Source organism: Crotalus tigris, unplaced genomic scaffold (genome assembly GCF_016545835.1).
Source record: "Crotalus tigris isolate CLP2741 ecotype Arizona unplaced genomic scaffold, ASM1654583v1 scf7180000017725.2566008, whole genome shotgun sequence".
In the NCBI taxonomy this organism is placed as follows: domain Eukaryota; kingdom Metazoa; phylum Chordata; class Lepidosauria; order Squamata; family Viperidae; genus Crotalus; species Crotalus tigris.
Genome location: NW_024096593.1, coordinates 1,482,127 through 1,604,022, shown reverse-complemented (window position 1 = coordinate 1,604,022; position 121,896 = coordinate 1,482,127). Strand labels below are relative to the sequence as shown.

Here is a 121,896-nt window from a genome sequence, read left to right as displayed (position 1 = left end):
CTGAACCTTCTCTGAATAAAGCGTTAGTTGGTCTACAACATGTAATAATAGCAGTAGTACTTATAAACCGCTTCATAGTGCTTTACAGCCCTAAGTGGTTTACAGAGTCAGCCTATTGCCCCCAACAATCTGGGTCCTCATTTTACTGACCTCAGAAGGATGGAAGGCTGAGTCAGCCTTGAGCCTGGCAGTGATCAGAATCAGCCTGCAATGCTGCATTCTAACCACTGTGCCATCACAGCTCTATAATTATTTCATATAATAATAATGCATATTTTTAAATACAGTTCCTTATTCACTAAGCACTTAACCAAGATTTCTCTACCAATTTCCATTTGCCAGGAAGCTACTTGAAACCCAAGGTGGACAGTAAGACTCATTTTTTTTCTGCTCTTGCTTAAGCAGAGATATTTGATCAACGACAGTCTACTTTATGCACTCTGGATACAAATTGTAGATGTATTAAAATGTAAGAAATATTTTTATTTCAGCCTAGAGGCCTTCTTGTCTACTAAAGCCATATTCAAGCAATGTATTGCTTAACATCTTTGCATAGTACTGCAATAGGAACAGGTGTTTTATGAATTGTGGTATAAAGAACACACGTATTCATTCCTTTTCCCAGTGTAAGAAGACTTCTCTGTAAAAACAATAGCACAAAGAGAAATTCATATCTGCTGTAAGAATGAACTACCCTGACCAGTCCCGAGTATCACAGAAATAACATTTAAAATTCTGAGGAAATATCAATCAAAACATTAACAATTATGAATACAGCATGTACATCAAGTTTATTGATACATTTACAAAAATGAAACAATATTCTGTTTATTCTCCAAGAAGCATTTACATTTTAAACCATATTTGGCAATAATATTTTTTGCTGTTTTTATACATGTTCTCTTACACAATTTTTTTTTAGTTAAAGTGACTTGTCATTTGGCAAGGTTTTATTTAGTGTGATTTTTGTGATAATATATGTAGAGGGCCAGTCCTGATACAGTGGCAAGTATTTTATCAGTATTTAAAATGACCAATTAATTGGTACTACTACTTTGTGGATTATAAACAAAGAATGACATAATATAGGTCTATATTAGTCCACAATACATTAATGAATGTGCTTGCTCTTGTACTCTCCAATTAAGGTGAAGGAACATATAACTTTAGTATTTTACAATGCTGTTCATCTAGGTGATATCTATATTATAAAAAATAAAATAAAATCATATAAATATGTAAAACAAACCCAGTGCCCATTATTAAATAAGATATTCAATAAAAAGCAGACTTTTTAGAATTATTGTTTTTAAAATATACGGATATAATTTAATTGTTAAAAAAATTAACACAGTGTGGAAATCAAGCTGTGACAGCCAGACTTGCATGTATGTTAGGTAAAGCAGTTAAGTGCATAACATTCTGTTACAATGATAGAGGTGAAGATTACAAACTTATAATGAACTGCCTATATAAGAATGCATGAAGGAGTTGTGAAACAGAGCTATAGTGGGAAAAGTGGATTCATATGGCCATGTTTTTCACAAAGTAACTGATTTCTCTAGTCATTTGAACAATTGCAACACAGTCCTTGTTTAACAATTACCTCATTTAGCTATCACTTGCAGTTACAATGGTGAAGAAAAAGAACTTACAACCAATCCTCATATTTATGACCTTCACAGGTCAGTAAAGCAAAGGAAAACTTTGAAGCAGTCATGGTTTTGCTTAGTGACTGCTTTGCTTAATGACCAGGTTGCTAGGCCAGTTATGGTTATTAGTCAAGGACTACCTGTAGCTCTTACTATATTAGCTTTCTTAAGCATTAAAAAAAGCTTTTAATGGAAGAAAAAAATGGTCACATGTAACATTAGATGAAAAGTGATCATCTGAATCCATTTGTCATTTTTTTGTATTTTTCTTTTTTTCTAATTATGTCCAAAATTTCAGAACTCCTTTCTGATTGCAATAATAAAATAATTATAGACTTAACATTGGTAGAACATCAAAGAATTCATAGTGACATCAGTGATATTTTCTGTTGCTTCCAGTGGAATTTCCATGTAAATTATTCCACCTGAAAAATGTAATGTTAATGTTCCACTAATTATGCAATCAGATATTTGTAAGTGAATGAATACATTTCTGAAAATAAAGACAGATTTACAAATCCAAAGGAATCACTGGAGTTTCAAAGCAGGAAAACAGTCTTTACAAATAAAAGAAAAGAGAAGATTCAAAAATAAATGCCCATTGAAATGTAGTCTCTAAAAAGTCCCAGAAACTATACAATGTAGCTGGTTAGATCCAGCAAATAAGATGTCATGTCTATGATTTGATCAAAAATACCTGCCCTTGTCACTCTTCGGATGTTTCTGTCCATTTGTTCACATTGAGAACCAAGGTATCCTTTTTTACATAAGCATTTATTTGGTCGTATGCAGACACCACCATGTCGACAGACTGGATCACACTTTGCTGTAAAAAAATTTAAATGTTAAAATCCTTTGTTAGTATCTGAAGCAAAACATGTAGAGGCAAAAATGTCACTATCATAATGGTGGTATGACGTTATTTCAGACAACACTTCGAACACTAAACCCATTTGGTTACAATGAAAATATATTGCTATACAGTGGTAGGATTCAAATATGTGAACAACCTTCTCTGTGTGGATGCCGCTTCCGGAAGTCCATTCTGGCCCTGGGCAACAAAAAATTAGCTAGCAGTTCTGCCTAACTGGTGCAAACTGGCTGAATCCCACCACTGTTGCTATATCTTAATGTTTAAAACTAATTCTACACGTTCTGCTTATGTGATATCATGCAACATATACAATTCAATTTCCTTTTTCTGTGCAGAAAATGTTGTCTTGATGTGCAAGAAACTCCAGTTATGATCATTTATTCACTCTAAAACTAAGTTTTAAAATGGCAAATAAATATTTAAACAAGATGTTTAAGTTTGTTTCAATAAGGGCTTTAAGTTCTTTACAGAGGATTACAGAAATTCTTGTGAGTGAATATTATACATTATCTGTTCAGAGGTTGATGAATGTATTCCTATACTTCAACATTTGTAATCTGGTGCCTTCCAGATGAGATAAGACTGCAGCTCACAGGATTTCAGCCAGTATAGAAAGTGCAAGGCACAAAATTTGGAAAGCTTAGGCTACGAACTTATATGTATTCCCGGGGAGTCCTGTTGAGTCCAATGGGCCATTTCTGAGTATAGATATTTCCGATTTAAAACTGGATTGAATTATCTAAGAATGTTACTTTTGAACATCTTGGTAGGGTGAAATCTTGAGCATAATATTGCCTTGTGGTCACATGGCATCTAGGAATGTTGCTAAATGAATTCTGAATTCATAAATCAGGCTTTCTAGTCTCTTCTTCTAGACATTTTCTTACCATTCATTATAAATATATATATTTTTAAAATGTCAGAAATTGTTATTGGTTTGCTATGTTCAGCAATTAGTATGAGTAGAATACCAACCAGATCGGCAGAATTCACCTTCCCAGCCTTGATTACAACAACATTTTCCAGTGGGAGTACAATGCCCATTTTGGCAATGCCTTGAGCATTCAGATGTCAATATCTGGGCAGGAAATGCTGTTCTTTTACATTCTTCTGGATCTAAAGGCCTATGGGAAAAAATACAGGCAATGCATCCATTTAAATGTGAGGATCAAATGTAAACAATTTACATATATCTTCATTTTTGCAGTCTTCATTTTTGTTCTCCCAAACTAAAGCTGTTTAAAATGGACCATTTAGCAGTATTTTTGGAAAGTGCAAGAAATGGGTATTTTAATTTTCAGAGTTTAATTATAATAATCCAGTATACTATTTAACAAACATCGCTACTATAGCCAGTAAAACTATTTTAAAAAATGCTAAAAAAACCTTATTTTGTCAACAAAGACTATTCAAAATTAGGAATTCCTTAAATATTAGTTAAGCCACCTTGAGGTCCTTTCAAACTGTATAATATTGCTGTGTAATAGCAATAATTATTATAAAAATGATACACATATGAAGATGTATTCCAAATTCATATTGACAACCACATACAGGAAGTTCATATAAAAAGACAAGTGTTCAGGGCACATTTTACTCATGCATGCTTTTAATTGAGCTTTGATTCATTCAGTCCTCAGTGTTCACTTAATACACTGAACCATAAACTAACAAAAATGTGATTAGCTCATAAGTCAGCATCTGTCTTAGTGTTCATGAATGCATTTCAAATGTGCTTCTCAATTTTATAGTCTAGATTTGGAATGTTAGGTAACTCTATGGAAAGTAGCCAGAGTTAAACAGAATCTTTTATTGTTGAATATTATAATACAAAATAGCAATAGCACTTAGATTTATATACCACTTCATAGAGCTTTACAGCCCTCTCTAAGTGGTTTACAGAGTCAGCATATTGCCCCCAACAATCTGGGTCTTCATTGTACTGGAAGATGGATGGAAGATGGAAGGATGGAAGACTGAATCAACCTTGAGCCAAAAATATTGGTGATCACATAATTGTTGCATGAAGACTTAGCTAAAACACCTTACATGCATTTCTTATGCTAGAACTACACATCCCTGGATCTCTGGGAACAAGTATATATAATGCCAGCAAATCTGAAGGGCGTTTATTAGAACAAAACTGCTTTAAACCTAATTTCATCTGTCCCTTATCAGGAGAAACTGCATTAAAATGATCATGATCCTAGTTATCCTAGTGATGAAAAGAAAAATGTTTCATCTTCAAATTGTAACAATGGGAATATGTTATAGTATAGAATCACCAGCGGAACATAGAAAAACATCTACTTTTCTCAGAATAAATACAGCTCTCTTTCAGGTATTTTTCAGTACATTTGCTTTCTTACTGGGAAGTTTGCCAAGTGCTCATTACTTGATTTACTGCAAGGGAATGAAGTGGGAAGTAAGGAAAAGAACCTTTCCAGCTTTTGGATTTTTTTTAAAGCTCAGCAGCATATCAAATTTATTCTTATATGGTATACTTGTTCATGACCTCGAGTCTTTAAGCAATTCTGTAATATTTGAAAACTAGCTATACAGATGAAGTCTGTATCAGTGTTAATAGCTGTGAGGTCAATGCAACTGCTAAACAGTTTGTATTACTGTCAGGGTGGTCATAAAAACAACACCTGCTGGATGAGGCCTTGGCAGCTGGGTCAACAGGCACTGTGGGAATTTATCAATTTAGGGAGGGCACTTGCATTGCACTTTGACGGATGAATCAGGAAACAACTGGCTGGTGGACCTAAAGTTGCTCAATTATGTATTACACACTTTATGACGGCAGCCGCATGAGTTTCTTTGCACACATCAGAAAACAGGAAGATAGGTATTTTTGCCTTATAAAGGGAAGGCCACAGAGTAATCTATGTAAGAAGAATGGAACACGCAGGGGAGGAGAGATGGAAATGGACTGTTGCTCTGAAGTTATGTTTGGGCTTACATATTCAAGGAGATTTATTGTAAAAAAACCTTCAGTGCATATAGTTAGGCAAGCATGCCAATCAGTTATCATTTTTAAAGCTAAAGTAGCCTGAAGAATTGCAAATGACTTCAAGGTTTACTTATATTTTTGTTGAAGGGGATCACATCATCCACCTGGATGGATTTCTTTTTTTAATTGCTCTTTGTGAATAGCTTTTGCATTGATTTATGAATATATTATTAATAAATAAAATATGTTTTAATATATCTTAGTATTTTATTTATTAGTAAATCATATATTCATAAATTTGAAATGGGCTATAGGTCAAGTCAAATCATCTGCTATCTGCAAGAATCAAGTTTAAAGTGTCTCTGAGAGATGGTTGTCTGGTCTTTACTTGAATACATTCAGGAAACCACTCCTTTGGGTCATTGTTTGGGTCAATGTATCATATTAATTTTATTGCTAGGATTTTTTTCTAGCATTAAATCAGAATCTGCATAACTATAACTTAAATGAATTTTGTGTCTTGCACTCTTAAATGATGGTGGATAACTCTGGACCTTTGTGACATCTTTTCAAGCATTTGAAAAATGTTTTCATAATCTCCCCATTTTCTGTTTAGACTACTCAAAACTAATTATTCTGTTTTACCTCCATTTCTCTTAATAGAACCTAGCTCATTCTGAACAATCAGTGCCAGTTTGTATGTATCCTTCATAAAATAGTGCCCAGATCTGAGCACAATAGTTGAAATGCAAAATAAAGTGGAACAATTACACCTAATGATTTGCAAATCATATTCCCTTAGTGTAGTTTAAAATTGTGTTTGATTTTCCCCACCTGTATCATACTGTTGACATCAGTTTGCAGTCAACCTCTAATCCAAGTCTCTTTATGGTTTGCTCCAGGAATTCTAATCACTCTAAGAGTGATTGGTCTATAGTTATGAAGATAGGGACATTTTTTGTTGTTTAATCATTTAACATTTAATTAGTTCTCCAGATTTCTTAGCCATAAAATTTAGCTATTTCTGTTTACTAGAAAGAAATTCATTTGGTCCTAGAGATTTAAACTTTACTTTCTATTCCAAAACCGTACTTCTATCAATCTTCATCTTCAGTTTTGCTCTTTCATCCTTTCCATCAGTTTCCTGGAGCAATGCATGCTTTTTTATGAGAAGTCTGATTTAACACAGAAGTTGAATTGTTCTTTTCTTTGTTATCTTTACTGCTTTGCCTTCTTCACTGAACAGCTGGTATAATATTTTGTCTTTTTCTTTGAACATATCTTAAGAAGGTTTATTAACATCAGCCCATTCTGAGCTTTTGCTTTCTGACACCAACTCTAGAGTTTTAAGTGACTGTTTATGTTTTTCCTTTGGGACTTGGCAATTTTTCCATTCCATGCATATTTCTTTTCTTGTTTTCAGTTCTTTACTAAGATTTAAACAGCTATATTAGCGTCTTCTGTTGCCCTCTTGCTTTTTTCTCTCATTGGAATTATTTAGCTGAATTGAGCAATTTCTCCCATTAACTTTCTCTACTATAGAATCTAGCTTACATTGCTATGAATATATTAAGATTCACTTTTTCAAAAATCCAAGATACATGTTCTTTTTAGTTTAATTTAAAACCAATACCTTCAGCATTACTGGTTATTTCATACAATATTTCAGCTAGACTCAATAAGATCTTTCATATTAATAATCAGTATTAAGTCAAGGATAACTGATAATCTTCTGCCTTTCTTCAAACTTCTGTTGACGAGACAAGCCAGGTATTTGTTGGAAAATGCTTGGTAAATTTAGACAAATCTGAGCAGTTATGTTTATTAGGACACCATAAAAAAATAAATCCCTTCCAAAAAAAGAGTAACTTTTAAATGATTTTGAAGCATTATAACATTCAGTTTGTGCTATCCCTGCAGAAATATTACTAAATGGACAAAATATAGTTAATAGCTAACCAAATATTATTTAAAAAATTTAAACAGGAAATGTGCCTTCTTAAGAGGAAAGGAATGAATGAGCAAATAAAGCTTTAAATAAAAGTAGGGAGAGAGGAAAAAAAGGAAAGGCAGGGTGTGGAATGCGTGGTGTTTATGTTTTTTGGAATGCTGGAAATTATAGCAATTGAAAACGGATTCCCTACATCTTAGTTAGATGTAGCTTTCTTAAAATATTTCAAAAATCTGTCCACACATAAAAATAAAGTTAATATATCCTTATACGAGGGCTTTCTTAATTTAAGAAACATCTTTTTATTTTAGGTAACCTAGCAATGTTAATTTGCCTGCTATCTATAGAGGCTACATGCAGGTGTGAACACTAAATAAGGGAAAATCTCTGCTATTACCTGAAATGTATGTTATTCTATTGCTTTAAATGTGTAAGCCATGCTTTTCAGATGGGCATACCGGCTAAGAATTTGGGGAGTTATACTTCAACACATTTGGAAAATTCCAGCTGGGAAAGGCTGCTTTGGGATAACAAATGATTCTTTTGCCAGTGTGCCATTCATTCCTCAAATTAACTGGGAAAGCCTGGAACTCTCAAATGCTTCTTCAAATTTACCATATATAAACTTGCAAAGAAGCTAACAATTTTAGGTGCCAAAATATACCCCCCAAATTGGGTTCGGCTTATCCACAAGTAGTCTTCTACCTGAGTATACTATATATGGAATTTCTGATAAGAATTTTTAAAAAATTGATCCAATTTTCCTTTGGAAGCCATTTAAAAAAATCAATCGTTTTCATTCAACTAGAAAAATATTACCACCAGTAATTAAACCATTACTGATATTATCGATGAATACCATGACTATTAATATTTTTCCCCACGTGTCATATTCCTTCAACACTTTATTATACCAAAATGTCCTAAGACAATGCAATACTATCCTAGAAAAAATTATTAACTAATCAGAAGGTTTATTGTACTAATTTTTTCTTGGTTCGAGAAATCAATACTTGGTATATTTCTATGATATTGGAAAATGGTTTAATTCAGTGTAATAATTCCTTTCCATACCTCATTTTGATAGGGAGAAAGGTTTTGCATAGAGAAAGGTTCAGTTTTACATGCATTGCCCTTGAAATCCTACCATTGCCATTAAACAAGAAGAGATCCATCATTCAACCTTTTACCCTCAACAACTGGCATGAGATTCTGCTGCAAACATGCAGTTCATGCAAACTGTCAAGAAAATCCAGGAATATATTTCCATAGATGCAGATGCTTGCATATTCATGAGAAAACAGAACTTGGGAGACATGGTGGAAAAAGGTGGCTGCTCTAACTATATATTATTATTCTTTTTTTGGTATATTTTTAATTGAGACTCATCACTTGAAAGTTGCATTGAGAATGTTAATAAGGCTTTAAGTGTAATTTCATGCTCATGTAAACATATCAGAAATAGTAACCCTATAAAACAACGTTTTTTCCTCATCACTTTCATTTAATATATATTTCAAAGTATTTGTTGTCCTTATGTTGCTGCATTATTCCCCCTGATCTTATTCCACACAGATGTGCCACACATTAAATAGTGAACAGAGAGTTTTGCTTTGAGAGATCTGGCCTTTAAGATATGCCAATTTCAGGCCACTCTAAATGGTGGGGTAACAAGAGCACAAATCCAAGGTCAAACAAACAACCTCTCTGTAATCAGAAACTACTAGTGGATTAAAGGTGTAAAATTCACCTAAATCCACACACCAACAGACTAAACAATCTCAGTGAAGTGGAGTAGTATTTGTTTTATAAAAATACTTTCACTAGAAATCTTTAATAAACAAAACAAATAGAAGAGCATGATTGACAGTAACATCTGCTTCTTAATTAATAACATGTCATTTCAATGACAGGTCCATGACAAATCATTATAACTTTTTCTATGATGTGCAATGTTATTTAATTTATAGTTTAAAAGCTTTTTGTTTCTCCCCCACCATAAGCAAATGCTCCAGGATCATCTTCCCTACACCTCTGTCAGTTCTTGCAGATCTTGCAATATATATTTCTATAAATTTATTTTCAATCATTCATACTAGATCCTGTCCTATTTTCTTAAAAAGAGAAACTTTTCATGAATATTTTCATAAAAAAACTTAAACACATATTTAAAAAAATTATATAGAGAAGCATCTATACAAAAATGCACACATAGAAATACATATGTGTATGGTGTAGCATTCCACTGATTTTATTTATTTTTATCTCACCTTTATCATTTTATAAATATGTCATTAGGTGTCAAATATACCTAATGCTCCTTTCTCCTAATTTTCCCACAACAACTCCGTGAGATGGGTTGGGCTGAAAGAGAGTGACTAGCCTAGGGGTAGGCAATCTTGGCTCTTTTATGACTCGTGGACTTCAACTCCCAGAATTCCTGAAGTCCTGAAGTCCACGAGTCATAAAAGAGCCAAGGTTGCTTATCCTGGACTAGCCCAAGTTCACCCAGTTGGATTTCATGCTTTGTGCAGGACTAGAACTCACAGTCTCCTGGTTTCTAACCTGATGCCTTAACCACTGGACCAAACTGGCTCTCCATTTTATTATTTACTTGTTAGATTTATGTCTCATCATATTCATTTCTTACCTTTTGGGATCAATGATTTTATAGAGTTTTCCATTGAGAGACTGTGTCATGCTTTTACTGCTTGCTAAGATGTAAACCTCACCTGTCAATGAAGCACGTTAAGTAAATAAGTAAATATTGGCATTCACTAAAAATACCAAGCAACATATGCATTATGATGAAAAGTATAATGTTATGGATATTATTATATAGAAGAAATTATATAAATTGACCATTGCATCAATTTATATCCTCATTTTTAAAACTGCAAATAGAAGCTAAAATAATTTGATGAAGTTAAGACTAGAAAATGAATCTAAGGCAGAGGCATCTGTAGGGAAAAAAGGGTGAAGATAACAAAAATGATGAGGTGAGTATTGTATAGTTGTGATGCAAACTGAGGCCTTTTTCTTTATGTATTGTGATGTCAAAAGACTATGTGGAGAAGTGCTGACATGAATCTTATTTAGTCATTTTGACAAAATGGTGGAATTCTGCAGTTCTTTAGTCAAATTTGTTCTTGTTTCTAGAATATAGTGAGGCATGCTTTTGATTGCATTTTTCCTATAATATTTGGTAACTTGAATTATCAAGTATGCTTCATATTTCTTTACCATTTCTCCACAGATTATTTAATAATGTAAACAGGGAATTTAGTGGTTGGAGAGCCAAATTTATTCATAGGATTTTTTTAGAAATAGAAAAAAAACAAATGTTCAGCAGATATGTTGTAACATACTATACTATTAGTATATTGCTGTCTTTTAGAGATACCATAATCAGTTTCTTTAAAATATTTAAATAGGTATTCAATATGCATCATACTGAGAATAGTGAGAGAAGACTGTCATAACATTCTTTGTATTCACGCCATTTACAAAACCAGATTAATAAAATGTAATTGCTGTGATTACATATTTTGGCTTGGCACAATGGGCTGCTTTATACTATATGTTAGTTCTCAGAACATTTTAGTTAGAATCCTAGTTTTCAAGTACTTTTCAGTCTGATGGTAGAACAAATTTTTAGTGGATTCTGTACTGAATAGATCTGGGAAAAATGGTTTAATCTGGATTCTTGCACTGAGCAGGGAGTTGTAATTAATGGAATAGTTCTTTCCAATTCTATTGTTTTATATGCTTCTCATCTAAAGGTAAAAGTAAAGGTTTCCCCTTTCAGCCATGTCTGACTCTAGGGCGCAGTGCTGATCTCTGTTTCTTAGCTGAGGGAGCCAGTGTTGTCTGAAGACATTTCCATGGTCATGTGGCCAGCATGACTGTATGCTGAGGTACACAAAAAGCTGTTACCTTCCCACCAATGGTACCTATTTATCCACCCACATCTGCATGCTTTTGAACTGCTAGGTGGGCAAGCATTGGGCCAAGTAAAGGGAGCTCTCCCCTATGTGTGACGCTTGGGTCTCAAACTTGAGCTGTCAGCTTTGCAGCAGACAAGCTCAGTGTCTTTAACCGCTGAACCATTGTGCACATGCTTCTCATTCAGACTATTCCAAATTACTGTCTATAATACTGCCTTGAAATATTGCTAATAGATAATACAACCTATGTCTTTTGGAACTGTTACAAATATGCTTCCTTCACACTTCTATATCTCCATTGCCTTTATAATTTCTGAGCACAGTTTAACGTATTTATCTATAGTAGTTTTTTTCCAACTTGATGTTCTCCAGGTATTTTGGCTTTAACTCCCAACTCTTGTTGGTGATATGTTTGTAATCTAACATACTGGAAAGTATTCTACATACTGAATAACCAAAGAGAATTCAGTCCTCACATTTTAGAGGCTCTGAGGAAAACAATGGTGAATTAAAAACAGAATTATCCTACTCTCTCAAGTAGGAAAATTAGAAGAGAAAGGGTATTCTTCAAATATAGCCCTGTTTATGGGCAAATCCATACAAAGGTTTGCCGTTAAGTTTTCTGTTGTCTGATGACCTTATTGTTTGCAAAGTATTTGAGTTTTTATAATTGGCTATATCAACCTCCTACTATTTTATTATATTGTTTTAATATTATGAATGATTTGGCTCTTCTTCACTGGATTTGTCCAAATGGAGGCTGGTTATTAATATGTACCTCACACAATGAACTAAATGGCTCTTCCTGGAATTATGTTTCAGTTTATTTTATAAAAGTGTATTAAATAATCAATCATATGATAGTTCTTGGCTAAATGGCAATTAATATATTGTAAAACAATAAGAAGTTGCTTTTTGTCTTACCCGATTCATCTTCACCAAATCCTAAAATGTGTCCAGCAAAGAAACCCTGACATGAAACACTGTTGCCCAGACATAATGGTTTTTCTTGCCACTTTCTTGTAATAGGACTCTGTTGTAATGTTAAAAAATTTCTAAAAACAGATAATAAAAAGAAAAGCGTTACACACTGCTTCCATTAACTTTATTGAGGCCAAAGTAGAAATTAAATATTAAATAATATCTGAACTGGAGTCCTGATTTCTCCAGATTCTTTGGCATTAAAGCTCTCAGGTTGGGTTTTGTAGTTGTGATCCCTACACATCTGGAAGGCACCAAATTTGAGAAGATTATATTTAAAGTCTGAGCTGTAAAGCTTACGATTTAATTTTCATTTTGATAGATACTTAAAAGTGGTTTTGAAATTTCTACCTCCAGTTACAACCGAAGAGCTTATACTAGATTGATGTCATACAACCAGAGTTGCTCGAAGATTTGTTCTTAATGCACGGTAACAGAACTAACAGCACAATTGCATATATGTTTCTTTTAAAGCAGTGGTTCTCAACCTGTGGGTCGGGACCCCATTTGGGGTCGAACGACCATTTCACGGGGGGTTGCCAAACAATGCAGTCCGCCATTTTTCCCCCCTTTTCCTTAGCTGTGCTACTCCCTTTTATTCTATTGGCTTTCAAAAGCCAATAGAATAGACTCTCTTGAATAGAGTCTAATTCTATTGGCTTTCAAAAGCCAATAGGAATTGTCCAGGCTGTCTCTGCCCTGCTGAGCCCGCCAAAAGTCCCATTTTGCAAACGGTGCTGCACCTGTTGAGTAGTCCTCGACTTACGACCGGTTGGGGGTCGCGGCATTAAAAAGGTTGAGAACCACTGTTTTAAAGCAAGTCCCATTATGTCAATAGAATTGACAGGACTAACATAAGCATAAATATTCCGTAGAAGATTCAATAGCACATTCAGAGATTCTCAACTAATCCTGAGAAAAGTTAGGAAGGATAGATATGGTTAGCATTTGGTTCAGACACAATAAGGAAATCTCAGGGCTGTAAGATAGAAAAACAAAAAAATTAATAGAAAAGAAACATTGCTGAGAAAATTGCAGTGTGTCATGTAATCACCTGAAGAAAAGCTTGATTCAAGGGAATCAGTACCTTTTAAGCATGAACAGGATGACTGTGTGTGTTGAAATAATGCAAATACAAGGGCAATTTGGAAATCTGTTTGGTTATCAATGACAGATACACACAGATACAGAACTTTTATTATACACATTAGAAAACTACAACATTACATTACTTTTTGACATAGACTTGTCATAACGACATACAAGGTATGAAATTCCTTAGTAGAAGTTGCTTGGTGCCAAATCTGGGTTATGGGGGGGTGATCGAAAACATCCCAATGGAACTGCTTCAAAAGTTCTTGGGTGCGTCTAGTGGTATGCAGGTAAGCATTATTGTGACCCAACACTACACCAGAAGTGGTGCCATAGAAAATCCTGCCAAATGTGAAGATGCCAAAGGAGTACTGCTAGTGAAATTCATGGAGTGTGGCTCAACCATCAATTCAGAAGTCTACTGTGAAATGTTACGAAAACTCAGACGAGTCACCCATAACAAGCATCGGGGCATGCTGACTTCTGGTGTGGTGTTGTTCACAATAATGCTCACCCGCACACCGCTAGACGCACCCAAGAACTTTTGAAGCAGTTCCGTTAGGATGTTTTTGATCATCCCCCCCATAGCTCAGATTTGGCACCGAGTGACTACTAAGGAATTTCAACCCTTGTAAGACGTTATGACGTGCCTCAATTGGAATGACGATTATGTCAAAAAGTAATGTAATGTTGTAGTTTTCTAATGTGATAATAAAAGTTCTGTATCTGCAAGTGCTTGTCATTGATAATCAAACAGAGGTTTATTTCCGAAGTACCCTCATACAACCATTATAATTTTAACGTTGGACCTTTAATGTCATTTACAACACTATTGAGATGTTTGCACAATACATAAAAGTATTTCTGAGAACTCGCTACTTGTTTGTATTAACAGTGTGTCATACTCTAGACCTATATTCAATTATGCCAGTCTGTATTGCACACTCAGTGCTTGTATATATGCCCTAGTAGAATATAAATGTTAATGTTGTAGTGAAATGGGGAGATATTTCTTCTCTGAAAAGATATCCTAAAAGCTGTCAATTTTTGTCATTTTTGGGAATGTGGTGAAAATTAAAACATTTCTGGTAGCCTGAATGAGGATGGGTTGCTCACCTACTTTTCTCTTTTTTCCCCCATGTTTCATTCCCTCATGTGGCCACAGATGGAAAAAATAAAATAAGTTTTGAGAGGAAATTTCTAGAACAGCTTTATTTTTTCAGTCTAGTTTGATGTATTGTGACAGCACCAGCAAGAAACTAATCTTTTTTCAGTAATACTGCTCATTGAAGTCAATGTAAATATCTTAAGGAGCATTGGGACTAAAACTAACATAACTAAGCCCATAATTTACTGGATGATGGTGTTTTCATGATACTCTTGCCTAGACCATACAATCTAGGTGTCAAGAGTTGAGTTCTGTTTGAGTCCTGTCACAATACATTAATACAATACATTGTTATATGCTCCAAATACTACCAGTATGGGAACACCTGCATTGTATAGAAGCTGAACTTTCAGGAACACCTTCAAATGCAATTTCATGGAGAGCTCATTATAATGGCTCTGTCTAAATGCAAAGCAATGTTGTAGTTTTTCCTAGATAACTGGCAGTTGTTTTTATTGGTAAAAAGTAATCCTACACAATAATTCTGCTCTCTCTCTCAGACCAGAATTAACCACAAGCTCCAAAACTGATCTTCAAGATCAAAGATGAAGATTTCCCAGTCCACGATTTCCTCCAATTTATTTAAATTAATTATAGCTGTTTATTTTATTAATCTTCAACTGCCTTCAGACACATGTTCAGTTTTTCTACTACCTCCCTGTGACTGATAGACCAAAAAGTAAGGTAAAGCTGTATGCCATCCATATACTAATAACATTTTAGATCAAATTGAGTTTACCTCATGGTTTCAAATAAAGGCTGAACATGGGGAGCAAATGCAATTCTAAAAGCAATGGAGTAAAAGTCCCTCAGTGGCCTCATCTTAGTTCATCTGTACATTAAGGGCTGGAAGTGTTATAATACTGTAATATTGGATTTCTGAAATCAACCTGGAGCAAACCATCATCACCATATAATGCACTTTCATTTTTAAGTTAGAAATAACACATTGCTTTTTCTATGAGAATTGTAAGTAATTTACCCATTGCGGTCTGCAAATAGGTAACTTCCATGCAGTCTTTCAGATTGGCAGCCTCTGTATATAAATCCACCAATCAGTGGTCCGGAACTGAACGGCTTAAATTCTAAAAGTGAAGGTTCGCTTTCTGGAAAAAAACTACCATAGTGTTAGATTAAATTAAAGTTGGTAAAAACAAGTGCTAAAAATTGGGAAATACAACATTTAAAATAAAATAAAATTTTATCTTTATCTGACATTATTTCAGAATTAGGTTTATATTGAACATAAGTACATAGGGAAAAAAGTTTAGCTTTTTTGGTATCAAAGGGAATCATTAATTAAGGAGACAGGTAAAGGTATTTGTGAAGATAACTCAAATAAGCAGGGGATTGTGGTCCGAGATGAAGAACTAGATTTTGACAGGGAGAAGTGTGAATCAGGTATTACACATCAGTCATGCAAGAACAGAAAGGCATCCAAAAAGAGAAGCTACTTCTGGTAGGTGATTCAATTATAAGGGATGTAAATTTAGGAAAGGACACAGAGGCTTCGAAAGAGGTCAGGTGTCTTCCAGGTGATACTGCCAGTAGGGACAAGAAGCATATTTCTAAAATAATCAAGAATGGCAGCAAGGACTGTGATGTGGAGGCTATTGTATTTCTTGGCACTAACGATCTGTCCCAAAAAGATGTACTCTCTGTGCAGAACAATTTCCAGAGCTTGGGGAAGGAACTTAGCAGAATAGGCTGTAGGCTTACTTTCTCAGAGGTTTTACCAGTGTATAAGGAGCAAAATGGAAAAGGCCAGCGCATAGCACAATTCAATATGTGGCCAAAGGAGTGGTGTAAAGGGGAAGGCGTTGGATATATTAGTCATGATGTCTGTAGCTGGTCCAATGAAAAGATGTACAAAAGAGATGGTTTGCATCTATCAAAGAATATAAATTCACAGATTTTCTGGAGGAAAATTTAAACTAAACAGTGGGGACAGTGAGTTAATTGATACAAAACAACCCTGTCCCTGGCAATCTAAAAATTATAGGGCTATCAGTGCATGTAACATAGATGTGTGTGTAGATAAGAATACCAACCTTGCTGTCAAGCAAAATCAAGCCTCTAATAGCGAGTGCCACACAAAGTGCACTAACCAAATAGGTGGTAAGACAATAGGGGAACTCAGGCACCACACAGGTTATGTAGAAAGTAAACACAGGGCCAGTCATAAAGGACTCAAATGTCTATACACCAATGCAAAGAGTATGAACAGCAAACAGGGTGAACTAGAAATTCAGGTTAATGAGGGCAGATATGATATTGTTGCCATTATGGAAACATGGTGTGATGAAACCCACACATGGAACACACAGCTAGAGGGATTTAAATTATTTAAAAGAAACAGACCAAATAAAAGAAAAGGTGGAATTGCTCTCTATATAAGAAATAACTACATCTCTACAGAAATAGAGCACAACAATGATAAAAACTGTCTTGAATGCATTTGGGTCAATATAAAAGGGGGGGGGAAATGACATTGCCATAGGTGTATACTACAGACCACCCAACCAAACAGAGGAAATAGATGAACTTTTTGCTAGTCAGCTAACTAAGGTATGTAGGAAGCACATCACAATAGTAATGGGGGACTTTAACTACCCTGACATCAACTGGGAGACAAACTCCGCACCAAGTGGAAGATCAAACAGGTTCCTGGCAAACCTAGCAGACAACTTTGTCTTCCAAAAAGTAGAGAAGGGAACTAGGGGATTAGCCATTTTGGATCTAATTCTCACTAATAGAGATGAAACGATAGAAGGTGTTGAAGCCATAGGAACCCTGGGAGGAAGTGATCATGCAGTATTAGAATTCAACATTATGGAAGCACAAGCAATAGAACACAGTCAAACTAGAGTCTTGGACTTCAAGAGAGCTAATTTCAATAAACTTAGAGAGGGCTTGAGAAGGATTCCATGGATGAGAATCCTCAAGGGGAAAACAACTCAAGAAGCTTGGAAAATTTTGAAAAATGAGATAATAAAAGCTCAGTCTAGCATAATACCAACAAAGAGGAAAAATAACAGCTCTCAAAAGAAACCAGCATGGCTGCATAAAGAACTCTGATAAATTGAAAGATAAAAAGGACAAGTATAGAAAGTGGAAAGAGGGGCAGATAACTAAGTCAGAATATCAGCAAATAGCCTGAGCCTGCAAAGATGAAGTGAGGAAAGCCAAGTATCAAAATGAACTAAGGCTTGCAACCAAAGTCAAAAATAACAAAAAGAGCTTCTTTCAACATGTAAAAAACAAGAAAAAAGTGAAGGAAATGATTGGTCCATTAGTGGATGAAAGTGGCAAGAAGGTGACAAGCAACAGGGAGAAAGCAGAACTATTTAACTTGTTTTTTTGCATCTGTCTTTACACAAAGGGAAAAACCAGACCAAGCTATCAAAAATAGTGCCATAAAAAACAGAATAGAAACACAAGTTAAGATAGGCAAGAAAATGGTAAGTGAGCACCTTTCCAGCCTAGATGAGTTCAAATCGCCAGGACCAGATGGATTATACCCCAAGGTTGTCAAGGAACTGGCAGATGTGATCTCAGAACCACTGAACTATATTTTTCAAAGATCCTGGAGCACAGGAGAACTATCACAGGACTGGAAAAGAGCTGATGTAGTTCCCATCTTCAAAAAGGAAAAAAAATGGACTCAGGAAATTACAGACCTATCAGCCTGACCTCAATACCTGGGAAGATCCTGGAAAAGATAACCAAACAACAAATCAGTGAACAGAGTCATTACTAAAAGCCAACATGGGTTTGTCAAAAACAGATCATGCCAGACAAATCTTATTTCATTCTCTGACCAAGTGACAAAATTAGTGGATCAGAAGAATGCTGTGGACATAATTTATTTGGACTTCAGTAAGGCATTTGATAAAATAGATCACAACCTACTACTTGACAAGATAGAAAAATGTGGGGTAGACAGCATCACAACCAGATGGATCCGTAGCTGTCTGACCGGCCGTACTCAGCGAGTACTCCTAAATGGAACCGCATCTACATGGAGGGAAGTGTGTAGTGGGGTGCCCCAGGGCTCTGTTCTGGACCCAGTGCTCTTCAACATCTTCATCAATGATTTGGACAAGGGGATAGATGGGGAACTCATCAAATTTGCAGACGACACCAAGCTGGCAGGAATAGCCAACACTCCAGAAGACAGGCTTAAGATACAGAAGGATCTGGACAGACTTGAACACTGGGCACTATCTAACAAAATGAAATTCAATGGTGAAAAAAGCAGGGTTCTACATTTAGGCAAGAAAAACCAAATACACAGGTATAGTATAGGGGGTACTTTGCTCAAGAGTAGTAACTGTGAGAGGGACCTCGGAGTCCTAGTGGACAATAACCTAAATATGAGCCAGCAGTGTGCTGCAGCTGCCAAAAAAGGACAACACAGTGCTAGGCTGCATTAACAGAAGGATGATCAAGATCATGTGAAGTGTTAATACCACTTTACAATGCCTTGGTAAGGCTACACTTGGAATACTGCATCCAGTTTTGGTCACCATGATGTAAAAAAGATGTTGAGACCGTAGAAAGAGTACAGAGAAAAGCAACAAAGATGATTAGGGGACTGGAGGCTAAAGCATATAAGGAACGGCTGCTGGAATTGGGTATGTCTACTTTAATGAAGAGAAGGACGAGGGGGGACATGATAGCAGTGTTCCAATATCTAAGGGGCTGCCACAAAGAAGAGGGAGTCAAGCTATTTTCCAAAGTGCCTGAAGGCAGGACAAGAAGCAACAGGTGGAAACTAATCAAGGAGAGAAGCAGCCTAGAACTAAGAAGAAACTTCCTGACAGTGAGAGCAATTAACTAGTGGAACAACCTGCCTCCAGACGCGGTGAATGCTCCAACACTGGAAGTTTTTAAGAAGAGACTGGACAGCCATTTGTCCGAAATGGTATAGGATTTCCTGCCTGAGCAGGGGGTTGGACTAGATGACCTCCAAGGTCCCTTCCAACTTTACTACTACTACTACTACTATTATTATCATCTATTAATTTTGCCTAGGTTAGAACATGCTAATTGCACACAATTGTTCCAAATTCCATTCATATCCTTTTTAAAGATATGAGAATACTCTTGCTATCTCCAAAGTAGAAAAATAAAATATGAAAAACTGGAATACACTTGTGCTCTCAGAAGTAAATAAATAGTCAAGAATGGTACTATTGCTTACAGTTTTAACTGGGGAAAAAAGAAACAATAGTGGGTACTAAATTTTGATATTGAAAGATTAATGACAAATTATCATTTATCTAATATGGTCCTTTCACTTGGGAAAGGCTATAGCTATTGTTGATTTTCATCATTGTCCTGAAAATGTACCCTATGTTGACCTGGAAAACATAGTTTTTAATTATATAAATGAATGCCTAACACAATTATAATGTAGACAAATATCCATCATAAGGAAAAAAAAATGCCTACTGTATTCCTAATACATGAGCAGTACCTTGTTGGGCATACTACATTCAATTTTCTATCCATTCTTTGATGGGAATATGAATATTGAATGCTCCATGATCCAGAACTTACCATAATCTTTTCCTTTTATTATCTGAATGATCCTTGCTGATGATCTGTTCTTCTCATTCGAGTCTGAACAAAGTATTGTTAAATTAATATTTACTTCTGTTGGATGGCGATCCACTGCACACCTGTTCAAGGACATTGTTTTGTGATGACATGAACTAATTCATTTGTTTGCTATATATGACTTCTATTTCTAGATCACCAATCTATTTCTAATCACTGATGTTAAAGTGTACATTCTTAAATGGAGCATTAAATAATAAAGATATGCAAACTGAGAAATAGGATAATTCAGATTAGATAATATAAATTCATGGCAATTCAGTTTAAATGAGAGCAAACTGTTTTCTGTTGTCACATTACTGAGATTCTCCTTGCCAGTAAAAAAACATAGTAATTTGTTTGAATGCCTGGCTTCCAGGAATACAAAAAGCAAAAGAATTACTAGAACAGAAAAAAACTTACATCCCAGTGAGCACCAATCCTGTACAAAAATTAGACAACTAGATCAAGAGAAGTTTCAGTGACTTACTTCACCAAGAAAGGTCAAATCACCAAAGAAGACCAATGGTGGATGAAATATAGTAGACCCAGTCTCCCATGATTATACGAACGCTCCAAAACACACAAGTCAAACATACCTCTCAATCCAATTGTATCATTACCAGTGACCCCAATCTAAAACATCTCTAAAGAACTGACAAAAAAGCTTGGACACTTCACAGGAGAAAGCAAATACTCCATCAACTCACCACTATAGTGCCTCCAAAGAATCAAAGACGTGATAACAGATGAAGATAAAATCATGGTCTCATTTGAAGTCACAGCACTTGTTGTATTCTTAGACCCAGAAATAGCCAAAGAATCCATGATAGCTCACCCAATCTAATCAAATACACCAAGATTGAGATGCTCATAATCTTTGATCTTACCAACCTTTCTATAACCACATACTTTCAGTTTGATGAACAAATATATCAATAAATCAAAGAAACACCCACAGGCTCACCACTTTCAGGACTCATAGCAGAGACTGTAATGGAATACCTGGAATTGATAGCACTTCCATACATACATACAACCTGAAGTATGGACCCAGTACATAGATGACACCTTTGATATAATAATTAGAGAATACATACCAAACCATCAAAAACATCTTCAAAGGAATAAAATTCACTAGGAAGAAGAAAACAACAACATGCTACTCTTCCTGGATATTCTCAACATGAGAATAGAATTAGAAACACAAATCTATCGTAAAACTACTCACACCTCACACCTTGGATTGTTGCTCTGATGCTCCATTACCAAAGAAACAGCAAAACCTACAAGAGAAGCTATGTAAGAACATTATTTATACAAGCACAAAACTCACTGTAGTAATCCTGAACATCAGAAAAAGGAAACAGATCATCTATACAATATCTTCCAATAAGAGGGATAGCCATGCGACTTAATCAAAAATTGCATGACCATACAACCCAATGTAGCACAACCAACACAAGCTGTGAAAAGAGTAACATTGCCATAGATCAAACAAATCTCAGAAACCATCAACAGACTATTACAACCACATGGCATCATTGGAGCACACAAACCAACTAAAAATCTCCAAAACACCCTAAGTAAACCAAAAGACCCAGCAGCCCCAAAAGGAAAAAACAGGAGCCATCTACAACATACAGTGTAAGGACTGCAACAACCACTATGTAGGACACACAGGCAGAAGTCTAGCAGAGTGCATCCATGGACACCAATTAAAAGTCAAAAGACATGAAGAAATCTCCTTAATTTCACAACACATGGACAAACTTAATCATAGTTTCAACTGGGAAATTGTGAGCATGCTAGGCCAGGCCAAATCCAAAAATGGTAGAGAATTCCTGGAAGCCAGGTACTCAGTCAAATCAGATATTAACAGGCACACAGATATACACAACATCTATATACTATTCAAAACGGACAATCAAAAAACCAAAAACAAAACAAAAAGACCAAAACATCTCTTTACCAGCAATCAACACCCACATGAGCAGAGAATTAACACCAAGGTTAACATTAGAAGCAAACAATACCCCAATCAAGAAACTGCCAAACAACTATAGTAAACAACAACCCAATCAAGGAATCACAAGACTACTTCCACCAACACAAACTGGGTAAACCCTAAAATATAAAATGAGAGCAAATTCCACTGCCTATGAGCATTGCTGATGTTACGTAGTTTGGTAGTGAAACACCTGCAAGAAACCAACCAAGCTCGGAAAGCAACAAGGACACCACAAACTGATCATTCTAATTCTATACATTTATAAGTCTTTTTTCTCAGTGGTAAAACAAGATTCCAAATTATAACAAAACATTTTTTATGAAGAAAGAGCTACTTTATATTTATTTAGCTTCTTTTTTCCCATATTATTTTCCATATTGTTTTAAGTTTTACAAACTGTGTTAGTATCCTTTTCCATTCTTCAGAAGAAAAAGTATTTTACGAACCTGCCTGGATTATGGAGTCCATGGGCAAAAATTTCAGGAGGCTGATTAGTACTGTTAAAATGTGGGTTAGATTGTGGTATGGAATAAGGCACATGGCAGAAATCGGTGTCTACATCCAAGCGCAGTACAGAACCTGTAAAATCACTGAGAAAGTTGGAGATAAGATCATTAATTTTTAAAAGGCAATAGCATTTTGGCTTCTACTTTCTGTTCTGATCAGTAGTCATTTGTTAGAGAATCTTTTAGATGAGACATGACATCTGTAGGGGTGGGGCAAGGGAAGTCAAAGTGATACAAACAGCATTGTGCCATTTTCCATATACACTGAGATATTACATGCAGCCTAAAATTGGTGGGTCCTGCATTTTTTCAGAATAACAAAAGCCAGTTATGTTTTTAAGAACGGAATATTCAAAAAATTAGAATCAAAGTAGTATACCATTTTTTTAACTTTTTGATTACATTTCAGTTTTTCTAGTCATTTAAATAATATATAGCTCGATCCACTGTATTCTTCTGGGCTTCATGTCAAATTTGTTTGATGTCAAACATATTTAAAATACTATCTGTATGGATATTATGTATATACATATACTGTATATGTAAAAGGATATCCACAGATATTAATCTCTTTCTATATATTTGCTTTAATCCTCTTTGGAAGTGACAGATAGAATTTAAGGGATTCATAAACTTTTTGTAATCAGATCTCCCCTTAGTGTAGTCTTAATATGCATACCTACCCTAAAAATCTTAACACCAAAATCAACACAAATGAACAATGAATACAATACAATGAAACTTTGGGAAAGGTGTATGTATCCAGGTTCTTTATGTCTCCCCTGGACTCTGTTTGCCTCTCTCCAAGGAGATACACCTCACAGTTTGGAAAATAGATTTAAAGCAAAGTTTGTTTCTGAAAAATTAAGAAAATCAATGTGACTGATCTTTAATTTTTACTGGTCACATTTTTATTTATTTTAAATCAGATTCTCTTCTGACAATGAGTAATTGTCATCATACATCTTTATCAATCAAATTATTTATTATGAATTATTTCCAACTATTTGTCATGGGGACAAGTTTTAATTTCTATTCATTCAGAAAAGTGATAAGAAATTACTTAAGTATAGAATGGTAATTACGTATATTTCAAGAGCAGAATTAGGGTGGAAATTTTAAAAATCAAATGATAAAAAGGTTTTATCTACTAGAAATGTTTATACCTCAGACCATCCATCTCCTCCATATCATCTATTGTAATCATTCCATCACCAAGGATTACATATAAAAACCCATCAGCATCGAAGAACAGCTGTCCTCCAAGATGTTTTCTATGTAGTTCTGCAACTTCTAGGAAAGGTCTTGTAGTCCTCATATCAACTTGGTGTGGATTCTTCCTGCAATAAAGGAGGGAAAAAATGAATCCCAATAACATATTTAACTTCAAAGTAGGTATACCATTTTTTCTTTCATCCTCTAAAATATTTTTAGAATGACAGAAGAGCAATATAAAAAGTTGCTTGCCATAATACAAATGGATATATGGTTTTTGTTGCTTTGTCTTCATTTTTACAAGAGCTTGTAATCTGATTCTGAATTTTTAGGAAGTGTAGTAGATGAAGGACTAGATTCTGACTAATGTGGGAGAATTCAAGTTCATATTTTCAGGCAGCCCATGAAGTCCATATTGTGGTACAGTATTAGCTTGCACTCTCAGATGACATATTATAGAGTTGTTATGAAAAATAGTGCTGGGGTATGAGACAGGATATACAGTTAAGTACTACCTAAAGTTCTTTGGAGGCAAGTCAGAATCTAAAACACACATGGAGTTGTATACAGAGAAGAATTAATTTTAGATTGTCACTAATGGTTGTTTAGAAGGATAGGCAACCAAAACACTTTCCAGAGGGAACTTATTTTGTTGGAATGTAGTCTCGATTCCCTGAAGGGAGGGGCTGCATTCCAGAGAACCAAGAGATAGCAAAGTGTAGATAGTTTGGTTGGGAGAAAACGGGTCAAGATAGCTCCTGCTACAACTTCTCAGAGTATATCTTTAATGCTGTAAGTAGTTTGGCAATATTTCTGTATATAGATGAAGATCAATACAGGAAACTGCTTTGAAGTAATTGGGTGTCCTTTTTGATTTTGGGGTCCTGACATTTGTGAAAGATCATATAATATTATAACAGATAACGAGGAGTATTAGGAGCCAATCCATATAGTTGTAATCTTAGTGTTAGTGTAAGTAAAACATTCTGAGAATGTGAGAATGAGCAGGGTATTCTGAACAGGACTTCCAAAATCATCATAAGGACCGAGATTACTTTTCCTACATGTTATGATTAGCCTGAAAAAGAAAATATTATATTATTTATCCTGTGCATGTATGCCTCCCAATTAGTTTGTTGTTTATTCCTCAATATATAACAAATCACTTAATTCCAGGTACCGTGGGCTATCAGAATTTTATATTATACACTGAACTATTTAGTAATCAGAATATATACATAAGAATAATTGAGTACATATAAAAGGGAGAAAAGTAAATGTTTCAACATTACTTGCCTGAAATTTAGTTTGGATTGTATTATAATACATAATATGTATTATATATAGCATAGCATAGCATAGCATAGCATAGCATAGCATAGCGTAGCACTGTATAATATCTATATGTACCTTTCATCAATCAGAGATTGATCTTTGAAAGTAAAAGATATGAAGGTTTTAGGATTTAAGAGATCAGACAAATACTTTACAGCATACTACACACTAGGAAATACTGTAGAGATTCATACCTGGACACAGTGTATTCTACTATCCGAAGAATATGGTCATGAGGCCCAATAGCCCATCGTTCTTGGTTGGTTGTATAGGACACATAGAGCTTCCCATTTTTTTTGTAATCGGGATGGAATGCAAGACTTAGGAGCCCTCTTTCATCTCCACCCTGTAGTCAAATGAAAAACACAAAGAATTGTGAAGTTAATTATGTTCTTTATTGTGTTTAAGATCCCCTCCCCCCAGTTTCTTTCTTTCTTGTGCAGAGTCTTTGCCAGGCTTCTTTCTTCCTTTTCTGTTTATGGGGAAAAGGATTATAAAACACTTCTTCTGGATTGGGTAATGAGGGCAGGGTTGTTTCTTGAGAGCTGGAATAAGGCAACTGTTTTGTTATCAGTACACAGGCCTTTTTACCTCCACTTTTATGGAGTGAGTTTTGAGTGTAATCTATGGGAAGACATGAAGACAAGTTTAAGTGCTTGTGAGCATTCTTTACTGGATTACTTGGTTGCCTGTTGTATGCAGAAGGCAAATCAAAAGGTCTATAATCAGCAGTCACTTCAAGTATCCAAGTTTTAAAATACAGTGCCAACTCCCACTGTCTTGGCAATCTGTTTAGAAAACAGTTAAATTGCTTGTGTAATATCTAAAGCTTTGTTTTACCCTGGAGGCAGCTACATCACTTGTCACAACTATGGTGGTCTGTTCATCAGGGCTAGCAAGCATATTGTAGGTAATAAGCAGACTCCAGTCTCTGTGCATAAAAGCATCATTTTGTATGGGAGCCTACAGTGTACAGCTTTTTATTATTTCAAATAAGAAAGAAAGAAAGAAAATGCCCAAACATCTTTCTTTCATTATTTATGTATGCCACACAGATTAGTATAGTTACATGTTTAGCATCAGTTTCACATACTGTGACAATGCAAATGTCAGCAACGGAATACAGAAAGACAATTCTCCCTAAATAAAAAATAAAAAAGAGAGAAAAGGCAGGAAGGGTTAGATCAGAATTAGGAACTGCAATAATCAGAAATTCTCCTCTCCTCTTTTCAACAGCATACAAATATTCTTGCATTATTAGAAAATGTACTGATGATATAAACATGTTCCCATAATGATAGAAAGATTATAGTCCAGTTCCAGTCATATGAATTAAAGTACTGCATTACTGGAAGTTAATTCAGTTATAAGTAATTTATGTGCTGTTGATCTTAATGGATTTATTCTATGCAACTCTAGATTAAGCTTTGGATGTGAAAACTACATGTGAGGCTAAATAATGTTTTAATACTATGTATATGGGAAGAAAGGAAATGGAGTAAAGTCTCTGTGCTCTCTTTCCTCTTTTCTGCTGCAAAACAAGAGAAATAAATCCAGTTTCATTTTCTCTGTGTGCAATAGAATTCCAGAATTTATTTAATAAAAGATGGAAATGGTATATTGGAACACATTATATACTATTGCTGAAGAAACAACCTGTAAAGTTAAGCTTCTTAGCTGAAACTAAAGAAAGGATCAAAATACAGAAAGTTACTTAGGCACATGCAGGTCTGTCCACTATCCTCTTCTGTTCTCCCCCTCCCAATCCCCCCTTGTTATGCTACACTAGAGGCCACCATCAGAGACCACTCCCAAATTTCCATTGAATTTTAGGTGAGGCTTGTATGGCAGCATGTAGGTCCATTCTCAGAATTTCCTTGCTCTTTGGATCCTAGCCAGAGTTCACTAGACAGCACTTTCAATAGCCTGATAAGTACTTCTCCAATTAGCAGCATCTAGGACGAAAGCTTTGCAAAACCATCCACCCCTTCTTTTAAAATTCATAAACGAAACTATTGCAGAGCAGCTTGGACACTATGATGCCAGTTTTCCTCTAAAGAGCGTAATGGAACAATAACAATCTGAAACCTAATTATTCTTAATTTAATTGTCTTTTATTTGAATACCTTTTTATATGATTTATATACACTTTCACTAATTCTTTGTTTTTTCACTGTAAACTTATATTCATGTTGCTTCCAGGAAAAGCAACCTGAAAATTTCTGAAAGCAGCTGTTGAAATTCAAAAATCTAATTTACATTTAACTGATGTACTCTTTTAACAAAAATGAAAGTCTAGCAAGTCCTTTTGTATTATAAATCTTTGAATAATGTAGAAAATACTGCTATAATTATTGGCACCTTTTCTAAATTAATGGCATGTGTTGAGATTCCATCAACATTTAAAAATTAAATTCCTTTTTTTAAAAACAAAAACCATTGACCACAGTGCAGTGATAAACTGAAACTGTTAAAAATAATAAACCCTCATTTATGAAAATATACAGTCTGAATGGTTTTGAAATCCATTTTGTATTAAAACTTCTACCTTTCTTTAGGGAGAAAGTTGGAAATTAATATTTGACAGGAAACCATGGCAAGTTTGAATATGTGTTTATATGAAATGAATCATCATACTGTATTGTGGATGCACTGTTTGCTTCTATAGAACAATGTTATATGAAAATTTATGAGAAACATTAATAACAGATCTGACATTTGATTCAGAATACTGACACATTGAGATAATTCTGTATCAGGTTATGAAAAATCTGAAATGAAATTCATGGCTTAATCACTATGTGCTTAAGCTTGGCAATCGTCATCTAGTGACAACTCTTGCAAGATCCCGAGGTTGCCATTTGCAAACCTTCCCAGTGGACTTTCAATAAGCAAAGTCAATGGGAGGAAAACAATTTGCTTAATGACTATAGCAAAAAAGTTCATAAAATTGGACACGGCCCACTTAACAAGTACATCACTTAACTGAAGTGATGGTTCCAATTGCATTTGTAAGTCAAGGACTACTTGAATTACATTGCCTATAGTATTTGAAAAAAAAAGATCATAGTGAAAATCTAAGTTTATATTCCTTAAATTGTATTAGAAATAATAGTTTCTATATTTCCTCTAATGCCACATACTCAGTCGTAGATATTTTATTTATTTATTTATTTAATTAAATTTATGGTCAAAAAGCAGGACACTCTGCTATCCTATACTGTCATCTTTTGCTGCCAATAAAAACAAAAATAGAAAGATAATAATGAAATGGTTAGGGGCTTTGACCAATCAAAATATTACTAATGACAAATAGAATAACACAATATAATTTCTGACTCCCTGTTTCCATAAAGATTTTTAATGGACTGTAGCTAATATAGTGGTCATGCAGCTAAAGAGATTATCTTCACATCATTAGAATGAAATATAACACTGAAGTGCCTGACTTCATTGCTTAAGTTTTCACCGCTATCTGGTATTATAGTATATAGTTCCCATTGTAAATCTAAATAAGAACTTGCCCTGACCTTTAATAGAGCAAACATTTAAACTAGTAATATTATTATGAAATGTAACTTTTATGAAAGTGATTTGGACCACCAAGAAACAATCATAAAATTTTAAAAATTAAGTTTTGACCATGTGATCTTCTTTACCAATTATGCAACAGCTTGTTGTGACATAAGAGTCAAACTTTTTTAAAAATCGAGATTTATAGAGTTTATAGGGTTTCTATTTTTACAATGATCATTATCGACAATTGAACAAGATATATTACTAATGCACTAAACTGAATTTGCTTGACTCCCTTGCTAAAATGCTGAATGCTAGGCCAATAGTGAATTATGTAATCCACAGTTGTTTTAATAGAGTCATGATTATATCCGTATTTATTTATTTTACTGCCTTACTCTGCGTGGCTAATATAGAATTAAAACAGAACAAAGTAAACAATCAACACCAAAATGACAAAAATGTAACATAAAACAACATAAATTGAGGCAGATACCATTTGTTCTATTCTGGACTTATTTCTTCATTTCACATACAGACATGTAGCTGCGGTCCATGCTACACATGAGACACTGAACAGATAAATAGCACAGGTAAGTCTGGCAAGATAAACAGGGTCCAGCTCCAGGTTGTGGGTCCTTTGGGCAAGGTATGCTTTATAAATGCTGCAACTTTTGTTTCAGATGTCTAAATTTATTGTTTGATGTCCGGATTCACTGTCAAAGTAGGCACCTATATAAATAAATAAATGCTCTGCTACTTACTTGATAATAAGCAGCCTATCTGTCTGCCTCCCCATATGCTGACTACAGATACCTTGGAAACAAGTACCGTAATACTTGTCTGAAGAAAATGTCACAACCCAGCAGGATAAGGTCACTGAGACAAAACATGGATATCGTGTTGTCTAATACATCACATTATAAGTGTAAGGATCCAGTCAGATGAGAATTCTAGATGAATTATAAAGTACAATCTCTGAATAAGTCACTAATACCAAGCAATAGCCATTACAGTCTTATACTGTAATTTAAGTTTCAGAATTGGTATTATAAAATAAGACAATATTCAACAATATCTTCAAAACTTAAGTACCACTTGCATTTGTATTTAGTTTTAGTCCTTTTATAGGGCATCTCAAAAACTACATTTCTACATTCTTTTAAGTGTTACATTATTTAACATCATCTTTAATTGAATGTTTAAAACATTTATATTTTATTATGAAAATTTATTAGTCATCTTGAAAGAAGATGTAAACTGCTAGAATAGAAAGTTGGGGTATACATCAAATAAATAAATGAAATGTAATTCAGAAGTGTTCTCTTAATTGCAATGTAGTTCAGTCATCAATTGTCTCGAATGCAATAATTGCCCAATCAAATTAATATTTTTATTATCTATTTTGAAGGGCTTTGTAACATGCTTTTTTGGGCTGAGATTGCAGTTTATGTAGATGTCCATTGGTATTTATCACTGAGAAATTTACATGCCAAGAATCATAGATTTGGAAGGGAATCTGTGCTCAGTACAGGGATTCAAACTAAATTATCCCCAAGAAATGGATATTGTTCAGTTTATGGGTTAATGTTAACCTCTCACAGTATGATTTTGCTGCCAAACTATTCTTATTATTAAATAGCTTCAATAGAATGCATCCAATAGAATATGCATTCCTATAATTTAAAATAATTATTCAATATCCAGATCATGGCTGATTCTGTATTATGGATCTCTGAGATTATATTTCACCCTGCAGGTTTTTTCTCCCAATCTCTTGTCATTGATTTCAGTTTTTAGTTCTCTCATCATCTTGGTGTCCATCTCTGTGAATATTCCAGTTTGCTTGAATTCTTCTTAAACTGCAGTACGCAGAACAACACACAGTATTTGAAACAGAGACTGAGTAATCCACTAATATATGTTACATTGCTGGCCTTTCAATTAGAAAGTTTGTTCATTAGAAAGTTCTGACCATTCATCTGCTATTAAATGTGACTATTTCAACTTTGAGATAAAGACAAGTGATAAATTATTTGGATTCATAAGATGTGATGAAAAATTCCTAATTGGTGTTTACTCTTGCTAGTAATCTGCAGAGCTTAGGCAATTGGCATATAATGAAATCCATCACTAACAAAATATGGTGCTTCTGGTTGCTTGACCTTCCATTTTCATGGAGAAATATTTTTCCTCATAAAATGTGTACCTGGTGAATGATGTAGTCAGCAACATAAAAAAGATATCCTCTGTGAAAAAAAAATAAGCTTATTTGTTTCAACTTAGTTGTAATTTCAGGTCTAGTAACAACTACTATTCAACAACAGAATAAAAGAAATTGATCATTTTAAATTTTAACCAATCGATTTACAACAAGAAAAGTATGACTAAAGTCTGAGGGAAAGTACGGTAATGTAGAAGTGAGTTGATGTCTCTTGTTACAATACCCAATATACAGTACAGTGCTTGCAGAAGTAATGGGAACAGCAAACAGGAGCTTCGAGTGAAATGTCTATGGAGATTCTCAATCATCCAGATCACAGTTGTCTCAAGGGTGCTTTTTCCAAAAAGGCAGCTGGACTTTATTTATTTTTTTCTTTGCAAACAGTTTGCTTTTTATCCAAGAAGCTTCTTCAGTTTTGAACTGGATGACAAGTGAAGCGTTTTGAAAGAAAACCCCTCCAAAAAAGTCCAGTTGCCTTTTGGAAAAAACAGCTTTGGGAGAAATGGTAACTTTGTAGCTGTGATCCATGCAATAGTTTGGGAAGGTGAGGGCAATAGGGAATGAATTGGTCATAACAAGTGTAAAGAAACCTATCACAAACTGTGCTGGTTTTTGACAGCGTATAATTATACAATGAAAGACAACTTCCATGTCACACATACACAAATATCCAGGGGCTATCTGTAGTCCAGGACCTTGGTTATTCAATCCTGTTTTAGGTTCTTTAGTGGAACATTCTTCTAAGAACATTATTCAGGTACATCAGAGGCCTTTTCAGTTAGGGCTGATCCAGTGGCAGAATTCTTTCTCAATAGGCTTGCCCAAAATAATACTTTCATTTCCAGGCAAAAAAAAAAAAGCAAATACAGATACCCTCTGCCATTTATTATCTGTTTGCTTTAGTGGGATTTAAATAATGCTACTACTTGCTTGCTTATTTTATTTGCCTTTTCATTCAAGAGGGAAAACTCAAGCTATGTTTTCCCCAAGAATGATAAAACAAGCGGGGATATTTGGGTAAAAAAATAACCAAAAACTGCTCCCAGAAAAAGGCTCAGATATAGTGTTCTGATCCCCAAATTGAACTTTAGTAATGAAACCAAGCTTTCAAAAAATTGCTTCTTCCTCTTCCTCATTGCATTTTATTAGTCCTTCGGTTTAGTTTTATCCTTTTTTTGAAATGAAACGGGACATAGTTTGTAGTAGGTTAAAGCCAAAACTGTGGTAGGTTAAAGCCAATTACAAGAGCAGAGGCAACATTTTGAATGTTGCTTTCTTACAGTCTACAAGGGACAGAGAAAACACTAATAAAAGTCAGCCATCATTATGATGTCATTGTTATAGTTTCCCTTGAAATAACCTAGCAAGTACAAATAATATTTGTAATGTGTGACATCATTAATATATCCTTCCATTTCTCAAACTTTATGTTATATTTAGACATATTTCCTGTTTGTTGTAAAAAATACCTTCTGCATGGCATCTGTTCCATTAACAAAACTCTACTGTATATTAAACCACCTTTGCTGAAATACACATGGACACATCAGGCTAGAACTGGTACAGATTCAGGGTTGCAATTCATGGAAAGTGATAATGACTTATAAAGCAAAAACTCCATTCCACTTAAGCTGGCCCTTTCTCCTTTTGACTCAGTAAATGATGAAAGTAGGGATCATGACACCTTAATTCTGTTTGGCCAAACTGCTATCATTTCTCTTATAGTTCTAATCCCTGATAAACTGTGATGATTACTGGCACCTTGAGCCTTTCGCTATCTCTGATTTTATCCCACAAACTTATTTTAAGGATGGAGATTGGGAGTGAGCAGATCAGTGAGAACAATTTTGCTTGTATTTTACATACAATTTACTTTAAAAACATGTATGGAAATGAAATGAAATTAAGCTTTATCCAAACTATGTGTGAATGTGTGAATGTGGGGAACTATAGTAAAGTAGCAGAAAATATTGTGCTAAATATAAATGAGTTTGAAAAAAGTTACTAAACTACTTCATAAATAAATTCAGAACAGCATACAGCTCAATTTTAGACAAAAAGCTATGCTTTCTTGTAACTGTGAAGTATACAAAGTCCTTTTGATGCTCATAATATATTATAGCAGTCCTACTGTATATCGTATGACTGATAAAAGTGATATTGCTTTTTAAAAAGTCTCATTTTTTGCACTTAGTCATTATATAAATATATTAAGAATTCTTCTGTGTTATCCTTATGAAACAAAACAAAACAAGAAAATTTCAGTGCCTGAAAGAAGCAACAGGTTTGCAAAAGTGGAAAGTGGAAAAGGCTTCAGGCTGAAAATAATCTTCCCTCCTGCAAAATCTCAATTATTGTTGATCATATTTTGTGAAAGTTGAAAGACTATTAGATGGAAAGAAGGAAAAGGGGAAGGAAGGAAGGAAGGAAGGAAGGAAGGAAGGAAGGAAGGAAGGAAGGAAGGAAGGAAGGAAGGACCAAGGTAAGGTGGTTTAGGAGAAGAGTTTTCCTGTACAAAGAACACCCATAGAAGGTGGGTCCAAAAATATGGGTCCTTTCTGTAATATGGGAGATGGGGAGATTTAGAAGCATTAAACAAATGTTTAATGAAACAAATAAAAGCTATTATTATTTGATTTCTATAGTTCTGACTGTAAGAGATCCAAGTTCATTTAAACTGCATATTTATCCATCACATATGAGACTGGTACATTCCAGGGAATTTTAAGAAAAGCTGAACTATTTTCTAAACCCCTACAAAAGACATTATTTCATGCTGACGTATTCCTGCTTGTAGCCCACACTGTTGCTTCACTATCATTTTTTGCCTATGAAAAATAGCTTGTGGCCCAGTAATCCTATCCAGCAGCACACCCCACTTTGTCATATTGTAATAGAATCAAAATCATGTGAAGTATTAGTACTGGTCTATAAAACCTTACTAAGGCTACATCTGGAATACTGCATCCAGTTTTGGTTACCACATTACAAAAAAGTGTTGAGACTTTGGAAAAACTGCAATGAAGAGCAACTAAGATGATTAAAGGCCTGGAGACTAAAACATATGAAGAACGGTTGCAGGATATGGGAATGGCCAGTCTAGAGAAAAAAAGAATCAGGGGGAACATGATAGCAGTATTCCAGTATTTGAGAAGCTGCCACAAGGAGGAGGAGGTCAATTTATTTCCAAAAGCATCAGAAGACAAGACAAGAAACAACAGATGGAAACTAATCAAGGAAAGAAGCAAGCTGGAATTAAGGAGAAACTTCCTAACAGTGAGGTCAATTAACCAGTGGAACAGCTTGCCTTCAGATGTTGTGGGTGCTTCATCACTTGAGGTTTTTAAGAAGAGAATGGACAGCCACTTGAAATGATATAGGGCTGGACTAGAAGATCTCCAAGGTCCCTTCCAGCTCTATTCTGATTGATTGATTAATGTCATAGAAGACAAAATAAAATAATGCATTGTTAATAAACAGAGCTCTTTACTAAATTAATTATATTTGCTTTCAGTGATGTTCCAGATTTTAAAATCTAATTGACCAGGTTTTACTAGAGAAAAATAGAAATGAAGCTATAATCACTTAGAATTGAAAAGTATAATAGAGTGTACTTGTAGAAAACTTCACTGGAAAGGAAGTGGATTTCCTGAATATGTTAAGGATATTTGTGTTCATGGTGTGATGCATGAAAACATTGTGACTACTAACAGAGATATACAGTATACTGCACAACTTGTCCCATCCCCACTATGAATTTGAGTCCCAGGTTCTAAATATTGATACAATATTCAGGTTGTTGTGCCACAGACAATTACAACAGATGTTGCTCGTTCTTGAGGTTTCATTTTTAATAGCCTTTCTTAATATAGATACTTAAAAACATGAAGCTACAATATGACAGCAATCTATTTGGAAGAAATTTTCATTTGAGTCAATATGTTCTATATCTGGGTAAACAGGTGTAAGATTGCATTCAGTATTTCATTATGTATTATACTCTTAATATTGCAGGGTAGATTAATAAGGTGCAACATACTTAATTTTAAATTTACAGTCTCATTTCTACATTGTATAATATCTGTGAGCAGACATAATTTGAGCATCTAACAAATCCAAACTTATTCTGTGAGATGTCTACCTACATCTACCCTTGGTTCTTGGAACGAATATAGGCCTTATATTCTTAGAGAATAAAATGCTAGGTGGTTACAGCCCAGAGCTTTATTTGGAAGTGAAATTGCCAGCCTCCCAAAGTACTAAGGCAATTTGGATTGCTAAAAAGTGTTCAGGGAAGAAGGCTGAGGATTTGATGGAAAGCAACACTGCTAATTTGCTTTCTAGAAAACGTTTTATGATTGCCTAAAATTGAGACAGCTATTTTGTGAATAGACATTTTGTGAAAGCACCTAAAAAAGACAATGTATATATCCAAAGTGTTTGCCAATGCTTACCTACTCTCCATTACAGAACCATATAGTCCTTTAACATATATTGATACTAATAATTAATGCAGAATGATCAGTGGCGGTATTCTGAATATCCAGGAAATATTCCTGAAAAGATACTGTAGAAATCTCTCTCTATATAATTATTGCTATTGCATACTATATGCTAAATTGTTGTTGTTGTTGTTGTTAATTGCGAAGTCGCGTCTGACCCATCGCGACCCCATGGACAACGCTCCTCCAGGTCCTCCTGTCCTCCACCATCTTCTGGAGTCCATTTAAATTCACACCTACTGCTTCAGTGACTCCATCCAGCCATCTCATTCTCTGTCGTCCCATTGCCCTCAATCTTTCCCAGCATTAGGCTCTTCTCCAGTGAGTCCTTCCTTCTCATTAGGTGGCCAAAGTACTTGAGTTTCAACTTCAGGATCTGGCCTTCTAAAGAGCAGTCGGGGTTGATCTCTTCTAGGACTGACCAGTTTGAACACCTTGCAGTCCAAAGACAACTATACTAATAAGTGTGAATGAACCTTGAATGCTGCTTGTTGGCCATATCTTATGTATGCCTAAATACTGGCATCCAAGAATTGCATTACGTTGGATACTTCCTAGAGGAAAGAGAAGACTTGGTGCCAAATACTTATGAAGATCTTAACATTATTTATATCCCTTGGGATGATACCAAAGATGCTGCAAATGATCAAAACCACTGGAAAACACCTGCTGCCCAATATGCTCTGCACATGAGCTAATGATGATGATGACACTAATATATCAAGAAATAGAAATCAAGTAAACAGATAGTAAATAATTTGAAAAAAAAAGATGACTTAGAATATCTGTGTTTTGGTTTCCATAAACTCATCTACATAAATATTTTATTCTTAAATCAGCTTTCATACAAAATGGGGTATCAGTTTGCTGAACATCCATGAGGGAAGGAACTGTAGTGATAAGTGGTGGTAGAAACATGTTGAAGTATCAATCATATTTTCTTTGTAGAAAACACAAGGTCCCTGATTTGATGGTTTTTTTAAAAAATACTGTAATACTTTGATATAGAAAATGAGCCTATAATTGTATGTCTTTTTCTTTGGACATACATTGGAAATGAAATTTCTTTCAGTAGAATGGTTTAGAGTTGATGGTGGCATTCAACATAATTTTCATTTGATGGGAACTAGAGTTATACTCTACATAGAGTAGCTTCCAATTGTTAATCAAATTAGCCATGTTGTATAAAATCACTTTAAATATATTAAAATAAATTATACTAGGTTTTTCATAGTTAACAATTAAAAAATAAAGATAGGAGCACAATATAGATGATATTTTTATTAGATTACTAGAAATGCTACATAAATCAGAATACTATTACTATATGTTTAGATTCCACACTGAAAGTTAATTTAGTTTAATGCATCTGTATATGTCCAAATTACTTACATAAAAAGATATTTCATTTTATAAGGCTGCTATTTATATAGGATTATTTATATGACCTGAAGCTGGAAATGCAGAGAGTAAATCTGGATTACAAGAGATTTTTTTTTATGGATTGCTAAAGTTATTTACAAGATGACCAACATTAAAAGATACACCTCTTCCAATCTAGCATAAGAACTAACTATATTTTAATTTTTCTCAAGAATATGACAAATTATATTGTATTATTTTAATTTAATTATAAATAGAACATAAATAGTGTAGGAACAGAACACTATACTTGTCTGGAGGGGTGATTTCTAATTATTAATCTATGAGCATGTTGTTATTTTCATAGTTGCCTTTGATATATCAATATTTTATCATACTGGATTGAATCTTGTTCTCTTTCTTTTACTGACACTGCCTGAAGATCTTCTCTAACACCAGCTACCTTGCAGTGAAAGCTTTTAGTAATATTACACAGCTTTCTCTAGCCGTGGGTATCATAGGTTTGAATGCCTTTAGATCAGCTGTTTGAAGTCATAGCTTTGTTTCTACTTAGATAAAAGTTCAAATCTTGGGCTAAATTATTGACAATGAGAAGCAACAGAAATAGGGCTGCATTCTTACAAGACAGGACGAGTGTCATGGTTCCGATAGATGAGACCAATAAAAGCAGAACTCCAAGGTAAGAGGGTTCCTTAAATAACATATTTATTGGCTACAAGGTATCAGCACAGTCAAAAGTGAAACCAAGTCTGGAGTTCCCTCCCAAGAATTACAATGTTACAAAGTTGAACTTCCCACCCCAGCACTATGTAATTATCCACATTCCCCAATAGAATACTTTGACGGACTTTCTAACGGAAGGCTCAGCCCGCCAAAAGTCAGGCAGCAATGACCTTGGTTCCCATGGGACAATTTATTGTTTAGTCTAACCTTAAAACCACTCATTCCCCCCTCCCAGTACTGTGGCCACCAAAAACGAAGCAAAAATGGCTTCAGCCAAGATTGTTGCAGTGTTGACAGCAAGATGATATTCTCATGACAGGTGAAATTGGCAGTCAACTATTCCTTCTTAGTCCCTTGATTAAGACCTGGATATAACAAACCTACCCTTCCTCAATGGGAGACTTTATGCCACAGAACAAAATATCTTGGCCTGCCTCAAATGATTTTGAATTCTATGGTCTAAATAAGGTAAATGTTTAGCATATATGAAAATGTTCTTAGAATATTGATTGATAAGTTGGTTTATGAGTTGTTTCTTATTTTTTAAAATCTAATTTGTTTTTCACTGGATCTTTATACCCAGAAAAATATATAAGGATAGACTTTATCATATAGCTAGGTAATCTTAAGATATATATACCTTATGTTTCAAGACAAACAACTTGAAAAGCTGGCAGTAAGTGCAGCTTCCTTAGAATAGAAGTATAATAAAGTAATATGTAGAGTAATAGAAGAAAAAAAGAGTAAAATGTTTCCAGTTGGTTCATCTCTACAGAAATCAGAACATCATAGAGTTTAAAGGGACTGGAGAGATTATCAATTCAAACCCGTGATCTGTATCTACATCCCAGCTATCATATCTTCCCTCAACCTTCTCTTCTGCAAGCTAAACATATGACGGTCTTTTAACTATTCCTAGTAGGACTTGGTTTCTGATACTTTCACCATTTTTGGTAGCTCTTGTCTAGACTTGCTCCAGTTTATGTCTTTTTAAACTGGAGTGCATAAACCTGAATGTAATACTGTTTTGGAGCCTATTAACATAGAATGGTATAATTATTTCCTGTGATTTGGATTCCATCATTCTCTTGATTTGCTTTTCACTGTGTAATTGGCCTTTGCAGCTCAATTATATTGTTGGGATATGTTGAGACTGTGATCCACTAGTACACACAAGTCCTTCTCACCTGTGCTGTTCTTGAGCCAGAGCTTTCCCATCCTGTACATGTTTGTTTTCTTATCTAGATGCATGATTTTACATTTCTCCATGTTAAATTTCATTTTATATGTTTCTGTCCACTGTTCTTGTCTAGTCTTTTTGATTTTATCCTCTTTTCTCCCAAGTATTAACAGTATGTTCTGAATAGCTGCAGCTTCCAAACTAATTTCAAGGACATCTCTATTCAATCATATACTTTATAAGGTAGTATGAACTTTCAAATTATATCATTAGCTCTGATCAGTCAAGATGTTTTGTAGCCTTCAACTATATGCAGACAGAAAATGCTGCACAATTGTTTGTAAGTTGAAAATATTTACTCCATATTACTTAAGAATGCATACACTTCTGTTGTGGTTTCTGATAATCAGAGCCAGTGAGGATAGTTGATCGACAAATAAGATAGAAATAGTATAATAACCATCTGGAAATTTGGTTTGGCATAAATAAATTGGTTACATAAAATATAATCAACAATTATGTAATGAAATTAAACTGGTGCAATGCTGAATGTTCTAATATAATGTTTTTACTTCAAACACAAGTACTTCTGTCCCTTTTTCCAGACTATGAAAAAGTCCTTAAATACGTTTTTCTGTTGGGCCTAATTTAGTGTAGTTTCACAGCAACTTTGTTAACAGTCTTTTATGTTTTATATAATCTCTTGGGTGGTTTGCATTTGAAGTTTAAAATTTGTTTACACACACTTTAGAAAAGAGCTTAAGTTTACAGTAAAGCAGCTGCTAAAAACTGAAGCTACACTAACTGTTTCTCTGAATGCCTATTGCAGATCTGTTTTAGAAGAAGATAAATTTCCAGGGTTTCAGAGATGGATTTGAAGATGATAGGGTTTGAATTTGGGATATTTTCTAGGAATAGCATGTCACAAGAAGACAGATAGGGTACTGAATACAAGATTATTAATTTTCCCTATGCTAAGTTATTGTTAATAAAATTGACTATCAGTGGTCAATATGGGCTCAGTCTCATGGCTCCCTAGCCACAAGACAAACATGCCCTGATAACAAGATTTTGATGCCATATCTTCATGGTTGCATTCATCACATGCTCAGCTGAAAGGCATGAAAGTTATCTTCAGCTGTTTCAGGTTTAAAATAATGTTTTCTGTTGTCTGCTGACAGAGTTTTGGTGATGAACACAATACAGGTAGTCCTTGATTTACGACCACAATTGAGCACAAAATTTCCGTTATTGAGACATTTGTTAAGTGAGTTTTTCCTCATTTTATGACCTTTCTTGCCACAGTGAATCATTTCAGTTGACAATTTAGTAACCCGGTTGTTATGTGAATCTGGGTTTCCCATTGACTTTGCTTGTCAGAAGGTCGCTAAAGGTGATCACGTGACCTTGGGACATAGCAAAGGTCATATATATGAACCAGTTGCCAAGCATCTGAATTTTGATCACATGATCATGGGGATGCTGCAAAGGCCGTAACTTTGAAAAATGGTCATAAGTCACATTTTTCAGTGCCATTGTAACTTTGAACTGTCACTAAACAAACTGTTATAAGTCAAGGACTACCTGTATATTATACTTAATATGGTTGATGATATGGTCAATGATTGATATCTGCTCACATCCTACTGGCTAGTTCAGGCTGTTCTGGGCATGACCTTCCTCTCCAGGAACTTTCAAAGCTATGTTGGTGTAGTATGCAGGAGAAACAAATACTTGGCTTCCATAAAGATTTCTTATTTGGAGAGGTTTAGCATGCTTTAAAAATGGCACTAGGCCAGTTTTCAAATAAGTATTTAATGCTGTTTTAAAGGCTGAAGGGAAGCTCAGAAAAATAGGTTCTACCAATGTGTGTTGACGATTGTGTCATCAATCAGCACATTACAGGTTTTCTGCTGCTTCTATTGCTAAGGTTTTCCATGGCTGCAATTTTTACTGAAGTTATTACTTTGGTACAAGCAGCACCATTTTGTCTACTGCTCTGCCACTTGCCTACTTCATGGCTTCTTCCAGGAGATGTTGGCCATGGAAACTGACTGCCAGCAATGCCATTCTTTTGTAGCACTTGTTGAGGATGAAGCTAATTCATTATGAATTATTCTTTCCCATATTTACTCACGATAAGACAGCTCACAATTTCCATGCCTGTGAACTGTCAGCCATACTATCTTTAGAGTAAGATTCTTAGAGGAGGCCTAGATCCCAGTTTGCGTTTCTTTGTTATGGAAAGTAAAATTGCATCCATTAGATCAGTGGTTCCCAACCTTTTCTATATCCCGCACCCCTAGAACACTTCTGATATATTCTCGCACCCCTTACAAAAGTTATGCATATACACTATAATTTTGAAAACTCAAGTTTTTGTACCCCCTGGTATATCATCTCGCACCCCTGTTTGGGAACCCCTGCATTAGATTTATGGGCTGCCTCTCCTCCAAATATAGGTAAATCGACTTAGCTCTAGTAACATGGCAACATATTATATGCTCAGATTATGCCTTGGGACTAATTCTAAAATTCTCTATGGCCTGTGAAAATCTACCTCACTGAAATTGCTGATTGTTTCAGGTTCTGGGGTTCTGGGGTCTATAGTTTAGATAATGCCAATGGGTAAGCATTGTTTTAAATTTATCTGAATAGGGATGCACTACAACTTTCCCTAATCTTTAGCCATGATAGTTAAGAATTCAGGGAACTCCTGATCTAACAATATCCGATTGGGATTAACCTGCCATATGGAATAAAATACTTTTTTTGAAGATAGATTTTTAATATCTGAAAAATATTTTTTAAACACTCTTTTTAAAACTCTCCTCGCTTCTAGATTTGTCAAGGTTATGTGAAAACTTTCTGTCATATAGTGGCTTTTGCATTCTTTGCACAAATAAAACAACAGGGAAAAATTCTAGCTGCACTGCATTTTGGTCAGAAATGGCATATTTGGGCCAATGTTATTTGTTTTGGAAAGCTATTGTTGGTCTTAACTGAAACTCTGCCAATTGAAAATACGCCAGAATGCACATCAAGTTCATGAAGGAGAAAGATTTCCCTATGATTATATCAAGTATGAACAGCCATACAAGGAAAAGCAAACACATCTGTGCTAAGCACTATGATGGCTAGCACATTATAAATACCTTAAGAAAGTAAATTCAGAGACCTGATCTTCCTAGATTAGATAAACCTCTGCAATGTCATAACAGACCTCCCTGGTGTTAGAACTACAAAATGTCTGAATTAATTTAATCACTGAAAGTTTGTGTTTGGTTTGAAGAATAGAAAAAGCCTGCTGTTTCTGACTTTATCAACTTTCTATTATTTATCCTGTCAAGTTAAGCAAGCCGCATAAACATTAGAGGCAGAAAAACCATTCGCTTCATCATAATCTTCCATCAGAGCTGTGCTACCAGGCTCTAACAGAATAAAAAACAAGAAGCCAGGCTATTCTGTTAGCTATGTGGGCCAGCAAATTTGGGCTCTTCGAGGGAAGGTGTTTCCATTCCTCCTACCCGTGCTGGGGTAGGCCAAAACATTCTGTTTCCTGAGTCAGAATTGATAGCCATCCCTCAACTCATGTTCCAAAGCTGATAAGGCAGGCTGCTGAATATTCAGAGAGATTAAAAAGCAAACTATACAGCAGACACAGCATTGTTTTCTTGATACCTCACTGCCCCAATGTGCCTTAAGATCTGCTGCTTGAGATATTACCTTTTTCTATCCAAAAAAAGATGGTGCTGGTTACATCTGTATTATATATCACTAAAAATGTCTGCATTTATTGGTTTCCTTTCCCATACCTCTTTTCTATTTTTTTTTTACTTTTTTCATTGTAAGCCTGAAGGTAGGGATTATTTTTCTTTTATTGATACTCTACTTACAATAGTTCGCTTACTGACCATTCAAAGTTATAATGGACTGAGAAAAGTGACTTATGATTATTTTTCACACTTATGACCACTGCAGCATCCCCATGATCATATGATTTACATTCAGATACTTGCCAACTGTTCCTATTTATGACAGTTGCAGGGTCCCAGGTTCACGTGATCACCTTTTGTGACCTTCTGACAAGCAAAGTCAATGGGAAAGCCAGATTTATTTGACAACTGTGTTGCTAATGTAACAGCTACAGTGATTCACTTAACAACTGTGGCAAGAAAAGTCATAAAATGGGGCAAAACTCATTTAACAAATTTCTCAGTTAGCAACATAAATTCGGAGCTCAATTGTAGTCGTAGGTCAAGGACTACCTGTATAAGCCCTGGGGCTTTCTGGATAAGGGATTGCTCTAATAAAACCAATAATATCTACAGAATGACCACTCTGAGAAAGGCTAGGGATTATTTAGTCCCGTAAGTTGTTTGCCACTATGGTCAGGCAACTATGGGAAGATTACATTTTGTCATCTTTGTTCTTTTCATTTGATAGTTTCATCCTTTAATTTCTTTCTGACTATTGTAGACCTTATTTCTTTTGTGGACAGGGGCATTTTTCAGAAAGTACAAATAATTGGAGTATAGTACCAAAAGATAAGAATTAGACAAGAAGAGAAAGGACAGACTATTAGACTTATTTTGTGTAAACACAGTAAATAGAAATTCCTCAATACTTTTGAAACATCATTAGTATTTCATAGTATTAACATCTAAAGACATCTTGGTAATTAGTAATTTTCATATCTAACACTATATCTGGTTATCAGCTAGAGCTCTCTCTGGCAGAAAGATAACATTATTCTAAATATAGAATATTACATAGATTAAACAGACAATATGTATATAAGTGTCTTTTGAGTGTTTATCTTCTAGTAACACTTCTGAACTCCATGTTCCATTTGTAAATAGTAGGACTGCAACACCAATTGTGTAAAACACTGATATGATGTCAACAATCACATGGAGGACAGATCCTCAGAGTTATCACCTAACTTCAACATTAGCAAAGAAACCTTGCAGAATTTTTCATAAGCTGGTTCTGAATGCCTGTTTTTATTTTAGGAGTTGGCAGTGGGGTGTATTTTCCTTTGTCAAAGACCAGTTACTAAATTACAGGATTTAATACTGCTATTGGTAATACTGGAAGAAAAATTCAATATTGCAAAGGACAAAGATAATTCCTAAGAAGGTAAATCTGAAATACAAAACAACTACACTGTCCTTTGCTATGTTATTTTTTCTTTTCTCCATTACACAGTTCCTGTTACATAATGTACCTAACAAAATAATACATCCATACAGAGGGGAAACATCTAATCATCATTGGTACTGCCAACCTCCTAGCTGGATAGTTTATGTTAAAATTATGTTTTCCTATATCGAATACATTTTGTCTATTTTAACTGAAATAATTCACCACATAAATGGTGACTATTTGGTATCATTACAAACTGGAATTAATCTTCTGAATCTTATATCAGTTAAAAATGACATTTTAAAAATGGTATTTAAAAGCAAATGGGCAACAAAGTTCTGCCTACTAAGAATATTGTTGTAATAGAACTTTATTTATAAAATAATATATTTAGAAAAAATTAAATGGGGAAAATATAAGAATGTCAGTTTGTGTATAAACACTGTTGATCAAGTAGGCTCACCTTTATCTAGCTATTATACCTCTATCTATTAAATTCACTCATATTAAATGAGAATAAGAAAGATTATAATGAGTAAAAAACTTAATAATTTGTAAGTGGGTTTGGCTTTTCATAAATTGTGCCATATTCAATGAATTATAACAAAAGATCATAGTTAATATAGGTGATTATGACCAAGTAAAAGTACAGTTAACCACTAGATATTTATTGCATATGGCAATGTCTAGGCAGCTTCAACTAATCTTAAAAAAAGCCAAATAGGATTGGACCTGGTTAGCACTGGACACCAGGAATTCCCAGGAATTTCAAATAGACTAGAAAATTAAAAGAAACTAAACCAAAACCTAACAAGAATAAAGCAACAGGAAAATATACTGTTGCTACGAAAACTATGTGGGTTCTTATCTTAGCACCAGAAGTTACACTTGACTATGATGAGCCTATATCTTTTGAATGTTTGTCTGTTCATCTCCTTGTCTATCCATAGCAGCAGAGGAGCTGCTGACCCATATCCCATCTAAATGATGACTGCTAGAAATAATTCCACATACTGTTAACTACATCTAGTTTCTTCCACAGAGGTTCCCAACTGGGGGTGCTCACAGCCCATGGAGGTGCGAGATGATATTCCAGATGGTGTGAAAACTTTGGTTTTCAAAATTATAGTGTATATGCATAATTTGTTGCCATTATTTTGAACTTTTGTAAGGGGTGCAAGAATATATAAGAAGCGTTCTAGGGGTGCGGGGTATAGAAAAGGTTGGGAGCTGGATTCATACAAGCAAAGAATACATCCATGTGGAATCACACAAGAGGATACTATGTACCAAAATACACTCTTTACTACTCTATACCATCTTCACAAGACAAATGGAAAATTCTGTTTCTCCTTTTCTGTGGAAGACTTCTAATTGTTCTAAAGTGAAAAAAATTATCATAAGTTTAATAATTAAAATAAGCACGTCCAGATTTAAAAGGGCCGAAGACACATCATAATAAAAATCTGTTTGAAAAATACTGATCTACAGTTTGCTTAAGATTAAAACTAATTGAACTCAATAATACATACTCCCTTGTAAGTGTACTTAAAATTGCTATGATAATTATATAAATAAAAACAATAAAGGTATTATCATATGAAATAAAACCACACACTTCTACTTTCTACAGTATATGTTCAAAATGAGGAAAGCGAAGATTATAATATTATTCCAGTTCCTAGTAAAGGAGACTATGATATTTTAGATATTTTATAACAATTTGTGTCTACTAGTATAGTGCAGGATCTGCATTGGGTTGGATGAGTCACATTTTTTAAAAAGGAAGTTGTTAAATACATCGAGGAAATGCTGTGGTTAACTCTCAAAATTCCAATATTTTGGATTTAAATTGGTGGTGGTTACTCCTGCTACAGGATGCCATGATGTGGCTATTAGATTTGTCTTCTGTCCTCCTTCCCTCTTTCTTCCCTTTCTTTAATTATACATATTTTAAATGACATGTCATTTACTTGGTTTTGAGTTTTTTCTGACTAAAACATTCCTCTACCTACAACAAATTACATATCACAAGAAGATATTCTGAACACTTCTTAAATAGCTGAATGTCAAAATTGAATTGTACATATAACAAAACAGAAACATAGATTATCTAACACTGTGTGTGGGATACAGCTCTAATTCATACAGTGCACAGAAAAGAAACTGGCAGTCATGATCATACTACACACATCTCCATAATAACAGGGTATAAAGCATACAATTTCAAGAACACCCACAATGAAAACTACACTTTCCAAACAGAGACATGTTTTGGACTAAACTCAGTTCATTGGCACCAGGGGATTCTTCTTGAGGAAACACAGGACATTAAACCTACACATGTGCATGTAAAATGATAAAGAATTATCATAATTCTTCCTGGACATTCTTCCAGTATAAGGCACTGGGCCCAAAATCAACATTATATAATCTTTAGCATAAACATACTGCCCACATGTCATCAAAACATTCTACATACAGTAGCTTTCATTAGAGTGATCTTGTTCAGATTTATAGATTTCTATAAAGCTCAAGATATATTATTGACAGCTAAAAGTATTATATCTTTAGCTTATTCAAACCTAGTTTATGAACTTTATGACATATACTAATATGTATTTATGGTCAATAACACTAAAAATATGAACCCTGGGAATATTCATATTTAAAATAAGGTGAGCACCAGGGTGATAAAACTATAAAAGTTTAATTTAATTTAAAAACGCCAAGCTTTCGCCGTCACCTGCCGGCATTCTCAGGGCTTAAAACGCCAGGGAGTGAGAGAGTCTCTTATAAGCAAGCCAAAGTCTGCGCCCGGCTCCTCGATCTCGTCATCGGACCTAATTGGTTGGATTGTGCTCCGGTGACTCAATCCGAAGAAGATGGGACGACCCCTCCGTTCTATAATGCCAACCGAGTTGGGGATGTATGGGGTGTGGGATAGCTCTAGGAGCGACTGCGAGTCGATGGACACTCTGGAGAGCGGAGAGAAGAGTGAACCCGGATGGAGGAATGCGCGAGAGGGCGGAGCTTGTGGGATCAGCCTATCGCACCTCACATCAACAGCACTCATCGACTCCAAAGATCCTTGTCACAGGCACGCAAGAATGAGAGGCAACGGAGCGAGGAGGGGGATGGAAGAGGAATGCTGGGACGTTCGGAAGGATCGTAACCCCACCTCCCCCCAGACTGAGACCTTTGTTTATAACGCGGGGAAAAAGAGCGCAGGAGACGAAAGAAAGGGGGGGGAGCATGTTAACTGGGTTTGGCCGCATCTACGAGACTGGCTGCATAGACAAACAACTTATTGAATCATCCCAGCTTACTACCACACCCCAGTTAACCCAGAGTGGTACATGTGACCATCTTGACAGCAGTTGGGCACAAGGGGGAGGTACTAGGGATGAAAGGGAAAACATTCAGAGAGAGAATAGTCGTGCAAATGTGGATTGGGAGAAGGAGAAATGCAAACCACTAGATAAACCCGAGGGAGAGAACAGAGACAATCAGAGAGACAAGGAGGTTGCTCCACCTACTTTAGAGCTCAAAGAAAAGAAGGCAAATGAGGACACACGCGAAAAAAAGGGGTGCAGGAAGAAATGAGTCACTGGAGCACAATCCAACCAATTAGGTCCGATGACGAGATCGAGGAGCCGGGCGCAGACTTTGGCTTGCTTATAAGAGACTCTCTCACTCCCTGGCGTTTTAAGCCCTGAGGATGCCGGCAGGTGACGGCAAAAGCTTGGCGTTTTTAAATTAAATTAAACTTTTATAGTTTTATCACCCTGGTGCTCACCTTATTTTAAATATAATATGTATTTTTATATTTTATATCTGTTTTTACATTTGCTGCTTTTATCTGATAGTTGCGAACTGCTCATTGTAGCTGTTGGTATGATAGGTGGATATATAAATTTATTTAATAAATTTAATAAAAACCTATTTCTGATCTTTAAGAAAATAGATAATTAAAATATTCAGCCATTTTCTCAAAGTCAGTAAGAAAGAAACAATGCAGTACTATATATTGTCATAGTGATTAACTGAACTCAGAGAATAGACATAACTTGATAGATGTTACATCTTCTTTTGTACATGTACTTTCTTTAAGCAATCATAGTATTTGTGAACAGAATATGAATTTTATCAAATTCAAGGGATGAAATACTCAACAAGTAGCTTAAAGTATAGCTGCAATTCTATTTTTTTGTAATTGCTATTTGAATTTTAGATGAGACTATAAATCTTAAAAACACTTAATATGTATGCCATATTTTACATTTTTCTCTGAACAGATCAGTTTTGAATCATGTGTATAATATGCAAATGCAGTAAACTCTGTCTTGGTGAAAAGAAAACTACTGAAACAACAGTTTGTCCTGTCTGCGATCCTATTTTTCCTTATTTTTTTTGTTTTTAAACAATGCATACTATGTAAGTTATAAATATTCACTAGTGCTTAAGCCTGTTGTTTCAAGATCTTAGACAATTTATTAAAGAAAATGCCAAGGCATCCATTTATTTTAAAATATAAAAGAGCCACAAATTCCTACATCATTAAAAATGAATAATTCAAGCATTTAAAAGGGAGCCTTTAAAAATAATAAAGAAGCTATAATACTTATAACACTGTGATGTTTCATGTTTTAACTGCTGTTGGTTTCCTAAACAATTCTAATTACTTCCAGAATTTATAGGATATATGACTTTAGACTAGAAAGTCACTTATGTATTCAATGTCTTCTGTTTCAGTAAGGCTAATCACACTTAGCGTTGTGTTAAATGATAGCTATGGAGTTGTTCTTAGGAAGTTTTGATCATCTTGGAATGATCTGATACCAAAATCTTAAGAGCAGAGATATGAAACAAATTAACCATGGTCTCTGCATACATAATCTTCCATTCAGGAAGCATGTGTGAAGTTTCTATTGGAGATAATAAGTAGCTATATTATTACATTATTGAAAGTCAACACTGGAAAGAAGAAAGGGCTTTTATTTTGATCTAGTATGGAAGAAAGAATAGACTTTCTATTCATTTTCTACTGCATATTTCCATTTCAGGCAGGATAATCAGTTCTTCTGGGATCCATTCATAAAAACAGTGCATGCCTATGTGACAAATGCATAGATAGTTGAAGGGCAGATGCACATTTTTAATATGTAATAGAATCTGCAGACATGATAGGATCTATCATTGATACCTGAGAGAAGCCCATCATATGGGATGTTTGCAGATCACATAGTTAGTATCTTGTTTAATTATTACTATATTCATTCAATCAGCAACAACAATGAGATAGAGCTGTATATACGAAATGTGAGTCCAGTATTGGCACTTTAATAAACATATTTTATTGACATGAATTGGAAAAGTAGATATATCCAATGTATCGGTAGATGTAATTTATAGGGACAAAGAGAAAAAAAATGTCTCTAATATATATATATTGGTGATATATCTTTGCTCTTATCAATAAATTACAATAAATAATTTGTGGCAAACTATTCAGAAGATTATACAAGAAATTATATAGAAATATTGTATTGGCTTGTTAAAAAAGCTAGAAGTCACTTTGTGTAACTGACTTCATTGTGGTATTCAGCTGTAGAAAGAAACAAAGAAGCTGATGTAGTTCAAGATTTAGGGAAACTTTCTATTAAAATTTAAGCCATTGTGACATGTAAAAACAATTCATAGCTTGGAGGGGTGCATAAGGTGGCTGAGGTCAAGGAGTCTAGCCCATATATTCTGAATAGTCTCTCTCCAGTATCACTCATTTCCCTGACATATGTTTTCTCTTTCATGGAGGTTCTCTCATTCTCCTTGGATGATTTATGTTTTCATTATGTTTCTATATGATTCATGATTGAAATACTATTATCAGTTTTAAATGGTTGATTTCAATACAATATCTTATATTCCTCCTATCAAGTAGGAGAAAGCTATGATTATTTCCCCATAATTTCAAGTAGCATGGTTTGTCATTAGCAATGCTACCTGGAAATTAGGAGAATTCAATGCATCTAGAAGATATTTTATTGGGTCATGTGACAATATGATTTAGATACAATTACTTTGTCAGTTTCCATGGCACGTTTTTTTCTTCAGTATTTGACTACTCAAACTGCCTAAAGAGGGAAGATTAACTAGTCTTACAGCAAATTGTTTTCATAGATCTTATCAACTTCTATACTCTTTCATAATTACTTTTAACAAAGCAGCCTATGATGAATTGACATATCAAGTTTAACCACAAAAACTTAATGATGATAATTCAAAACAATCACACCCAAAAAACTTTTATAAAAAAAAAGTCTGAGAATCAAGCTTAAGGAATATACAGTTTATAATATACTAAAATGCCAGCTCTTGGCTCAGATTAATGAAGAGGTATATAAATAAGACCAGATTGCAGTTATTAATCTGAATATAGATTTTTTAATCTCAATTTTAACATTTAAATGTCATGCTGTTTTTAAACAGATCTAGACTTATATATATGATAGTACTTTCAGGTGATACATTTTTGATGTGATCATATAAAAATATTCCTAGAATTAGAAAATATACCATTGCTTTATAATAATCCTAACATACCTTTTCATGAATTTTCTTTAGTCACTAAACCATTCAGTTGTTAATACATATACTGAAGTATAACAGGTTCACTTAGCTATTCTGATTTATTCTGATCATTCTATTTATTTTAATGAAAGTTTCCAATTTCATAGGTTAATGGCTTAATTTTGCAAACAAAACTGGTTTTTCTAAAGGAATATGTTCTGACACATATAATCAAAATTAAGGGGGAAAGGACTTTTTCAATATCTAATTTATAGTGGAGAATTTGATTTTAATATAAGCAAAGACTTATCATTTTAAATAGCTGATGCAGTGAGAGCTCCCCCTTCTGTATATAATAGCATTTGATTACCAATGGAGTGAATCTATTTCAGAGAAATAATTTATAAAGAGCTACCATTTTAACTGAGATGGAAAATGCTCTGGTTCTAAACTGCATAACTACACCACATTTATAGCTGTACTCTCAAAGAAAATTGAATACTTTACTTGAAAAGTCTGCACAGTAACTGTGGACTGATTGAGTAACTGAGTTCAAATCATGGTTGGATCTTAATCATGATTAATGCACATTAGGCTGAAGCCATTTATTTTTCCAATAACTTAAATGAAAACCTCATTTTAAAAGACTTATGTTCTATTTTTATTATTTACTTTCTAGAGTTAAAATTAAGCAAAATTGGAAATAATACAAAATGTAACACAAAATTAGACTTAAAAGAAAGGAAGTCCCCAATGGTAAATAAAAGGAATTCAAACCTTTATTCCACTTTGAACAACCTTGTGTATGTCCAGAAATGGTTCTTTGACTATATCTCCTTCGGGTGTTAATATTTTCACATATCCTTCTTTCTCAAGGATGAAAAGACGGTGTGATCCATCTCCAGAATGTACTGCTCCAACAGGTTGCCTGAAACCACTTACAACTTCATGGAGGCAAAAGCAATTGTGTTTATGTTTCCTAAAACAAACAAATAAGAAAATTATTTTAATTTAATTTTTAATAGCAAAAAATACAAAATGTGATATACTGGTGGCATTTATTTAGCATGATATATTTCAATTTGATGATAAAGTAACTTTCACTTTAAAAACCGGCTAATAAAACTGATGATTGACCATTCTTTTATAAGCTAAGTTTTTAGTTAACTGTCTACAACTGTCCCCAGTTGTAGTGGGATGTGGCCCATTACTGGGCCTTGGCCCGTTCGGAACCAGGCTGCATGAGTGGTGGGTGCTTGCTCATGAAGCTCCATTTGCCTGCCACTCACACAGAACTATCCCCTCTCCCCATTCCCCTGGTTGGCCACCAAGCTGGAAATGTTGGGGGCCACTGGTCTATAATATTAGTTGATGTTTGATCCATGGGAATTTACACTGAGAAATGGAAATAACATCATTTGATGGGACCCAGGAAATAGGCCTTCTCTGTCATGGTGCCTATCCCTGGAACAGCATCACCCCAGAGAATGGTACAGCCCGTACTGTGACTGTATTGAAAAGGTCTTTAAAACTTGGGTTTTCCTCAACAATTGAGTTGGAATGAGATGCAAGCCTTTTACATGCTTGGACATATTCATCTGAATATTTTTTGTTTTCTAGACTTGCATTGTTCTTTTCTTTGTTATATTGTTTCTTGCTCTGTCATATGCTGCCCAGAATCTTGATGATAAAAATTTGACAAATTAATAATAAATATTTATTAATTGTTTGGAGATTAACTAGTTACTTTCAGAGCCTAGTACGGAAGTGCGAAAACATTACTATAAATTGGCTGCTCTTCTGTTCTGGAGTTAGATGTATTCCAGCAAAAGTCACTCAGAAAGGTTGGGATGATCTCCTGAATAGTGTGGAATGTTAATTCTCTATTCCCCCATATGTCTCATCCCTTATTGTTCAGGAATGTTTGCTATCTCTCCAAACTGAAATAAGCAATACTTTGCATAAATAATGTAACAAATTTTAGCATCCAAATTAATTATTTTAAAGCTCGATATCACGTAGTTCATTTCAAAATCCATGTTAAGGTAACACGAAAAGATCTGCAATGATTAGAAAAATATTACAAAATATAAAAAACTTAACATTCATATATTTTTAAAAAAACAGATTGTGACAAAACTACTAATTTATTTACTTGTTTCTGTGCATTCTTACATTTTTTAATGGCTTTGGTCAGTGCACACACAGAAATGCTTCCTTCATAAAGAATAAACCTGATAAATTGGACTGACTACATATGATGACTGATGCAATTAGGTGTCCATGACCAAAAATAGACCAGAGCCTGGGTCCCTCTGACTTTAATCCAACACCTTAATCACTATATCACATTAGCTCTCTTTCTCGGCTGACATTTATTTACATTGAAACTTTATTTATTACATAGAAAGTGGTTAAGGTGTTGGAGACAATCATCGCAGCACTCTCAGCCCAATCTATCTCCTAGGGTTGTTACAGGATATCTCTTATGGTCACTGACCATCATGTTATACAGCTTACAAGAAGTACAAGATCCAAGTTAAAATTCATACAGGTTTTCTAAGAGTAATAAAAATAACCAGTAAATAAAATATTCAGACTACTAAATTCTTCAAACTACTAAATGTTTCTAATAAATATTTGTTGTTGTTGTTGTTGTTGTTGTTAATTGCGAAGTCATGTCCGACCCATCGCGACCCCATGGACAACGTTCCTCCAGGTCATCCTGTCCTCTACCATCTTCTGGAGTCCATTTAAGCTCACGCCTACTGCTTCAGTGACTCCATCCAGCCACCTCATTCTCTGTCGTCCCTTTCTTCTATTGCCCTCAATCTTTCCCAGCATTAGGCCCTTCTCCAGTGAGTCCTTCCTTCTCATTAGGTGGCCAAAGTATTTGAGTTTCAACTTCAGGATCTGGCCTTCTAAAGAGCAGTCGGGGTTGATCTTTTCTAGGACTGACCGGTTTGAACGCCTTGCAGTCCAAGGGACTCACAGGAGTCTTCTCCAGCACCATAGTTCAAAGGCCTCATTCTTTGGCGCTCAGCCTTTCTTATGGTCCAACTTTCACAGCCATACATTGCAACTGGGAAAACCATGGCCTGGACTATACGCACTTTTGTTGGCAGGGTGATGTCTCTGCTTTTTAGTATGCTGTCTAGATTTGCCATAGCTTTCCTCCCCAGGAGCAAGCGTCTTTTAATTTCTTGGCTGCAGTCCCCATCTGAGGTGATCTTTCAGCCCAGAAAAATAAAATCCACTAGCTTTGTTGTTGCTCAGATTTTCTAAGGCCCATTTCACTTCACATTCTAGGATGTCTGGTTCGAGGTCAGTGACCATCTCATTGTGGTTATCTGGGAGTTAAGCTCATTCTTGTATAGTTCTTCTGTGTAGTTTTGCCATCTCTTCTTAATCTCTTCTGCCTCTGTTAGGTCCCTGCCATTTTGGTCCTTTATCATGCCCATCTTTGCATGAAACGTTCCCTTCATATCTCCAATTTTCTTGAAGAGATCTCTGGTCCTCCCTATTCTGTTGTTTTCTTCTATTTCTTTGCACTGTTCATTTAAGAAGGCATTCTTATCTCTTCTAGCTACTCTCTGGAATTCTGCATTCAATTGGGTGTATCTTTCTCTTTCTCCTTTGCCTTTCGCTTCCCTTCTTTCCTCAGCTATTTGCAAAGCTTCCTCAGACAGCCATTTTGCTTTCTTGTATTTCTTTTTCTTTGGGATGGTTTTAGTTGCTACCTCTTGTACAATGTTGCGAACTTCCATCCATAGTTCTTCAGGCACTCTGTCTATCAGATTAATTCCTTAAATCTATTTGTCACCTCTACTGTATATTCATCAGGAAATATGATTTAGTTCGTACCTGAGTGGTCTAGTGCTTTTCCCTACTTTTTTCAATTTAAGCCTAAATTTTGCAACGAGAAGCTCATGATCTGAGCCACAGTCAGCTCCTGGTCTTGTTTTTATTGACTGTATAGAGCTTCTCCATCTTTGGCTGCAGAGCACATAGTCAATCTGATTTCTATGTTGACCGTCTGGTGATGTCCATGTGTAGAGCCGTCTCTTGAGTTGTTGGAAAAGAGTTTGTTATGACCATCGTATTCTCTTGACAAAATTCTATCAACCTGTGGCCTGCTTCATTTTGTACTCCAAGGCCAAACTTGCCTGTTATTCCGGTTATCTTTTGGCTTCCTACCTTAGCTTTCCAATCCCCCATGATGATAAGGACATCATTTTTTGGTGTTAATTCTATAAGGTGCTATAGGGCTTCATAGAACCGGTCAATTTCATCCTCTTCAGCACCAGTGGTTGGGGCATAGATTTGGACTATTGTGATATTGAATGGTTTGCCTTGGATTCGAATTGAGATCATTCTGTCATTTTGGGGATTGTATCCCAGTATTGCTTTTCCTATTCTTTTATTGACTATGAAGGCTACTCCATTTCTTCTGAGGGATTCTTGCCCACAGTAGTATACCTGATGGTCCTCTGAGTTAAATTCACCCATTCCTGTCCATTTTAGTTCGCTGATTCCTAAGATGTCGATGTTCAGTCTTGTCATCTCTTTTTTGACTATGTCTAGCTTGCCTTGATTCATGGATCTTACATTCCAGGTTCCTATGGAGAAAATATCTTCACAGCATCGGACTTTCTTTTCACCACCAGATATATCCACAGCTGAGCGTCCTTTTGGCTTTGGCCCAGTCACTTCATTCTTTCTGGTGCTACTAGTACTAGCCCTCTGCTCTTCCCCAGTAGCATATTGGACACTTTCCGACCTGAGGGGCTCATCTTCCAGCGTCATATCTTTTTGCCTTTTAGTACCGTCCATGGGGTTTTCATGGCAAAGATACTGGAGTGGTTTGCCATTTCCTTCTCCAGTGGATCACATTTTGTCAGAACTCTCTGCTATCACCCGTCTGTCTTGGGTGGCCCTGCACGGCATAGCTTATAGCTTCATTGAGTTACGCAAGCCCCTTCGCCACGACAAGGCAGTAATCCATAAAGGGGAATAAATATTAGAACAATACTAATAATCTAAATACTTAAAAGTAATTGATTAGAGTAGGAAAATATTTTCCTGAGTAGAGCAATGTCAGCTGAAACAAATGTTGTGAGTGTTCTGATGATTTTAGGGTAATCCTATGAACAGTTGATATAGAAAAAACACTGAAGGGACATGTAGGCTAGATTCTCAGGTTCCTACAACTCACGGGGGCAAGTTAATTCTGCAAAAAGGATATTATTTTACCTTTGCTACAATATCACATTAAAGACATTAAAGCAGGCTAAGGAAAGAGCTCTACAGTGTTCTTGGACTGGTTATACTGAATTTGTAATATGATTGGTTTCCTTTAATATCCTGCCGGTATTGGTTGCCTTGATTACCAAGTTCTACCCAGAGCAGAGGTCTAGGTCCCCAACCTTTTGAGCACCATCATCATCATCATAACTTTATTGTCACTTTGAAAGTACGCCAGTCAGCGTACATCAAAATGAAATTTTGTTGCATACAGCTCTCAAAGGGTCACCACCTCCGATATACACTCCTTGTTCATGGCCAGCTCAAGTTACAGATCTTCCATTTTAGTTTCTAGAACGATGGCAAACAGGACAGATGGAAACGGATCTCCATGTTGACTAGCCCTCAAATTAGCTTGTATTTCTGCACAATAATCTTGCCTCCCTTCCTTTTTCTGATCCTGTCTTTTCCACCCTTTCCTTAAATAGGCCTTGCTTCTTTTCATCCCTGGAACAAGGGACCGGTTCCGTGGAGAGAGGTTTTTCTGTGGACCGGAGGGGGTGTGGTTTCATGTACTGCCTGCATCCCACAGATGGGGCTTTGCTTGTTTGCACAGACCAGTTTCTGGCATGCTGCAGCCCAATGCTGGTCCATGGACCAGGGGTTGGGGGCCCCTGACCTAGAAAGTTATGTCAAACACACACTACCAAAATGTTTTTCTAGCTTTTGATAGCCTCATGGACCAAAATGCCCTACGCAAAAGTCATACTGATATAGATCATTCTGAATTTTGGTTCTACAGAAAGAAGAAAAAGTATGTAGAATTGCTAGAAATATAAATCTTGAACCAGAAATACAGCTGGTATATGGTGACCCTAGACTCCAGTGTGATCATTCCAGTTTCTAAATGAAATGTGATTTTTTTTTCTTTTACATAATGCTCTAAAGAAGCAGGGCTAGATAATATCTCAGGGCTGTAAATTATTATATGCAATACCTGAGAGCTATGCCATGTTTGGCAAATAAACCTGCCTTAAAAGGTTTTATAGTTGAAAGTCTAGCATTCCCTCATTTTATATGAAAAAATCTGCTGTTGGCCTTGTGAAAAATAATTTTATTCAAACCAGATTTCAAGGTTTGGAATGAAATTTAAAGGATGAAACTGGTATGTATTATTATGATTGTTTATTTGCAATCAATATTTGAGATATCTTAAGTCATTTAAAATAAATTTTAAATTTTGGTTTTGAAATAATTTATTGTGAGCTTTTCTTTTCTACAGTAATTAATAGCACTCCTAGAGGCTTCTTCTAAAGCCAAACAGAATTAAAGATGGAATGGCTGGATCATCAGTACTGACAATCATAGATAGCTATCTATTGTCAGGTTTACTGTGGTGGAAACCTGCTTTAATTAAGGTAATAACCATTGTGTCTACATAAATATTAAAAATCTTACAATATAGCCATTTTACTCTTTTCTTAAGTAAAGAAAGGCAATTGCTTCTACTGTATCTAATTTACATAATTGTATTTTTTGTGCAATATCCTGAGAATAGAATAGAGCTGGAAGGTCTTCTAGTCCAGACCCCTGCTCAAACAGGAAAATCTATACCATTTCAGACAAGTGACTGTATAGTCTCTTCTTAAAAACCTCCAGTGATGAAGTGCCCACAATTTCTGAAGGCAAGCTGTTTTACTGGTTAATTGTCCTCACTGTTAGGAAGTTTCTCCTTAATTCCAGGTTGCTTCTCTCTTTGGTCAGTTTCCAAACATTGCTTCTTGTCCTGCCCTCTGGTGCTTTGGAGAATAGTTTGATGCCCTCTTCTTTGTGACAGCCACTCAAATACTGGAATACTGCTATCATGTCAGCCCTGTTTCTTCTTTTCTTTAGACTAGCCAAACCCAAGTCCTGGAGCGTTCTTCATATGTTTTAGTCTCCAGGCCTTTGATCATTTTAGTTGCTCTTCTCTGAACTTTTTCCAAAGTCTCAACATCTTTTTTGTAGTATTGTGACCAAAATTGGTTAGTGGTCTTACTAGGGTTTTATAAAGCAGTACTAATACTTTATGTCAGTGGTTCTCAACCTGTGGGTTGGGACCCCATTTGGGGTCGAACGACCATTTCACGGGGGTCGCCAAACAACGCAGTCCGCCATTTTTGCCCCCTTTTCCTTAGCTGTGCTACTCCTTTTTATTCTATTGGCTTTTGAAAGCCAATAGAATAGACTCTCTTGAATAGAGTCTAATTCTATTGGCTTTCAAAAGCCAATAGGAATTGTCCAGGCTGTCTCAGCCCTGCTGAGCCCGTCAAAAGTCCCATTCTGCAAACGGTGCTGCAAGTTGTCTGCAGCGAAAGCGAGCTGTCTGGAAGTTTCCACCCCTCCCTGCTGAGCAACTACTAAAAATGCAAGTAAAAGAGGGCCAGGGGTGGGAGGTGGGAGGCCGGCGGGTGCAGGGAGGGTTGCTGGTGCACGTGGGGCCCGGCGATTGCCTTACCTCCCTTGGGCTGGGCCAGCTGGTGGCCCAGCCGGTGGTCGGCCTGCGCCGTCTCTGCCACTTGCCAGCTACACCTTGGCCGGCGCAGGGGGTGGCACCACGCATGCGCGGCACTCCCGGGCAGGGAAAGTCTTCGACTTACGACCGGTTGGGTAGTCCTCGACTTATGACCGGTTGGGTAGTCCTCGACTTACAACCGGTTGGGTAGTCCTCGATTTACGATCGGTTGGGGGTCATGGCATTAAAAAGATTGAGAACCACTGCTTTATGTGATCTTGATTCTATGCCTCTGTTTATACAACCCAGGATTGTATTAGCTTTTTTGGCTGCTACTGCACACTGCTGGCTCATAGTCATAAGACTCCCAAGGTCCCTCTCACAGTTACTGTTTTTGAGCCAGGTCTCACCTAATCTGTACATATACCTTTGATTTTTCCTGCCTAAATGTAAAACTTTGCTTTTCTTCACATTAAAATTTATTTTTTGATAGGACCCATTGTTCATGTTTGTCAAGATCTTTTTGGATCCTGAGCTTGTCTTCTGGGTGTTGGCTATTCCTGCCAGTTTAGTGTCATCTGTATTTGATGAGTTCCCCTTCTATTCCCTCATCTAAGTCATTTATGAAGATATTAAAGAGTACTGGGCCTAAGATGGAGCCTTGTGGTACCCCACTGATTATTTCTCTCCATTTGGATGTAGTACCATTGAGGACTACTCGCTGAGTACGGTTTGTCGGCCAACTACAGATTCTAATTAAGCAAAGTAATCTCCTGGATATAGATGAATGAAACAACTTTCTGTAGGGATAGAATCAAAATTTTATTTTGCATCAATAATGAAATATATAAAAATGCCTGAATATATGTTTATATTTCTCTGCTAAAAACTATGAAATAGCACATTGAACCATAGTAAATTTGGTCTGTCTAAAGACCACTGTTTATTGACTAGAAATTTCTCCCATTCCTGCCAATCCAGAGGCTTATAGAAAGCATGCATACAACTTAGTAGGAATACTTAAAAAGTGATTGGAAAATATTTGTAAGGCTCCATGCTATTTCCTGTGTTAAAAAGTGGAATACTAATGAAACAATTCCAGTCTTTGGCTGTTTGGAATGTGTTAACACTAAAGCCCGGGGGGGGGGGTAACCCACCAAATAATATTGCTATACCATTCCAACTGGGTTTATTAGATTGCTATCAGGCCCTTTTCCATTTTTAAATGATTGATTAATTTAATAATTACCAGATGAGAAATTGGTGGCCAGGGCGATGTTGTTTAGAGGCATGAACTGAGGCAAAGAACTAGTGGAGGAGGACGTGTGTAACACAATAAAGTTCTTCCCATCTCTTGGGTGAAATCTTAACCACTGGCCAAAAGTCTTATTAATGAGGAATTTACAATTATTTTCCTTAAAAGACAGGAATTTTTTTCATTTTTAGCTTGGAAAAGTTGGTCCCAAATAATTTGTTTGCTTCTTTTTATTAGATTTGTTAGATTTCAATCTAACGGATAAGTTATAATGGTGGGATAGTTGCTAGATTTGTAACATTTGAAGGCTGATTTGCATCAATCATGATCAAACCTGGATTCCTGCCTGAGATGGGAGAATTTGCTCATGTAGTGCCAATTGATAGTAAGTTGACTGTAGTCTTTTAAGTTTAGATATTAGCACTTTTATGTAGTTAAATGAAATATAACTATTTCAGAAGGTTTCAGAAAATAGTAGTAGAAACCAATGCTATGTGAGGTATATAAATCAAATAATTTAAAATATTAAAATGAATTTACAAAGCATAATATAGAAGTCAGAAATAAAACTGGAATAAAAGAGTCTGGAATAAATTTATAGAAATTTCAACTGGACCACTGTTGGATATTATGTAACTTTCGTACAATGAGCATAAACTCTCATTGCTAAAAACACTGCTTGAATTTCTCATTAATTTTCAATGATTATCAAATATTGACAACATAAGAAACACTTTTTTTAAATTGCACTACATTTAAATGATATTATTCCATTTTTAATCATAAATGATTGTATTGTTATGTAGAATTTGTGAAATCAGGCAGATTATAAGTTATTTAAATAAAATATGAAAATACAAAATATGAAAATATTGAGTAAAAAGAATAATCAGGAAAGTAAGAGTGATTTTTTTCAACAAATCAGAAAAATATTAACAAGTAACCTTGATAAGATTTCAGATAAGATATCTGCAATATATTTGATCTAACAATTTTATGAATCATTAGTAAAGTATGTATTATGCAAGAATTCAGTATTTTAAAGAATAGTTTCTTAGCCAAAGCTGGAAAAATCAACATCTGGACGACATAGCTAGAGAGCACAAGCAGAAACTGACTCAACACATTATCAGGCCACAAAGATTTGTCAGGCTTTCTGAATTAAAAAATATTTATCTTTATAAACCTGCTTATATCTTCTTCTTTGCCATATTCTTCTATTTGATCCAAATAGTTAGAAGATGGTCCTCGAACTTGTTTTCTTGGAAAATCTGGAAAGCAGAAACCACCATCTTTTCTTGCATAGTAGAAACAAAAGTCATCAGCAGTAATTTGGAGCAAACCTTTGAAAATGAAGGAAGAAATGTTTAGCAAATTAGTTTGTGTTATTTTCTATTTAGAGTTTGCTACTTTTTACAAAGGAATTGTAGAAAAGTAGATATCATTCTGATTCACACATAATGCTCACTAGATATCATTCTGATTTGCACATAATGTTAACCAAATTAGTATGATAAGTTAATATGAAATGAAAATCCATACCTCGTGTATGACAGAATGGAACAAAACTACTTGCATAAGTAAAAAAGGAATTGCAATTTAGCATTATGTGTGAAGTCCTTGGTGCTCTCTGAGCTCAGTTGTTTTCTTGCAGATATTTCAGAAAACAACCAAACTTAGAGATCACAAACAGACTACAATTCAACCCTGAGTTACATATATTCTCTTCAATTGGTATATTATGTATGAATTAGACCACTGAGTAATTTGATATATTATATCTCTTAAAACACAAATGTTCTTCCCAAGAATGTACATAGGCATACAATTTTTCATCAATATTTTTATCAATATACAGGTAGTCTTCATCTTATGACCATTTGTTTAACGATCATTTAAAGTTACAGTAATCTCATAAAAAGTGACTTATAAACCATCACTGAAGTTGCAACCATCACACCACCCTTATGGTCATGTGACTGCATTTTGGATATTTGGCAACTGGCTTGCTTTCACGATGGTTGGAGTGGTTGCATGATCATGATTTGTGATCTTCCCAGCCAGCTTCTGACAAGCAAACTTAATTGGAGAAGCCAGATTTACTTAATAATTATGTGATTCGCTAATGAGCATGTAATTCACTTAACAACTATAGTTAATCACTTAATGATAGTGGTAAAAATGTTTATAAAATCAGGCCTGGTCATGAAATGACTTGCTTAACAACCACCTTGCTTAGTGACCAAAATTCCAGTCTACCTATAAACAGAGCTTGGAAATAGCATTCAAATCTTCATGATGCATGAACACCTAAAATAACTCATATACCCGAACATCAGTAGAGAGTAAGAAATAACATGAACCTTCCTCATTTTTCTATTGGAAGAATATTTATCTCTTAGGGTCTTATGATCTTTTACAGTAATTGCAGATCACTTGACTGGTCTTTAAGAGGGCATTAAAAACATGGTTTCCCAGTCTTGGGTTAGATGATTGGTCTAGTCTTTTGTCTATCTCTTGTTGGGACAGGTGGGAAGAAACAGCTGTTTCCTTCAAATGATTATCTTTTCAAATTTTACTTTTACTGTTTTATCCTTTTTATATATTAGTCACTCAGTGTCTTTGAAGTTGGATAGCCTTGAAATTTGAAGTATAAATAAAATTAAAAAATTACATTTGTCTTATTTCACTGACTCATCTGTAAATTCTAAATGAGCCCAGCATGACTATATGTGTTATTCAGAAGACAACAAAGTAAAAAAGTTAGGCATGTGAAGAAAAAGTTGTAGTATAATATGTTGGACATAGATATTCCAAACTTTTGCTTAGTTGTTTTTTCTTAGTTTAATTTGCAGCATGCACGTCACTCTGAAAATATCTAAAACATTTCGAAGGAAATGTAGGTGCCTTTAATGAAAAATAAAAACCTACCAAATATTTAGATATATTATTTGTTACACATTATTTCTTATTCTTGATAAATTTAATAAAATTATATAAATATGACATCATAGATCAATAATAAAACTGATTAGAAATCATGCCAAACTTTCAGATTTAGGAGCAACAATCAAACTCTTTACAGTTCTTATTATTTATACATGTTTGCCAGACAACCATCAATAGAAATATTCATAAAGATGCAGTCCGTGTGGGCCTGAAGAGTAACTGACCAGATGGAATGAAGCCATCTATCTTTCCAGTTTGCTGAATTTACAACTTTCTTACATTACAATGTATTAGGTTATCAAAATCAAAAATAAGAGCAAAATGGTCTTGAAAATTAGGCTACATTCTGAAAATTCTTTAAATAAGTTAACTGCTTTTATACTGGAGTTTATTTTCAAATATGTTCCAAATTTATAATTGCATTAGAGTTTTACAAACTTATTCTGAAGACCATCAATTTCCATAGCTGATTTGTAAAAGTAACAAATATATTTTTCATATGAGCATATACTTTACACAATCTGTATGAAAAACTTTCTGTGCATAATATTGATACAAATTACACACATATTTCTCTAAAATACAGTATGTGGTCAAATGACTTATCTTTTGTCCACAGAAAAAATAATCAGCCTAAAACATTCATGGAGGTCCTCAGTCTTATGCTTTGTATACTCACTACAATTTCAGAGTGTACAACATGTCTATCAATCAATCTAATATATTCAATTCACTCTACATTGTCCAAATGAATGTATGAAGAACTATAATTTTAGATAAATAATACAATTATTTATTTACTAATAAACAATATTCATGGATAGTTCTACATAATGAATTTATGGGAGAAAAAATGTCTCTGTGGAATATATAGTGTCAAGTCCACTTAATGATAGCAAATATCTACAAACCCATAGGCTGCAGGAACATTTGTCTTCTATACCATCTATGAAATATATATATATATATAAGCCTGCATTGCTTTGATGCTGCAATTTGTCTTTTTCTACTTTTCTTTTCTCTTTGTCTCATTCTGTCATTCCTTTTCTTTTCTTCCCTGCCTCTCCTTTTAGAAGAAGGTAAAACTATTCTTGGCGAAAGACTGATCTAATAGCTTATAGAAAGCTTTTGAAATTGGTCCCATGAATTTGAATAAAAAATAAAGTTGCCCTTGCATTACATCAAAGGAAGAGAAACTCTTCCTATTTCTTGAATTCTCAGTTAAATTGTTACTGAGTCGTGGTGGCACAGTGCTTAGAATGCAGAATTGCAGGCTAACTTTGCCCTCAGCCAGGAGTTCGATCCTAACTGGCTCAAGACCGACTCAGCCTTCCATCCTTCAAAGGTCAGTAAAATGAGGACCCAGATTGTTAGGAGAAATATACGGATTCCATAAACCACTTAGAGCAGTGGTGCACTATTGCCCCAGCCCCACCTCCCCCTGTGGCCCCCTCCTCACCAGCAGCCCCCCAGAGGAGATTTGCCCCCAAGCGTGGCCCGCACGGAGCAGCATAGCCAAGGACATGGTGGTCGGGCAGCGGAGACAAGACTCCACCCTTGTGCCCCATTGCATGCAGATGATGCTGTGGGGTGCGGACGGAGGGCGTGGTTGCCAGGGCGCTGCTGGGCTGCCATGGTGATTTGCGGCAGACCATGGAGGCAGTGGGTGGCTGGGTGGGCAATGGGGCTGGGGCAGAGTGGGGGTGGGCAGGGCAGGGGTGGAGGCAGTTTTTGGGCACTTGGTCTCTAAAAGGTTCGCCATCACTGATTTAGAGAATGGTCTAAAGCACTATGGAGTGCAATATAAATCTAAGTGCTATTGCTCTATAGAATGCAGATCAACTGAGCATTCACCAAGAATTCATTAACAACCAACTATCACCAATATATCATAAATACATAAGTTTGGCTTATTTATATGGCTATCCAAATGTTTAGAAAGATGAAAAGCGATACTCAAGTCATATAAGTTACACTCATAGTAATATCGGGAAATGGAATATTTTATTCATTTCACCAAAATGCATGATATCAATTCCACACCATAATAAAAACTAACACATCAGCAGACAAAAGCTGTTCCACTAAGTAACTATTGGAAGTTGGGCACAGCTATTGAAATGAAGCCAAGCAAAATCATGACAGCTTAGTTAGACTGGAAAATAAAATTATAAAAAAAACCAAACAAGCCAGTGGCAAATCACTTCCACTCTTTTGCCAAGAATATTGCACAATCATGTCTGTCAGGCTCAACTTAAATGCCTTTATTTTATGATTAATATAATTAAATAGCTATACTATACATTTGTGTTTTCCTCTCAGAAAATATCTCTGTTGAATAAGCCAAACTATGAAACTGGTTAATTCCATCAAAATCAGTATTCAGCTCTTAGAAAAAAAACAAGAGCCGTATGACATTTTAATGATGAATATGTATACCGGGCATTAGGGAGTTTCTTATGGATTTGAGACCTCCCATCCATAAAGTTGTGCTATAAAATAATTGTTAGTTTTGAACATGTTTATTGCAACAAACTTGACTACATTTCTGTAAATGTATAAATTTCTAAGAGACGATAGAAGTTTAATAAAGTGTAACACTGTATATGCTTTCTTAAAGCGAGGTTCTATTCTTAAGACCGATATTTTAAACTATAGGTCATCCCAGAGTTACACTCAAAGTTATGTGATTGCAGAATCACAGCAATCGTTCGCCCTTATGAGCGACAGCAGTGGCTCTGCAACCTTCACCCTGGTTATTCCCTCCCTCCCCACGCACGTCCCGGGTCTCCCTAGGCACCAGGCCTTCAATACTCATGCTGCGAAGATCGAGGTCCTTCACTTTCTTGGCTGTTCCAGGCCTTTGGTGTGTTCGCAGAAAATGGAGGCTTAAAGTAATGCAAGATCATGCAAGATCAGTGGGGTGATATCTCACTCTACTGATCTCACATGATCTCATGGTATTTTAGGCCTCTGTTCTCTGCAACAGACAATAGAACCGTAGCTGGGGGATGCTTCCACATGGATCAAGGCCTTTTCCAGACCACTGTGGCCTAGCTCTGAGGCTGGGGAACACTTCTGCGCCGCCCCCCGATCTGGTCTCTGGAGGCCTTTTCCAGGTGCAATTGGGCCATGGAGGGTTTACGGGAACATTTTCTGGCCTCAGATCCAGGCAGCAGCGACCTGGAAAAGGCCTCCAGAGCGCGGATCGGGCCGCAGGGGGTGCAGAAGCATTCCCCGGTCTTAGATCTGGGTGGCAGTGGCCTAGAAAGGCCTCCGGAGTCCAGATTGGGCTGCGGTGGGACATGGAAGCGTTTCCTGGCCTTAGATCTGGGCAGTAGTAGGAACTGCGACAGAGAGAGATGGATCTTTTCCAGGTGAGTCCAATGCGACAGGAAGGCAGGGGGATGCATGTGGTATCTTAGTGGGTTGGGGAGGCCTTGGGGACCTGTTCCATCACTAGGTCCTCCATGGCCTTCCCCACCCTGAGATACTTCATGTTTGCTTAACAAGCCATGTGCATTTTAATGAGCAAGGGAGTAATCTCGTTCGAGGTAGAAGATTCACTCTACAAGTTTTCAAGTTACGAGTGGAATGGGCAGGCTCTGTTACACTCGTAACTCGAGGACTACCTGTAATTATGTTTTACAGTCCAATCATCTCTAGCTCCAGAAATAGTAATCAAATCTCAGAATAGTACTTTGATTAATAAACAAATTACTCTACCAAACAGATCTCTTAATCTGATTGGTCATGGGCATGCTGATTTGGTCATTTATGGTAGATAATTCTCTTATCCACTCTTAGAATAAATAGAATTGTTACTGGGGTCTTATTGATATAGAAAACCCAATTCTGGCTGATAGTTTAGAATGCAAAGTTCAGTGCTCTGTCCAGTGCTTAAAGTGATATTTTCATCTGGTTCCCTTTCAAGGCAACCTGGGTGGTCACAAAAACCACTTGACATCTTGATGCACTTCAGCAGTTTTACATATACACAAACTCTGTAGGAAAATAAATTTGTCATTTGTCACCACATATGTTGATCTGGGGAGCGAAGCACTTTCGACTCCAGCTCCTGTGCAGCTCAGATGCCTCTCTCCCCGTTGTTTCAGCATTTAATCTTTTTATTCTGCGAAAGCAAATTTTCCTTAAGAATAATGACTTTTTAGGGGGAAAAAAGAGTATTGCAATTTAGCAGATTACTCTTCATATATATATATATATATATATATATATATATATATATATATATATATATATATATATATATATATATATATATACACATATGCTAATTAAAATTATATTTATATAGGGGGTTGTTATTATTATTAATAATAACCTCCCTTGGAGGCCTGCAGCATGAGCCAAATATTTAATCTAATCTGTTATCGCTGCTCAACAGGCAGTCTTGGCAACTGTGATCTATTCTGCTTTGTTCTGGAGAATGCAATAAAGAGTAAGGAACAGCTGGTTTAAGAAAGCCTAAGAAATGTCTCTGTAGTTTAGAAAGACAATAATAATATTTTCATATTTTAATGAGTTTAGATACATGCTAAACCACACTAAAAGCATCTCTTTCAAAATATTTCCTTATGTTAATCAGAAAAGACTACCCCGCCCCCAGTTCAAAGTTATGCATCCATGGGACTTCTAAGCAATAAAAGTACAGAGTGTTTCTTAAAAGTTTTTCTTAATTTATTTCATAGTTCTCTGCTCCCCTTTTAAACTTTTTTGTTTTTTTAAAAGCTACATTTATTTCATAAATGTTTACTGTTTAGTTTAAAATGTGATAAAAACAGTGCAACAATCACTATTCATGTTGTGTAGATTATGCTCAGATGTAATATCAAATCAAAGATAGAATTATGTGCATGACATTTAAGCGGATTTCCTGTTTATTGCAAAACCATAGTATTCTGTTGTATGTAGGTGCAATAATAGTATTGTTTCAGTTGCAGAGCTTTAGGAAATAGACTGATGTGTATCACAGGACACACTAGGACTCATACAACCATCACACTTAATTATGGATTCCTTGATTCCTTCCAAACATTATTAACCTTAGTAAATTATTAATTTTTCTAGTTCCACCTTCCCGCTTTCAATATCCTAAACAATAGTTCCTAGAATTCTCAGCCAACAGAAAGGGGTAAAGTACTCCTAAATCCCATTGACATTGGAAAAATTAAGTAGTGTACCCCAAATTCCTCTGGATTACACCTCTGTGCGATCAACAAAGATTTGGATGGAATAAATTCTCTTTTCTGTTTTACAGTGCATGAAGAATCTCATTTACAATGTTGTGGTCTTTTGTATTTATCAAAAGCCTATGTTTACCTGATGTGTTTAACAACACCATGGAATTCCTCCAAGAACTATAAATCAGTTGAAAGTTTGATTTAGCTTTCTTGCATCACTAGCAAATCATCTCTTTTATAAGGATAAACTTTTGAAATAAGTTTACTAGCCATTTAGTATTCTGATTCATATTTGCATCCAGGTTGTTGTAACATTATAATTTAAACTTTTGGGGTAGACCTTACTTATCGTTCCTCTGATAAATGTTTGAACTAAACTATCTTTTTCTCTCCTGTTTCACGTTCACTTCTGGTTTTTTTCTTCTGTTACCTCAGTTCTATTTCTTATTTCAAAACATTATTTAAGATCTAAACGTACTCTTTAGCAATATTTTAATTTCAGTATTAAAAAATCAGTGGTCATACGTCATTTTTAAACAAATCTCAAAATGAGTATAAAGGTCAAGCCAAAATCAACCTTAAATTATAAATGCAAAACTCAGATTAAAAATTGCTCATAGAACAAAATTATGTCAGTTAGAAATCCTCCAAAATATTTAAGTTAAAAAAATAATAAAAATAATTGAAGGAAGCCATCTGGAATTATCCAGAAGAATTATCATCTGAAAAGATCCATGACTAATAACATAACGAATCTTAATGGTGGATTAATGACCAAGGTATTAATTATTTCAGTAGAAACACTGGCCCATAAGAATGTAAGCAGGGAACTTCAAAGAAGAAAACATTTACAAAATCCATCCCAAAAGTGCCTTCGTCTACCCTACCCACAAGACTTCACAGAACAACCAAGTCTTCTAAGATCCACTGAAACGCTACGAGAAAGCTACATGGCTTTCAGGAGGGTCCATCTTCTAGGGACAGCTGCCTTGACAGAGATGGCACATTTCCTGGGTCCTCAGAGGTGACACTATGTAAAGGGACCATACAATTCTGCTGGCCCAATACCAATTCTGCTGGCCCAATACCATGGGAAATAGATACTCTCTCAAATAAACTGGTCCAACGCTTTATGTTCCACTAACTGCTTTTGTACCAATCAAGATATATGGATCCTTAGTTAAGAAATACAGATCTAGATAACATTTTATAAACAGTACTTTCCCTATAAAGAACATGAGTATTAAATAAATGTTTTTTACAATGTATAAGAAATTTAATTAAACATATGGTGACCATTTTTTCTTGGAAAATATAAAGGACAAATTTGAAAAAATGGCAAATCTGAAAGAGCCATATAAGAATAAAAACATGTTTATATTGATAACTTGGCTTTACAAAAAAAAAATCAACAGCGGAATTAAGAAAACTACAAATTCACATATTCTAATAAAAATATCTAAATCAAACAGTACATTTTAAAATAATTCAATTTCCATATTTTTCACATGAATGTGAAAGACTGCATTAAGTGGTACCATTTGTACAGTGAAAGTTAAATGATCAAAATAAAGGATAAAAGTGAGTTTTTAAAAAATAAATACCTTTAAAGTATAACTTTGTAAAATAAAGATTTGTTCTTTATAATAAAGGACATATGGTTAGGGTAGGTATATATCACCTCAATTTATTATTCTTTTCCAATATTTTACCTGGGATATGACCTCTGCAAGTGTAATAGAATTCTTTGCAATAATCCTTGCATAGGAAAGGAAGGGCTAGTTCTCTTTCCAAAGCTTCCTTCACAGTTGAGTGGAACAGATTCTGAGCATTCGGTGAACAGTGAGCGCATCTGATTTCCTGCAGCAGCTTCACACATTCTGTGTTGTTGGTAACAGAAAAGATCTGCAAGACACAAACCAGAAACATATAAGCTTTCTTGTATCTTACAAAGCACACTGCAATCTTATATAAAAAACTATGCCAATTTAACCAAGATCATTATTGGTTAAACCTATTATATGTAAAAAAAACCCCAATAAGTCATTGTCACAATTCTGGGGATTAAATAATAAAAATGTAATCGTACATGATATCACACAGGTAATTAAAATTCTATGTAGCTAGATTAAAATATAGATTATGTTTAAACATTCAGTTATATCCTATACAAGTAATTCCTCTCACCTAGCTCATATTTGGTTCTGTGAAACCTGATTTGAAGGTACCCAACATAATAGTTTGCATATGATTCCAAGTTGCTGTACCCCATATTGCATAGGTTGCCTCTTCCAGAGCATGGCTATTTGATATGCATACCTGTTACACATGGTTTCACTCACTCCCATGACAGTGAAACTGTTAACATAAGAACTAGAGAGTTTTAGTAGATATAGACCAGGTTGTGGAAAGGTGCTGATGCATCAGCATCAGTACAAAGGAATACACAGAAAAATGAAGCTAAATTATTCATATAATAAATAACACAGCTTTGGCTTCCCTTCTCCTAATTCTTTGTGTGTAAACAGAACACAAAATTGAAGTTGAGGTGTACATATCTTTTTCTATTAGCATTTAGCAATAAAACAAAAAGTGCTGTCGCTGTTTACATGTCTGGAAAAGTTGTTGGGCTATAATTCCATAATGTATCTCTTGTTTTCACTGAAATAAAGATATTGTAAATGTGTGAAAATTACATCTTTCCAGTTCAAGTTAATTGAGCAAAACCACCACAAATAATACAAGTATAATTCCCATTTATGCTACTAATTACTGTAATACTGAAAAGTAATTATATTTAATATAATACTGTAATATATGTATTATGCATGCTCAAATACATGCCAAGATGGTATTTTTAACTGCACGCTAAAATTTAGCCAGTATTTTACACCTAGATCAGTGTTTCTCAACCTTGACAATTTTAAGGCATGTGGACTTCAACTCCCAGAATTCCACAGCCAGCAATGCTGGCTGTGGAATTCTGGGAGTTGAAATCCACATGCTTTAAAATTGTCACGGTTGAGAAACACTGACCTAGATCTTGACAAAAATACTTCTTTTATCTTTCTAAAAATACTGTGGACTGACAGACAAACAATATATAGAGAGAGCCAAATAATTTGCCTTTATATTTGTTTGTATTAATCCAAATATATGTCTATTAATGATAATGCAAATTTACTGCACTATTCTAATAGAACTACAATAAGCAGGATACCACTATTACTCTTATATAATTAATCAATTTAAAGTTCCCAAGATCAAGTTACACAATGATAAAAGTAGTCATATGTACAGATTGCGAAATTAACTTTTATGCGAGGCAAGTATTGATATACTTGTAAAATCATATAACTATATTATAATGTGTAAAGTTTGAGGACAGTCTCACTTTTGTTCAACTTTATATCATTTCTTGGTTCTAATAATTGTTTACTAAACTTTCTAAAGTATATTTGAAATCAAAGCTTCTCTAAGATCTTTCTTTAATCAAGAAAAAATAAAAATCCCAGTTATTTAGCTTATCATTCAATTTGGATGTCTGCTTGCCTTCCTTAGGTCTGACAGAAGTACATACTAGAGACACGCAAAATAGCAACCAATAGATATAGTACAGCATTTTGTGTGGATGGAAGCAAATTATACGTTATAGAAGATAAGGAGAACATGCTTCATGAACTTGTTTATGTGCATATTAACTTTAAAGTACAAATATGGAAATTGATGCACACAATTTAACAATACCCCTCCACCCCCACCCCCCAATCTATGCAGCCAATTTGTTGTTGTTGTTAATTGCGAAGTCGTGTCCGACCCATCGCGACCCCATGGACAACATTCCTCCAGGTCTTCCTGTCCTCTACCATCTTCTGGAGTCCATTTAAATTCACACCTACTGCTTCAGTGACTCCATCCAGCCAATATTCACCAGTAAAGAAAAATAACATTCTGGGCTGCTGAAAAAAATTAGGTTAATTGAAAACCAATCTGATATCAGTTCTAGGTGGTGTGAAGCTTAGAATAAGCAGTATAAAACCATCCTTAAAATAAATTGGAAGTGGAAACTACTACAATAATCATGAGTTCCTAGGCATACAAAATAGATCACATTTTAACCTGTTTGTTTTTATGATGTAACTTGCATTTTCTATCCTGGGAAAAAACTGCATATCTATACATGTAGTCCTCCACTTACAACAGTTTGTTTAGTGACTTTCAAAGTTACAATGGCACTGAAAAATGTGACTTATGACCATTTTTCACAGTTAAGACCTTTGCAGCATCCCCATGATCATGTGATCAAAATTCAGATGATTAGCAGGTGGTTCATATTTTTGACTATTGCTATGTCCCAAGGTTATGTGATCATCTTTTGTACCTTCTGACCAGCAAAGTCAATAGGGAAGCCTGATTCACTAAACAACCAGGTTACTAACTTATCAACTGCAGTAAGTCACTTAACAAATGTGGCAAGAAAGGTCATAAAATGGAGCAAAACCCACTTAACAAATGTTTCACTTAACAACAGAAATTTGGGGCTCAAATAGGGTTGAGGACTATCTGTATGTCCATCCAGCTAGGATTTTTATCCAAATTGGCAAATAACACAAATTGTTCATATCTCTATTCCTCCCCGACTTTATTTTATAAACTGAATTGATTAATAATGTATTTATTATTAGGTCCATTGACCTTTCGTACATGATTGAAAGTTTGTGTATAACTAACATTAGCTTGAAAAACTAATTTAAAAGTGTGCTGAGGGTCATGAGCAACAAGATCCATCAAAACATTTAATATATATATATATAAATATATTTAAATATATATTTAAAATATAACTGAGGATGAAGGTAGCAAAGATTATTTATGGATCTTGTAATTCAGGTAGTTCTTGACTTAGGACCACAATTGGGACTTGAATTTTGGTTGCTAAGTGATGCAATTGTTAAGTAAGTCATCTCTTAAAAGCAAACATTGATTTTGAACAAGCAGAATAAAAAGACTATTGATGTTTTTGAACTTTGGTATTGGAGAAGTTTCCTGAGAATATCGTGAATAGCCAAGAATACAAATGGATCATCAAACAAATCAACCCAGACTTCTCAATAGAGCTAAAAATGAAGTTTCCAGTGCTAAGAATGTAAGAAGGAAAGAGAAGAAGAGCACAACCAGTAGCAAGGTGGATTGACTCAATTACAGTGGTGATGAGTGCACTGTTGGAAGATTTGAAAAAGCAGGTTAGGAGTCATCATGAAGAAAATCTACCTATGTGTCCATAGGAATTGATAATAACTTGATGGCACATAATTAATTTCTTCTTATTAGTAATCACGATGTCCACAAAAAGAGATTCAGACAGTCAAATCAATGTGCTCTTTGCATAGAGAAAATACTTCTGAAGTATAAAATAGTCTAGATCAGTTTTTCTTAAACTTTCTTCTCTCAGGACCCTTTCCCACTTTTAAAAATTAAAGAAGACCACAAAGGAGCATTATTTTTATCAATATTTATTGTATTAAAAATTAAAATTGATTCATTTGCCACCAATCATTATTTCTCACAACTGTTTGATGTTATTTTACTATTGTATTATTTTTCAACATTGCTGGAAAATAATTTTGATTTCATGGACCTCTGGGAGGGCCTTGATGGATCCCTAGGAGTCCTAGGATGACACTTTAAGAAACACTGGGGTAAATATTTAATAATAGTCTGGTTTTGTACACATCTGTCTTGCCATTAATTCAAAGCAATAGATTGTCCTACTTTTGATAACCGGCAAGCAAAAAAATAAATAAACTAGGCCAGTGATGGCGAACCTTTTAGAGACCAAGTGTCCAAAAACTGGCCCCGCCCCTGCTCTACCCCCTGCCCCGCCTTCACCCTGCCAGCTCGCAGGGCCATTCATCGCCTCCAGAGCTGCTGATCGCCCAGGCAGCCCAGCAGTGCCATGGTGGCCACGCCCTCTGCCCGCACCCCGCAGCATCAACTGTACGTGATGGGGCATGAGGGCAGAATCTTGTCTACGCTGCCTGGCTGCCATATCCTTAGCTGCGCTGCTCCATGTGGGCCACGCTCGGGGGCAACTCTCCTCCAGGGGGGCTGCTGGTGAGAGGGTCATGGGGGAGGCAAGGCTGGGGCAACAGCACGTGTGCCCACAGAGGGGGCTCTGAGTGCACCCATGCCATAGGTTCGCCACCACTGCCCTAGATAAAAGATGGCTTATACATTATTTAGTCATAGCCAAGTCTTTCAAGCTTTGTGTTTGTTCATCTTGCCCTGATAATACTACATGCAATGCTAAAGTCTGTGGCTATTCAAAATTAAAATTGGTCAAAATGTGAAATTAATTTTAAAATGGTTATTAAAATAAGTATGAAAATAATGTTATTTTAATCATACATTCTATGATATTAGCAATGATTTAATGTATGATTGGTTTCATTTATACTTATTGATGAATATGTTGACACAAAGTTAGATAACCCTGATTCATTGAAACTTTACCCAATGTCATGTATTGGACAAATGCCTACAATTCTCTAACAGATATTGCCATTATGGCATTTGAAGTGCCGCATCTGGCACCCATGCCATAGGTTCCCCACCACTGAACTAGGCCATTACATACTCAATAAATAAGCAGAGACATTAGTTTGATACACAGATAGTCTTCAACCTACGACCACAATGGAGCCCAACATTTTGGTTGCTAAGTGAAACATTTGTTAAGTGAGTTTTGCCCCATTTTATGATTCTTCTTGCCATAGTTGTTAAATGAATCAGTGCAGTTGGTAAATTAGTAACACAGTTATTAAGCGAAACTGGTTTCCCCATTAACTTTGCTTGTCAGAAGTTGCAAAACGTAGTCACATGACTCTGGGACACTGCAATCATCATAAATATGAATCAATTGCCAAGCATCTGAATTTTGATCATGTGACCATGGGGATGCTGCAATGGTCATAAGTGTGAAAAATGGTCATAAGCCACTTTTTCAGTGATGTAACTTTGAATAGTCACTAAGTCAGGGATGTCAAACTGCCGGCCCATGGGCCAGACGCATCATCCCAAAGCTGCACCCACCCCATTGCCAGCAATGGAAAAACCGTCCCGATACGTTGTACGTCACATGACATCGCAAGTTTGACATGTCTGCACTAACTTCTTTAAGTCGAGGACTACTTGTATAGTAAGTGAGCCCTAAATGGATGGGAGAAGATGGGCTGGGCATACAACCTTCAATCCTATTGCCCCATTTCTTTAAAGTAGGATAGAACATCTCTTGCATTTTAAAGAACCACTAAGTGGGGAAAAAATTATCAGCCTTACAAAAGCTATTAGCAACAAATTATTAGTGACAAAAATTTTATCTCAGTATTAATTTCCCATTGCCCGCATAGGTGTTATGTAAATTAGGTAACGGCTGGCTTTATTCCTGACTCAGTGTCTCCAAAGTGCCTGAGCTGAGCTAGGGGAAGACATGTATTGGCCACAATAATTCCCTGAGTGTAGAATGTAGTGGAAACTGGACAGCAATAGCTGTAATAGTTTTTGTGTTTCCTACAGCTGCATGACTGGGCTGCCCAAAGGAAAAAAGCAGCTGCAACCTAAAGAGCTGACAGTGGCAGCTGGAACTTCGGATGGTATCAGCATTAGAAAAAGGCTGCGGGAGAAAGAGCGGGAATAACCGGCACTGCCACTCACCACAGAGGAGCCCATTCCCCATTCAACAGTGATGTTGACTATAACAAAAAAGAGAAAGAGAGGAAGGGGGAAAAGATTTAGGCGAAAATTGAGAACTGCCACAGCAGTCGTCAAAATAGAGATGGAAATTCCAGAACCGGAAGCCATTGCCTACAACAAAATGATGACAACTTAAACATATTTAGGGCTTGCTCTATTCATTTCCAATTTCTTAGAAACCAGCCTGGTTAAATAACATTATATCACTGTTAGGCAAGTAAATGGAATTGTTTTTGGAAACAGAGCCCAGGTCCCATTCTACTCTTCTTTCAGCCCAATCCTACTTTAAACAAATTTTGAACCTTGTGGAATTTTTTTCCAGTTTTCATGTTGCTTTTCAAGAATACTACTGACAAACTAGATAACTACTATAATTCTTGTTATAACCTCTCTTTTGTTCAAAATATATTGACAAGCTGGATGTGACATAAAAATGTATCAGGTGGGAGTGTCATTTGGAATCTGTGAAGTGCTTGCATTGGCAGTTGTTGCTGTTTTTATTTCACTGAGAACTGTATACAGATAGTCCTAGACTTACAACCATTTGTTTAGTGACTGTTCAAAGTTATAGCGGCCCTAAAAATGGTGAACAGTTTTCACATTTACAACCACTGCAGGACTGCATGGTCACGTGATCAAAATCCGAATACTTGACAACTGGCATGTATTTATGGGGGGTTGCAGTGTCCTGGGGTCATGTGATCATCCTCTGTAACCTTCCCAGCTGGTTTCCAATAAGTACAGCCAATGGGGGAAGCAAGGTTCACTTAAAGCCTCACGAGTCACTTAACAATTGCAGTGATTCACTTAAAATCTGTGGCAATAAAGGTCATAAAATGTGGTACAACTTCATGCTTAGCAATGCAAATTTTGGGTTCAATTGTGGTCATAAGTCAAGGTGTACTTATATATATTTTAAAGTTATTTTTGAGGTAGTTTGTGCTGGTTTCTAATTATTGTTAGCCAACAGTCAGTTGTTTGAAATGGGTGGCCATATTTGTTTTCATTATTTAATGATGCAATGTTGTGATTTTTCAAAAACTTGCACCAATACATTTCTCTAAAAATATATGTGTAAAAATTTGAGTCTGGGAGAATAGAGACAGAAAGAAAAATAATTGAGCTAAAGTGAAAAAGTGAATTAACTCACTTTGAATTTTGATGTGTTCCCTAATTGTAAAACACTTACTGCTAAATGCAACCAAAATTTCTTGAAAGGTAATATAGCTTCTGAAAAAAAAAATAGAAATCATACTAAAACATCAGTCTTAAAATTGAGTTTCTTAAAAAAAATGCACTTCACATGCACATTATATTTCATTCAATATATGAATAATATACAGTATAATTCAATATATATTTTATTTGAAAGGTTCTTGGTGCTCTCTGAGCTTGGTTGCAAGAAAACAACCAATGTCAGAAGCACCAAGGACACCGCATCCTGAACTACAATCCTGAACTACAAATAGTCTCCTTCTTGATATTTTAGTTATTTATCCTCTCTATATATTTACAACATATTTTGGGTTTTGTATTATTTAAAACAGGGTGAAATGTCCATTTTTCTATTATATAAGAGTTTTTAAACAATTAAACTGTTCATTAACTAGTTTTAATGAGTTTTACACAACACTAAAGGAGTGCAGTAATCTTATAGTAGAAAAGGAAATAGCATACTCTTATTTTTTATGTTATAAACTTAATAATCTTGGAAATTTGCACAAGATATTTCATAATAATTGATTTATGCATGCATACTTATACTAATTATACTTTTTCCTTCCAAAAAATAATGGATAGCATTCCAGCTGTTTTCTGCATTCTAATGTTGTAACCAAGAATTAATTTGATATTCAACACCTATTAACTTTATTCAGACCATGGAATATGAGTGATATGTGTGATGATTTAGATTTGTAATTATTAATGAATACTTCTGGCAAATGTATAAACTTTTTTTTGCTATATTACTCCATTCATTCTGCTTAATTAATTGCTTTCTTTGCCAATTCCAGCACTATTAATTCAGTTATATCTTTTGAAATCTATATGTATAGTTTCCTGAATCTTCTGAGATACTGCAGTTCTACAACATATTTTGACCATCATGTTTTATTGGTTTGATGGTAATCATATAATAATTACCTTCAAAGTAGATCAGAGGGTGATTTAATTGTGTTATGTAATTACTTTGTGATTTTAATACATTTAAGCTAATGAAATGTACCGAAAGTATTGTGACTGCTTTGATATTGGAATATCAATTTAATTATTAGGCATTCAGCTTTATATTCCATATTTGTAAACTACTATACCTTCAAACAATTATATTACATTTTTCTTTGACTGCATCAAATGTATTCTGTAGCTGAATTAAAGCTGAATAATTCAAATAACAAGTTCAAAAATAATGAGTAAAATAAACAGAATAGTGCTTAACGTGTTTAGAATTTAGCAGATTTAATTCCAACTGTGGCAATAGGAATATCACTTAGATCTGTAATCTCTAAGCAAGCTTTAGCATAATGGATCATCATTAAAGTAATTTTACACTTAAAAATGGTGCGTACACACACACACACACACACACACACACACAGACTTCCCCCCAAATGTGCATGGTGAGCTGCTTTGTGAACTTTTGTTTCAGCATCATATACTGCAACTGTTAGTTTTAAAATGAGTGATTTTGCTACAATCTTTGCTACAATTTTCAGTCTTCAATAGGAAGCAACTGACAGAATCATGTGATAAGGTCACACTGCTCAAAGGGTGGCCAATTCTGCCCTAAAAACTAGCCTAATGGCCATTAATATCTCACAGATCTTGAATAGCAGATAACGTTATCTACCAGTCTTTGTTTTTGACATGTTTTAGAGCCAAGCTAATTTAAAGAGAGAAGCAACCTGGAACTAAAAAATAACTTCCTGACAGTGAGGACAATCACCAGTGGAATAGTTTACCCACAGAAATTATGGGCACTCCATAAAATTTTTAAGAGGAGAATGGACACTCACCTGTCTGAGACAGTGTAGGTTCTCCTGCTTGAGCAGGGGGCTGGACTAGAAGACCTCCAAAGTCCCTTCCAGCTCTATTCTATTCTACTTTAGGAATGATCAAATATTTCTATTTTAAGCAAAATAGTACACATTCTCTTTTGAAAAGACATTGCAGTGTCTTATTATAAAGTTGGCAAAGCTGCAGTGCTTTAATAGTGGAAACCTTTTTCTAGCAAATCAGATGTGATGGGTTTTACCTTTAAAGTCTTACAAAGTGTAAGAGTGTCCTAACAAGAGTTTGCCAAATCCCTGTTAGAATAGACAGAAAAGATAAATGAAGAATAAACATAGAAATGATTGAAGGTAGAAAAAAAATATGGAATTTTTGACTTCTTCCATAACACAAAATAGTCCTGATGATAGCTTCTGATTGGACTGTTATGATGCAAAGTGTCTGGCTGACATCCAATCTGGTTTACTGTCCTCTGAATAGGTGTGTACTGGAAGAGAACACTTCAGTTTCTTAAAAAGAGATTTTACTTTATGGGTACACAATTATTTCCTTATTCCTGTTTTGAAATTGTAAGAAAAGTTTAGTCCATTTATTTGAACGTTCTGCTCCACGCAGAATATAGCAAGGTGAAATATCACCTTCTAGAATTGATTATCAATGTCAAATTGTTCTTGTCAATGTGTTTTTTTCTTAATTTTATGCTATGTTCTCCTATTTTGTAAATTGTAGAGTAGACACAGTAAATTGCAGTAGACAAAATACAATTTGTTTTGTAAATTGTAGAGTAGACTTGCTTTCTGGTTAGAAAAAACATTTCATTTATATCACTAGCCTCTATTTCAAACATGTATCTTATGAGAAGAATGTAATTATGTATTTCAGAAAAATAGTCAAATTTCATTATATTATCAGAAAATAAAAACTGATTCATAATCACAATTTTAAGAAGAGACTGGACAGCCATTTGTCTGAAATGGTATAGGGTTTCCTGCCTGAGCAGGGGGTTGGACTAGATGACCTCCAAGGTACTTTACAACTTTATTATTATTATTATTATTATTATTATTATTATTATTATTATTATTATTGTTGTTGTTGTTGTTGTTGGAAAAAACTTGCACAAAACAGTTTTATGTACCAGATGATTAAAAGATAAAATTATTTTAAAAATGCATAGTAAATTCATTGAAATTACATTCTGTAAAGCTAGAAACGGTACCAGGAAGAGGGCAACCCAAATTATTGTGGTACTCCCCTACGATGAGTTTACATTATTTTATAGATTTCTAGTTTAGAAAAAAGAATGAGCAAAAAGCACCTATAACATATTTATAAAATTACTTCTAAACAGTGCAAGTGAAAAGAGATAAGGTTTTCTCACTCTCTCAGAAAATTATCATTTAGAGTTATAATCATAAGCTGCTAAATAATAGAAGATTCAGGGATCTTCTAGGAAAGAAGGCTTTAAAAAAAAAAACAATTAAGTTGGAATGTTGAAGTTTGGAGATTTTGTTTGGTCATTTTACCTATCTGGAAACTTTGGTATTTGTTCATACAGAATGTAATGATGCCTACCAACTTTGATAATTTCAACAGGACTTAGGCAGATTAGTCTTATAGTAGCTACTGTTGATGGCAATTCTATTTGATCTCTAACACAAGAAACAGTATGTTCTTGACACCTGCGTTGGGACAAAGAAATAAGAAAATTCTACTCTTGCTTTTGGGTTTTCTTATCGGTTTCCCAAAAACACAGAGTGGACTACAGACTGTTTAGTCTGATCCAGCTCTTTTTATGTTCTTATCTAAATATCAGAGGGAAGAACTTTTGGCATCCTAAATTTCCCTTGTTTGCCTATAGCAGGGGTATCAAATTCACCACGTCACATGATGTGTCGCGATGCATCGTGACTTTTTTCCCCTTGCCAGAGCTGGGATGGGCAGGGCTTCTATGTGATGCATCTGGCCCATGGGTCAGCAGTTCGACACCTCTGGCCTATAGCAATGTTTTTCAACCTTGGCAACTTTAAAAATGTGTAGACTTCAACTCCAAGAATTCTTCAATCAGCATGTTGGCTGAGAAATTTTGGGAGTTGGTCCACACTTCTTAAAAGTGCCAAGTTTGTGAAACGCTGGCCTATAAAGTTGGGCTGGTCATCAGAATACACACAGGGAAATATTTCTCGGCTGGGCAGACACTACCCTCAATGACCTGAAGCCTTACAAATGCCACAAAACCTCCCATCTTGTGTCCTGCTGCATAGTCAAACAAATGGAATAGAGTCTACAGTCTATGGATGGCTCTGAATGGTTTGAGAAATGAAAATCAAATGTGTACTAGATAAGTCTTCCTGAAATATGGAAACCTTTCTACAGGAAGACCCCATTTTTTAAATCTAGGTGTCATATGTATAATTAACATTGCTGTCACATTATAGAATTACTCTATGTGAGCTCAGTTGCTCATATGGCTACCTTCCAAGATATCAGACTATCTAACCCACCATTATCTACTGTAGCTGAAAGAAATAAATGTCCTGATGTCTTTTCAAACATACTTTACCATCAGGTCTACGATAAGTCCACACAGAGCTGATGAGAGTATAGATCTATGGGCAGGTCATGTCATCCATATGTTGGAAAAGCACATACCTAAAGAGCTCCTTCTGCTGGAAGATGCTCACATGGAGGATAGAAGAAATGGTACAAAGAACCATTAAAGGGCTCCCTGAGGTTACTGCGAAATGCTGTAAAAAATCTCCCTACCTGGTGTGGCCTCATCCATAAAGGCTGTCAAGCTTATGAAGCAATGCATACTGCTGAAACACAACATAAGCCTGAGCTAGGTAAGACCAGAGTCATTAGTGCAACAACTGCAGTGGCTATACATGTCTGTCTAACTGTGTAAGAACATTCAGTGCCCAAAGTGGTCTGATCAGCCATCTTCGGACACAATCTATCTAGTCTTAACATAATTTTTAAATAATGGTGTTGAGGTCTTCACTGATGATGACAGAATAGATATCAGGTACTGAACCTGGCAATTTTGCACACAAAAGCCTGCTCTCGATTATTTTCACAATATGGATCTGTTAACTGAGGTATTTTTAACTGAAGATCAGCCTGAGCTTTGGAAAATGTTTGCTCATATGCAGTACATAATGTTCTGTTCTTGGCTTTACTAACTGGCAAATAATAATAATAATGTACTGGACATGAATAAATGGATTAATTGCTTCAAAAGCACCAATAAATTCAAATTCATTTTAATAAGTATGTCTTGCAGCTAAAAATTTGTGCTAATTGTTTGCTGTTTTCAAAAGTAATATGTAAAATTATAAAATCATATTGATTTATACTTTTGCAACATCCTTTCTAATTATTATATCTACTGCTGACTGTTTTATGACATATCTTAATTTATTCATTAACTTTTACACAAAGACAAATAAAAAATGGCAGATATTGAAAGATTTGGCCTGACAATAGGTTAACAGCAAAAAACACATTGGACACATATTAACATAGTTTCTGCATATGAAATCTGGGTTCAAGTAGAGAAGTGATATTTTAGATTGGGGGAAGGGAAATTTCAAATCTTTAAGTTCAAGCTTTAATATTAATCAGTATTTGAAACTTGAAACTAACTTCTTTTAACTGCAAGATTATTTATCTGCTAGTTTGAACATAAACTTCATTTGGACTATAGTGCTAGATTATGTCATTAAGGAGTTCAATTTCATTTTTAAGACAATAATAAATAGATCATTGTACTAAGGCAGCTGTTAAAGGGACCCCAAGCTTTTGTTTAAGAAAGAATTAGACAAAACAATTGCAATCTTAAAAGGGCACACTTGAAAACAATTACTTTTCATTCATTCCACAATAGCCTCAGTTGTGAAATCATCTAAGATAGAGAAAAACCACTATGCTTGACAGTCTGCAAGTAAACTTTAAACCACACACAAAATATTAAAATGTATGGTTTGTTGATGAGATTAGTGAATTAAATTAAAAGAAAGAATAAAATGTCAATGATATTATTACAAAAGAAAAGATTGTCGTTTCATTTCTGGGCATTAAAATATGTTCTCTGTTACATCTTTGTGATTCCTAAGAGACTGACTATGTTTCTCTTAGCAATCATTAATTTTTATAATAAAATTTGTCAGCCAAAGGGCTGACAAATGTAATTTTAATTTTGGAGGTTCTTTGTAATTAAAGTAAATGCTGAACACATTGCCTTACTTTAACTCTGCCAAAACCTTTCCTTAGAATATTTATTTGCCTATTTATTTGTTTGTATCCCATCTTTATTATTTTTACAAGGTGACAGGAATATCCAACACACCTTCCTCCTCTTTTCCCACAACAATAACCCTGTGAGGTGGGTTGGGCTGAGAGAGAGAGTGACTGACCCAAAGTCATCCAGCTGGCTTTCATGGTTAAGGCGACACTTGAACTCATCACCTCCCAGTTTCTATCCTACTACCTTCACCATTATACCAAACACATATATGCTGTGTCACCTCAAAACATATTAATGTAGTTTTTGGATTCCTTCCAGATTACCCTGTTCAGGGTTTGATGTCTTTAAATTGGATGCATTTTGAATGAAAAGTCATGCCCCAGTTGTCTAATGAACAAGAAATGTTTTTTTTTAAAAAAACCCAAACAAATCCCACATGCATCTATTAGAAAACTTTATCTGGAAGCTAGTTCTATTGAACTCCAAATACTGATCTTAAACCCTACTGCAATTGAAGTAAATTACTTATGTATGAACAGGATTGCACTGTATTCATCCTTACTGTCACTGAAATATCAAGTATGTACTTTTGTTTTTCTTTGTAAAAATAAGCAATCTTTTAAAAATACAATTGCAATTATTTGGTGCATTCTCTCTCTTCTCTATTGTAAAGTTTATGTCTTCCAATTAAATGCATTGTTAAAATGTATAAATGTGAAAAATGCTAGAAAAACAAATAAGACTTAGAGATCAAATGTCATAATTGTCACAAATTAATAACTCCTAGAAATTCAGGAATTGTTTAAAATCAGTCTCACTGTTAATTCATCACATAAATACAACTTTTTATTACAGAACTCTCCAGTGAGTTCATATAGTAGATGTTGTGCTACTGCTGCAGTGACTAACTGTCAGTGATGCTAACTGGGCAGATTAAGGACAGTTTCCTTCCCAGCTTGGCTTGGGCATTTGAGGGTTTCAGTTAGAACCTTTAGAAAATTATCTGAATGCAGTTAGTGTGCAGTTAATGTGATTACCACACAGGAGCTTGCTGACACTACCTCTGGCCAAACATGAGGAGAAAATATCCATCCAAGCTCCTGTTGCATCTGTTAAGAATAGAGTTTGATTCGCTGAAACCCTGCAGCAAAGGCAGCTCTTACCCATCTGGGAGTGGAGGCAGTAGGACAAATGCTCCCTCAAAAGGCATGAACATTTGGACAGAGCTGGGGACTGAAGGAGAATGATGTTCTCCAGTTTCACCCATTACTGAACCAACCAACAAACACAATGGTGTTGTTGTTATTCTTTTGCCATAAGCAACAAGACTCTGTGTGTGGGCAGCAGTTTAGTGGGGAGGAGGATAAGTCGACCCCTTTTTGTCCTATTGATTTTTTTCCCTATTTGCATGACTTGAGCAAATTAAATGATGCAATATGGCTTTTTGTTACAAAACAAAGTGAGAGATACCACCCAGACACATATGTTGATTCGTAGAAGCTGTTTACATGAGAATGGGGTGAAATCTACCGTGAACTGAGCATAAAAATTCGATTCAGCCTGGGTATTTTTTTTTAATTGTGCCTGGGCCAGAAAGACTGAAGCACAAGTTTTCCAAGCCACTCTCAGACCTTGACAACTGCAGTGTTGTAACAGAGGAATTCTTAATTAAACTAAATGCTGGAGGGGGGGGGGAGAGGAGGGCAATGAGAAAGACACCTGATTGTTTGTTTCACGTGCAGTGATTCTCAATGACATTTATTCATCCCATTTCCCTCCCTAGCTTCAGTTTTGCAGTTTTGCACGTTGCACTCCTGATCAAAACAATAGGCTGCAAAACGTATAACATCCACATGCTAAAAGGCAGTGAATTGCAGCCCCATTAAGAAGCAGACTATCTTCTTATTCTAAAATAGCTAGATTGTCATTCCACATCACATTTCCAATAAAAGTTACACATTAATGCTCTTTTCTCAAGTCAATGAAATATTTATAGATAGAGGGTTCTGAAGCATAAGAGACAATGTATTCGACATTTCTCCCTTGGTGAAACTAATGTCAACCACTGCACGTATGATATTATCCTATATCGATTTGTTGTGAACAAGTTCATGGAATTCACTCATCCTGTCCTCTCAGGTTTCTCTCCAGAGGAGCCTGAGTTAATTACTGGAGGACCTGAAAGGATCATAAAAGTTTTGCAATATCCTGGCATCATCTGCTCTCCCAGTCACTATCTGCTGTCTTAAGTTTCCTGCCCAAACATGTGGACAAACTGTGAACACTTTTCTAGCTTCAGAGGGAAAAAAATAACTATCACCACCTTAATTTACAATTCATCACTATCATGGCATGCCAAATGAGTCCAAGAAAATCCACTAATCCTTCTTGACAGATTCCTCCATCTGCAACATCTTCTTTTCAGCTATGGTCCAAATTGTACCTGTTTCTACTTTATTCATGAATTCATTTCTGTATTTGCTCCTATTTGATAGCTGAAATTCTCAGAAGGATGTTTCTATTCCTTTCCTTTGCTCTTTCCTTATCTCAAAATTTGTCTTTTAAAATAAATACATAAACCCTGCTGTCTTCATAACATATTGCTTCCCTCCTCCTCTTCCATGGATGTTTGAAATCCCCTGAGCACTTGGCTAGTAATGGCAGAGGTAAAATAGATTGTTTAGTGTATGCAGGGTTTATTCTGTTGCCTAATTATTCTTCAGCATTTAGAATGCATCCTCCTTCTAATTTTGAAGGTCAGTAATAACTACTTCTACTCATAACCCACTTGAAATAATTTGCCCAGGTGGAACAAAGATATAGGATGCTGCAGTTAGATTCAACACAAAGAATCATTTAAAATTAACCCCATTTGGTAAGAAACACCCCAGACTGGATTACACCAATGCCAAAAGTGCAACACCTAGAAGGAACAGCATTTTCCCATACTGTTTCACTATTGTTCAGTCAGCTTTTCCTCAGTCTAGAGCCTTTCATAGGTAATAGATAACAGCTCCAACAATTCTCACCCAGCATGACAAGGATATTTAGAAATAGCGCCACTGTAATCCAAGAAGGACCCACAAGGAACACTTCTCAATCCACAACTTCCAACAGTCAATGAAGCGGCCTTCCAGTCCAGCAAAACTCAGAACCTAGCAAAGATGATTTATTACCCTCGTCTATTCCCCCTGAAACACCTCTCCAAGCACTGTTAAGTGATGTGTGTGAGTTCCACCTCTTGTTCTCCATTGGTTGTCCTCCCTCTCCCAAATCATTAGAACCCTAGATCCAAAGATCAGTTTCTGGTAAACCTTAGCATGCCCCTTCGGTCTCTCACCCAACCGTATCCAACCCAACTGCAGCCTACCTTGTTGCTCTCTATCTGGAGCAATCCTTGCCTCTCAGCCCTGGAGCAGCAGGACAGGCGGGGGTAGAATCCCTGGCACAGCAGCTCCCCTCTGTTGGGGGGCTCCAGGAGCATCAGCCTCCTATCGCGCTTTTTGAGGCGTCTGGGGGGGCTGCCATTCAAGCACCTTCTCCTCTTGGCCGTGGTCTCGCCAAACTTGGTTTCCCCTTCAAAGAAGCAGAGGACCAGGGCCACTAAGAGCAGCTTCAGTGGAAGCATCTTTAGCCCCACCATGCCGCTTGGGAAAACTTCAAGCGCCGGCTGATGTGACCAATCCCAAGGCAATCCAAGGAGGCAAGGCTTTCTTTTGGAAACCTCGGAGTTTGTGTTTTTAGAGGAGAGATCGATTTTCCAGGCGAATGAGAGGCCCGACAGCTGAGGGACGGGCAGCGAACAAAACTCCGCGGGCCACCAGACAGACAGGCGCACGCCCCAGCTGAGTAAAGGGAAGAAGATGCTGAGCCTCGACGCGGGGCGTTTGCACCACTTGACAAGAGCGGCCGCAGGTTTAACAGGCGCTCCTGAGATGCCCAAGCGCGGAGCGTAAACTTCCCCGGGCTGAGGATTCTCCGCGCTGGCGGCCGAAGCGAAGGAAGCGACGGTGGAGATGGCAGCCGCAAGTCCCTTTTCGGTGTTCCATATAAACGAAGCCGCCGTTCTAAGAGGACAGCCTGCCGGGCGTGATGCCTCCTCTGCTGCTGCCGGCGGGAGCTGGAGCTCACTAGGGCTCTCATGTTTCGCTCCCTCTTTTCTTCTTCTTTTTAAGCAGCGCGCGGGGAGGTGCTGCCACCGCGCGCCCCTACACGTCACCGAGGAAGGGATTCGCGGGGATACGACGGAGAGGAGCGTTCGAGCACGCGCGGCGGCGCGAGAGGGCGCGAAGAAGGGGAAGGCACGGCAGGGAGTCGCTGCCGATGCGGCGAAAGACGGCGCGTGCGCGAGCGAGCGATCACGCCGAGCAGAAGAGAGCCGAAAGGGGGGTGGGGGGTGGTGGAAGAGAGTGTATGGAAATTTATCGGCATGACCATATAGTCCTTTAACATATATTGATACTGATAATTAATGCAGAATGATCAGTGGCGGTATTCTGAATATCCAGGAAATATTCCTGAAAAGATACTGTAGAAATCTCTCTACATATAATTATTGCTATTGCATACTATATGCTAAATTGTTGTTGTTAATTGCGAAGTCGCGTCCGACCCATCGCGACCCCATGGACAACGTTCCTCCAGGTCTTCCTGTCTTCTACCATCTTCTGGAGTCCATTTAAGTTCACACCTACTTCTTCAGTGACTCCATCCAGCCATCTCATTCTCTGTCGTCCCCTTCTTCTATTGCCCTCAATCTTTCCCAGCATTAGGCTCTTCTCCAGTGAATCCTTCCTTCTCATTAGGTGGCCAAAGTACTTGAGTTTCAACGTCAGGATCTGGCCTTCTAAGGAGCAGTCGGGGTTGATCTCTTCTAGGACTGACCGGTTTGAACGCCTTGCAGTCCAAGGGACTCGCAGGAGTCTTCTCCAGCACCATAGTTCAAAGGCCTCAATTCTTTGGCACTCAGCCTTTCTTATGGTCCAACTTTCACAACCATACATTGCAAATGGGAAAACCATGGCCTGGACTATACGCACTTTTGTTGGCAGGGTGATGTCTCTGCTTTTTAGTATGCTGTCTAGATTTGCCATAGTTTTCCTCCCCAGGAGCAAGCGTCTTTTAATTTCTTGGCTGCAGTCCCCATCTGAGGTGATCTTTGAGTCCAGAAAAATAAAATCTGTCACTACCTCCATTTCTTCCCCATTTATTTGCCAGGAATTGAGAGGGCTGGATGCCATGATTTTGGTTTTCTTAATGTTGAGTTTCAAGCCAACTTTTGCACTCTCCTTCTTCACCCGCATCAAGAGGCTGTTTAGTTCCTCTTCACTTTCTGCCATTAGAGTGGTATCATCTGCATATCTTAGGTTGTTGATATTTCTCCCGGCAATCTTAATTCCAACTTTTGAGTCATCTAGCCCTGCCTTTCTCATGATGTGCTCTGCATATAAGTTAAATAGGCAGGGAGACAGTATACAGCCTTGCCGGACTCCTTTTCCAATTTTGAACCAATCAGTGGTTCTGTGTCCAGTTCTCACTGTTGCTTCTTGACCCACATATAGGTTTCTCAAGAGACAAATAAGATGGTCTGGTATTCCCATCTCTTTAAGAACTTGCCACAATTTGTTGTGATCCACACAATCAAAGGCTTTAGCATAGTCAATGAAGCAGAAGTAGATGTTTTTCTGAAACTCCCTAGCTTTCTTCATGATCCAGCGTATGTTGGCAATTTGATCTCTAGTTCCTCTGCCTCTTCGAAATCCTGCCTGTACTTCTGGTAGTTCTCGATCCACATACTTCTGGAGTCTAGCTTGTAGGATTTTAAGCATAACTTTACTAGAACCTTTTGGTAACCTTTTACTAAAAGGTTACCAAAGAAAAATATTGTGAAAATTTTACTGAGACAGGTGTACATAAAATTCATTATGATAAGCTTACACACAACATAATGCAATTTGCACAGCTGAATGAGACGCTAGACGCATTGAATAAGCTTAGCAATGACCAAAGATATTAAATTAAGCTCCCTAATTTAATGTAATACCATACCTATGTATGATGCATCTCATATACTTTATAAATGTGGAGATCAATTTTATACCTAAATGGAACAATATTTTTCACCTCTTCTGTAATACACAATTACTTTTATTTACTATTACAACAAGTGGTTAATAGTGATGCACAGGCTAATTTATGAATTATAGTAATGCAGTCCTCCCTCCCTCCCTACGCTGTTATGCATTACATTTGGTCTGAGCAATACATGTCCTGTTGGTTGCCTGCAGGTGCCAAAGTCCTTGCACATTAAAATTTAAATGGCCAAATACCAAGAAAGACAGGCATGATTTTCTGCTATTTTATGGTGGCAAAAAAAAACCAAGATGCATCAGTCTTCTTTTAGGCTTCACATCAAAGAGGCAAAAATTATAACTATTTAAAAATATGTATGCATGCATGCACACACTGGCACATACTCACATGGAAAACAGAATTCTCTCAGAACATATACTGTCACTTCCATGAGTGAATTACTTCACTTATTGCAGCTGTTGGCTGTTTCCCTCCTTCCCCAATAATACAAATATGTTTCAAAATATTGAAAGATTAGCCATCCAGTTTTATATCGTAACATCAAAGACATATGAAAACAAAATATTGTGAATTGGCACAGACAGATTAAATAACAAGGCATGAAATAAATATGCCCCATAAATTAGAGGCTAAAAAGGGGGGGGGAGAAGCAGTAGCAGCCTAGTGGAACAAAATGGTGTTAATATAATGGTATAAAAATAATGGTATTGATGTTATTGGTGATGCCACTATTCCTGTTTACTATATAGTATTTAAATTAGTTTAAACCACTTTGATTTAAAAAAAACAATGCAGCAGATCAATATTTTAAATAAATAATAAAATATTGCTAATATATTTTGTTTGTTTAACTCACATACACAATATAATGTATATTCATCGGTTATCACATATACAGTAGAGTACTTTTAAAAGGAATATTGGTAAAAAAATATTCGGTACAGCCTTAATTGTAATCACTATTCCATTTTCCATTTACTGCTTCTGGATAACTGTTTACAGAAAGTAATTTGATTCCCAGGAAGGCTCATCTTTAAAAAGAAATGGAAAAAAACATTAAGCTTTTCTGTTTCCTTTATCATAGAGAATAAAATACAAAACAGTAAAACAAACAAACGAAATGAAACAAAACAAAAGCAATGGTGGCAGTTTTACAAGAGAATTCTACTTGGCAATTGTTTTATTTACAAATATCCCAGCAAATCATAGTGAAAACACAATGGCTAATTAACATGCATCAGATTCCCAAAGAATTGCAGAAGGAGGGAGGACACCTGAATTTAAACCAAGTTAAACTCATCTGACTTGAAATGTAACATGCAATTTCTTTTTCCTTCTCTGTCATAGATATATTCCCTTCCTTTCTGTATGTGTTTTTAACATCTTTAAGTGGCAACGTAAAATCATGGGTATTTTATTTTATGAAGGTGAAGCATCAGTTCTTCCCTGCTACAAACTTTCCATAACCCTATAGACCATATGTACAAACATCTAGGAAAGAAAAGGAAAATCACAAGAACAAGCGGAAATGGAAGAATCCCTAAAACAAATGTAGACTGGTCCTCACAGTATCGAATCAGTAAGATTTCCTTCACAGAATGGATAGGAAGGACACAAAACAGAGGAATGACCAATCAGATCTTACAGTGGCCATAGTCCAGAGTAAGTCCCAACCCAGTCCCATTACTAACCCATTTCAATTTGAACCTGGCTTAAGCAGAAGAGAAACAAGCAGTTTGGAATGACCCAGTGAAACTAAATTTGACATCAGATTCTTACTATGAGTAATTCAGATTTACCTAATAAAACAACCTATTAATTACATATTCAGATCTTTTAAGTCAGTGGTTCTCAACCTGTGGGTCGGGACCCCATTTGGGGTTGAACGACCATTTCACGGGGGTCGCCAAACAACGCAGTCCACCATTTTTCCCCTCTTTTCCTTAGCTGTGCTACTCCCTTTTATTCTATTGGCTTTTGAAAGCCAATAGAATAGACTCTCTTGAATATAGTCTAATTCTATTGGCTTTCAAAAGCCAATAGGAATTGTCCAGGCTGTCTCTGCCCTGCTGAGCCCACCAAAAGTCCCATTCTGCAAACGGTGCTACACCAGTTGAGTAGTCCTCGATTTACGACCGGTTGGGGGTCGCGGTATTAAAAAGGTTGAGAACCACTGTTTTAAGTAAAGGATTAATCAGGGAATTGCCCAGATAATCAGAACCAAACTTTATACTCTGAGCAATTCCCTGATTAATCCTTTACTTAAAAGATCTGAATATGTAATTAATAGGTTGTTTTATTATAAAAAAATATAAAAAGTAAGATGAATATAAGAAAATTTTAGAAAGTTTATCTAGTTGCTACATCACAAGCATTCTCCACAGTCAAATGTTGCCGCAAACTTGCAAAATTATATTTTTCCATACAAAAGTGGATCCCTGAACAGAAAAGACACATTTGGATTGAATGCTGGAAGGAAAGTTTTGGAAAGGTCCTGCTGCTTAATAAAAACACATCTTCTTGATGAGAAAATAGCATTGTTAATGGGTTTAGGGCTTTGGAAGTTAAGTGTAGCTTTGCCAAGCTTTTGAAAACATTTGATCTGATCATGCCAAAAGCTTGGAGGTTTGAGTGTTATAGAGGTACTGGAATCAAGAGGGCTTGAAAAGCTTTCTCCTGGTGCTATCCTTTGATTTCTCATCTAACACTGATTAATGGAAACCACATTCTTTCAGAAGCTGTTGCTGTCTCCTAGTGGACGGTATTCTTGTTCATTAGGAGCAGAAGTATCTTGATACAGTACAGTAGATATAAGTCTATTAGGGCTTCCAGAGCTCTAAAGCCACCAAAGCTGATGTTTTGCAACAAGTAACTTAACTGAGCACTTGTGGATGATTTCAAGACCTCTCCTTGTCTGGAGAGGAATTACACTGAGTTGGGTTCTGGTTTAGAGCTGTGGGAAACATCTTATCTGAAACCATAATCACCAGTTTCAGAAAGGAGAGAGCAAGCTTCTGTTGAAAGAAATATCATCAGGGTCTGGTCCAAGCCGGGAACAAACAAAATGTAAGCTGTTTGGAAATAAGTTTCTTTATTGAGTTGCAGAACCAAACAGAAATGTGGTTCTGGAGCAGCTGACCACATGGAGCTGGGAGTGCTGGGTTTTTATACCTTCTTGGGCTTTTGTATTTGGAGTTGTTTCTGTTCCTGTGGCATGAACTTTGACCTGAGATTCAGTGTGTGCCCTTCTGGTATTCTAATGGTGGTGGGTTTATTTCTTTCTCTGGGGGGGGGGAGAGTACTGTCTTCATACTCTATTATATTCTTTGAACTTCATTACCCACCTGGCATTTTTTCCTTTTTTTCTGCACTTTCTATGTTTTCTTTTTAAATTTGTATTACTGTTTATTTTTTTGTAATTGTAATATTTAATAAAATTGCTACAAACTTGGGCAAAACAGAAAGCATTTGGGAGATTTCAAAATGTGGGAAGAAAAGAAATCTGAGGAGAAGGAGGGAAGAGGAGGAGAAAAAGGGAAAGGAAAGCTAGAAAGAATTCTGGAAGAATAAGTTGAGAAAGGAAGAAAGAAAGCCAAATAATCTATAGCTTTATAGAAGGTGTAAGAAAGTGTGTGCATACCTGCTAAAGAATTGCTCCACAGCAAAATGGAAGGAGAGAAAGATCTTGAAAGTGGAGTGGAGAAAATCCCAGAGTAACATAGCTGTAGCAGAGCCATCTTGATATGGGAAAAGAGGTAATAGTCAAGTGGGTGTTGAAGTTTAAATATGGTAAGTTTCCTGAAACAGAAAATTCAGTAGTGATATGCTTTGTTCCTAGAAATAGACTAAATCAGAAGGCAAAAGAGGAAAGCTGTATAAAAAGGTGACAGATAACATTTTCTTTATAACAGAAAAGGTTTTCGGTGGAATTGATTTGTGCACATCCTGACTGAGATCTACTGTTGCTGAATCCATGGCACGGCTTAACACACATGGGACTATTTACAACTGAAATTTATTTTATTTATTTATTACAGTGGCTTCTATGCCACTTCAGTCACCTAAATCTAAGCTTACAAAAACAAACATCATTAGTTCAATGCCAGATGACAGGTACATCTGTCTGTTCAATTCTCAGTTTTCAAATGCTGTCTGGAAAAGCCAGATCCTAACTAGATTCTTGACCATCTAAATTGTAAGTTCAATTATTTATACAGAGTGAATTATTCCAGCAGAGAATGAATGCCATGCTTCACAGGGAATGGGAATTTTCAACATTCAACATTCATTCTCTGTCAAGATGCCTTGAGCGAGCAAACTCTAGTTAAGATGACAGTCTCTTAGATCCCAAGCCATGCTGAACTGTACTGAGCTGCAAACCAGCAAGCCATTCATTTCCATCAGCTCAAATGTAAATTGACAATGTTGATTGTTTTCATCAGTGCTTTTTTTGTGCCAGAAGTCATGCACAGCTCCAGCTCCAGTCGAAAGCCCTTTACGGAGCCGGGGAGGGGGAAAAGAAACTGCTTTAGGGAGCTTCCGAGGCACAGATCACTCACCTGGAAAAGGTCTGTCTCCTCTCTGCCATGGTTCCTGCTGCCACTCCAATCTGAGGCCAGGGGACGTGTCCACAGCCCCCGCAGCCCGATCCAGGCTCTGGAGGCCTGGAAAAGACTTCCGGAGCCCAGGTCTATGGCTGTGGAATGATTTTGTGGCCCCCCAGCAGCCTGATCCGGGCTTTGGAGCCCTTTTCCAGCCCTCTGGAGCCTGGATTGCACTGCGTGGGGTCTTCAAAATCGCTTTGCGGCTATGGATCTGGGCTCTGAAGGCTTAGAAAAGACCTCCGGAGCCCGGATCAGTCATGGGTGTGTGTGCAAAATCACTCTGCAGCCATAGATCCGGGTGGCAGAGGCCTTTTCCAGGTCTCCGGAGCCTGGATCAAGCTGCTGGGGATCCGCAAAATTGCTCTGTAGCCATACCTGTACTTGTGCTGGCAGCTTAGAAGGAACCAGTTCTTCCATTCAAAAAAAGGTGCCAGAATGTCATTCCGTGTGTTCTATGTTAAAAAAAGCCCTGGTTGTCATTATTTTTATTTATTTAATTTAATTATATGTATCCCACCTTTATTATTTATACAAATAACTCAAGGCAGCAAACATGTCCAACATACCTTCTTCCTCCTATTTTCCATTAACAAGTGGGCTGCATTCTGCACCAGTTGGTTGACTAGTCTCCAAGGACAGCCCATGTAAATCAAGGTCATGAGTGACTCTTACCAGTGTTCTATTCCAGAAAGGCCATTACTAATGAACCAGCTAAAACTGCATGAAAGTCCTCCTGGCCATTCAACCTTTTTCTTCTGCGTGCAAATTGAAGGCCTTCAAAATGCAATACAGAATGTTGATATGAAGATTAACTGGAATGCAAGAAATACACTTAGAAATTAATATTTCTTAATTTCACCTTTAGTTGAGAAACTAGTTTTAGTAGTTAATTGGTTAAAAAAAATATTAGTTATTGCCTGTTACTTTTTACTACATCCCTTTGTCAAGTGGTCTCCCAGAGATGCTTTCATGTATCACTGAAAGCTCTTGCTGTCAGACAAAGAACATACACAACACAAAAGAATAAAGGTTGGAAAGAAAAAGGGGAAAAGATTGGCACTCCGGCATATCAAAGTCCTTGCAAAATCAGGGAAAGTTAGAATTATATATTGACATAAACCTGCATAAAACATGGTTAAAAATAAAAAGCAAGATGAATTCAGTCATCTCACCTTCTCTGGAGTGTGCCACAAATGCATATAAATGTGTAAATTACTTCCTTCTTTACATTACATAAATTACTTAATTATTTGACTAATAATCTGTATGTGGAGCTTATGTGTCTCTCTTGAGGTTATGGAAGCATTTTGTTCATTAGAAAGAAAAGTTATTGGTGTAATTTATTATAATTAAGTCCTTATGCCCTGTGTTTAGGAAATAGTTTATATTGGCTACACCCATTCTCCTGTGTGGCATCAGGATGCCTTTTTGAGCCATTTAAAAGAGGAATGCCGCACTGACCTTTCCTCAATTCAGTAAGGTTTCTTGCAGACGAAGCTTGGAATTGATGTGGAGCATGTGAAATAGATTTTCCTAGTCTTGAGACATTTGGGTTGTAGTAAAAAAATGATGGGAGGCGGGGGGAGGGAGGAACAACAAGACCAATTTGACAAATACCAACATTTTTGTGAGACTAGAGTTTTCCTCAGACCTGAATGTGTGTGGTTGCATATAAATTGCTGAAGGGATGGTGAAATTGCTTTACAGGATTAATGGAGAGACAGATTTTGTGGGCAGACATTGGACATGTGGTGTGCACTTAAAGTGAGGATTACAGTCTGCAACACTTTCTCTGAAGTTAGTCGTGGATAAGTAATACATTATTACACAAGCCATTCACAGATAGATATTTTAAATTCTCATTTCCTTTCTTGTGAAAACTATGGCTCTTTCTGGTTGACAAAAAATAGTGTTCAAAGTATAATCTGAATGGGGGGTATGTTAGGTTAAATATCAGAAGTAACTTCAACTATGAGATAAGCCAAAACATACAGAAACCTCCATTTAATCATTCATAGGCTAATTAAATGAAAATGGAAAATGCTTCTGTTGAGTTCCAGCTAATGTGGTCAACCTTGGCTGATCTTGAAAAGCTAAGCAGACTAGGCCACCAGGGAATCCCAGGTCTGAAGGCTAGACTGGGAAATTGAAAAACATCCGGGAAGGTCATTCCAATTTAGGTAATTTTAATTTGCACAGTGAAATCTTCCCAGGATGTTCTTGCCAGAGAAATCATTTAATATCCTATAAATTCACTTGAAATAATGTGAAGGAATAAAAATAGGAAAACTTCCTAAAATAAATCTACTTTGGACTTAAATTCATGATAATCACATAGATCCAGTTAGTAAAAGGAAGACTAAAAGTAATCCTCGACTTACAACAATTAGAACAGCATTGAAAACATGACCATTTTTCATACTTATGACCGTTACAGCATCCCCAAGGTCATGTGATCAAATTTCAGACACTTGGCAACTGGTTCATATTTATGAGGTTGCAGTGGCCTGGGACCATGTGATCACCTTTTGCAATTTTTTGACAAGTAAAGTCAATGGGGAAGACAGATTCATTTAACAACTATATCACTAATTTAACAATTGTAGTGATTCACTTAACATCTGGGGCAAAAAAGGTCATAGCACTGGGTAAAATTCACTTAACAAATGTCTGACTTAACAACAAAAATTTTGGGCTCAATTGTGGTCGTAAGTCAAGGACTACCTGTACATCTCCAACAAAATGCTGTCCTAGATTGCCCTTTTCTATACAGATGTAAAAGAGTCCAATAAATTCTAAATACATAGACAAAATATATAAGCAGTACATGTTTGTTGTTGTATTAACCAAGTTTGGATTTCCTTTGAAATTCATAAAATGGATCAAGATATATGAGTTGTCTACATCTAAAGTAAACATTAATGGTTTGTTTTCTGCTACTTTCCCTTTATTTAGAGGAACTAGACAAGAACGTCCACTTTCACTTTTGTGCTATTAGACAACTATAGGGACATTTCATAGCTAAAAAGGGATTGTGGTATATCATAACATTGTTTCTATCCAATATAAAATTTAAATGTGAAAACTTAAATACAAGCTAAGCCTGAAGTTAAAAATAAGGACATTAAAGCATAGAAAACTTTTAGACTTTTAAAGACACTTCTGCAAAATTGCAAAAGACTGATCTTCATTCTTTATCAGGAAAAAAAGGTTAGATAAATACTAAAAATTGAAAATTCCTATCATAAGCAATAGATCTTGTTATACAAAATGCCTTCCTGCACTTTTGGTCCTCTTTATAATTTGGGAGGCTTATAATATGAAATTTATTCTTGTCAGGTTGAACGATACCAACACAGTGGTCTTTCCTTAAGATTTCAACTTTCTCATCAAGTATGAAAAACTTCATAAAAAAAGACTTTATTAACTGTCTGGAAACAGAAGCTGCAATATGACGTCTTCTCAATATCAAGTTGTTGATTTTCAGCAGGGTTAATACAATATTGCATGAGTACTTGCTATTGTTGTTCAGACATTCAATCACTTCTGATTTGTTATCAACTCACGGATATCATTTTACCAATGTCATTATTAATGTTTCAGTACATAATCTGCTTTTACTTCATCTAGTATTGAATTACTGCTTTTTTCTTGTAGTCCAAGTTATTCTCTACAATTTAGTCTCTTGCTCACATCCATTTTAATTCATTTAGTCATTTGGATGGTCCAGCTTTTATAGCCTTATCTTATAATTTGGGAAATCACAATCTTGATAATATGTTGTCATTGAGATATTTGTCTGCTTTAAATATTTTGTCTAGATCTGTCATAATTTTTTCTCCACATGGCAGACACCTCTATTTCATGGCTATAGACATCCAAAATGTTGAGCTTAGGAAGATAATGCTTGTAAGTGCATCAATTTATCTGCCTTTAAGCATTTGGTTACTATTGCCTGTTGACATAATCTTAATTTATTTAAAAGGTGAGTAACAACCTGACTTTTGCACTCCTAGCTTTCAACTTCAACAAAACTTTCTTAAGCCTTTCTTGTTCCTAGATACTTCAATGATGTCATTAGTATTATCTAAATTTTAATTCCAACTTCTGTATCTTTGGTTCCCTGCATTTCTTATATTTTCTGCATATAGATTAATCAGTAAGGTGCCAGGACACAGCCTTGACCCATTCCTTTTCAAGCTTTGAATTAATGTTCTGCCATTATACACATTTTGCCTATGAGTTCAGGACCAGCTGCATATTCTTTTGTTTTTGATCCAACCATACTATAAACACCAGAGCTACTTGTACTTGACTCTGCTCTTTCCAAGTAGTGCATTGACTCTTTTCCAATATGAGGGGTTTATCTTGTTTAAAATAGACTCCTGATTGTGTTTATCTATTTGGGTTTTTTGGCAGAATACTGGAGTGAGTGACCATTTTCTTCTTTCATTTAAGATATATACTTCTCAGCCCCTTCCAATGTACTACTTTCAGAGTAGTATTCTTTAATATATTTTATATGTCTCTAATTGCTAACATTTCTCAACTTTAGTGGGAATCTTTTGTCAATTTCTATGGTTATTACCCTAGGGGGAGGGGTAGTAGGTAATAACAGAGCTTTCTTGGAAGCCATCAAAGTAACAAAATAATCCAGACACCCTGCAATAACAATATAAATGATAATCTCGTGTTACTGGCTCCAATAAAATAAATTAAGTAGTTATTTGAGTAATAAAAACACAGAGCTATCTTGACTAGAAATCACAAATAGTATATTTAGTTATATTTCAGAAACAAAAAACTATTTTGATTTCTTCATAAATAATACAACTGAATGCATTTTCTCCTCAAACAAGCATATCTATACATGTTCTATCCTCAAGTATGCATGTTTAGGTGCATTTTGATTTTTTAAAAAAATAAGAAACTGGAGTAGCTTTGCTCCAATTTGTTCATTAATGTTGAAAATCTAGTTCAGGTCAATTTAAATGGTTCATGGAACTAAAATAATATTGAGCATCCCTACTGCACTGTCTGAAGTAGTTGGAAATATGTATGCCTATCCTAAGCAAGTTTATTATGTAGTTAACATTTATCTCAGGTGTTATGTCCCGAGCCTTGCAAACGGCTCGGGCGTTTGCAGGCAGTCCCGGGCAGGTGCAAAGCTGCCCGGGACCAGACAGGCTGTCGCCAGCGCCATGCGCATGCGCGGGTGCTGGCGCGGGAAAAGTAACACATTTACCCGGGAGTTGCCTATATAAGAGGCTGTGAAGCGTTTGGGCGAGCCAGAAGCCATCTACCTGTAAGCTGAACGCTGAATAAAGAAACCTGAGAACTCCAGCTGCTTCTCGTGTCTGTTTTCCCGCCACGGACTCAACACTGGCGACGAAGGTGGGATGCCTTGCACTACCTGGAAAGGAAGAAGTGTAAGCTTACCCAAGGAGTCCTGAGCGGCGGAAAGGAACGGCGTCGACTCGGCAGCTGCCCGCCAATCCGGTGCGCATTCGGGGGTAGGCTGGCTGATAGACCCGTCTCCTGAAGATCTGAAGATGGCGAAAATTGGAAGGCTTTCGGAATTCGACGTCTCACATCCAGAGCGGTGGGAGTCCTATGTATCCAGGATGGAGAACTACTTCAAGGCAAACCAAGTGAGGGAAGATAGCTTGAAGGCTGCCACCCTGCTTTGCGTTTGCGGCCAGGACGCCTTCGAAATTGCAGAAAACCTTGCAGCACCTGCTCCAGTAGAGTCTGTAAGCTACGCAGACCTGAAGAAGCTGTTGAAGGAGCACTTCCACCCCAAGGTATCCGTCATCGCATGGCGACACACCTTCGAACAGAGGGATCAACGGCCCGGTGAGTCAGCCAAGGAATACATCGCCGCATTACGGAAGGCCGCCAAGCACTGCGAGTTCAAGGACCTCGAAGAACGACTGAGGGACCGATTCGTGTGCGGGTTAAGGCATCGAGAGCTACAACAGAGACTTTTCGCTAAGGAAGAATTATCCTTCCAAGATGCCTTAAGGGAAGTCACTGCAGAAGAAGCAGCAGGCGGCGCTGTCAAGAACATGCGGCCGATCAGAAACAGTCCAGAGGGTGCATCCGTGCACCAGGAAGACGTCCAACGAAACTCCGAGGAGGATCCGGACGAGGAAGTCGACCGTCTACACCCCGCGAAGGAAGAAAATCAGAAGGGAAGCTCTTCAGCTCCGCTCAAGTGCATCAGTTGTGGAGGTCGCCACAGGAGAACCGACTGCAAGTTCCGTTCCGCTACCTGCAGGGCATGTGGCAAACAAGGACACATTGCAGCTGTGTGTCTGGGCCGACGAAAGGTACAACCTCAGGAAGAACTGCGCCTGAAAGGTACCAGATTCCCCAGCCAGAATAGGGTAGGTTTTTGCGCTTCGCGGAGAAGCATCTGTAGGACAGGCACACACAAGCCCATTAAGAAAAAGCTGTCACTCAAAGTGAAGCTACAAGGGGTTCCATTATCTATGGAACTAGACACAGGGTCTGCCCTTTCCATCATTTCCTTGCATACATTTAGGAAGATTTGTTCCAGTAGTGGGACTAAGGCCAAATTAAGGCCTTCTGATATTGTATTAACAGATTTTCAAAACTCAAGAGTGTGTGTTAAGGGGGAGGCCACCCTTAATGTGCAATACAAGAGTTTTGAAGGTCCACTAGACTTATTAGTAGTAGGGGGTGAACGAACGAGTCTCATAGGACTCGATTGGTTTGAGGCCCTGGGGATACACGTCACAGGACTCAACAGCTTACAAACACTCGACCTACAGGAAGTCTGCAAAGAATTTGCAGATGTTTTCAGCCCCCAGCTGGGCACATTCAAAGGACCACCTGTGTCCTTAAAGCTAGACCCCACTGTCACTCCCATTAGAATTAAAGCAAGAAGGGTCCCTTTTGCTTTAAAAAGTAAGATTGACACTGAATTAGACAAACTAATCCAACAGGGAATCCTGGAACCTGTTGATTCCAGTCCGTGGGAGACCCCCATTGTCACGCCTCTAAAGGCAAATGGGGACATTCGCATTTGTGCTGATTACAAATGCACACTCAATAAGGCATTGCAGCAACATGCCTATCCTGTTCCTGTGGTCAGTCACATCCTGGCCTCTCTCAAGGGGGGGCGTGTTTTTGCAAAGCTTGACCTAGCTCAAGCATATCAACAGCTGCCTGTTGATGATGATGCTGCCATAGCTCAGACCATTGTGACCCACAGGGGAGCCTTTAAGGTAAAAAGGCTACAGTTTGGATGAACGTCGCTCCTGGGATTTTCCAAAGCGTAATGGAAAACACACTACGAGGTATACCAGGGGTCTGCCCCTACTTTGATGATGTCTTGATTGCAGGAGACTCCACACACATTCTAGCTGAAAGGCTTAGGGCTGTCCTGTTAAGATTCAGGAAATCAGGCCTCAAGCTCAAAAAGACAAATGCAAGATTGGGGTGCCTTCTACTGAATTTCTGGGGTTCAAAATTGATGCTGCTGGGATTCACCCTGCTGAATCCAAACTAACTGCTATTTTAGAAGCACCCAGGCCAAAGTCTAAGGCCGAACTTCAGGCCTTCCTAGGCCTCCTGAATTTCTACAATTCTTTTCTTCCACATAAAGCTAGTGTAGCTGAGCCTCTTCACAGGCTACTAGACAAACAAGCTGTGTGGCAGTGGTCACAAGCACATGAGGCTTGCTTTAAAAAAGTCAAGGCCTTGCTCACTTCTAACAGTGTTCTTGCACATTTCAACGAGTCTCTTCCTGTGTGCATCGCTTGTGATGCGTCCCCCTACGGGGTTGGAGCTGTCCTGAGTCACCTCAGGTCTGATGGAACTCAGGTTCCTATTGCATACTACTCCAGAACACTGTCTTCTGCCGAGCGCAACTACGCTCAGATAGACAGGGAGGCTCTGGCTGTTGTTGCTGGAATTAAAAAATTCCACGACTTTCTATATGGCAGGCATTTCACGGTCTTCACTGACCATAAGCCTCTGCTGGGACTGTTTACCACACGTAAGCAGACTCCCCACATCATTTCCCCTAGAATGCTTAGGTGGTCTATTTTTTTGTCTGCATATGATTTTTCATTACTCCACAAGCCTGGGAAAGAAATGGGCCATGCTGATGGCCTCAGTAGGTTGCCTCTGCCAGTAGTAGAAGCTGACCCCGCGCCAGCTGTCAACATTCTATCAATCCAAGCCTTGCCCGAGCTCCCTCTTAGTGCCAGGGATGTTACCGCTGAAACAGGTACAGATCACACACTTTCACGTGTCCGCTCCTGGGTCCTGTCCGGGTGGCCTGAGCACTGCCCTAGTCCTGAGTTTCAGAGTTTCTGGTCCAAAAGGAACGAACTGTCCCTTTCTCAGGGTTGTCTGCTTTGGGGAAACAGAGTTGTCATTCCCACCTCAATGAGGACTAGGGTCTTAGAATCCCTCCACGAGGGTCATCCTGGCATTGTTCGTATGAAGGCTCTTGCACGCAGCCACTTGTGGTGGCCTGTTTTAGATAAAGATATTGAGGCTAAGGTGCACGCATGCCACCTGTGCCAACGATCTCGCCCAGAGATGCCCCAAGCTCCTGTGCATAGATGGGAGGAAACACAGTCCCCATGGTCTAGGGTGCACATTGACTACGCTGGGCCCTTTCAGGGCCAGTTCTTCTTGGTCCTTGTTGACAGCCATTCAAAATGGCTTGAGGTTGTGCCTGTCTCATCCACCACCACTGCAAAGACTATTCAGGTACTGAGGGGGATTTTTGCTGCACACGGGCTGCCAGATGTCATTGTGTCCGACAACGGCCCTCAATTCACCTCCTCCGAATTCCAAGCTTTCTTACAGGCAAACCTGATTCGTCATGCCACATCTGCGCCTTTTCACCCGTCCACCAACGACATGGCTGAACGTATGGTGCGCATCACAAAGGACGTCTTGAAGAGACTCACCTATGGGGACTGGCATCACAGGTTGGCTGACTTTCTCCTTTCTTATCGCACCACACCGTCCACTTCTACAGGGAGAAGTCCAGCTGAACTTCGTTGGGGGCGTCAACTTACTACTAAGCTTGACCGGTTGCATCCTGACAGATTGCCTCCATCTACCTCACATCCTAGGGCACCGAGACAATTACTTGTGGGTGCCCCGGTCTGGACTCGCAATTACGGGCCTGGTCATACATGGGTCCCCGCTTCTGTTTCCAGGGTCACTGGTCCTCTATCCTACGAGGTAGCCTTGGACAACGGTCGTGTCCTGCGCAGGGACATTGATCAACTCCGCCCTAGGCGGCATCTTCCAACTGAGACTCCTGGGTCTTTTCCAGGGGGGGAGGGGGACCCTTTGGAGCAAAGGGCAAGAGCTACTGCCCATCTCCGCTGAGGGAGCCGCAAACGGCTCATCCCAGGGTTCCGCAATTGCTCCGAAAAGGAATTCATGGAGCTTACCCACACAACAGGCACTCACGCCTACTCCAGCCAGGGAGTCACCCCGGGGGCATACTCACTTTCCACACACATCACACAGCACTCCAGTCACGGAGGATACCCGGGGGCATCCCAACAAATCATTCCCCGCAAGAGAGCTGGCACACAATCCCCAAAGTTGGCCTGACCTTACCCCAAATCCTACAAGGGGTCAAACATACAGGGAGGGGGTCGAGGAACCAAGTCCCGACTACAATACCTCTAGCCCAAATCAGGGAGTAACTGAGTTTTGGGAAGGTACAGAAACCCACACAAGCCCGGACACAGAACGGGGTTTAGGGAATGGACAGCCTCCTGACAGGTCTTGGACTGACCTAGGAGGTTCTACAGAGACGCCCAGCAGTGGCTATCACTTCAAGGGACCCGAGGGTCTACAGCTAGGCAGGTCAACCAGGTCACAAAGTAACAGAAGCCCTGGCCTGACGAGCCCGGTGGGCAAGCAAGCAGGCCAGGCATCGGTGCACAGTCCTTGGAAGGCACCAAGGCAAAATAAGGAGAACAGGCTCACATCTCCCTTCAGTCAGGGAACTTCTGCTAGTAACCCAGAGCTGAGAAGGTCACAGAGAGCAAAGAAATCTCCTAAGTACCTAGAGGATTACATAACATTGCTGGCCAGGCAAAGGCCAGTAAACAGTGGGAGCACTGGGGAGCAGAACGTTGTATAGAATAAATGTTGTATGTTGGTAGTAGTTTTAGCCCGGGGGAAAGGGGTGTTATGTCCCGAGCCTTGCAAACGGCTCGGGCGTTTGCAGGCAGTCCCGGGCAGGTGCAAAGCTGCCCGGGACCAGACAGGCTGTCGCCAGCACCATGCGCATGCACGGGTGCTGGCGCGGAAAAAGTAACACATTTACCCGGGAGTTGCCTATATAAGAGGCTGTGAAGCGTTTGGGCGAGCCAGAAGCCATCTACCTGTAAGCTGAACACTGAATAAAGAAACCTGAGAACTCCAGCTGCTTCTCGTGTCTGTTTTCCCGCCACGGACTCAACATCAGTAATATGAGATGTGTGGATAACTTAAAGCAAAAAAAAAAAAATCCTTAAGGATTACAGATAATAGTATTGCTAATACAATACTAACTTGATATGTAGAATATTAGAAGCCTGGAGTCCTTTCTCCAGATATAGCTTTGTAAATGTAGGATGTTTTTGACAAAGAAGATCCTCTGAATATGTCATTCTTTATTTTTTTAAAAAAATTGTTCCAGTTGGTTATTGCTAATAATAATATATAATTATCATTAGATATCAAGAGACAAATCTATGGATAGAGTGTTCAATTTTTAAAGAATCTGAGACACATTAATTTGTATATCCATTAACAAATTTCTTACTATTGTAACATATACTGAATTACATATACTTCGGATATTTTGGATTTCTCAATTAGAAGTGGAAGCCCAATATATCTGGACTGTTTTAGACTAGAGGAGGGATGTTTTAAAGCATTTACCTTATATAATTATGTGTTTGATAAAATCAAAGCCAGATTCAATTGAAAAATTTTAGATTTTGAACTACTGCTGTAACTATTTAATTATTTACTTAGAAATAGGAAAAATTTGTAAATGTTAAAACCAGCAAAAATAATTTTAAATCTGTATCAACAGTGAAAAATCTTACATTAGTTTGTAATTTCTTAAATCTTGGGAGTTCAGACATTGGAAGGATAGAAGGCTGAGTCAACCTTGAGCTAGTCATGATTGAACTCCTGGCAGTGAGCAGAGTTGGCCTGCAATACTGCCTTCTTACCACTGTGCCACCATAGCTCCAAAGTTGCCTTTGTTAAGTTTTATACATACTTCTTCCCTCAAATTAGCTCTTTCATTTAATGTAAATGGCTGAATATATATATATATATATATATATATATATATATATATATATATACACACACACACACACACACACACACACACACACACACACACAACAGGTAAGCAGCCTATGAAGAAATGTAAATATCACTAGCACTTCTTTGTGACTGCTCAGAATGAGATAGTTTGACCTCAGTGATCCATAGCAATGTTTACATCAAACTACTTAAAAAGTTATATATTATATATGGAAAGTCTTTAAAGATAGTTGAAAAATTGCAATTTCCCCTAAAATATAGCTTTGAGACTGAATCTGTACATTTGTCACATACTGATGATTTACCGTTAATTTCCATGGCTCATTTCCAATGATCTTCATGACTTAGATTGAAGATAGATAGAGTGTCTCCTTATCTTCTGTATGCATATCACAGTCTTAAATGGAAGTTCTTCTGAGAATAAGCTTGTAAACCTCAACTTTGACAGAGTTATAAAATTAGTCAAATAACCCCTTAGAAAACAGAGAAAACAGGATATGAAATAGATAAGATGGAATGTTATAGAGCACAATTATCTGCCCATTCTTCAGACTGAAACAAAATAAGGACAGAACTGGGAGAATAAGATTAAAATACCCCCCTTAGATTTGTAGAAATGATAATAAAAAGATTAAAGTAAATGACTTTGTCAACTGTTTAACACATTGTGGCAGACATGATTCTGCTAATAGAGAAATTCACAATTGCATTTAAATAAGTAAAGTAAAGTAAAGTAAAGTACCAATAAACCTTTACTTTCCCTATAGAGATCTGCAATAACAACTAAAAAGAAGAGGTATTTCCTTGAGATCAATGGTTGTTAAAAGGAGTTGATGGATCAAGGCCCATCTGGAGGCTATTAATTGCAGCCAGTCATTATTCTATAGAAATTTTCCAGACTTATTACTCCTGCTATTAAAAGACAAAGATTTAAAAATGGACATTTGGATTTGAAGCAATAAAATAATTTCTGTAAGTACTGTATGGACTGGGAATTAAGAAAAATAGTGAAAAATATTAATCTATATCTCTGTTCTATAATGTTTTCTAGATAGCTATTCATTACATTTGTTTTTTTATTTATTGTTGTTTTATCACAGGGAATAAAATACAAAATAGTAAAACAAACAAACAAAACAAAACAAAAGCATACATTCAATCCTAAAAACAACAACAAAGAAAAAAAATAGTGTAAAAAAAAGAGGAAAAGTGGTCAATTAAATTTAACATTTAACAGGTAGGATTCTGAAAAAGCAGTAAATTCTCCCCTTTATAAATATATATATAAAGGAGAAGAAAAAAAAGAAAAAGCAGTCAACTGGTTGAGCTAAATTACATTCATCTTCAAATCTCTCTTATATTTGTATTAAAGTCTTTGTTAAACATTGCATTTATCTGCCTTTTCTTTTTAGAAGAAAGTATTTGTTACAGCTTTATATTGATTTATTTTTAAGTTTTGTATCTCATTCTTCAAAACCAGATTTTCTCTAAGCCGTTCACACCAGGCCTGTGGTCCAAATTCTGTGTAGGTAATATTTTAGCATAAAAAATGTATATGCATAAAGAGAAACCAGTCAAAATAATGTATTTGTTCCTAGTTATATTTCAAGGGCATCTAGTCCAGGAAGCACAGTTTTAATTAACTCTATTATGGTGTAAGTACACACGTCTTATAAGATCTGTATAGTGGTGTAGTGGTTAAGGCATCAGGCTACAAACCAGGCAGTTCTACTCTTACCTTAGGCAAGAAATCAACTGTGTGACTTTGGATCAATCTCTCTCTACCAGTCCTGGGCAGCAAGCTATGGGAAATCACTTCTAAAAAACCTTGCCAAAAAACATCAGGGACTTGTCCAGACAGTTATCAGGAATCAAAAATTGACTTGAAGGCAAAACAAACACATACAAAAATCAAAACCAACCGATGCTTTAAGTACCTTATTGGCCAAATTTCCATTTCACTTATTTTATGAATATAGTTAATAACTTCGGAGGCTTGATCCATTATTGATAAAAATGCATGCTGATAGCAACATAACTCAGGTTGAGTGTTGAGATATCTTCCATCTCTGTTCTCTACAATAACAGCCCTTACAATATAACAAACTGAGAAATACCAACAGATGAGACTCACTCATCTGTGTTCAGTGTTATTTATATCCATTGCTCTTGAACCCAGATGTTCCATCATCTGGAGGCAATGCCTTGTGGTAGAAATGTTTCTTATTGCTGCATTTAAAAACATAGCAGCCTTCTGTAATGCTACATAGACTACACTGCAACAGGCCTCTCAAGCCCCCAGTTCTAACAGATGACCTATTAGGCCATTAGCACATGCATTGTTCTGCTCTCATAATTCTTGCTGGCACTCTTGCATTAAGGTATGATTAAGCATGCCATCATATGTTAGTACTGAAATGAAATTCCAGGTCCATCAGCTTCAGTAGTTTGGAAGAAATGAGAAGGATGAGCTGTTAACTCGTCCTTCAGCTCCAGGTTTGGCCTGAGACTAGCAGAAAACAAATACATTCTACCTTGAACCTTTATTGGATAAATCATATTCCCTAGATTAGGGTTGTCGAACTGGTGGCCCGTGGGCCAGATGCATCACGTGTAGGCTACACCCACTCCGGCTCCACAAAGGCAAAAAAGTCACAATACATCGCATTGCGATGCAATTGTGCCTAGATCAGTGATGGCGAACCTTTTAGAGACTGAGTGCCCAAAAACTGGCCCCGCCCCCCACTCCACTCCCTGCTCCGCCCCCGCTCTGACCTCCTATCTCCTTGCCACCTGCCTGCAGAGCCACTCACTGCTTCCAGGGCCCACTGATCACCCAGGCAGTCCAGCAGCACTATGGCGGTCACGCCCTCTGCCTGCGCCCTGCAGCATCAACTGGGTGTGAGGGCAGAGTCTTGTCTACGCTGCCTGGCTGCTATGTCCTTGGCTGCGCTGCTCCTCATGGGCACGCTCAGAGGCAACTCTCCTTCAGGAGGGCTGCTGGAGAGGAGGGGGTCACGGGGGGGGGGGAAAGGCAAGGCTGGGGCAACAGCACATGTGCCCACAGAGAGGGCTCTGAGTGCTGCCTCTGGCACCTGTGCCATAGGTTCACCACCACTGCCCTAGAAAAAAGATGGCTTATACATTATTTAGTCATAGCCAAGTTTTTCAAGCTTTGTGTTTGTTCATCTTGCCCTGATAATACTACATGCAATGCTAAAGTCTGTAGCTATTCAAAATTAAAATTGGTCAAAATGTGGAATTAATTTTGAAATGGTTATTAAAATAAGTATGAAAATAATGTTATTTTAATCATACATTCTATGATATTAGCAATGATTTAATGTATGATTGGTTTCATTTATACTTATTGATGAATATGTTGATACAAAGTTAGATAACTCTGATTAATTGAAATTTTACCCAGTGTCATGCATTGGGCAAATGCCTACAATTCTCTAATAGATATTGCCATTATGGTATTTGAAGTCAGATGCTTCTGGAGAGTACATTGTGGGCAAAATTAGGATGGGAGTCTTGCTAATTTAACTACCAATTAAATATATTATCCATTTATTTAAATCTCATAGCTATTACCCATGATGGCTGGTAATTCTATGAATAAAATATGTAAACATATAATAAAAACTGAAGCATATCATGGATACATAGTAATAAAAGTCAGAGTTGTGGAATAAATTACTTACATTCAGTTTAAGTGTTCTTGGCATCAAGAATAGCATCATTTTTCCACTTTTGTCTTATATCAGGACCACCCTGAAGAATAACTTAATTGAATCACATCCCAAAGACTCTATATTTATCATTTAGTTTATAAGTTAGTAGCTAACTAGACATAACAAAATATGCAAATTAAATTATGACTGATCATTGTATCCAAATACACATTATTTGACCACAGAATAAGTGTTTTAAAACTTGCAATAACTAACCCATGTGGAATAAGAGGAAATAATTTTACAAAATAGATGAAAAGTTGTTATTTGTATCAATATATGGTCTGAAACGATTGCTGATCCTGTTTAGTGAAATAGTTGATGAGCGACTTACATGTACAGAGCAGAACAGAAACAATGGAATTATTTACAGCAGGGGTGTCAAACTGCCGTTCCGTGGGCCGGATGCATCATAGCAAAACTGTGCCCACCCCATTGCCAGCAATGGCAAAAAAGTCACGATAGTTGAGACAGATCACGTGATGTTGCGAGTTTGACACCCTAGTTTACAGTTTCCCAATTTTTGTTTTATTTTCTTGGAACAATGTAGTCATTATCTAATGATATATTGACAGTTACCAAATGCAGAGAATTTGAGGGCATGACAATAATATCTCATGGTAATGCACAGTCTATCACCATAACAGTTTATTGCCACGACCATAATTATACCGTACCTGTAAGCAAATTATAGACAGAGACACATTGCTTTAAAGACATGAAAATCAACTAGGGAAAAATACATTAATGAAGTTTTGGTAACCCAGAGATAATAGTGAGTCTAAGGAAGGGGAGAGAGAGGGGGAGGAGGAGGAGAGGGGGAGGGGGAGGAGTGGAGAGGAGAGGAGAGGAAAAGATTACTAATAAAAGGGATAAATCACTTAAAACTACATGTAAACAATGTCTCAGGAACTTCAGAATAAAGAGATATATATGAGTTTATTATTATGTTCTTTCTTCCTATGCCAACGATTTCATATTCCTATTATTTATTGAAGGAAAAATAGAGTCTCTATAAAAGTATTTCCAAACTATAGTACAAAAAACCTCAAAATAAATATTGTATAGGTATTTGGTACAATTCTGCCAAAATCTGAAAGGATATAGTCTATTCTTACTTGAATCTCCTTTTTCACCTATTTCCTGGCAAGTTCATCTTTTTAAGTCCGTGACTTCCACTGCACTCTTTCTGTACTTTCCCCTCTTCTCCAATGTTTTTAATTACCTCCAGCTTTTGTCTTAAAATGTTTATGCAATCCCAATAGATTTGCCTCACAGAATCTGGGCTGCAACTATTTAATGATTTTGTCCTATCAAAAGAGCTTAGCTGGTGTCAGAGATTTCATTTGAACAAGCAAAATGCAAATAAGATGGTTAACAAAATTGTAGATCTTAGAATATAGAACTGTATAGTATTACAGTTATGTCAGGGCAAGCCATAAACAGCATTGCTTCTTAGTCGTAATATATACAGTTGCCATAACTGCACTACACACACACTTCGTTGGTTAACTGAAGATGAACACAAAATGTCTAGAAAGATTTTGGGATTTCTTACATTGTTGTTTCCCACTGATGATGACATCATCAGAATCCTAGTAATAAATACTAAGATGGAACCATAGAACTGCATTTGTCATACTAGACCTCTTCATGGAAAAAGAGGCAATTAAAGTTCATTATGTGTGGAAGAGAAAAAAGGATCAAAAGCAATAAGAGTGTATAATAAATATAAATATAACATTTATATAATTTATATAAACTTACTATCATTGCACACTACTTGAAGAAAGATGGAATCAAGTCACTCATATTGATGATAATTAGCTGTTTTAGCTGAGAATATCCAGTGGGCATTCTCAGAAAATGCTCCTGTCAACTGCTAACCACCTATTTTCCTGAAGAACTATTCTTATTTTCTCCCTTCCATCACTATTTTTTTTATTTTTTTTTTCAGGTAAGTTGACACATCTCCAAACAATGCCATTTACCCATTTCCATTTATAGAATTCATATGACTTCCATAGAATGGGAGTATCATGGGCATTTTTGGAGCCCCGCTTTAATTACTTTATTGTTATAGTTGGTTGCACAATCAGCCAGATGTTTACACTGAATTTGACATTTTGATCCATCTATTGAGAACTTACCAAGTATCTGGGATATGCAAATGATGTTGTGCTAATTGTGTTAAACATATTGTCCCAGGATACAAGCTGTTCCAAATAAAGCTGCCTTTTTCAATTGAGCCATGGTAATTCTATCAATGCCAATGGTGTTTAAGTGGAGCATATTTTTTATTATTTTTCAAAATGTAAAAAGAAAAATGAGCAAGGAGTATGATGGTACCTAGGGAGTTGTCCATGGGCATACTGGTGATTTTAGGAATAAAATTATACTTATTCCAGCTTATTGTTCTGCTCTGCAATTCAAAAAACAGCCAAGGATTGTACATCAGCAGACTAGTAATTTTTGTTTCCAAAAATGTGCCATAGATCCCATTGACCATGCATTTTTCATGATTAAGAAGATCAGTGCTTATTAAAATCTCAGCATATTTTAAAGTACATATTTAATTTTGAGATGTCTACACTAAATAGATTCCATGGCACTGAACATAAAATATTCAAGAAGTCCAAATAAAATTATTTTCAAACCAAACAAAATAACCATGCAAAAAATAAAATTGAGACACAACAAGCAATAAAGCAATACCACAAGCAAAAGCAAATCCATTAAAATGCCTGGAAAAATAAAAATATCTTGACCTGGAGCCAAAAATATTATCATGTTGGCATCAGCTGGCAGAACTTTTTTTAGCGAATGTATTCTAGTGTTATGCCACCGTGACAAAAAAAGGTCTCCAACTCACTTCTTAATTGGATGATATAAGTTCCTTTTAAGAAAGAAGGAGATAATTTTTTAAGGAGAAATTGGGATGTATGTTTGAACTTGCATAGAAAAAAAAACCCAAGAACATTAATTGCAGCAAGAGCAGTTTCCACTACCACCATGACTGAGCAGAAGATCAGCTTTCATTATTAATGCACCAATTTTCATTTTCCATTGTTTTTAACAACAAAAAAGTAAAATAAAATACTTAATTAGAATCTTGGTTTTATTTATTTATTTATTTATTTATTTATTTATTTATGAGACTTATATACCGCTTTAAGTGTGAGCACTCTCTAAGCGGTGTACACCAGTAAGCAATGTATATATATTTACATTGCCCCCAACAATCTGGGTCCTCATTTTACCTACCTCGGAAGGATGGAAGGCTGAGTCAACCTTGAACCGGTGAGATTTGAACTGCTGACCTGATGAACACAGTCAGCTAAAGTGGCCTGCAGTACTGCACTCTAACTGCTGTGCCACCTCGGCTCGGTTTTAGAAAGTATAAAAGAGTAATATTCTTCAGCTGCATCTTTTTTTAACATTCTGTTTCTTGTTATCTTGCTGGACAGTAAATAAACGGAAAACCCCCAAATTAATTATTTCAGTGCCTTTAATATACTACTTTTCCTGCAAGCTACAATCTTGGAAAATTCTAATTATAAAGCAATTCAGTTTGTTTATAACATGCTCTTTAGTTTAATTTCACCGTATTCTACTGTTGGAAAATCCATTTGCCATCTGCCTTGGGAGAAGCAGCCACTTTATATGTTATAATAATGTGCCTTGTTTTAGTGACTTTAAGTTCATGGCAAGATATTTCAAAAGCAAAGCACATTATGATAATCTTATTACCAATAAGGACTGCTTTAGATTTATTGAACTGAAACTTTATAATTCAGGTTTAGTAGTAATTTTACTTTTTGAGGTCTAGACAGAAATAAGACGAAACTGATGCTTTGGATGTGCATTTGTAATTCTGATAAAAAGGCATGGTTGTACTAGGGCCTAGGTACACTTATTGACAATAAATTAAACAAATTTAATGAATTAAAAATGGTATATTAAGACAAATAATAAATAAAAAATGATATACTAAAACAAATACAAATATTTATATTTGTCTCAATGGACTGTGTAGTCAATTTTAAATAATTGAAATCCTGGCAATGAATAGACATACAGACCTTTGATTAATGATAGTGAGATTTGAATTAGAAGATATAAAAACAGCATTTAAACAAAAAAAGCATTATTATAAAGTCAAAAGATACTATTCTCTTGAGAATGTATGGATATGTCTGAAAAATATACATCAATTGCATGTCTGAAATACATCCTCCAAACACTTAAAAGGAAAAAAAAATTCTTGTTGTTTTGGGGAAAATTTGTGATCAACAAATTTGACTATTGGTCCATCAGTTTGTCTACTGTGATTGTCAGCAGCCCTTCTCTGCTTCAGGCAGAGTATTTTTGGTCTTATAACTTGGGAGTGAACCTTGGTCCCTGGTCTGTTCTATCTCGGTGCTTTGGATTTTTCTTGTTCCTCTACTGCCACATAATATTTTTTTTTACTGTTTACCTTAATTATGAGTCTGTTTAGATCCTGGATCTTAGCATAATGTCATAGGCACCATTAAACCGTTAGATACCCTCAGAGCTTCCAAGCTCTCCAGATTTCTAAGGTTTTTAAATTATTCTTAAGCTAGTATACTTCAGAGCAAAACATTCAGCTATCATTACTGGACAAAAGTTGAAGTCTACCACCTCCCCGGAAAAAAGGCAAAAGCTCAACTGGAACAGCGATAGGAAAGATCCTGAAACTTAAATGGAATGAAAGGAAAAAAACTTGCCAGATGACTTGAGGTATTTTATTGTAAATCTACTATCTACTATGGCACCAGTGTTTGCAACTAAGCATCTGGTTAATAACTGTGACTTGTGGTGGCCATTTTTAAAGATGATCCACAGGGATCCCAAAATTTTCAATGTGGCAAACAGCTCAAAAGGTTGAAGAGCTGTTTTAAATATTTACCCTAATCGGATCGTGTCAGGTATAATGTCTAGTGAGTCTGTCCACATTAAAAATGCATCCAGTTCAAATGGCTGTGAATTATTACCACAAAACACATGTGAAGTTAACTGAACTTCTTCCACTGAGTATACATTGCATACCTCGAACAAGAGTTAAAATAATCTAAACTGCACAGAGAATGTTTATTCTCTCAACAAACCACAGGGAGATATATCCAGTTCAGTCCTCAAGGCTTCCGGGAAGAGCCACTTCTTAACAGCCTTGCTAATTCTGAAACAGTTGGAGCTGCTCTAATATAGTAAGTGAGGGTTGAATTTGTTCCATAAGAGGAGGCAGGAACCAAGAAGGTCCAGATTAGGGAATCTATGAGAGTCTTCCTCACTGATCTTAAACCAAACTTGCCCATATTTCGTTATTTTAATTTTAGTTCCTCTAAGAAATGATGGAGGAACAAAATTGACCAAAATGTGGCCAGTTTTATGTTTCCTTCTGTATTTCCATAAATTGAATATGGAATTTAATCCAAGAAAATATACAACGTTATGCCATTTCAGACAGTCATTGTGCAATCTGACCAGATTTGAAGAATGAACTTGAGCAGTTATCATATGTTAATGGCTTTGTTGCTAGGTTAGGTGAGGATAAGACTCTTCCTCATAGTTGGAAATTAAATGTAATGCTAAAAATTATTAGAATATTTTAAACTTCAATACTAAAAATATTGTTTACATTTTTATTTAATAGTGTATTATGTTATCACTGAAAATATGAAAAAATAAATGTATACATTAAAAATGGAAGTTATTTGGAAAGATTTTTATAAGAGTTAAGAAACATGATGATTTGGGAGATCACAAACTGCAGAATCTCTAGCAACACCTTCCTAAGTGAGTGATGAAGAAATTAAGTTTGTAGAACACTGAGTACAAGAACAAATTGCTTCAGAGGAATAGAGCAAAGAAAATTTCCTCAACATATTTTCCATAAAACAGTGGTTAGCATTTGCAGCTGTATTTATGATGTACTATAAGCAGCTGCCTTCGGGACCTTTTTTCCAATTGCCAACCCACTGCACATTCCAAGGAAGGAAAGAATATCCCATCTTCGTAAGTTCTGTCAGTTAAATATGTGAGCACAAGACCTCACAAGAACACCTAAGAAATTGCAACAATAGTTTCATATGTCAAGTCTTACCAGGTCATTACAACAAGGACAGTGCTCAGAAGAAGACACATGTAGAAGGGACAGGCTAAGAAAAACTTACCTGAATGTCTGGATGGCTACTCTCAGGTGCTAGAAGCAATTTACAGCTGGAGCAAATGGTTAGTAGCACGTAGCTTTCAACTGTTGCTGAAATGATGAGAAATTGTAGCAAAGCTATAGATGCTTCATCCATGAACAATAGGGATCTGGAGCTAGAAGAGCTAGAGGAATTAACATATATTCAAATGTCTCATGTATTTGATATGAATATAGATACATTCAAATGGGAATGTATCCATTTTTATATTAGTAGCCAGGTAAACACTAAGCAAGAGATCAGGGAGAGCAAATTATACAGTTCTACCATTTAAAACCGCCATTAGCATCCTGTGCTGGGGAAATTACACATACTTTTATATGACAAACATTATTGCATTGCTGGGGAAACTACACATACTTTTGTATAACAAACACTATTGCACTGCTTTCCTATAGCTAGGCAGACAATACACACCCCACTGAGTCATAACGTGTATTTCTGATTAATTACTTCATTCCTCTATGCAGGATAAAGTGCTTTAGTTTGGTGGCAGAGAGTGCTTGCTTTGCATATACTGTAGTTCTTCCAGAATTGGCTGAAATACTCCTGTTTAAACGTTTCACAAAAACACAAGTTTGTAACAGGACCATAAAATCTCCAAAACATTACTGAAGCCTGCAAAAAAAAAAAAAAAAAAAAGGACAGGAATGTACTCTTTCAGAGATTTTTATAGTCCCTGAGGTAGTGGTTCTCTGCCTGAAAAACACTGGGGTTATTAAGTAAACGTATTACAGCATATGAAACCTTGCCTATTTTTCCCTTGGTTTTGCTTTCTTCTGTCTATGTCTGTGGGTTTGCCTATAAGCCTAAAGAGCAAATGCCACTTAACAGACAATGCTGAACTAGACAGATCAATTATTCAATTTAATGTCACAGTTTATTATAAGAGAATGGCAGCTTGTAACAAAAGGGTTTTTTAGAATGGTGTGTGGCTTATATAGTGAGATATGTTTCCCAAGACTGGCTTTGCAACAGATTCTTGTAGCAGCCAACAGGAGTAGAGGTCTCCATTTTCAACATACCTCCTTTTCCATTCTCAGATGGATCTGGCCCTGCTTATTTCCTACCATTAAACAATTATGCTATTCAAGCAGACAATTATTGAAAGCATTTGCCACATTTCACCCCAGAGGTGGTCGCATTTCATTTATGGGTGGAGTATTCCCTAGTTATAAAATTTATTCTTCAGCTGTCAAGCACTTTGGGATTGCTCTGAGTGGCATGTGTTATATATTATTAATGTTGTGGCAAGACCACCATCTCATTGCAATCACAGTGTGGTGAATGAACTACTGGCACAGAACAGATGAGGTATTGGTAAATTCTTTACTGAAAGGTAATACTGCAAAGGGAGTAGACATGAAAGAAAAGGGGTCATAGCTGTGTGATAAAACTCATATGTTGCACAGAGAAAGCCTCCAATCTATTGCTTAGCACAGCCTTTCCCACTCTGCTACCTGTACATGTGCTATATAGATTAAAATAATTCCTATCATCACAGCCAGTATGACTCATGTAAAATTAGAGAGATAAATAATCTGATCGGACTATTCTCATTTGAAAGGTAGACTTCTGTTTAAACTTAAACGTGATATAGTAGTACAGAAATATAGCCACAAACTCCAAATTCCTCCACCAAATGGAAGAGCTGTAATATAATTCTCTCTCTTCCTCTCTTTGGACAAAATAAGTGAAACAAATGATTTAACAGGAAGAAATACAGTTGATTGGAATTGAACTAGATAGAGCAATAGACTTTACATGGCTGAGTATAGAATAAAAAGCCACTAAGCAACCAGGTTCGACCTGAAGGGGACACTATAGTGGGGAAAATTAGTTAAGCTCATAAATTAACAATTATGTAACATCACACCTCATTTACCATATGCTCTATCAATGTTCCTTTACAAATGAAATTAATTAATTCCATATATATTGTCAAATCACAGCCTTTTAACATTGGTCGGTGAAGCAATTCTCCAGCATAAATGGTTGTTCATTTATGGATCTTCACTATGGGTGGTGACAAAGGCTTTTGTTGGGAGGCATATATAGCACACATTGCTTCTACATTCAGAAACCTGTTAGAAACCCATTCTCTAGTAAATCAGACCATTAGTATATAGATAACATGGATTAGCAATAGTTGGTAGGCATTTCAGATAGGAGTTTTCCCAGTCCTACCTGGAGATGTCAGAGATTGAACTGGAATTTTATCTATACACAGGGCTTTTTTTCTCATCGAACGCCCAGAACAGAGTTCCGGCACCTTTTTGGGATGGAATCTTGTAGGGTGGGCAAGGCGGATTATATGACATGTGTGAGTTCCGGCACCTTTTTTTTTTTTTTAAAGAAAAAAAGCACTGTGCTTAAAACATATGTGTTCACTGTTGAATGGTTCTCCCATAAAACTCTAACTTCCTACTTCCTAAAACATATTGTAGTATGCATTGAGTCTTTTGCTGTGGATCCAATTTCTTTTGGATGAAGTTCATTCTTTTCAGTATCTTCAGAAATGATGCTATTCTATGAGCTACTAAGAAATGTAAGGAAGCTATTCCAATCTGGAGACTATAAATATATCATTTCAGGAAAAAAAATCCAGCCAAGTTCTGTTAGTGGGTGGTAAGATTGAAGCTCAATTTCATGAGTTTCCACCGCACAGTTTCATGAGAGTCTTTACACTGCTCTTTCATTCTTGGCTTTGTACAGTAGAGAACTTTCTCTTTGGATAAAAAAAATATGTAGACTTCTCCCACCCTATATATTTGCTCATAAATTTGAATCCGAAAAAAAGTGGTGTACAGTGCCTATCTCAATTAAGAATAGTAGTATAATAGCTAACCATGAGAGTCAAAGTCTGATGGATTTTTTTAATGGAAATTATTCAAACTTTAAATATATCTCATTTACATATATCTCATTTATGTGTAAAATCTCTTATAGTTGTGGGTTTACTCTACTGTGAATACCGATAAGCTCCCTCTTCTTCCAAGATATATGACAATGTGTGTGTTTATAAGTTCATTCATAATTATTACCACAGTATTTTTCAGGAAAAAATTACTTAGATAAATGTGTGCCAGTGATTTTGATAGCTATTGTAGATGTGTGAAATAACATTCTCGCCCCTGAACTTTGAATTCACACGCATAAAAACAAGTTCAGTTTTAAAAGGTTTATAAGCTATATTAGGAAGTCTTTATATGTATGTTCATTGAGAAGGTAAATGCTAGGTAATGTTCCATTCTGTTGAAATTTGACAGATGTGAGTGAATCTTATTTTTATAGCAGAAGCTAAATGAATATTCATTAAATAAAGAATTAAGTATTTACAGTCATTTAGAAAAAACTGCCTTAAAAAATCAAGGTAAGCCAAAATAATTATCTGCAGGAATACAATACCCTATTCCATATTATATCCTTTAAATGACCAGCCAAAATGCATCAACAATAATGTTGGATTTGGATAATGCCAAATAAGCAATAGTTCAGAGTGAAAATACATGATTTGCCAAATTTATTTAGAAAAATCTTTCTGCTATCACAAGGGCTTGAACAGCAGTGTGATTCTTATAAAATTCATATTTGCTCTTTTCTGCCACTCCTCAATCATCAACAGAAAAGTCTTACTTTTTCACCAAGAGTAATGAGTTTATATTCAGGGAATATAGTTGGAAATTAGTAAAGAAAACATTTGATCTTTGGTCAGGTTAAAATGACATTCCATGTTCCCATCAACAATGTAGATTGTTCTATATAGTAAGACATATTATTTGTAGCTTAGAAATCTTTCATAATCATCTCAGTTAAAACGGGCAACCCACATCTCCTCCCAAGGTTTGGTATAGCCCAATGAGTTCTCAAAAAATCAGCTTGTGGTGTTTAATTAATTTATTTATTTAGATTTGGAGGCCACACAACTCTCACAGAACTCTGTGTGGCTTACATAAAAGGCAAATCACTTTAAAACATTCTCTTTATAGTAGTTCAGAAAAAATGTTACAAAAATGATACAGGAAAATAATATGAATGTAAAATTTATGAATGAATTTAGTATTAACCTTACAAGTAATTGGATACTGATTTCTCTTTTATATAGTATGTTTTTCTTTAACCTGTCTATTGACAAGAAATGCAATTTTATTGGTGAAAAAAGTAGCTCATTGAGAAAATTTTATTTTTCTTTAAAAGAAAAAAATGGCAAAATAATTTATGAGATGCTGCTGTTCTTTTTTCTTAAGCGCTTATATCACTTCTCAGCTTGTAGCATTTTGGTTGATCATGCTCAACTGATATCTCTGTAGAATGAAGGTGAATATATGTGTCCCAGGATAACGTTGCAGGATGCATTCTGATCCAACAGATATCTTTGTTCCTGCCATAAATGCCACTCAATGAAGTAGCCACTAGGTCACAGGTCGGCAACCTGCAGCTCCGGAGCCGCATGCGGCTCTTTGAGCCTTCCCCTGTGGCTCCCAGCCTCCTCTGCCTTTGCAGAGAGAGACAGAGACAGAGAGAGGCAATTGCACTTCCCTGCTTCTCTCTCTCTCTCTCTCTCTCTCTCTCTGTGTGTGTGTGTGTGTCTCTCTCTGTGTGTGTGTGTGTGTGTGTGTGGTGTTTTGTGTGTGTGTGTGTGTGTATGTGTAAAAGTGAATGCACTCACAGTGTTCTCCGAGGAGCTGAAAAGCTTACTGGGTGGAGTGCTGCGTCTCTGCAGGAAGCAGGAAGGGCAGGAGAGAGCTAGCTAGCCCAGCTAGGCTGACTCAGGAATTCTGGGAGTTGAAGTCCATGAGTCATAAAAGAGACGAGGTTGCCTACCCCTGAGCTTGTTGGACAACAGCTTGAAGCTTGCCGGGTGAGCAGCAGATAGGAGGGGGAGGGGGAGAAAGAGAGAGAGAGAGGGAGAGAGAGAGAGAGAAAAAAGAGAGAGAGAAAGAAAGAGAGTGGGGGAAGAGGAGTGGCAGACCAAGGGCAGATAGAGAGGGAGGAGGAGAGAGAGACAGAGAGAGAGAGACCCTTTTGACATCTAAAATGAAGATAACACTGCATATATCCTTTTTTTACCTGTGTGTGTATGTAATTTTATTCTCTTAAAGCATTCTCTTGGTGATCATTGTTTTAATAGTATGAATATTCCCAAGAGTCATATTTTTACTTTTATTTTTAATGTGTATATATACATACACACACACACACACACACACACACACACACACACACACACCTATAATAAAGGTAAAAAAGGATATATGCAGTGTTATCTTCATTTTAGATATCAAAAGGGTTTTGCGGCTCCCAGTGTTTTGTTTTTGGTGGGAAACTGGTCCAAGTGGCTCTTTGAGTGTTTTGGGTTGCCTACCCCTGCACTAGGTCATGCTCAAATGCAATGCAATCTTGTTTTTTTAAAAACCAGTTTCAATATTTGCCAATCTGACACTTAACTTTAAAGGAAAGCAGGGAATAAATTAAACCTAATTCATATCTATTACTATAAATGGAGACAAAAAAAAGCATTTGTTAGGTTTAGACCAGGGGTAGGCAACCTTGGGTCTTTTATGACTTGAGGAATTCCACTCCCAGAATTCCTGAGCCAGCAGGAAGTCCACGAGTCATAAAAGAGCCGAGGTTGCAAACCCCTGGTTTAGACATTTGATTAGCTTGCATAGATAACCCCCAAATTTAGCTGCTATATTACTGAAAGGTAAAAGTTGGAAACATAGTTACATGCCTCATTCTTAGAATTTCTGGTCTACCCAACCATATAACAGAATAAAGAGTTGGAATGGACATTGGACATCTTCTAATCCAATCCCCTACTCAAACAGGAAATCCTGTATCATGTCAAACAAATAGTGGTCTAATCTCTTCTTAAACATCTCCAGTGTTGGAGTACTCACCACTTCTGAAGGCAATTCATTCTACTGATTAATTGTTCTAACTGTCAGGAAATTTCTCCTTAGTTCTAGGTTGCTTCTCTCCTTGATTAGTTTCTATCCATTGCTTCTTGTCCTGCCTTCAGGTGCTTTAGAGAATAGATTGAGCCCTCTTCCTTACGGCAGCTTCTGAAATGTTGGAACAGTGTTATCATGTCACCCCTAGTCCTTCTTTTCATTAAACTAGACATACCCAATTCCTGCAACTATTCTTCATATATATTAGTTTCCAGTCAATATGAGATCAGGATAATAGATTATTTTTAAAAGAAACAATTAGTAAAAGAAACAATGAAATGTTCTTACTTCAGACCTGGAAGTGGCGACCTCCTCCAGCAGAATGATAAAAAACTCTTTTAGCACAATAATCTTTCTAAGTATTATAATAAAAAGTTGTTTATGTTGCAAATTCTTGAGAGATTAGAGAATGTCAGAAGAGTGGGCTAGAAGAAATCCTGAATCATTTTGCTGCTATTACCTGACTCAAAATATGAATTTTGTCCAAATATAATTTTCAAGATTAAGAACTTCCATGATACATGGGTCTGTGAATATACTAATAAAATATACTTTCCAAACAGTAAAGCAGCTAAGATTTAAAACCCAATAAGGATTTCCTGGACTAATCCAAATCTTGGATCATTGCACCACACTATCCTAAATTCACATGTTAATTTTTTTGTTTCAACCTATATCATTTTTTGTCATATCCACATATAATCAGTCATAAATCATTGAATATATTGAATGCTCAGCATCATTCAATGATTAAAAAACAAGCAAAATACTAGCATGTTTATTTTGCATAACGTCCCCACCTGTATATTATAATATACCAAAGTCATACCTAAATTAAATAATATAGTGATGTGTGTATCAAAATGATGGACTAGAATGTGTGAAGCAGTCTTAGTATATTTTTTCTAGTTTAAAATAAAATAAGTATTTTTAATTTATTTAAAAATATACAGGTTGCATTGCAGTAGTCCTTGGAAAAGCATTCCATTATTTATAAGGTTTTTCTTACCAAACATCAAACTTGGAAGCAGAAATCTGTTACCAGAACTCTTTCCTACCTATCTGACAACTTCAAGATCTTTCTGATTTTAATATCTGCAAATCCTGAATATTTGGATCCTAAGCTCTTATTGGAAGAATTCCAGATATGTACACTCCAAAGGCCTTTCTTTAAACTGAATTTGAAATGCTGCATAGTCCTCTTAAATATGTTACTATTTGACTCAGAGAACTGTCTC

The 121,896-nt window shown here is 36.4% G+C and overlaps 1 protein-coding gene across 3 annotated transcripts; it reads right to left on the bottom strand.

Moving 5' to 3' along the window:
- Nucleotides 1-772: 772 nt before the first annotated feature.
- Nucleotides 773-86,822, bottom strand: LOC120306204 (hedgehog interacting protein). 3 transcript variants are annotated; one of them, XM_039338960.1, is made up of 14 exons: nucleotides 86,068-86,822; nucleotides 69,397-69,589; nucleotides 60,718-60,874; nucleotides 51,316-51,517; nucleotides 25,487-25,638; nucleotides 23,909-24,082; nucleotides 22,683-22,826; nucleotides 20,187-20,308; nucleotides 15,604-15,727; nucleotides 12,305-12,435; nucleotides 10,084-10,165; nucleotides 3,502-3,650; nucleotides 2,350-2,478; nucleotides 773-2,077 (listed from the first exon to the last, which is right to left on the bottom strand). In XM_039338960.1, the coding sequence occupies exons 1-14, from the start codon at nucleotides 86,338-86,340 to the stop codon at nucleotides 1,989-1,991; spliced, it is 2,121 nt and encodes a 706-aa protein (XP_039194894.1). In that variant the 5' UTR covers nucleotides 86,341-86,822; the 3' UTR covers nucleotides 773-1,988. The 3 variants fall into 3 exon arrangements, with proteins under 3 accessions (XP_039194894.1, XP_039194896.1, XP_039194895.1); XM_039338962.1 differs by having other exon boundaries at nucleotides 773-1,201; XM_039338961.1 differs by having other exon boundaries at nucleotides 773-2,478.
- Nucleotides 86,823-121,896: the final 35,074 nt, after the last annotated feature.

What these genes read in the sequence shown, in the direction of transcription:
- LOC120306204 (XM_039338960.1), bottom strand. Translation starts at nt 86,340, where the DNA reads ATGGTGGGGCTAAAGATGCTTCCACTGAAGCTGCTCTTAGTGGCCCTG. An exon ending in AGGTGAATTCTGCCGATCTG is followed by an intron (nt 2,479 to 3,501) that starts GTTGGTATTCTA and finishes ATTTTTTTACAG; the next exon opens with CAAAGTGTGATCCAGTCTGT. An exon ending in CCGAAGAGTGACAAGGGCAG is followed by an intron (nt 2,078 to 2,349) that starts GTATTTTTGATC and finishes TACATTTTTCAG; the next exon opens with GTGGAATAATTTACATGGAA.